The 144179-nt window shown below is 42.1% G+C and overlaps 1 protein-coding gene across 2 annotated transcripts; it reads right to left on the bottom strand.

Annotated features, from left to right (window-relative positions):
• Positions 1 to 56070: 56070 nt before the first annotated feature.
• On the bottom strand, positions 56071 to 139761 carry LOC125456534 (probable RNA-binding protein 46). Of its 2 annotated transcripts, XM_048539744.2 has the most exons (7): positions 139553 to 139761; positions 113067 to 113170; positions 110141 to 110313; positions 90375 to 90842; positions 61572 to 62366; positions 61148 to 61218; positions 56071 to 56848 (listed from the first exon to the last, which is right to left on the bottom strand). In XM_048539744.2, the coding sequence occupies exons 3-7, from the start codon at positions 110295 to 110297 to the stop codon at positions 56609 to 56611; spliced, it is 1731 nt and encodes a 576-aa protein (XP_048395701.1). In that variant the 5' UTR covers positions 110298 to 110313; positions 113067 to 113170; positions 139553 to 139761; the 3' UTR covers positions 56071 to 56608. The 2 variants fall into 2 exon arrangements, with proteins under 2 accessions (XP_048395701.1, XP_048395692.1); XM_048539735.2 differs by lacking the exon at positions 113067 to 113170.
• Between the last annotated feature and the right edge of the window lie 4418 nt (positions 139762 to 144179).

Below are 144179 nucleotides of genomic sequence, written 5' to 3'. Positions count from 1 at the left end.
CTAGTTTTAGCAAATATTCGGTCAAACACCAGGAGTGACAGTGAAATTAATGTCGGTGGGCAAGAAGAACGATTAGAATGGAAATCCTGTCAGAGAGAGGAGCAGAACTTCTTCAAGGTGAGCATGCTGAGAAGGGATGTGACAGTGAGTGAAATACTGAATAAAAACAGAAAGAACAGCAGATGCTGTAAATCAGGGACAAAAACAAAGTTGCAGGAAAAGCAAATCAGATCTTGGTAGCATCTGTGCAGAAAAAATTTAAAGTTAATGTTTTAGGTCCGGTGATCCAGTTCTGAGGAATGTCACTGGACCCGAAGCATTAACTCTGATTCTTTTTCTTCACAATTTTGTTTTTGTTCCTGATTTACAGCATCTGCAGTTCTTTCAGTTTTTAATGGTTGATCGCATCACATAGCATGCCCATTTGACTATTGTCTGCTGGCAGCATGCTGCCCGTGCTCATCCAACCAGAGCTGATAAGCCTCAGAAACCATTTCCAACATTAAAAGTGATTCTGCTCTGGAAATTATTTAATGAATAATGTGAACTATGCGAGGGGTTAAACAATAAACCAATTTAAGATCACCAGCGAGGATCAGAGTTTGAATAATTTATGCATGATCTAGAAGCTATATGTATCATTACACAGCACCCTTGTTTATGTAAGCAATAGGAATTTGTGCAGACATTGTATTTATTTAATAAGAAAGGCATCATGAATGCAACCAAACTTGGCTGCATCCCTGTGATGACTCAATGACCAATCAGAGTCTACATGTCTGGTCTGAGAATTAAGATTGACAGCTAATTGTTTTTACTGTATTTCTCTGCAAATGATGGCCCAACCAATCATCGCACTCTTCCCATTTCGTATGAAATAATGCAACTCCTTTTGCAATGTGTTCAAAAAAGAAGGGATAGATTTGTAGATAACCAAGTGTGGAGCTGGATGAACACAGCAGGCCAAGCAGCATCTCAGGAGCACAAAAGCTGACGTTTTGGGCCTAGACCCTTCATCAGATTTGTACCTGTGTGTGAACCATATTACAGACACAGTTTTCATGGAAAGTTTGGGCTTGGGGTATGGTTGATCACTTTTGTTGCATCAGAAATTCAGCTTAAACAGATGAGAAGGGCATTTGGTGAGTTGAGGGAATCTCTTGCTCAACGTTTAAATTTCTTTGACTTAAACCTAAACTGTATGTCTTGAACAGAAATTTACTGTTCGTTAACAATGTTCAATCATCCACAAAACCCACCCACTTTACAGCCCAACTTTAAAACCTATTCTTGAAGAAATCACCAGAATTGCAAAATTACTGACAAATACATTCTTTACCTCAAATACACAGAAAAACTCATCAGTTTCTTGCTCAACAACAAAATTATCCATATAAATCCCACAATTTACATCTCACAGGGCCTCAAACAAGAAACAAGGTGGCGCTACAATCCAGAAGGAGGCATTTTGGCCCATCATGTCTGCTCCAGCTTGTTAAATGATATCTTGTGCCATTCTCCTGCTATTTTCCCTTGCACATTATTGCCGTGGGAACTGTTATTGAACAAAGGGACCGAAGGGTGCAGGTGCATATTTCCTTGCAAGTGAAATCACAGTTTGGCCGGGTAACGAAGAAGGTCTTTGGCACAATGTCGTCAATGGTCAGTGCAGTGAGTATAGAATTTAGAATGTCAAGTTGCAGCACCTTGGTTGGCAGTTTTGAAATACTGCCTTTAATTCTTGTCTCCCTGCTATAGGAAAGATATCACTAAACTTGATAGATTTCAAAGAAGATTTACAAGGATATTTCTGGGATTGGATAGCTTAAGCCACAGGGAGAGGCTACATGCTGGAACTATTTTCTCCAGAGCATCTGAGGCTGAGGGGTGACCATATGGAAGTTTCTCAAGTCAAGAGGGGCATGGATCAGGTGACTATCCATGGTGTGTTTCCCACAGTAGGGAGTCTAAACCTAGAGGCCATAACTTTTTGGGGAGAAGAGAAAAATTGGAAATGGACTTGAGAGGCAACTTGTTCACATAGAAGGTCGCGTGTGTTCGGAATGAGCTGACAGAGGAAGTGATCGAGGTGTATATGATTACAACACTTAAAAGGGATGAGAGGCATAGATAGTCTGGACAGCTAGAGATTTTTTTTTTCCCAGCGTGAAAATGGCTATCATGAGCATTCCTAATTTTAAGCTGTTTGGAGAAAGGTATAGTGGAGATGTCAAAGGTAGGTTCTTTACACAGAGAGTGGTGGATGCATGGAATGCCCTACCAGCGGTGATGGTGTAGTCAGGTACATTAGGAATATTTAAGCGACCGTTGGATAGCCACATGGATAATAGTAAAATGGAGGGAATGTAGGTTAGCTTGAACCTAGAATAGGAAAATAAGGTGGGACAGCATCATGGACTGAAGAGCCTGTACTGTGCTGTGCTGTTCTCTGCCATCTATGTCTAAAAGGCATCTGAATGGATACATGAATAGAGTGGGTTTAGAGGAATAAGGATCAAATGCCGGTAAAAGGGACTTGATCATATTGGTCAGCATGTATGATTTTGTGTGAAGGGTCTGTTGCCATGCTGCATAACTCTGTGACTCCAAACACCCTGTGGGACGCCTTCATTCTATCGACCTCTACCATCTTCCAGGAAGTGCATTCCGTACTCTAACTGGTCACAAAATGAAAAACATTTTGTTCACTTCAGCCTTCCTTTGTTTACCAAATGCTGTAAATCTGTGCTTTGTTGTTAATTTTCATTTTATGAGCTGCAAGAGTTTCTCTTTATCTACTTATCAGCCTGCTTATGATTTTGAAAACCTCATCATCAGATCTATTCTCAGACTTTTTGTCTCCGAGGTGCACAGTGCCCTTTCTTCAATCCATCCCCATTACTGAATTTTCCCAATCCTGGAATTCTTATGGCAAACAGCTTCTGCAATCTCCCCAGTACATTTACTATATAATGTGGCATCCACGATTGTACACATTTCTCCAGTGGACATCCAGCACATGTCTTTTCTAGTATGACTTCATCGCAATTCTCTTAATTCTAGGGCACTGCTAATAAAGCTAAGAACACAGTATGCTTAATTTACATTACTGTCTGCCAGCCCTGCTACCTGCAGTGATTTTTGCACATAAACACTCTAGTTCCTCTGTTCCAGCACACTTTTGAAGATTGTACACTTTTTATAAAATACTGTCTACCTTCATGTGCTTTCTATCTCGCATTTCTCTGCATTAGCTTCATCTGCCACCTACCTGTGCACTTCACCTACCTGAAAATGTACTTTTAGAGTTGTTCACTGGCCTATTCACTGTTTATAATACTTCCAAGTTTTGGATCAACCGCAAGGATTGAAATTGTTCCCTGGACGTTAATGTCCAGACAATTAATTTATTTCAAAAAACATAAGGGTGCCAATACCGAACCCCCAGATCATGATCCAGCCATTGCAGTGCTCTTCTTAATCATCACCCTTCCTTATCTGAATACATTGTATCCAGGAATATTCAACACCAAGTCCTACTTTTTTTCTTGAGATGGGTCTCTTATGGCTGGAACACCATAATCCCAAATGACAATTTATGTCTGCAACTCACCAAAAGTATTTATTATTCGCTGTGCAAACACAGAAATAGGGATTATTACTCGTGTAACAGAGCTTGTATTACAATGTTAAGGTGCACTGTTAAGGAAGTTTCATTTAAAAGATTTAAATTTCTCCAATTCCACCAACTAACTCGGGCAACTAAACTGTCTGACACCTATTAACTAAGAAGTAATTTGGCAAATGTACACAGGCCCCAAACCCCACCTCTTCCTCCGGTACATTGATGACTGTATCGGCGCCGCCTCTTGCTCCCCAGAGGAGCTCGAACAGTTCATCCACTTCACCAACACCTTCCACCCCAACCTTCAGTTCACCTGGGCCATCTCCAGCACATCCCTCACCTTCCTGGACCTCTCAGTCTCCATCTCAGGCAACCAGCTTGTAACTGATGTCCATTTCAAGCCCACCGACTCCCACAGCTACCTAGAATACACCTCCTCCCACCCACCCTCCTGCAAAAACTCCATCCCCTATTCCCAATTCCTCCGCCTCCGCCGCATCTGCTCCCACGATAAGACATTCCACTCCCGCACATCCCAGATGTCCAAGTTCTTTAAGGACCGCAACTTCCCCCCCACGGTGATTGAGAACGCCCTTGACCGCGTCTCCCGCATTTCCCGCGACACATCCCTCACACCCCGCCCCCGCCACAACCGCCCCAAGAGGATCCCCCTCGTTCTCACACACCACCCTACCAACCTCCGGATACAACGCATTATCCTCCGACACTTCCGCCATTTACAATCCGACCCCACCACCCAAGACATTTTTCCATCCCCACCCCTGTCTGCTTTCCGGAGAGACCACTCTCTCCGTGACTCCCTTGTTCGCTCCACACTGCCCTCCAACCCCACCACACCCGGCACCTTCCCCTGCAACCGCAGGAAATGCTACACTTGTCCCCACACCTCCTCCCTCACCCCCATCCCAGGCCCCAAGATGACATTCCACATTAAGCAGAGGTTCACCTGCACATCTGCCAATGTGGTATACTGCATCCACTGTACCCGGTGCGGCTTTCTCTACATTGGGGAAACCAAGCGGAGGCTTGGGGACCGCTTTGCAGAACACCTCCGCTCAGTTCGCAACAAACAACTGCACCTCCCAGTCGCAAACCATTTCCACTCCCCCTCCCATTCTCTTGATGACATGTCCATCATGGGCCTCCTGCACTGCCACAATGATGCCACCCGAAGGTTGCAGGAACAGCAACTCATATTCCGCCTGGGAACCCTGCAGCCATATGGTATCAATGTGGACTTTACCAGTTTCAAAATCTCCCCTTCCCCCACTGCATCCCTAAACCAGCCCAGTTCATCCCCTCCCCCCACTGCACCACACAACCAGCCCAGCTCTTCCCCCCCACCCACTGCATCCCAAAACCAGTCCAACCTGTCTCTGCCTCCCTAACCGGTTCTTCCTCTCACCCATCCCTTCCTCCCACCCCCAGCCGCACCCCCAGCTACCTACTAACCTCATCCCACCTCCTTGACCTGTCCGTCTTCCCTGGACTGACCTATCCCCTCCCTACCTCCCCACCTACACCCTCTCCACCTATCTTCTTTGCTCTCCATCTTCGGTCCGCCTCCCCCTCTCTCCCTATTTATTCCAGTTCCCTCCCCCCATCCCCCTCTCTGATGAAGGGTCTAGGCCCGAAACGTCAGCTTTTGTGCTCCTGAGATGCTGCTTGGCCTGCTGTGTTCATCCAGCCTCACATTTTATTATCTTGGATTCTCCAGCATCTGCAGTTCCCATTATCTCTCTCTCCCCAGTAATTTGGCATACTTGCTTTTGTTGGTGAGTTCATTGAGAATAGACGTATGCTGCAGCTGTATAGAACGTTGCTGGAGTCACTTCTAGAATACTATCTTTAATTCTGGCCTCCCTGCTTCAGGACAGACATTGTCAAATTTGAAAAGGTCCAGAAAAGATTTGCAAAGATATTGCTTGGATTAGTGGGATTGAGCAATGGGGAGAGGTTAAAAAGTCTGGGTGATCTTACAGTGGTTTTAAAAATCATGAGGGGCATGGTTAGGGTGAATAGCTAAAAACTTTTTTTCCCAGGATATGGGAGTCTAAAACTAGAGAGCATAGGTTTAAGGTGAGAGGGGAAAGATCTAAAAGGAACCTCAAGGACTATATTTATAAATAACACTTCTCAGAGAGTGTGTTGCATGTTTGTAATAAGCATTTTCAGAGGAGTACAAATATAAGATTAAAAGTCATCTGAAGGGGTATATGAACGGGAAGGGGCTAGAAGGAAGCGGGCCAAATTCAGGAAAATGGGACAAGATCAGTTTAGGATATCTGGTTGGCATGGAAGAATTGGACTGTTTCCATCCTGTATAGCTCTATGACTCTATTCTAATGCCAACTATCTGGGCTATCTCAGTATTTTGTGCACCATGCTACTCCTCTCTGATATTAACACCCGAATCCCAATGCTCTGCTGATTGATATTTACCCCTCTCCGACTGGACTAATAAATTGCTGCAAGAAACTTTGTCCCAGCTCTGTTCATGTCCAAATCGTCTGACATGAATGGGACAGATGGCTGCCAGACAAGTCTCACCGAACGACGAATCAGGAGGGAGAGAGTGTGTTGCATCTGGGGGTGAATTCACACCTATGGGTAATATCTGGGGTTGAGTTCAGACCAGTGGGGATGCGATACAATATCGGAACCTTCATATCATGTCTGATCAAGACAAGGTCCTAAACCACACCACGCAGGATTGATAGTGTTAGTGGTTGCTGTGTCCTTCCCTGCCTCTTGGTGCTTTTTCAAGCCTTAAGTTTCATCCCTTTAAGTAACATTTCCCAAATGATCATAGCCATCTGGCTCCTTAGACCATTGTCATTTTATAGTTTTGTAGAGCAATAGTGCAGAGAAAAGGGGCTCTCGAGTAATTGATGTTGTTTGTTATTGAGGGCAATTGAATGGTTTGATTTACAGAGGGAAGTCAAAACTGGAGAGCTCAAGGTGTGCTCTTCCTGCTCATTGTGGAGGTTTGACCAGTGCCCAGGATCAAAATGTGTGCAGGACATGTCTTCTGGAAGTGATAATGGGAACTGCAGATGCTGGAGAATCCAAGATAATGAAATGTGAGGCTGGATGAACACAGCAGGCCCAGCAGCATCTCAGGAGCACAAAAGCTGACGTTTCAGGCCTAGACCCTTCATCAGAGAGGGGGATGGGGTGAGGGTATTCCGCTTGGGAACCCTGCAGCCCAAAGGTATCAATGTGGACTTCACCAGCTTCAAAATCTCCCCTTCCCCCACCGCATCCCAAAACCAGCCCAGTTCGTGCCCTCCCCCCACTGCACCACACAACCAGCTCAGCTCTTCTCCTCCACCCACTGCATCCCATAACCAGTCCAAACTGTCTCCGCCTCCCTAACCTGTTCTTCCTCTCACCCATCCCTTCCTCCCACCCCAAGTCGCACCTCCATCTCCTACCTACCAACCTCATCCCATCTCCTTGACCTGTCCTTCTTCCCTGGATTGACCTATCCCCTCCCTCCCTCCCCACCTATACTCTCCTCTCCACCTATCTTCTTTTCTCTCCATCTTCGGTCCGCCGCCCCCTCTCTCCCTATTTATTCCAGAACCCTCACCCCATCCCCCTCTCTGATGAAGGGTCTAGGCCCGAAACGTCAGCTTTTGTGCTCCTGAGATGCTGCTGGGCCTGCTGTGTTCATCCAGCCTCACATTTCATGTCTTCTGGAAGCTCCGTTTTGCTTGGAAGAATAGCTGGGTACACTGTCAAGTATTTATGAAACTGTGAGTGTGTGATAGAGTGCAGATTTATACGGATTATTACTCATGTAACAGAGCGTGTAATGCACTGTTAAGGTGCATATTGATAAGGTTTCTTGCTGATGTAAAAGAGTTTAATTTTGGTGTGACATAGTCTGGATTTATTGCGTGCATTTTAGGTACAGAAGAGATTGACTACGTTGTGTTACAGTGTAGACTAAAATGGCAAATTGCTGGAAAACAAAGCTTCCTTACAGTGTATTAGATTGTAGATTGATTGGGATTACAACTGGTGTAACACAGCTTTATGCAGTCCCTTAGATTGTGGGTTGATCGTGATTATTACTAGTGTAACAGAGCTTCATTACACTGTGTTAGTGTGCAGATTGATTGCGGTTTATGCTGGTGTATCAGAGCTCATTACACAGTGTCAGAGTGCAGATAGATGGCGTTTATTACTGGTGCATCAGGTCTTTGACACTGTTACAGTGTTCACTGATATGGTTTATGAGTGGTGGAACAGATCATTATCACCATGTGTTAGAGTGCAGATTGGTAGCATCTATTTCCAATTCCACAGAGCTTCATTGCACCATGTTTGGGTGTAGAATGAAAGAGTTTATAACTGAGCTTTATTACATAGTGTTTGTTATTGAGGGCAATTGAATGGTTTGATTTACAGAGGGAAGACAAAACAGGAGACCTCAAGGTGTGCTCTTCCTGCTCATTGTTGTGGTTTGATCAGTGCCGAGGATCAGAAAGTGTGCAGGACATGTCTTCTGAAAGCTCCGTTTTGCTTGGAAGAGTAGCTGGGTACACCATCAAGTATTTATGAGACTGCGAGTCTGTGATAGAGTGCAGATTTATAGGGGATTATTTCTGGTGTAACAGAGCTGTGTTAAACTGTGTTAGACTGTAGATTGACTCTGCTTGGAATTTATACCATCTGGTGAGTGGTATCAATTCTGGTTTTGATCTGTATGAGTTTGCGTACTGGGTCCAATCGTACATGTATGTTGATTGCATTATGGCTGTAGAACCATGCCTCAAGGAATTCCCATGTGTGTCTATGTTTGGTAGAGGCTACTAATGTTAGGTTTGTTTTTGGAGACCCTCACGGACTTGCTGCAATAACAAGACACTGGCCTGTTTAGAAAAACACAAATCCTTTATTACAAAACAAATACAAGCTGTGGAGAATCACTGTACTCAACCCGGCACAGAGTGCACAGTCTCATAAGCAATCCTCCCTGAGCAGCAGACAGTCTCTGCTTTTTATACTTCACCAAGTGCATAATACATAAAGCAATCTTACATCTCACAATGGCATGATACATGAAACAATCACTACAACAGACAGTGATATGGTACAAAACAATTATTACATCAAAAAACATAAAGAGAGCAGGATATTGTATCGATCGTTCACAAAGTGACTGCTAATGATGGGAGGCGATTTCAAGTTGCCAAAGTGGCAGAATGTAATTGCAAGCCGCCGAAGTGTCTGGCTTGAACAAAAGTCAGTGCTCTAGCCCCTTTGTCAGAAACAGAAGTTACATACTTCAGAAGTCTCACACCTTTACAAACGCTCCTCACAACTTTATTTGAGACAGTTTCCACATACCCCCAATGCAGGAAGATTTGAACAGTTTAACTCTAATTCTATTCAGGTAGTGTCTGCGTACCTAAGTGTAGGAGGATAAGGAGTTACAAAGTTTTACACCTAATTTCTAGTTCGGCAGGAAGTTTTAAGGCAGTGTCTGCATACCTATGTGTAAGCAGATAAAGGACATGAATTTATAGAAATATAGAAATCAATGGGATGTTATCTCAATAACATCTCACTATGGTTACCTTGGCCCACTTGATGGCCTTCATTGTCTGAGTGTACCGATATTACGGAGAGTTCGTAGTGCTGTTTTGCTGGTGGTTGATGTTCACGTATTCTGACAAATAGTTTCCTTCCTGTCTGTCTGATCTAATGTTTGTGGCAGTCGTGGCATGGTATTTTGACCAGGTTGGTTCTGCATGTTGCGGGAATGGGGTCTTTAATCCTTGTTTTTGCCGAGAGCGGCTGTGGGCGTGTGAGCTACCAGGATTCCGAGTGGAATCTCCTTGAGGACGGTGGGTAGGAAACATTACACGTGCAGTGTTTCGGGTTTAGCCACTGCCAGAATATATGCTTTTACCTTCGCAGCAATCCCCTCGTGTTTTTTTCCCGAATCTCGCCGCTGAACAAAGGAAGATCGCAGACTCACGAGGTAAGTCTTTTAAACTGAAAAGCTCACCTTCCCAGCAGTCCCCTCGCGCTCTCTCCTGATTCCCACAGTTGAACAAACGGATGTAAATTTTGATGAGCCAAAGTACTTACCTTACTGAGATATGTGTTTTTGTAGGTTTGGCAAACTTTGGAGTGGATCTTTACAGAGATAATATGAAGGAGACAGTAGAGCTCGAGGTACATGGTAATTTTTATTGTTATGTCAGCCGGTGCAGTAGAAAGAGAGGCCAAAGACCTCCCGAATCTGACCCAGATGCGAAGAAGGTTCAAATGACCCTCTTAATCTGCGTTCTAATTTCAACTCCGATTAAAAGGCCTTTTATACATTTTTATTGTAACAACATAGCAGCACATACTGCCTCCCCATGTATACTATTTGTTAGAGAGTGCTAGTTTGTTCAACTATGATTGGATTCCCAGTATATCATTCAGTTTGTTGAGTTGTTACGATGATCTGAAGGGGCCTTTTTTGGTTTTTTGGGAAACTTACTTTCAGTGGTTCCTTGTAGACTTTCAGCTCTTAATTACGATGTCTGCATCTGCTATTTTATGCTGTGACAGACTCTTCTTTGACATTTCTGACCATTCCAATCTCGTAGCTGCTGTCATTAAGAGACCGGGAGACCCCTGTCTATTAGTTTTAAACATTTCTTTCTACTGCCTTAGCGATTAATATGTACCTTTCTGTAACATCTTAGAATCTATATCGATTGTCTTGAAGAAGCTTAATTAAAACCTGATTTATTGAGAAAAAGACTCAAAAGAAATTCCTAATTGGCATAAAATGTTCGTATCTTTCGGATAACAAACAATTTTGCACGTTCAATCTTTACTTTCGGAAACAGAACTCATCGTTACACTCATGGTGAGGAGTCAAGAAACTAGCTTATCTAACACTTGATAATTTCTGTTAAACGTGCTGCAAAGCTTAATGGGTGCCGTTGTCAGCTTTTTTTTTGATGTATTGTCGTGTGACAGCCCTAACAACTACAGTTTTTTGAAAGTTTGCTAGAAGTGAAGATTTCGATGTGCCAAGGTGCTTCCCTCAGTGAGATATGTACTTTCGCACTGTATGCAACACATTTAAAGAACTTTTTGAGAAAGTCTGCTGAAAAAGGTGTTTTGGTGTTTAAACTTGCTGATCTCGTCGAGGTGTGTACTTCAATAGCATGTTCAATAGATTTTTAAAAGTTTGTGAGAAGTAGATGTTTTGATGTGCAAAGGTGCTTCTCTTGCTAAGATAGGTATTTAGCAACATCTATAACATTTTAAAACCTTTGCTGGATTTGCAACTTTTGATGTGCCAAGTAGGTTGTCTCAACGAATTCTGCATTTCAGTACCATGAGAAAGCATGCCTTTAAGAACTTCACAAGAAATGGAGATTTTAGTGATCCAACATGTTTAACTTATTGAAACACACTTGTTAACATCTGCCACAGCTTTTAAGAAGCTTGCTGGAAATGCAGATTTTAATGGGCAAAGTTGCTTAGCTCACAGAAGTATGGGCTTTGTTACAAAGGGGAGGTCGAACCCTCTGATAATTGCAGTGAAACACAAGTCTCCATTCTGTTATGGTGGGAGAAGATGTTCCCTTCTAATCATTTCACCCAAAACATCCAGAGAAACATCCTCACCTTTATAATCTGTTAATAGACAGATTAAGCTCTTATGAAGACAGATGTTAATTGGAAGAAAATCCATGATATTTACTTTATAAATAACAAGTAACAATTTAAATGTGAGCAAATTAACAGAACTACTTTCCCAAAACTTTCAGCGATGTCATCACGCTACTAATGTTTGGTAAAAACTTCTGGTAGAATCTGGGCAGTCCCAAAACTCAAAGCACCTCTTTCTCGGAAGATGGTCTTGGTAATTCCTGAATGGCCTTTGTCTTCACATTCTTCAGTGTCAGCATGTTTTATGTTGTGACCCAAGAACGTCACTTCTGCCTTTTGTGAGTTCAGTTTTTTTGCCAAATTTATAACCAGCCTTTAGTAGTCTTTCACAGAGCTCTGCCAAATGCACCATCTGATAGTTCCATGAATGGCTAGAGATCACTAAGTCATCTATATAGGAGGCACACTTAGCCAATCATGACACAACACTGTTCATAAGTTTTTAAAATGTGACTGGTGCACTCTTTGTTTCAAGGGGCGTTGCTTTAAATTGATAGAGCCCATGTGGGGTTACAAATGGAGAAACCTCTTTTGCTCTTTTCAACAAAGATACTTGCCAGTAACCACTAAGTAAGTGTAAAATTGATTGTCCAATTTATTCCATGCAGTCCTCCGGCCTTGGAATTGGGTATAAGTCTGAGTTAGTTAAGGCTTTGACATTCCGATAATCCACACAGAATTGTTGAGTACCATCAGGTTTGGGAACCAACATGAGCTTTGACTTGACTCAATGATGTTTTCTTAGAACATTGCTTCCACTTCCTTCTCTACCTGTGCAGCATTGAGAGAATTAGGCATGTAGAGGTTCTGTGCTATCAGAACAACATTCCCTACTTCAACTTCATGCCCGAAAAAATGAGTACTTCACATTCTAATCCGATGCATGTCCTCATATGACTGCAAAAAGCCTTTCAATTCATTTTATATTCCTGAAACAGCGAGGTCACTTTCCTATATCATTCTCCAAGGACTTCCTCATTATTTAATTTATTTTGGGGCACATCAAAATCTGAATCACCTGGATTTTATTCTTCACTCTGAGGGGCAGTAACTAATGCCTATTTCTCCAGTTCACTGTCCCTGTCACAGTTCAGTTTCAGCACATTCATGTGACATCCTGGTAAAGTTTTATTCTATCTGGCATATTTGCCAGATAATTCACTTGACTCAATTTATTCTCAATCTGAAAAGGACCAATAAACCTTGTTTTGAAGTGATCTCCTACCACTGGTAACAGTACCAATACATTATTCCCACCGGAAAACGTATGACTTTTCAATTTCTTGTCTGTTTCTTGCTTCATTAGATGCTGTATCAATTTTAGATGTTGTCGAGTTAATTCGCCTATTCTGTTTAATCTTGTTCTCACCTCAGGTACTTAATCCATCTGTGAGATCTTCGGACCTATCAACTTTTTCTTAATTAATTTTAAAAGCCCTCTTACTTTGAGTCCAAATATCAACTTGAATGGTGTGAAGTAAGTTGATTCAATGTGAGCATCTAAAATGGCAAACAGTATAAATGGGATACCCTTATCCCAATCATTTGGGTAATCCTGGCAATAAGCCCTTCACATGGTCTTTAGAGTCCCACGCCACTTTCCCCAGGGATACAGAATGGCACAAGCTTGATTTTAAAGTGCTTGATGCTCAACTATCCATGACGACCTTAAATAGTTTGGCTGTAAAATTGGGCACTTGGTCTAACTAAATCTCCCTGGGTAGTCCACAATAGATTACAAAAGCAAGCAATTCCTCCACAATCTTTTTTGCCTTCACATTCCAAAATCGAATTTCCTCTGGAAATCTGGTAGGCATATCTATTCGATTAGGGGTGTTAAATGAAATAAAATTGCTGATATTCACATTATAGTACAAATATGTATCAATTTATTTATTTAACCCCGACAGTGGACAGATCAACAGAATTAGGAGAAAAGTGAAAATTACTCCTTAACTCTGAACTTTTCCCTAACTAAACTAAATTCTACTGGTATGCTGTTCCAATAAACACAAGCCCCCCTTATATCATCCCAAGTAATAAGAAAATAAATTAAAGATTTTTCTCTGAAAGTCTACAAAACATACTTTTTTAAACAAAATCTGTTTTAGTTGCAACTAAAATACCTAACTCATTAAGACAAGCAACCTTGCACATCAAAATCTCCATTTCTAGCAAACCTTTTAATAAACTTTTTAACCTGAGACTACATTGGCAGAGAGGGAATGGATGACCATTGGGCACAATAAGAAGACTAGGCAGAAAATGTTAAGCTGGATTTGATACATAAAGCTGGGTCTTAACTGATGTAACAGACCTTGAAGGACACTGTGTTAAACTATAGATTTATAGGTATTATTACTGGTGTAATAGAGCTTTTGTTACACTGTCTTAGGGAGAGGATTGACAGGGTTTGTTACTGGTATACCAGAGATTTTTTATGCTGTGTTACTGCATGGATGGATAGGGCTTATTCTTGGCATGAGAGAGCATTATAAGCCTATGTAAGAATGTACCTTGATAGGATGTATTACTGAAGTAACAGAGCTTTATTATGATGTGTTACCGTGTAGGTTGATATGATTTCTACTGGTGTAGGAGAGCTTTATGACGCTGCCTTAGGGTGTAGATTGATGGGGTTTATTACTGGTGTAACAGATCTGTGTTTCAGGGCAGATTGGTACCGTGTATTTCAGGTCTGACAGAGCTTTATTGGACTGTGTTACTGTGTTGATCGATAGGGAGTATGCACTGTCACAGTGGAGACTGATCAGGTGAATTTCTTTTGCGACAGCTCTTAATTGCACTGTAGTGGACTGTAAATTAGTTGGGAAAATTATGAGTGTAACAGAGCTTTATCACACTGTGCTAGATTTTAGATTGATACGGTTTATAAATGGTGAAAGAGATGTTAGTGCACTCTGTTTGAATGTAGATTCATGGGTTTAATTACTGGTGCAGTAGACCTGTAGTACACTGTAGACTGGTAATACGTATTTCATGTCTAACAGCACTTTACTGCCCTATGTTCAGGTGAAGATCAATGGGGATTATTTCTCGTGTAACAGTTCTGAGGAAGGGTCACTGGAACTGAAATGTTAACTGTGATTTTTCATTCACAGATGCTGCCAAACTGCTGAACTTTTCTAGCAACTTCTGTTGTTGGTCCTAATTTACAGCATTTGAAGTTCTTTCAGTTTTGCGTTGTTACGATGTATTAGAGTGAAGATTGATGGGGTTTATGACTGAAGTAACAAAGCTCTATTACCACGTGTTACTCTGTGGATTGATGAAGTAAATTATTGGTGTAACAGAGGTTTATCACACTGTGTTAGAGTGTAGATTGACAGGGTTTATTACTGGTGGAGCAGACCTTCAGTGCATTGTGTTATAGTGTAGATTGATCAGGTTTATTACTGGTTTAACTATATTAGATTGTGGATTGATAGTGACTACTCGTGTTCTAACAGAGTTCATTCACTCAATGTTAGCTTGTAGAATAATAGGGTTTTTGTCTGGTATAGCAGAGGTTTATCACACTCTGTCGGTTGATAGTGATCATTACTGGTGTAGCAGATATTTATTACAGTGTTAGTGTATAGGTTGATGCAACCTATTACTGAAGTTACAGAGCTTTATTACACTGTAGATCAAATCAGATTTTTTATTGTTGTAGCAGATCTTTATTACATTGTTAGAGTGTAGAATGATGGGAAATGTTTGTGTTGGAACAGAACGTTACAAGGTGGCTCAGTGGTTAGCACTGCAGCCTCACAGCGCCAGGGGCCCAGGTTCAATTCCAGCCTCGGGTGACTGTCTGTATGGAGTTTGCACATTCTCCCCGTGTCTGCATGGGTTTCCTCCGGGTGTTCCGGTTTCCTCCCACAGTCCAAAGATGTGCAGGCTAGGTGGATTGGCCATGCTAAATTACCTGTAGTGTTCAGGGGTGTGTGGGTTATAGTGGGATGGGTCTGGGTGGGATGCTCCAAAGGGCAGCGTGGACTTGTTGGGCCGAAGGGCTTGTTTCCACTCTGTAGGGCATCTAATCTAATCTTACTGCATTGCGGTAAAGTATACGTTGGTAGTGCTTATTACAGGTGTAGCAAAGCTTTATTACACTGCAATACATTGCAGATTAATAAAAGTAAGCTCGTGCTGCAACAGATCTTTATCAAAATGTGTTAGAGTATAGAGTGGTAATGTTTATATCTGATATAATATAAGTTTTTGCCCTGTGTTTGGATGTAGATTGCTTGTTTTTATTGCTGGCGTAACAGAGTGTTAGTACTCTGTATTGGATTAAAGAGGAATTTTCTACTGCTGTAATGGAGCTATGCCACTCTGTGTTAGACTGTAGGTTGATGCAGTTTATCACTCATGTAACCGAACTGTATTGCACTGTGTTAGAGTGTGAATTCTTAGTGATTATTACTGTTGGAACAGAGCTTTAACAGACTGTAGTGTGCATATTTCCTGTGTAACAGAGCTTTAATAGATATTAACAAGGTGAATGACTGGTGTAACAGAATTTATTACACTGTGTTACAGTGTGGATTGACTGTCCTGATTACTGGTGTAACACCATTATCAAACTCATTTAGAATGTAGACAGGTAGTGCAATATCGCTTTACTACCCTGTGTTCAGGTGTAGATTGATCGAGTTTATTACTGGTGTAGCAGAACTTTATTCCACTGTGTTTCAGTGTGGATTATTCATTTAAATTACTAGTGTAGCAAAGCTTAATTGCACTATGTTAGGATGTAGGTTGACGTGGTTTACTGCTTGTAAAGCGGAACCATGTTACATTGTCTTAGTGTGTTGTTGGATAATGTTTTGTCAGTGGTGTAACAGACTTTTATTACACTCTGTTAGTGTTGAGATTGATAGGTTATATTACTGGTGTAACAGAGCTTTATTACTCTAGGAGGGTTTGATTTATAGGGTGTATTAATGGTATAACAGATCTTTCTTACACTGCTAGTGTGTAAATTGATAGGGTTTATCACTGGTGTGACACGGCTTTATTATGTTGTGCTAAAGTGTAGATTGATAAAATTCATAACTTGTGGAACAGAGCTATATTACACTGTGTAAGATTGTAGATGGATGGGGTGCATTACTGGTGTTGCAGAGCTTTAGTACAGTATGTAAGAATATAGATTAATTAGGAGCATTTGCTTGTGTTACAGAGTTGTTACACTTTGTTAGAGCTTGGATGAATAGTGTCTAACACAGGTTCAACAGAGCTTTGTCACAGTGTGCTCGGTGAAGACTGTTAGGGGTTGCAATTCGTGGTGTAGTTGAGCTTTGTTGCTGTAGATTGATAAGGTGAACTATTGCTGGAACAGAGCTTTAATGCATTGTGCTGGAATGTAGATTGATAGGGATTATTATTGAAGTAACAGATCTTTGTTATGCTTTGCTAGAGTCTCTATTGATTGTTTTCTTTAACTGGTGTAATAGTGCTTTAATACAAGGTGTTACAATGTACATTGATCGGGATTATTACTGCTGTAATAGAGTTTCCTGACCCTACCTTAAAGAGTGGATTGATTGGATTGATTGGGTTTATTGCTGGTGTAACAAAGCTGTGTTATATGACATAAGATGTTGATTGATAGGGTTTATTACTGAATTAACAGAGGTTAATGAGACTGCATTAGAGTTGAGATTAAAATGGGTTATTATTAGTGTAACAGAGCTTTACCAAACTGTGTTAGAGTGGAGACTGGTAGCATTTATTTCTGGTGTAACAGAGCTTGATTGCCCTGGTTTTGGGTATGGAATGACAGGTTTTACTGCTGCTGTAACAGAGACTTATTAGATTGCATTAGAGTGTAGATTGATAAAGACTATCACTGATGTAACAGAGCCTTGTTACTTTGTTTTGGAGAGTAGATTGATAGGGGTGTTCCGGAGTAGTGTTACACTCTATTTGACAGTGCCTTGATGGGATTTCTTGCTGTTGATACAGAGCTATATTATACTTGTCAGAGGGCAGATTGATAGGGTTTGTTACTGACGTAACAGAGTGTCACCACATTTTTACAGTCTAGATTGATAGCATGTATTATTGGTGTACTTGAGCTTTATTATATTGAGTTACTTTGTAGATTGATAAGGTAAATTACTGGTTTAACAGAGCTTTATGACACTATTAGAGTGCAGATTGGTGGAGTTTGTTTCTGGTTTAACAGAGCTGTATTACCCTGTGATAGAGAATAGGTGGTGTATCAGATCTTTATTACCCTGTTTTAGGTAGTAGATTGATAGGTTTTATAAGTGGTGTTCTGGAGCTGTGCTGCAACATGATAGATTGTAGATTGATGTGGTGTATTACTGCTGTCACACAGCTTCTGTACACTGTTACACCTTAGATTAATAAGCTAAATTACTGGTGTAACAGAGCTTAACACAATGTTTCAGGGTGTAGATTGAAACAGTTTATTACTGTTCTAGTCAAACAGTCTTGCACTGTGTTCCAGTTGAGATTAATAAGATAAATTACTGTTGGAAGAAAGTTCTGTTACATTGAATTAGAGTGTATGTTGATTTTTTTGCTTGTTCAACAGAGCTTTGTGATTGTGTTGATTGTAGATTGTTAAGGTTTATTACTGGTGTTCCATTGCATTATCACACTGCATTAGAGTCAAGACTGGTAGGTTTTATTTCTGGCGCAACAGTGCTTTATTGCCCTGTGTTCAAGTGTAGATTGGTAGGGTTCATTGCTGGTGTAACAGAGATTTATTATATTGTGTTAGATTGTAAATTGAAAAGGGAGTATGACTAGTATAATGGAGCTGTGTTATACTGTGATAACAGGGTGTGAGGCTAGATGAACACAGCAGGCCAAGCAGCATCTGCTGTGTTCATCCAACTTCACACCGTGTTATCGCTGATTCTCCAGCATCGGCAGTTCCTGCAATCTCTGTGTTATACTGTGTTGGATTGTCAATTGACAGGGTTTGTTAGGGGTGTAACACAGCTTTGATACACTATACGAGAATGCAAACTGATAAAGCTTAAAAATTAGTTTGACAGAGTTATATTACACTGTGTTAAGAGTGTAGATTGATAGTGTTTATTTCTGGTGCAGCAGTCACACAATGTAATAAAGTTCTTCTGCAGCATTCATACACTCTAACAATCTACACCGTAACAAAGTGTGGTAAAGCTCTGTTTACACAGTAATAAATCACATCAATGTATACTCTAGCACAGTCTAATAAAGCTCAGTTAAACTAATAATTTACCGTATTAATTGACACTGAAACACTGTGTCATAAAGCTCTGTTACACCACTAATAAACCCAATAAATATTCACCATAACACACTGTAATAAAGCTTTGTTATATCGGTAATAAACCCAGCAATCTACATGTTCATTGTGTGGTAGAGCTGTGTTCCACCAATAATAGCCCCTGTCAATCCCTGTCACAGTGTAATAAAGCTCTATTACTTAAGTAATAACACTATCAATCGACAATCTAACACAGTATATTATATATCTTGTTATATCAGTTATAAACAGTCAATCTGCAGTTTAGCAGAGTGTAGTAAAGGGGTGTTATACCAATAATCAAACTTAAAAATCAACATCTTATCACAGTGTAATAAAGCTTTGTTGCATCAGTAGTAAACCTTATCAATCTACACTCTAAAAAAGTGTGATAACGGTGTTTTACATCATTAATAATCACTATCAATCAACACTGTAACAGGGTGAAATAAAAATTGCTATACCGGTAATAATTGCCAACAATCTACACTCTGACACAGTGTTACACCAACAATAGTCCTGTTAATATCTCTGTTACCCCAATAATAAGATTGTCAGTCTGCACCCAAATACAGGGCAATAAACCTCTGCTCTCCCAGAAATACACTCTCACAATGTTACTGATGCAGCAGAGCTCTCATTACACTGTGTTACAGTGTAGATTAATAAGATAAATTATTGGAGAAACTTAGCTTTATTACACTGTGTTGGACTGTAGATTGATATGGCTTATTGCTGGTGTAATAGGGCTTTATCAAACTGTGTCAGAGCATCAGATGGTAGCATTTATTTCCAGTGTAACAGAGCTTTACTGCCCCATATTCAAGCATACATTGATTGGGTGTATTAATAGTCTATCAGATTCATTACCCTGCTTTAGGGTGGATTGATCGGGTGTATTCCTGGTGTAACAGAGTGATGGCACACTGTCTTTGTGTGCAGATCTACAGACTTTATTATACTGTGTTGGAGTATCTGATAGGCTTTACAAGTAATTATTACCCTGTCTTAGATAGTAGGTTGATAGTAGGTTTATTTCTGGCAACAGCTTTATCACACTGTTGTAAATCTCGACCCCCGACGGGGTCTCTTGATTCTGTGCGCAGTCAATGAACACTCGCAGTCGGTCTGGCTGTTTAAGACTTTACCCAGCCGATTGAAGAAATAAAGAGTACAGATCTCCCGGAAGACACTTCCGTATTCCTTGGAGGAGCTGCACACACAACTTAATGCAAAGATATTTTTATACTTTTCTTAAAGCAGGGTACATGGCGTGATCGCATAGTGTATTCAAACAATTACCAATCAATACATGATATTGCTGCTTTGACAGTTACATAATCCAATAGTATTAACTGGTAAACAAATTATGTCACAATGTTTAGGTTGCTTTTTGTCTCGTCATATAGCGCCATAACATTTGCTACTGACTTTTATGTGGTATCGTGTAGATCGAAAGGATTCATTAGTGTTCTAACAGAGCTTTTTTCACACTGCGTTAGAATGCAGATTGACAAGGAGTATTACTGGTGTAACTGACCTATATTACCCTTTGGTGGAGTTTAGATTGATAGAGTTTATTGGTGGTGTAACACCACTTATTGCACTTTGTTAGCATGTACATTGAGAGTGTTTATTACTGATGTAACAGAGTTTTGTTACTGTGTGTATTGACATTGACTAGTACAGGCATAACAGCTTTATCACACTGTGTTTAGAATGATAGTATTTATTCCTGCTATAGCAACAGAGCGTTATTACACAGTTTGTTGAATGCAGGTTCATAGGGATTGATAATGGTCCAAGAGAGCTTTATTACTCTGGTTCAGAGAGTAGATTCATGCAGTTTATTCCTGGCATAACCAAACTGTGTTAGTGTGTTAGGGTGTAGACTGATAGCCTTATTACACTGTACACTGTCCCTGGAATCAGCAGGTAAATCTTCGCTGCTTATCCCTCAAGATCAAGAGCATACTTGCTTAGAAAAGGAGACCAAAACTGCACACAATATTCTAGGTGTGGTCTCACCAAGGCCCAACATAACTGTCACAACACATCACTGCTGCTGTATTCAAAACCTGTTGTAATGCAGGCCAACATACCATTAGCATTCTTTACCACCTGCTGCACCTGCATGCATACAATCAGTGCCTGGCATACAAGGACCCCCAGGTCCAAGTGCACATTCCCCTCTCCCAATTTACAACAATTCAGGTAGTAATCTGCCGCCTTCTTTTTGTATCCAAAGTGAATAACCACATATCTGTCCAAATTATACTGCATTTACCATTGATTTGCCCACTTGCAGGGGAGATCACCACTGATGAAGTGAGATCAATTGCCATGGTAGATACAATGGCCTGATGCATTATAGTGGAGTCATGTTCCGGGGAGGTGGTATCTGAGAGCTGGTGCTCAACCTCTGCAGCGCAGAGATCAGTATGCCAGACTACAACCATCCCACCGTTGTTGGAAGGCTTAATAATGAGGTCAGGGTTAGATCTAAGTGCACAGAGTGAAGTCAGTTCAGCAGGAGATATGTTGGTCTTGGTGAAGGGTGCAGAGAAATTGAGGAAACTAATATCACATTGACAGTTCTCAATGAACAGATCAAGCGCAGGTAAAAGTCTGGACGGAGGGGCTCACATGGAGGTTCCAACAAAGAGTTGGAACTGGCTGCAAAGGGGTTTGTGGGACAGGGAGAGGAAATCTTGTCGGATGAAATGAGTATGGGGTTGAAGATGGCAAAAGAAGACTTCAGCATCATGTTGTGCCCAAAATTCATTAAGGTGGGGGTCACAGTGGAATAAAGCTGAGGCCTTTGCTCAGTACAGAAATGAATAGGGAGAGAGGGGGAGGTGGACTGAAGATGGATAGAGGAGAAGATAGGTGGAGAGGAGAGTAAGTGTGGGGAGGTAGGGAGGGGATAGGTCAGTCCGGGGAGGACGGACAGGTCAAGGGGGCGGGATGAGTTTAGTAGATAGGAAATGGAGGTGCAGCTTGAGGTGGGAGGAGGGGATAGGCAAGTGGGGATGAGCTGGGCTGGTTTTGGGTTACAATTGAGGGAGGGAAGATTTTGAAGCTGGTGAAATCCACATTGATACCATTGGGCTGCAGGGTTCCGAAGTGGAATATGAGTTGCTGTTCCTGCAACCTACGGGTGGCATCATTATGGCACTGCAGGAGGCCCAGGATGGACATGTCATCTAAGGAATGGGAGGGGGAGTTGAAATAGTTCACGACTGGGAGGTGCAGTTGTTTACTGCGAACTGAGCATAGGTGTTCTGCAAAGCGGTCCCCAAGCCTCTGCTTGGTTTCCCCAATGTGGCCGAAGCCACACCGTATACAGCAGATGCAGTATACCACATTGGCGGATGTACAGGTGAACATCTGCTAGATGTGAAAAGTCATTTTGGGGCCTGATATGGGGGTGAGGGAGGTAGTGTGGGGGCAACTGTAGCACTTCCTGCGGTTGCAGTTGAAAGTGCTGGGTGTGGTGGGGTTGGATGGGAGTGTGGAGCGGACAAGGGAGTCACAGAGAGAGTGGTCTCTCCGGAAGGCAGACAAGGGTGGGGTTGGAAAAATGTCTTCGGTGGTAGGGTCGGATTGTAGATGGCAGAAGTGTTGGAGGACGATGTGTGGGTTTCCTCTGGGTATTATCTGGAGGTTGGTGGGGTGGTGTTTGATTGTCGATTGATAGGGATTATTTCTGGTGTAGCAACTCTGATACATGTGTTCACTATTTCTGGTGTAGCAACTCTATGACACATGACACAATGTTCAACTGTAGATTGGCCGTGGTTATTACCAGTATAACAGAGCTTTATCAGACAGCATTAGTATGTAGACTGGTAGCATTTATTTCTGGTGTAACAGACCTTTTTTGCCCTGTGTTTCAGTGTATATTGATAGGTTGTATTCATTGAATAACAGAGCTTTATCAGACTATGTAGTGTTTATTTCGGCTGTAACAGAGCTCCATGGCCTTGAACTCGGGTTTCGGTTGAAAGGGTGTATTGCTGGTGGAATAGAACTTTATTACGCTGTGTTCGAGTGTCAAATGATCTGGATTATTACTGGTATAACGGAGCTGTATTATACTGTGTTAGACTGTAGATTGATCTTGTTTATTGCTGTTCTAAGAGAGGTTGATCATTAGAGTTGAGACTAGTTATTAGAGATTAGAGATTATTACTGGTGTAGCAGAGTTGTATTACCCTTATTTACAGTATAAACTAATAAGATAAATTACCGGTGTAACGGAGATTTATCCCACTGTGTTAGGTGTAGAATGATAGGGGTTATTACTGAAATTACAGTTTTACAATTCTGTGTCTGAGTGTTGATTGATAGGGTGTATTACTGTTGTACCAGAGCTTTATTAAACTGTGTTGGAGTGTATAGTGGGTCTATTAATGGTTTGGCCGAGCTTTATAACACTGTGTTACAATGTAGATGAGAAGGTAAGTTACTGATGTAACAAAGCTTTGTTACACTGTGTTAGAGTATAAATTGATGGGGTTTACTACTGCTGTAACAGAATTTTATGGCACTGTTTTAGAGTGTAGATTGACAGGGTTTATTACTGTTGCCACAGAGCTTTATTATCCTCTGTTAACACGCAGATTGATATGGGTTCTGACTGGTGTAACAAAGCATTCTCACACTGTATTTGTGTAAACTGGTACACTTACTTCTGTTGTAACAGACCTTTACTTCCCTGTGTTTGAGTGCAGATTGTTAGAGGGCTTAGTACTGGTAAAAGTACTGTGTTGCAATGTGTAAGACTGTAGATTGATTGTGTTTATTACAATGTGACAGAGTTGTATTACAGTGTTTTGGTGTGTAGAGATCTAGTGATTATTACTTCATCATGCTGTGTTCAAGTGTTTATTTCAGGTGCAAAGAACCTGTATTGCCTTTAGCTCAGGTGTACATATAGTTAATTATTGGTGTAACAGAGATTTATCACACTGTTTCTATTCCGGTATAACTGAGCTCTAAATACCCTGTGTTTGGGTGTAAATTGTCAGAACCCCGTACAGGTGTAACAGAGCTGTGTTGCAACGTGTTAGACTGTTGGTTGATAGTGTTTCTTATCATGTAGCATGTCGGTATTTTACGGTTTTGGAGTACGATTGTTAATGATTGTTTCGGGGTAACAGAACTTTATCAGTCTGTGCTCAAATGTAGACTGTCAGCATGTATTTCACCTCTTTCTCGCTTTGGGTTTCGGTGTGCATTGCTAACAATGATCTCAGTTTGCTACAGTGTAGGTTGGTGATGTGTCCTGCTGATTTGCAGAAATTTGCGATACTGTATACAAGTGAAGTTTAATAAAGGATATGACGGTTTTAACGGAGAGTTATTACACTGTATTAGAGTGTAGATTGACAGGGATTATTACTGGTGTAGCAGAGTTTTATTACAGTGTGTTAGAGTGGAGAAGTGGAGGGTTAATTTTCGGTCTGGCAGAGTGTTATTATGGTGCGTTAGGGTGTCATTGATAGGGATTATTACTCATGTAACACAGCTTTATTCCATTGTGTTAGCATGTAAATTGACAGGTTTTATGACTGATCTAACTGAGCTGCATTATACTGCATTGGAATATGGAATCATAGTGATTGTTATGAGTGTAACAGAGCTTCAACAGGTTGTGCTCAAGTGTAAACTTGTAGTGTTCATTTCAGATGTAACAGAGCTTTATTACACTGTGTTAAAGCCTAGATTGATAGGGTTTATTACTGGTGTAACAGTGCTTTACCACATTGTGTTTAGTGTGTAGAATGATAGGGTTTATTACTGAATTAATGAAGCTTTATTACTCCATGTTAGAATGTGGAGTGATAGGGTATATTACTGGTGTAGCAGAGCTTTATTATAATGTCTTACACTATAGAAAAGAAGGTAAGTTACTGATGTAGCAGAGTTTTATTATGCTTTGTTAGAGTGTAAATGGACAGGGTTTATTACTGATGTGACAGAGATTGATGTTACAGTGCTGGAGTATAGATAGATGATGTCTATTACTGCTGCCACAGATCTTTATGGAAATTAATAGGAAATGGAATTAATATGGAAATTATGGAGATTAATAGGGATTTTACTGTTGTAACAGAGCTTTATTACATGGGGTTAAAGGATAGGGTTTATTACAGACTTACCACAGGTGTCAGCATGGACATTGGTAGCATCTGTTACTGGTGTAGCAGATCTTAAGTACACTGTGTTACAGTGCAGTTTTATAACATATATCACTTATTTAACAGAACTTCAAACACTGTGTGAGAGTGCAGATTGATCGAGTCCATTAATGGTACAATAGACCTTGAGTACACTGTGTATCAGTGTAGCTTGACAGGGTTTAATACAGAAGTAGCACAGGTTTACTATGCTGTAGACAGCACAGTGTGGAACTGGAGCAACACAGCAGGCCAGGTGTCATCAGAGGAGCAGAAAAGTTGGTGTTTCGGTACTGGACCCTTCTGTTGTTTCTGACTCCAGCATCTGCAGTTCCTCCTATCTCTGAATGATTTCATACGCTGTGTTAAGTGCTGATCGATAATGGATTATTACTGGTGTAACACAGCATTTTCACACTGTGTTTAACTGTAGACTGGTAGAGTTCATTTCCATTGTAACAGGGCTTCATTACATTGTGTTTGGGTGTAGATTTGTAGGTCCTAACACAGATGTAACTGAGCTGTGTTACGATGTGTTAGACTGTTGATTGATCATGTTTATTAACAGTCTAACTGAGCTATATTACACACTGTTGGGGTGTGGCTTGTTAATGATTACTACTGATGAAAAAGAACCTTATCACATGGCCGTGTTTATTTCAGGTGTGACAGAGCTTTTGTTGGGATAGACTGATAGAATTAATTATGGTGTAACAGAGCTTCATTACACTGTGTTACAGAGTAGATTAATAGGGTTCATTAGTGATGTAACAAAGGTTCACAATGCTGTGTTAGAGTGTACATTGATACGGTGTACTGTTGGTTTAACACAGCTTCATTGCACTTGTGCAAGCTTGCACATTGAGGGAGTTTATTACGAATGTAACAGCAACATTGCACTGTGTTAGAGTAGAATGGTAGGCGCTTTTTTGGTGTAGTGGGTGTTGTTCTGTGTTTGGGAATTGTTTGGCAGCGATTTTTACTGGTGTAACACTGCATTATTATGCTGTGTTACCCGCGTAATACAGCGCTGTATTACAATGAGTTAGCATGTAGATTGATGGTGTAAACATCTTGTGTAAGAGACTCTTTTTACAGTGTGTTATGTCAATTGATAGAGTTTATGACTGATGTAAAGTTGCTTTATTACACTGTGTTAAGACAGTGGGTTTATTACTAATGTAACAGAGCTTTATCACACTGTGGTGCAATGTAGATTGACAGGGATTATTACTGGTTTAACAGAGCTTTATTACACTGTGCCATAGTGTGGATTGATGGGCTGGACCTGGTGCTGCAACACAGCTTTAGTGCATGATGTTAGCTTGTAGAGTGAGGGAGTTTATAAGTGATTTTACAGAGCATTATGGCACTGTGTTAGAATGTATGATGTTAGCATGTTGATTGAGGGAGTTTATTACTGATCTTACAGAGCATTATGGCACTGTGTTAGAGTGTAGAGTGATAAGGGTTATTTCTTGTGTAAATATGCATTATTGCGCTGTATTTGGGAGCAGATTGACAGGGATTATTACTGGTGTAACACAGCCTTATTGTGCTTAGGTTTAGTGCTGATGTAACAGAGTTATATTGCAACAAGTTAGCATGTAGACTGATCGTGTTTATGACTTGCATAAGAGCTTTTGTTACAGTGTGTAAGAGTGTACATTGGTAGGGTTTATGACTTATGTAAGGTTGCTCAATTACACTGTGTTATTGTGTGGAATTGTACAATTTATGATTGTTGTACCAGATCTTTATTACAGTGTGTTACAACATAAATTGATAGGGTTTATTATTATTATAAAATATGTTTCATGCACAGTTTCAGATTGTAGTTTGGTGTGGTTTATTACAGGTGTAACAGAGCATGGCACTTTGTTAGAGTGGAGATAAATTTGAGTTGATACTGGTGTAACAGAGCTGTGTTGCAATGTATTAATCCGCTGATTGATTGTGTTTATTATATTGTATCAGAGCTGTATTGCACGGTGTTGGAGTTTGGATTGTCAGTGATTATTATGAGAGTAAGAAAGCTTTATCAGACTGTGCCCAAGTGTAAGAGAGAATGGGAACTGCAGATGCTGGAGATTCCAAGATAATAAAATGTGAGGCTGGATGAACACAGCAGGCCAAGCAGCATCTCAGGAGCACAAAAGCTGACGTTTCGGGCCTAGACCCTTCATCAGAGAGGGGGATGGGGGGAGGGAACTGGAATAAATAGGGAGAGAGGGGGAGGCGGACCGAAGATGGAGAGTAAAGAAGATAGGTGGAGAGGGTGTAGGTGGGGAGGTAGGGAGGGGATAGGTCAGTCCAGGGAAGACGGACAGGTCAAGGAGGTGGGATGAGGTTAGTAGGTAGCTGGGGGTGCGGCTTGGGGTGGGAGGAAGGGATGGGTGAGAGGAAGAACCGGTTAGGGAGGCAGAGACAGGTTGGACTGGTTTTGGGATGCAGTGGGTGGGGGGGAAGAGCTGGGCTCCTGCACTGCCACATGTCCATCATGGGCCTCCTGCACTGCCACAATGATGCCACCCGAAGGTTGCAGGAACAGCAACTCATATTCCGCCTGGGAACCCTGCAGCCATATGGTATCAATGTGGACTTCACCAGTTTCAAAATCTCCCCTTCCCCCACTGCATCCCCAAACCAGCCCAGTTCATCCCCTCCCCCCACTGCACCACACAACCAGCCCAGCTCTTCCCCCCCACCCACTACATCCCAAAACCAGTCCAACCTGTCTCTGCCTCCCTAACCGGTTCTTCCTCTCACCCATCCCTTCCTCCCACCCCAAGCCGCACCCCCAGCTACCTACTAACCTCATCCCACCTCCTTGACCTGTCCGTCTTCCCTGGACTGACCTATCCCCTCCCTACCTCCCCACCTACACCCTCTCCACCTATCTTCTTTACTCTCCATCTTCGGTCCGCCTCCCCCTCTCTCCCTATTTATTCCAGTTCCCTCCCCCCATCCCCCTCTCTGATGAAGGGTCTAGGCCCGAAACGTCAGCTTTTGTGCTCCTGAGATGCTGCTTGGCCTGCTGGGTTCATCCAGCCTCACATTTTATTATCTTGTGCCCAAGTGTAGACTGGTATCATTCATTTCAGTATTACGAAACTTTGTGGCACAGCGTTAAGAGTATAGTATGTTGTAACAGAGCTTTATCACACTGGGTTACTGTCCAGTTTGTTAGGGTTTATTATTGATGTAACAGAGCTTTATTACACGCTGTTGAATGTAAGTTTAGAGGGGTTTTCCTGGTGTAACAGAGATTTATCCCATTCTGTTCAAGTGTGAATTGATCGGGCTTATTCTCGATGTAATGCAGCTCTGCTATGCTGTGTTAGAGGTTAGAAGATAGAGTTTATTTCTATTGTAGCAGAGCTTTCTTGCACTGTGTTAGAGCATTGATTGATAGGAATTATTTCTGGTGTGGCAGACATTGAGTTCACGATGTGAAAGTGGAGCTTGGTGACATGTCGTTTTGGCTGACAGAGCTTTATTTCACTTGGTGTAAGTGTCATTTGAGAAGGTCTCTGACTGGTTTAGGGAAGTGTTATTACACAGTTTTAGAGTGTGAATTGATTGGGATTAATACTGGTGTATCAGAGCATTATTGTGCTATGTTAGGATGTCGATTGATAAGGATTATTTCTGGTGTGACACAACTTTTTTACATTGTGATAGCGTGTAGATTGACTTGTTTTATCACTGATGTAACTGAGCAGTATTACAATAAATTGGTGCATGGATTGTCAGTGATTGTTACAGGTGTAACAGAGCTTTATCAGACTGTGTTCTAGTGTCGTCTGGTAGCGTTTATTTCAAGTGTAACAGAGCTTTATTGCCTTGTTTTTGTGCATGCATTAATAGACTTCGTAATGGTGTGCCAAAGCTTTATTATACTCTGCTACTGTGTAAATTGATCAGGATTATTACTTGTCCAACAGAGTTTTATTACACAATGTCAGAGTGTAGATTGATGGGGTGTGTGAGTGGAGTAACAGAACGTTACTATGCTATGTTTACATGTCGACTGGATTTGATTATTTTCGTTCTAACAGAGCTGTATTGTTCTGTGGTCAGTGTAGATTTATAGGGCTTTTTATTATTGGTGTAACAAAGATGTGTTACAATTTGTTAGACTGCAGATCAGTTGTATTCATCACGAGTGTAACAGGGCTCATGTGTTGGATTGTGGTTGGTTCATGATTATTGCTGGTGTAAAAGAGTTTTATTGGACTGTGTTCGAATGAGACTGGGAGTGTTAATTACAAGTGTAACACAGCTTCATTGCCCTTCATTTGGGTGTACATTGATCAAGTGTATTACAGTGTAACAGAGATTCATTAAACTGTGTGAAAGTGTAGATTGACAGGGTTATTACTAATGTAACAGAGCCTTATCACACTGTGTTATAATGTAGATTGATAGGGATTGTTGCTCATTTAACAGAGTGTAGATTGCTGGGGTTTACTGGTGGCACAGCACAGCTTTCATGCTCTGTCATTGTGTAGATTGAGAGAGTTTATTACTGATGCAACAGAGCATTATCACACTGTAGAATGACAGGAGTTACTTATGGTGTAACAGAGCATTGTGGCACTGTTTTCAGATTAGATTAACAGGGGTTGTTGCTGGTGTAACACAGCCTTGCTCTACTGTGTAAGAGTGTAGGCTGGAAGCTTAATGCTGTCGATTTTTCGGGAGCATAACTGGTGTAACAGTGGTTTATACCACTGTGCTAGAATGTAGATCAACAGGGATAATTACTGGTGTAGCAGAGCTTTATTACACTTGGTCAGAGTTTAGATTGATAGGATATATTTTTCTCGTAAAACAACTTTATCACACTGTTTTCATGCATAGATTGAGAGGGTTTACTACTGATGTAGCAGAGCTTTATTACACTGTGTCAGAGTGCAGATTGTTAGGGTGTTGCTACTGGTGTAACAGAGCTTTATTGCACTGTGTCAGAGTGTAGTAGATTCATAAGGTTTATTACTATTGTAATAGAGCATTATTTCACTGTGTGTGGATTGGGTTTTTTTTAACTGGTGTAACAGGGTTTTGTGACACTGTTAAGAATTTGGATTGATATATTGTACTTTTGGTGTTTACAGAGCATCATCAAAGTGTGTTAGAGTGTACATTGATAGGGGTCATTAATGGGGGAACAGAGCTGTATTTCACTTTGTCAGAGCGGATATTGATTGTGTTTATTGCCAGTGTAACAGAGCTTTGGTACATTATGTGACAGTGTAGATTGATTGGGATTATTATTGATACAACAGAGCTTTGTTATTCTGTATTAGAGTGTAGTTTGATTGGTTTAGTGCTGACCTAACAGTGCTTTATTACACTGTCTCACTGTGGTTGATAGCATTTATTACTGGGGAGAACAGCTTTATTCAACAGTGTTATGAGATAGGTTGATAAGGTTTATGACTGGTTTAAGAAAACGTTGTTACACCATGTTAGAATGTAGGTTGGATCCCTTTGTAAGTGGTGTAACAGATCTTTTTACACCATGTGAGCATATGGATTGATGAATTTTACTATTGTTGCAACAGAGTTTTATAACACTGTGTTAGAGTGAAGATTGATACTGGTTTTTACTGGTGTAACAGAGGATTATTGAAGAATCCCCAAGGTGATGAGCAGCAAAAAGAGCACGCAAATAGAAGAAGCTATGAGACTTTGCTCAGCAATCTGGGAGAAATCCGCTCAATCAGTGGAGTGAGGAAGAATACTCCTGGTGATGAACAGCAGGCAGAACATCCAATAGAGGATGCTGAGACCTTTCAGTGAGCATTGTGGTAGAAATTGGTGCAGTCACCACAACCGATCATTTGGGTGAGGAAGAACTTAGTGCCAAGGAATGGTAAGCACCAAACATTAAGTTCTGTCATGTTTCCATCCTTCCTTCCCCTTCTAACCAAGAAAGAGTAAAGTCATGAAGAGAGACTGGAGGGAAGTTTGTTGTGGCTGAAAGGATATTTGGTCTATTTGTACTAATATTTCAGGAACCAGTGAGTGCAGCTAGTTTGTAAAAGTGCATGCTTAGGTGGATAGTGGGCTTCACTGATTAAAGCAGGCACGGTAAGTTTTTAAAACATCTTTTTTAGTGTAAAGGGGCAGAGACGGCACTTAGGCCAGTGCTGTGCTCCTCCTGCCAGATGTGGGGGATCAGGGAGCAGTCTAGTCTCCCTGATGTCTATGACTGCAGGAAGTGTGACCCAGCACAGCTCCTCACGAGACTGTGTTGTTCAATCAGAGTGGCAGTTGGACACATTGAGGAGCATATAAGGGGCAAAGAATGTGATAGACACTAGTTACAATGAGGTGGTCACAACCAGAAGTTCAGTCAGGTTGATTGGTGACAGCCGGAAGGGGCAGGCAGGTAATCCAAGAGTCTCCTGTGGCTATCCCCCTCTCTAACAGGTATACACTTTTGGATACAGTTAGGGAGGATAGCCTCTCAGAGGAGTATAAAAATAGCAACCAGGCCTGTAGCACCACACTTTGCTCTGCTGTAGAGCAGAGTCAGGCAAGATCCAAGAAAGCAATAGTGGTCAGAGACTCAGTATTTGGGGCACAGACAGGCATTTCTTTGGCTGCGTCTAAGACTCCAGAATGGTGCATTGCCTCCCTGTTTGCAGGGTCAATCAGTGAGAGTTACATCTATACTCAGAGAAGACATGCTGCAGGGTTCATCCACTGAGTCAATATGGGTAGAGCTCAAAAATAGGATGGGTGAATTCACTCTGATTGGATTATACTGTAGGTCTCCCAATGGCTACCAATATACTGAGGAACATCTATGCAGGCAGGTTATGGAAAGGTGCAAGAAAAACAGAGTTTTCATTGTGGGTGACACTAAGTTCCCGGTATTGGTTGGAACTCCTTTTGAGCAAGAGGCTTAGATCAGACGGAGCTTGTTAAGAGCATCCAAACATTGTGTGGATAGCCCAATTAGAGGGGGGATAATACTGGATCTTATACTGGCTATTAAGCTTGGCCAGGTAACTGGTAACACTGGTAACAACTCCTTAAGTTTTAAAACAGCTATTTACAAGGATAAGTCAGAACCTTGCAGGAAGGTATTAAATTGGGGAAGGGAAAATTACATCACTGTTAGGCAGGAGTTAGGGAATGTTAATTGAGAGGAGTTGTTATCAGGCAAGTCCACAATTGACATGTGGGAACTATTTAAAGACCTTCTGGGGAGAGCTCGACACCGGCATGTTCCAGTAATGAGGAAGGATAAAAATGGCAAGGTCAAGGACTCTTGGATAACGAGGCAGGTTGTGAATTTAGTCAAAAGGGAAAAGAAGAAGCATTTGTCAGATGTAGGAAGCTAAAATTGAACAGGCCCCAAGAGGAATATAAAGAAAGTAGCAAAGTACACCAGCAGGTATTAGGAGAGCAAGAAGGGGCCACAAATTGACCTTGGTAAGTAGGGTTAAAGAGAATGCCAAGGCATTATATTGATATATTAAGAACATGACGAGGGAGAAGGGGGGACTACTCAAAGATAAAGGAGGGAGATTGAGCATGGAGGCAGAAAATGTGGGTGAAATCCTACGTGAGAGCATCGGTATTTACCCAGGAAAAGAGTATGGAGGACAGTGAGATTTGTGGGGAGCATGTTAATATGCTAGAGCATTTTGAGATCAAGTAAAAGTGGTGTTGGATCCCTTGAAGAGCATTAAGTTGGATCAGTCCTCAGGGCCTCATGGTATCCACCCAAGATTATTGTGAGAGACTAGACTGGACATTGCTGAGGCTTTGACCAATTCTTGTTAGCCGTTGGCAAGGTCCTGGAGGACTAGTGAGTAGCTAATGTTGTTCCTTTGTTCAAGAGAAATAGGGATAATCCAGGAAATGACACCAGTGAATCTCACATCAGTGGTTGGGAAACTGGAGAAAACTCTTAAGGATAGAATTTATGCACGTTTGGAAAAGCATGTCCTAATTTGGGACAGTCAGCATGACTTTGTGCAGGCTATGTCGTGTCTTACTAATATGATTGAATTTTTAGAGGAGGTGACGAAAATGATCGATGACGGTAGTGTATTGGATGACGTTTGCATGGATTTTAGTGAGGCTTTTGACAAGGTTCCTCATGGTAATCCCTCACAGTGACTTGTCCACATAGAGTCCAAATTGATTTGCCCATTGAAGACAGAAGGTATTAGTGGAAGCATGCTTTCCTGTGACAAATGGTGTTCCACAGGGATCTGTACTGGGACTTCTGATTTTTCTGATGTAAAGAAATGACTTAGATGAAAATGTAGATGGGGGGTGATGTTAGTAAGTTTGCAGGCAATACAAAGATTGATGGAGTTGTGGATGGTGTAGAAAGTTTTCAAAGGAGACGGCGGCATATAGGTCAGTTACAGATATGGGCAGAAACAAACAGGTGATGGAGTTTAATTAAGGTATGACGTACTGCACTTTGGGAGATCGAATGTTAATGAAAAGCATGTAGTTACAGTTGGGACTCTGATCAACATTCATATCTAGAAGGATAATGGGCTTCATGTCGGTAGCTCCCTGAAAGTAGCCAAGTAAGTAGATAGGGTGGTAAAGAAGGTGTATGACATGCTTGCCTTTCCTGTTTGATGACTTATGTACACGTGTTGGGATATCATGTTGCAGTTGTATAAGACTTGTGTTCGGTTGTGGTGGAGGCTTTGGAGAATGTACAGAAGAGATTTACCAGTATACTGCCTGGATGAGAAGGTATGACCTACAAGGAAGAAAAACATTTGTTACTTCCTCTTGAGCAGTGCAGGCTGAGGGGAGAGTTGATAATTGTTATAAAATTATGTGATGCGTACACAGTAGTTTGGTAGCTTAGTAAGTTTGCAGACAGTACAAAGATTAATGGAGTTGTGAATGGTGTAGAAAGTTGTCAAAGGAGACAGCAGTAGAAAGATCGGATGCAGATATAGGCAGAGGAACAGCAGGTGAAGTTTAATTTGGGTATGTATGAAGAGTTGCACTTTGGGAGATCAGATGTTAAGGAAAAGCATATTGACAGGACTCTGAGCAACATTAATATATGGAAGGGTGGGTCCAGACCTGAAATGTCAGCTTTCCTGCCCCTCTGCTGCTGCTTGGCCTGCTGTGTTCATCCAGCTCTCCACCTTGTTACCAGTATGCTGCCTGGATTAGAGGGTATGAGCTATAAGAAGAGATAAACAATTGGGACAATTAATCTTGAGCAGAGCAGGGTGAGGGGAGAGTTAATAGAGGTTATAAAATTATGTGATTTCTCTTTTTCCAGAAGTTGAAATATCTAATACTAGGGGGCATGCATTCAAGGCTGGAGGGGAGAAGTTCGAAAGAGAAGTGAGGAACAAGTTTTTTTACAGAGTGCTAGGAATCTGGAACACACTGCCGGGGTGATGGTGGAGGCAGATACAATAGGGCATTTAAGGGATGTGTAGATAAGCACATGAATATGTGAGGAATGGAGAGAAAAGAACCAAGGGCAAGCAGAAGGATTAGTTTCATTTGGCATCATGTTTGGCACAACATCGTGGGGAGATGGGCCTGTACCTGTGCTGTACTGTGTTCCATATTCTACATGTCAGAGCGTACATTGATGGGGGTTATTATTTATGTGATAGTGCTGTATTGCATTGCATTAAAGTTTAGATTGATAGGGTTTGTTCTTAGTGCAATAAAGCTTTCCCACACTGTCAGGATTTTTACTGATGCAGCAAAGCTTTATTGCCCTGGCTTAGAGAGTAGATTGATCAGGTTTGTTACTGGTGTAACGCAGCTGTGTTGCGCTGTGTTAGAGTGCAGATTGATAGGATTTATGTCTAAAGGAACAGAACATTAATATGCTGTGTTAAAGTATACATTCGCAGGGCTTATCACTGGTGTGACAGAGCTTTATCACGCTGCATTAGATTGATGTCGATTATTGCTAGTGTAACTAATCTTTGTTACACTTCATTGGAGTGTAGATTGATAGGGTTCAGTGGTGTGAAACAGCTTTATTGCGCTGCGCTAAAATGTAGATTGATAAAATTCATAACTAGTGGAACAGGTCGATAATACACTGTGTAAGATTGGAGATTGTTGGGTTCATTACTGGTGCAACAGAGCTTTATTACACTCTGTAAGAGTATAGATTAATTAGGATTATTGTTGTGTTACAGAGCTAAAATGTTTTGGGTTGCAACTGGTATAACAGGCTTAGTACACTGTTACTGTGTATATAGATATTTTTATGACTGAATTGTTTATTTCACTGTGCTAGAGTTCAATTTAACAGGGTTTACTGCTGGTGTAGCAGAGTATATTACACAGTGCTACAGTGTAGATCGATTAGGTAAATTACTGGTGCAACAGAGTTTTATTACTCTGTGTTGGACTGTACATTGGTAGGATTTATTAATGGTGTAATAGAGCATTATTGCACTCAGTGTAGATTGATAGGGGTTATCATTGGTGTAGGAAAGTTTTATTACACTGGCAAACCAGAGGTTTATCACACTATGTAAAAGTGTGAATTGATTCGGATTATTGCTTTTGTTACAGAGCTGTTACACTGTGTTTTAGCTTGGATGAATAGTGACTATCACTGGTGTGACAGAGCTTTGTCACAGTGCGCTGGAGTGTAGACTGGTATGGGTTGCAACTGCTGTAACTGGCTTATTGCACTGTTATTATGACAAGAGTTTTATTATCCTGTTAGAGTGTAGATTGGTATTGTTTACTACTAATGTAACAGAGTTTTATCAGACAGTGTAGACTGGTTCTGCTTCTTTCTGATGAAAGAACTTTATTGCCCTGTGATCCAGTATTGATTTAAAGGTTTTGTTCCTGATGTAACAAAGCTTTATCACTATGTGCTAGGGCATATATTGATATGGGTTTGTTTCTGGTATATCAGAGCTTTATTACAATATGCGAGAGTGCAGATAGATTGATTGAGCTTATAAATCGTGTAACAGAGTTTTATTACATTGTGTTACAGGGCAGATTGTTTGAATTTGTGACTGGTGTGGCAGACCTTCAGTGCATTGTGTTGCAATGTAGATTGATAACGTATATTACTGGTTTAAAAGAGCTTTATTAAGCTCTTAGAGGGTAGATTGATAAAGGTCATTAGTGGTGTAGTCGAGTTTTGTTGCACTGTTGCAGTGTAGATTGATAAGATGAACTATTGCTGGAACAGAGCTTTAGTACACTGTTACAGTTTAGATTACCAAGCTAAATTATTGGTGTAACAGATTTAATAAAATGTTTCAGGGTAAAGATTGATAGGGTTTATTACTGTTCTAGCTGAACGTTATTGCACTGTGGTACACTTTAGATTACTGAGGTAAATTACCATTGTAAGAGAGTTCCATTACATTGTGTTAAGAGTGTAGATTGAGTTTGTTTATTACTTGTTCACCAGAACTTTGTGACATTATGTGGGAGTGGAGATTAGTCCAGTTTATTACTGGTGTAACACCGCATTATCACACTGCGTTAGAGTTGAGAGTGGTAGGTTTTATTTCCAGTGTAACAGACCTTTATTGCACTGTGCTCAGTTACAGATTGATAGGGTTTATTGCTGGTGTAATGGAGATTTGTTATATTGTGTTAAATTGCAGATTGAAAATGAATTATTACTGGTGTAACGGAGCAGTGTTATACTGTGCAAGAACAAAGTTGTTGGAAGAGCTCAGCACATCTGGCAGCATCTGTGAAGGAGAAAACAGATTTAATGTTTTGGGTCCAGTGACCCTTCGTCAGAATCCGGACTCAAAATGTTAACTCTCTTTTTTCCTTCACGGATGCTGCCAGATCTTTTTTTTAGATTAGATTCCCTACAGTGTGGAAACAGGCCCTTCGGCACAAAAAGTCCACACCGCCCCTTGAAGCATCCCACCCAGACCCATACCCCATAACCCACATACTCCTGACCACTACGGGCAATTTAGCCAATCCACCCAGCCTGCACATCTTTGGACTGTGGGAGGAAACCGGAGCACCCGGAGGAAACCCACGCAGACACAGGGAGAACGTGCAAACTCCACACAGACAGTTGCCCGAGGTGGGAATCGAACCCGGGTCCCTGGCGCTGTGAGGCTGCAGTGCTAACCACTGAGCCACCGGGCCGAACTTTTACAGCAAACTTTGTTTTTGTTCCTGATTTACAGCATCTGCAGTTCTTTTGCTTTTTATTCTATTATACTGTATTGGATTGTAGATTTATAGGATTTATTAGGGTTGTAGCACAGCTTTGTTACACTGTACGAGAATGCAAAATGATAAGGTGAGATGTTATTGGGATAACGTGCCATTAATTTCTATATTCTCTATAAATTAATGCTTTTTATCTGCTTACACAGAGGTATGCAGACACTGCCTTATAACTTCCTGCCTGATTAGAATTAGGTGGAAAACTTTGTAAATCCTTATCTTCCTATATCTAGATAGAAAGACACTGCCTTAAGCTTCCTGCCTGAATAGAATTAGGTGTAAAACCTTGTAAGTCTTTATCTTCCTGCACAGGGGTATTTGGAAACTGTCTCAAATAAGATTAGGTGAGCAGCATTTGTAAAGGTATGAGACTTCTGAGATCCTGTAAAGATTGTAACTTCTGTTTCTGCTAAAGGGGCCAGGGCATTGACTTTTGTTCAAGCTAGAAATCTTCGGCAGCTTGAAATTGCATTCTGTCACTTCGGCAACATGAAATCATTTCCTGCTATTAGCAGTCACTTCACGAATAATCGGTACTGTGTCCTGCTCTCTTTATGTTTTCGATATAGTAATTGTTTGTGTATGATGTCACTTTCTGATGTAGTGATTGTTTCATGTATCATGCCATTGTGAGTTGTAAAATTGCTTCGTGTATTATGCACTTGATAAGGTATAAAAAGCGGGGACTGTCCGCTGCTCAGGGAGAATCTGTTACGAGACCCTGTATTCTGTGCCGGGCTGAGTACAGTGATCCTTCACAGCTTGTACTTGCTTTGTAATAAAGGATTTGTGTTTTTCTAAACAGGTCAGTGTCTTGTCATTGCATCAAGTCCCCGAGGGTCTCCGAAAACAAACCTGACATTTGGCGCTGCGAGCTGGGTTCCAACATGTACAGCAGCCTTACGTGGAGGACTGAATAAGTGATCGTTCGAATGTCGGTGGAGTGAGACAGACGGGCCCTCAAGGTGCGAATCACCTTGGGTCTCACTAATCTGCCACTTGTGCAACGCCTTGTCCCTGTGTGGCTCTGTACTGACGGAACCTTGAGACAACTCACGGCCTTGAACACTGCTGAATCCTAACTCCCGGAGGTTCGAGTCCCCAGGTTACTAAAGAAAAATCCAGGAGGTTAGAGTTCCCTGGTGGCCGGGGTTAGAGTCCCTAGGTCAGGTAGAATTGGTAAAGTAAGTCCGGGGGGAGTTAGTATCAGATTGGTAAAGTAGAATAGTTATTCAGACGTAGGTACAGGATAGTTACAGTGTCTATCTGTCTCAACCACTGTGCCTTAGACCGGTTGTAAAGAGGGGAGATCCCCCACGTGATGGTCAGGACCCTGAATTGAGTGTTGAGACTGAGGACACTGGTGTAGTATGCAGAAATAAGTAAAAAGTTAAAACGCTAAAAATGGGACAAACGTTAGATAAGTCGGGTGTTGGAACCCCTTTACATTGGTTATGCCGGGATGACCCTGAGCATGAAGTACAGTACAGACGTCTGTCAGCATGCCAAAACAAAAGATTGGGAAATGAGAATTGACCATTAGGGGGAAGGTGGGATATAGATCTATGTACTAAAGCACAAGAGGCACTATTTACACGTAATGCGGGAAGCAAATGGAAAGGGCTAATGTCAACGTGGAGAAAGAAAGCTGAGGAGCTGACTGAGAAATCAAAACTGGCCAGTTGGAGATGCATGTAGGAGAGGGATTAGTGCCTCTGATAGTGAGGGAAAACCTAAACCTTGAGAGGTATTAAGCTGCAGTGTGAGGATTATGCGATGAATGAACGGAAAGGGTTAAAGAAGAATGGCTGGAAAGGGAAGGACGAGACATAGAACGGGGATTAGAGCGGCAGGCCGCATTGACAGAAAATAAAAAAATCAGAGGTACCTCCTGACATATCTGGCATGCTGATGTTGCTCCAAAATAATGATACAGATGAGCAAGACGAGGAGGACTGGGGAAGGCACCCCTCTGCCCCATCGGGACCACTACCCCCTCCACAACTCTACCCGTCCTTGGCCAACCTACATCTGCAGGCACCCCAACACAGCCATCAGTCCCAGCAATCGCCCGTAGTCCTATCACCGCCATCGTATTCTGACCAAACCAAACCTTCTGCTATAGAATCTCCAAGCACTTCAGTAATCAGCCCACATGAATCTCCTGACAAATCCAGCGGCTTGTACAGACTCTATCTCCTGTCGTACTAAGTCAAAAACTAAACAGACAAACAGGAAACAGAATACGTACCAATAACATGGATTGGCCAGTTTCCTTACCAAACTCCTAACCCCTTTGGCTCCTTGTAAAGCCCCAAAAACCTTCACCCTCTCTAACGAACAAAAGTCAGCCTTTACAGACTTAGAAACAGCCCTTGCTGCCGCCCTGGCTTTGGGAAGACCTTTATATGACCGACCTTTCCAGCTATATGCAGATGTTCTGGATGGGTGCGCTACTGGGTATTGACACAGACTCATGGCAATCGCAAATGATCAGTTGCCTACTACTGTACCAACCTGGACTCTGTAGCTCAGGTCTTACCCCCTTGTTCCCAGATTCTTCCTGCAATTTATTCTTAAGTCACTGCAGCCTTGAATGTTACTCTCCACCAGCCTCTTATCATCTATACCTCGCATGCCATTGTAGCCCTCCTCACCTCCCACCAGACTCACCACCTTACCCAGGCACGTTTAAGCCGCAACGAAGTCGCACTCCTTAACAATCTCCTCTTGACATTCTCTTTCTGCTCGACTATTAACCCAGCCACGTTTTTTTAGCGCCCCCCCCCCCGCCACTACCCAGATGAGTTTTTAGAATCCCCACATGACTGCCTACAAAGGAACCAATTACTAACATCTCCCCAACCGGACCTTACCAATGCTGCAGTTTCTTCTCTGGACCTTATCTTGTTTGTTGATGGCAGTTCCTCCATGTCCCCCTTGAGTACCCCCTTCTCTGGATACGCAATTGTCGATGCTGCCTCCACATTAAAATTGGCAGTGTTTGAGCCATCAGCATCTGCTCAGAAAGCAGAATGTTTTGCCCTTACCCGTGCTTGCATTCTAGCCTCGGAAGTCAGCGAATATTTACACCGACTCTCGGTATGCCTTTGGAGTCTCCCACGACTTTGGCCAGTTATGGCCTCAGCATGGGTTTTTAACGTCCTCGGGTACACCCATCCAGAATTCCCTCTGTGTTAAAAATCTTCTCCAGGCAATCCTCCTCCCTAAACAATTGGCTATTATCAAATGCACTGCCCATGCCTCTGATGATTTTATCGTTACTCCGGGCAATGCTCGGACTGATCAGGCTGCTGCAGATCAAACTTTTATTGTGCCCTGTATGAACAAGCAAGCAGTAAATCGCACGCCTCCTTCAGGCACGTGGGCATGCCAAAAATAGTCACTGTTCAGCACTTACAGGGGGATGTCCCTGCTCCTGAAAAGGATATTTGGAAGGCACATGGATGTTCGCATTCTGCATCCTCAGGCCTTTGGGTTACCCCGATTGGCCAAGTGTGTATACCTGATGCTTTGTTACCAATGCTTGTTGACTGTCTGCATTCTGCCACCCACCTTGGGAAGGAGGGAATGAGTGGTATTATGCTCTGTACCTGGTGGCACCCCAGACTGGCTGAGGCAGCCCAGTCTCGTATAGCATCATGTCTCACAAGCCAGCAAAACAATTTTGGTCAGGGGGTGAGATGCTCGCCAGGAAAAACACCATTGTCAGGTGGACCATTTGAATGCATTCAGCTGGATTTTATTGAATTACCGTGTGTAAACTGTTATGAATATTGTCTTGTTATTGTAGAAGTATTCAGTAGGTGGATAGAGGCTTTTCCAGTGACAAATAACAAAGCCTCAACAGTAGTAAAATTATTATTAACTGAAATAATACCAAGGTTTGGAGTGCCTCGACAAATTAGTTCAGACAATGGCCCTCACTTTGTAGGAAAGATTGATAAGGAACTGTGTGATGTGTTATGCATCCAACAGCAATTCCACTGTGCCTACCACCCCCGGGCGGCAGGGATAGTGGAAAGAGCGAAATTGACCAAGCTGACGTTAGAGACTGGCCTTAGCTGGTTAAAGGTTTTGCCCCTACATGCAAATAACACCCCATTCTACTACTGGACTCTAGGCAGCAGAAATAGTCTATGGCCGACCCAGTAGAGCACCCTAGGATGCCAATACCAGCCCACCTACCCAAATTGACTTGAATGTATTGGAAGAAGAAATGCAAAGGTACTTCCGGCAACTAACATCATCTCTACAGTTTCTCTATTCACAAGTGAAGTGTGCCTTCGGACCACCTCCGCAGACACCAGACCAAGACCTTAAGGATCAGGATCACTCTTTGTGGCCACAGATCGGAGATTTGGTACTTGTCTGGGACTGGGATCGTCCAAAGCTTGGACCATAGTGGAAAGGACCATTTCAAGTGCTTCTTCAAACTCCGACAATTCTTAAATTTAAAGGACAGAATCGCTGGATCCACCTAAGTGACTGCAAACGATGGATTCCCTCATCAGCTTGCAATTAACCATTGGACTGAGTATTATTCTGACCGTGCATGGCCAGCAGGACAATCTGTTTTATAGAACACAAATCCAGCTGCATGGGAATCGGACAGCATGTTACCTGCTAGCACAGGCTGTCGAGGCATTATTTGTGGCAACACCTGCCTGGAACCCTAGTCAGTTCTGTGAAGTAGAGTATCCCAGTAAACCTTGCAGAGGAGAGAGGGGACCTTAGACGAGAGGTGTGCAGGGTAGGTGTGTGGAACTGGTAGTTAATTGCCCCTCGGATTGTATAGGCACTAAACCTAGGCATGGGAAGGAAGGGGCTAACTGTACAAATCCCAACAGCTATCTGTTTTGCTTTAATGGAACTGGGACTTTTTGTGTGCATGCTGTAAGTCACTAATCACCCCTGTACTGCTTCCTGGCCCCATCGGTGTGTAAAAAAAACTTGCACAACTAAGGGAGGACTGTTGAACTGCCCCTGCTTAAAATCTAAGCCAATAACTGTGACCCGGGCATACAGTGGACTTGTGGGGATTGTAATGGCACCCATGTAGAAACAGACTGTGAGACATTTCCGTTTAACTCCACTGATTTCTAGCCATATAAGGGTCAGTCCTCCTGGAATAGCTATCAAGGAATACCTGAATCTGTTACCTGCTACCGGGCTAAGAAGGGATTCATTTTCCTTCTTAACGGGACCTTCATAACTGCCACTCCAACTTTGCCAGTGCTGTTTGCTGTTGGGGCCATTGGGCCTCTCACAGTCCCTTGTCCCCAAAGAGTACGGACTCAACAGCGAATTGCCACATGCTTCCTGAGCCAGGAGTCTTGGGCTGCATGGCAGGACCCGATTGCCTTAGACTCTTCCTTGGATACGGCTTCCTGGGAACTGTCAGCTTGGGAGGGTCCCCAGGGGTGGTGGCTGCAAAAAATCAAAACTTCCTTATATGTGGACTCACTGCCCTGGGAAACATCACAATGATGGCATTGGAGGCAGTCAACCAAGAATTAGCCAAACTTTGGCTCTATGCTCAGCAAACCTGGTATGCAGTGGACTATCAACTGGCTCAGCAAAGAGGAGTATGTACTATTATGGAGGACAAGTGCATTACCCATGTTACCAACAAGTCCTATAATATTACCCAGGTTATACAAGCCATACAGGGGCAGTTGGAACAGTACGGAGAGGGTCCCTGACCTGGGTGGGGGTGGGGGGGGGGGGGGCGCTTGTTGGGATGGCTTATGGGCGGTTCTTGGGGCTCATACCTGCTACATCAGTTAGTTATTCTAATAGTTATCATAGTTGTCTGCTGTATATTTATGAGAGATAATTGGAACTGCAGATGCTGGAGAATCCGAGATAACACAGTGTGGAGCTGGATAAACACAGCAGGCCAAGCAGCATCTTAGGAGCACAAAAACTGACATTTCTGGCCTAGACCCTTCATCAGAAAAGGGCGAGAGGGAGAGTGTTTTGAAATAAATAGGGAGAGAAGGGGAGGCGGATTGAAGATGGATAGAGGAGAAGATAGCTGGAGAGGAGACAGACAATTTAAAGAGATGGGGATGGAGCCAGTAGAGGTGAGTGTAGGTGGGGAAGTAGGTTGGGATAGGCCAGTCCGGGGAGGACAAACAGGTCAAGGGGGCAGGATGAGGTTAGTAGGTAGGAAATGGAGGTGCGGCTTGAGGTGGGATGAGGGGATAGGTGAGAGGAAGAACAGGTTAGGGAGGCGAGGATGAGCTAGGCTGGTTTTGGGATGCAGTGGGGGGAAGGGTGATTTTGAAGCTTCTGAAATCCACATTGATACCATTGAGCTGCAGGGTTCCCAAGCAGAATATGAGTTACTGTTCCTGCAACCTTCGAGAGGCATCGTTGTGGCACTGCAGGAGGCCCAGGACGGACATGTCACCTAAGGAATGGGAGGGGGTTTTGAAATGGTTCGCGAGTGGGTGGTGCCGTTGTTTATTGTGAACCGAGCATAGGTGTTCTGCAAAGCGGTCCCCAAGTCTCTGCTTGGTTTCCCCAATGTAGAGGAGGCCACAACAGGTACAGCGGATGCAGCATACCACATTGGTAGATGTGCAGGTGAACAGATGCAGTATACCACATTGGCAGATGTGCGGTGTGCCTGAACTCTTGCTGCAGATTTGTGTTTGCCAGACTAACAGCAGCCTTTTCGGCCCTGATATCGCTTATCATGAAATGAAAGAAGGAGGGAATCAGATGTTATTTGGATATTGGTTATTTGGATTTCTATATGCTCTGTAAATTAATGCTTTTTATCTGCTTACACAGAGGTATGCAGACACTGACTTATAACTTCCTGCTGACTTCCTGTAGATTGATAAGGTATATTACTGATGCAATCGAGCTTTCTTAAGCTATGTTAGACTGCACATTGATGGAGACTATTACTGATGAAACAGAGCTGTTTTACACTGTGTTAGAGCTTATATTTGTAGTGATCATTACAAGTGCAACAGAGTGTAGATTGTTACGGTTTATTACAGGGTTTCATTACATGCTGTTTGAGTGTTGTTTGTTCTGGATTGTTACTGGTGTTGGAGAGTTTAATCACACTGTATTAGGGTGCAAATTGTTCGGGCTTGTTACTGGTGTAACGGAGTTTCAGTACCCTCTGCTAGTGTGTAGATTGATAGGGTTTTGTTCCTAGTGCAACAAAGCTTCATTACACTATGTTAGAATTTTGATTGGTAAGATTTATTGCTTGTGTAAATCACTTTATTACACTATTACAGTGTAGATTGAGAGGACTTATTATTGGCGTAACCGAGCTTTATTGCAATGTGTTAGTGTGTGGATTGATAGAGTTTATTATTGGTGTCAGAGCCCTTCATTATGCTGTGTTACGGTGTTGACTGATGAGATATTTTACTGGTGTAACAAAGAATTATTACCCGTTTTTGGAGGGTAGTTGATAGGATTTTGTTATTTATTTCGCAGTCTATAAGAGTGTTGATTGATTGATTGGTATTATACTGGTGTAACAAATCTTTATTGCACTGTTAGAGTGTAGATTGGCAGGGATTTAAAGTTGTTCAATCCCAGCCAATGGAGTTCACTTGTAAGCAACTCCTAAATGTTGACACCACCAACATACCACGCTCCCATTTAAGGTAATCTGGTAACTGTCCAGAGACAGCCATAACACTTGCTTTATTTGATCACCACAGGAAACTAGAGATCACAACAATTCCTGACTGCGGTTTTAACCAAGGTTTTGGTTAAACTAGCTTGACCAAAATTTGCAGCATGTAGTTGATCGTAGTTCTTGAAGAGTCTCATAAGCACTTCTGCTGCTGGCCACATGACCACCATTTGATTTTGTCCAGCAAAGTTGCTTATGTCAGTGAGCTATGCACTTCCACCAATACTAAGAATGTGCCAACATTTTGGAGAGGATTGCTGGAACTTTCTGTGGCAAATTTGCTTATGTTTCCTTTTAATGCATTTTGCTGACATATCCAATTGGCACTAAAAATGTTCCAGCATTTCAGAGAAACTTTTATTGTCTGGCGCAGAGTTTCTTATCTGGAACAGATATGCACTTTGCTCACATGTTCATTTACTTTACTCACATTTGATTGTAAAATGCCCCAGCATTTTGGAAAGATTTGCTGGAAATTTTGATACCCTGTTTCAATTTGCTTACTTACTTCACTGACATGCACTACTGAAAATGCGTGAGAACAAAGTGTGGAGCTGGATGAACACAGCAGGCCAGGGTCTAGGCCCGAAATGTCATCTTTTGTGCTCCTAAGATACTGCTTGGCCTGCTGTGTTCATCCAGCTCCATACTTCGTTATCTTGGATTCTCCAGCATCGGCAGTTCCCATTATCTACTGAAAATGTGGTTGTTTTTTTTAAGTGGGTTGCTGGAAGCCTTGATTCACTGCTGCAAAGGTGCTTATCTCACAAGATTGTCGACCAATGATTGTCACCAAGATATGATTGACAGGTATTACTGATTATCATAAAGTGTCAGCCTTTTGGAGAGTGTGCCTGGAACTTTTTGTTTTGCTGCAGCAAAGTTGGTTTTCTCACTTTTAACTGTTTTGTACTGCTGAGTCTGACAATTTGTCAGCAACACAGTTGGTGGCAGTTTTGATCTTCTGTCACAAAAGTGGTGTTATTTGACTTCTAACAGACTTAATGTACTGATTCTACCAAAATGCCAGTATTTTGGAAAGGATTGATTTGACTTGAAATTGTCTGGTACAATGTTCCTTTGACCCATTATTTCACTCTTAATGGATATGTACCACGAATGCAAAGAATATGCCAACATTTTGGAGGGTATTCATAGAAGTTTTGATTATCTGGCACAGCACACTTATCTAGAAGGGGATATGTAATTTACTGACAAGTCCGACTGATTGAAAAAATGTCCAAGCATTTTGAAGGGGATTGATGGAAATTTGATTTTCTGCAACAATGTGCTTACCTACTGAGTTGTGTATTTTTCTTATATGTACTACTGTTTCCAACAATATGCCGGGATTTTTGAAAGGGATACTGGAAGTTTTGATTTATTGCTACAAATTTGCTTATCTCACTAATCAATGCACATTACTGATGCATACTGTTGATGGTAACAATATGATAATGTTCTAATTCTAACTGTGTAAGTAATATATGGATGGATTGATGGAAGTTTAGATTTTCTGTTACAAAGGTGAGAAACTTATTCAGTTATGCACTTCTCTGACATATACTTCTGATTCCAATGCTGGAATGCATTTTGGAAAGGATTGCCTGGACTTTGATTTTCTGGAGCAAATTTGAATATTTCTCCAAGATATGCTTTTATATAGATGAACAGCTTAATGTGGCACTTGATGTGACAGCAATTTGGAGATGTTTGCTGGATCAATTGATTTTGCACTGTAAACACAGCTATGCTCTGACATGCACTACTGATTCTAATAAACTATTTTGCTAAAGGTTGCAAAAGGTTTTGGTTTTCTGGTGAAGGTTTTGTTGTCAGTACTTAGTAGGCCTGAGGTACAGGGAGAGGTTGGCCAGGATAGGACTTTATTCCTTGGAAACTGGGAGAATGAGTACACTTTGTTGAGGTGCACAAAATCATGAGGGGCATAGACAGGATGAATGCATATAGTCCTTTTCCTAGGGATTGGGAATTGAAAACGAGAGGGCATAGGTTTGAGGTGAGGGGGAAAGATTTAAGAAGGACCTGAGGCGCAACTATTTTATGCAGTGTATATTTGGAATAGGCTGCCAGAGAAAGTGGCTGAGGCAGGTATGGTAGCAACATGTAAAAAACAACATTCGGACAGGTACATGGATAGGCAGGGTTTAGAGTGGTATGCACCAAATGTGGGCATTTGGAACTAGCTAAGTGGCACCATAGTCAGCATGGACCAGGTTGGGCCAAAGGGCATGTCCGTGCTGTATTACTCCATGACTGTACCTCACTGAGTTACACACTTTACTGATATGTAGTACTATTTCGAAGATTAAGCTGGGAGGTTTGCTGGTGTCATTTGGGAGGATTTAAACTAGCTTGGCAGGGGGGTGGGAACCAAAGTAAAGGCGAATTGACTGAAAGCGAACTAGAGAATAGGGCCAGTAGGACTCAGAGGAAGAGCAGGCAGGGTGTGGTTGCTTATCAAAGCAGGTCTGGCGGATTGAAGAGCATCTGTTTCTGCGTGAGAAATGTAACAGGTAAGGCACATACACTTAGAACTTGGATTAGTACTAGGAACTATGATATTGTCACAACAAGTTGAGGTATTGGGACAAGTTGGCCAGGATAGAACTTTATGAGTCAGAATGACGAGAGTAAGATTAGGGCCAATCAAGGATAGCAGTGGGAGGTTGTGTGTGGAGTCAGAGGAGATAGGGGAAGCACTAAATGAATATTTTTTTGACAGTATTCACTCTAGAAAATGACAATGTTGTCGAGGAGAAATACTGAGATACAGGCTACTAGACTAGGTGGGATTGAGGTTCACAAGGAAGAGGTATTAGAAATCCTACAGAGTGTGAAAATTGATAAGTCCCCTGGGCCCGATGGGATTTATCGTCGGATCCTCTGGGAAGCCAGGGAGGAGATTGCCGAGCCTTTGGCATTGATCTTTAACTCGTCATTGTCTACAGGAATAGTGCCAGAAGACTGGAGGATAGCAAATGTGGTTCCCCTGTTCAAGAAGGGGAGTAGAGACAACCCTGGTAATTATAGACCAGTGAGCCTTACTTCAGTTGTTGGTAAAGTGTTGGAAAGGGTGATAAGAGATAGGATTTATAATCATCTAGAAAAGAATAATTTGATTAGGGATAGTCAGCACGGTTTTGTGAAGGGTAGGTCATGCCTCACAAACCTTATTGAGTTCTTTGAGAAGGTGACAAAACAGGTAGATGAGAGTAAACCGGTTGATGTGGTGTATATGGATTTCAGCAAGGCTTTTGATAAGGTTCCCCACAGTAGGGTATTCTACAAAATGCGGAAGAATGGAATTGTGCGAGATAAAGCAGTTTGGATCAGAAATTGGCTTGCTGAAAGAAGACAGAGGGTGGTGGCAGATGGGAAAAGTTCATCCTGGAGTCCAGTTACTAGTGGTGTACCACAAGGGTCGGTGTTGGGTCCACTGCAGTTCGTTATTTTTATAAATGACCTGGATGAGGGCATAGAAGGGTGGGTTAGTAAATTTGCAGACGACACTAAGGTCGGTGGAGTTGTGGATAGTGACGAAGGATGTTGTAGGTTACAGAGAGACATAGATAAGCTGCAGAGCTGGGCTAAGAGGTGGCAAATGGAGTTTAATGCGGACAAGTGTGAGGTGATGCACTTTGGTAGGAGTAACCAGAATGCAAAGTACTGGGCTAATGGTAAGATTCTTGGTAGTGTAGATGAGCAGAGAGACCTCGGTGTCCATGTACACAGATCCTTGAAAGTTGCCACCCAGGTTGACAGGGCTGTTAAGAAGGCATACAGTGTTTTAGCTTTTATTAATAGAGGGATCGAGTTCCGGAACCAAGAGGTTATGCTGCAGCTGTACAAAACTCTGGTGCGGCCGCACTTGGAGTATTGCGTACAGTTCTGGTCACCACATTATGAGAAGGATGTTGAAGCTTTTGAAAGGGTGCAGAGGAGATTTACTAGGATGTTGCCTGGTATGGAGGGAAGGTCTTACAAGGAAAGGCTGAGGGACTTGAGGCTGATTTCATTAGAGAGAAGAAGGTTGAGAGGTGACTTAATTGAGACATATAAAATAATCAGAGGGTTAGTAGGGTGGATAGGGAGAGCCTTTTTCCTAGGATGGTGATGGTGAGCACGAGGGGGCATAGCTTTAAATTGAGGGGTGAAAGATATAGGACAGATGTCAGAGGTAGTTTCTTTACTCAGAGAGTAGTAAGGGTATGGAACGCTTTGCCTGCAATGGTAGTAGATTTGCCAACTTTAAGTACATTTAAGTCGTCATTGGATAAGCATATGGACGTACATGGAATAGTGTAGGTTAGATGGGCTTCAGATCGGTATGGCAGGTCGGCACAACATCGAGGGCCGAAGGGCCTGTACTGTGCTGTAATGTTCTATGTTCTATGAGGGCTAAAAGGGGTCATGAAAAGTCATTAGTCAACAGGATTAAGGAAGATCCTAAAGCTGTTTTTGCATACATAAAGACCAAGAGGGTAACCAGGGAGAGGGTTGGCCCACTCAAAGACAGGGAAGGGAATTTATGTGTGGAGCCAGAGGAAATGGGTGAGGTACTTTGCATCAGTATTCACTGTAGAGAAGAACTTGGTGGATGATGAGTCTGGGGAAGGGTGTGTAGTAGTTTGGGTCATGCTGAGATCAAAAAAGAGGAGGTATTCGGGATCTTGGAAAACATTAAGGCAGACAAGTTCCTCAGGCCTGATGGGATGTATCTCAGAATACTGAGAGAGGCAAGGCAGGAAATTGCTGGGGCCTTGACAGAAATATCTGTATCCTCACTAGTTATGTCATGGAGAACGAGCAGGAGATGGAGAGAGTTCTTCAAGAAAGCAAACCTTTATTTGCAAGTAAAGGCTGTGACAATCAGAAAGTGATTTTCCGATCTCCCCCGACCCTTGTGGTTTGTCATGTTATATACTTTTTCAGTTGTTTTTCTGTTTCAGAGGAGTTGTGTTCCTCTAAGGTTATCAGCATGGCCAATTGTGTCACCTCTGGTTATTTCTCTAAAAGCATGCAATAAACCAATTGCGTTAATCCATGCTATCTCTCTGAAGCTAGTCATCTTCTGAATCATGTCTGCTACAATGGTCTTCTACCCTACCCCTAGCCTATTACACTATATCATTGTGGCCTTCAACAATCACTTAATTTAACTACATTATGCCACCATTATATGAATAGCTATGATTACGTGATCACGTGATTTAACTATCCTCCTGGTTATACTAGGCCACTATTATTTTAACAGTTGAAACTATATGGCTAACAATTGATATTACACAGCTACTCGACTTAATTGATGCCACCTGCTGGCCTGTGCCCAGCCTTGCGTTTGATCTGGGCTGTCAGAACACTTCTCTGTTCCTGCCCTTTGATCTACTCTAACCTGGCAACTAGCTGCTACTGTCCTTTGATCCATGCTATCCCAGCACTTAGCTGCTACTGCCCTTTGCTGCTGTCTTTTTATCTATACTAACATACTGGTCTGTCATTTTATTTCTCATACATTCATGCTGGTATGCTAGCAATTGCTGACCTGTTGACCTATTTGACATTTGGTATGTTACTTTATTTTCCATAGTTACAATGGAGGGCCCAGAGGATTGGAGAAAAGCCACTGTTGGTCCTTTGTTTAAGAAGGGTGGCAGGGATAATTCTGCTAATTACAGGCCAGTGACCCTTACATCCATTGTAGGGAAATTATTGGAGAGGATTCTTCGAGACAGGATTTACTCCTGCTTGGAAATCAGTGGGTGCATGAGTGAGAGGCAACAATGGTTTTGTGAAGGGGTGGTCATGCCTCACTGACTTGGTTGACTTTTTTGAGGAAGTGACCAAGAAAATTGATGAGGCGGGGGGGGGGCGCAGTGAATGTTTCCTACATGGATGTGTTTGACAAGGTCCCTCATGGCAGACTGACACTCAAAGTAAAGTCACGTGGGGTCATAGATGAGCTTGCAAGATGAATAAAAACTGGCTCGGTCATAGAAGACAGAGGGTAGCAAGTGGAAGCATCCATTTCTGAATGGAGGCCTGTGACTAGTGGCATTTTTCAGGGATCAGTATTGGGACCTTTTGTATTTGTAGTATGTCTAAATGATTTGGAGGAAAATGTAACTGGTTTGATTTGTAAGTTTGCAGATGACACAAAGATTTGTGGAATAGTGAATGGCGATGAGGACCGTCAGATACAGCAGGATATAGATTGATGGTGACTTGGCCAGAGAGATGGCAGATGGATTTCAATCCAGAAAAATGAGATGTAATGCATTTTGGAAGGTCTAATCCAGATGGAAAATAAAGTAAATAAGTAAATGGCAGAACCCTTAAGAGTGCTAAAAGACAGAGGGATCTGGGTGTACAGGTACAAAGTGACAACGCAGGTGGAGAAGGTAGTCAACAAGTCATATGGCATGCTCACCTTTGCTAGGCATTAGCTATGAGGAGATGTTGAAGAAACTTGGGTTATTCTCACTGGAACAACAGAGGTTGAACTGATATGAGGTCTTCAAGATTATGAAAGGCATGGACAGAGTGGACAGTCAGAAGGTTTTTTTTCCCAGGGTGGAAGAGTCTGTTACTAGGGGGCACAGGTTTAAGGTGCGAAGGGCAAAGTTTAAAGGTGGTGTACGAGGCAAGTATTTTTGCATCGGGTGGTGGGTTGCTGGCTGGAACTCGCTTCTGGGGGAAATAATGGAAGCAGATACAAAAGTGACTTTCTAAAGGGCATCTTGACAAATACATGAATAAGCTGTGAGTAGGAAAATACAGTCCCTGGAAGGGTTTTAGTTGTAAGGGGCAGCATGTTGGTGCAGGCTTAGAGGGCTGAAGGGCCTGTTCCTGTGCTGTAATTTTCTCCGTTCTTTGTTCTAATCATCTAGCATTTTGCAGAAAGTTGTTTGAAGGTTTGAGTTTTTGATGCAGAATTTCTAATATCATTGAATTATGCATCTTTCCTAAATATACATCCCATTCTCACAAATCTGCTGCATTTTTGGAAGGACTGTTAGAAGCTTCAGTTTTGATCAGTTTCTGATCTCAGTGAGTAAAGCACCTTATTGTTGAAGAACAAAGAACTATACTGTGCTGTATAAGGCATTTTGACCCACCAAGACTATGCTGATACATGATGTCTCTCTATACTAAAAACTTACACTTCTACATTGTCGGCATTACTTCCAATCCCTCCCTATTCATAATCTATCTAGAAGCCTCTTAAAGGTGCTATTGTATCTCCTTCGCTACCTCCTTTGGCACCACATTCCAAGCACTTAACACCCTCTGTGAAAAAAAACAGTATCTCACATTTTTACTTGAACCTAGTAATTGACATTTCTAACCTGGAAAAAAACAGACTCGGACTATCCATGTCTCTATCAAATTGCCCCTCACCATTTAAGTGAAAAGAAACCAAGTTTGTCCAATATCCACCTAGATCTAATGGTCTTCAATCCAGACAACATTCTGGCAAAATGTTTCTGTACCCTGTCCAAAGTTTCCACATCCTTCTGGTAGAGTGGCGACTGGAAATGTACACAATATTCCAAATGAGAGATATGCAAATTTGTGCCAGTAAATCAGATGTTCCAGCTATCCTCTCCAAACATTGCCAATTCTTATAATCAGGTGTACACATTGGCAAAACTCAGTGGGATTCTCACCATTGTGATAGAAAGTTAAAACTTCCAACCATCCCTCTATATTGCTGTCACATTGTTATAATGACAGCAAAATACACAACATAGTGAACTAAGCACCTTTGCACCAGAAAATCAAAAGTTCAAACAAATTACTTCAAAAAGTACCTGGATCTGCACATAATGTGCTGTAAGATGCAGTGCTATATGCTGCCTGCAGGATGGTTAGAAAGGGCAGATGGGTGTCTTTGGGTTGGCATGGACAAGATGGACCAAATCAATTTTAGGATTGTGTTGTATCATTTCTATGACTCTATATGTACTATTTCTGCAAGAATTTCTCAAGACCCTTGGGATAAAAGCCAAATTTAGGATCTTCTGTATATTTAGTATTTTTTCCCAGTTATTTTTTGCTAATGATTGTATAAATTCACTGATGACTATCGCTGGCTAGGCCCATTTTTTGCCAATGTCTAAATGTGCAGAGGGCAGTCAGGAGTCAGCCAGACTAAGTAGGCTGGACTAGTTAAGGATAGCAGATTTCCTTCCTTACAGGTCCTAAAGTGAACCAGATGGGTTTTTCCAATATTGACAATAGTTTCTTTGTCACTAAGACTTTTAATTGCATTTTTTTCCTAAAATTGAATTCAAATTCTACCATCTGCTTGAGCAGGATTTAAATCTATATCCCCTGAATATAACAAGGGGCGGCAAAGTGACTCAGTGGTTAACACTGCTGCCTCACTGTGCCAAGGACCCTGGTTTGATTCCAGCCTTGGGTGCCAGCTTGTGTGGAATTTACACATTCTCCCTATGTGTGTGTGTGGGTTTCCACCCTTAGTCCAAAGATGTGCAAGTTTGATGGACTGGCTATGCTAAATTGCCCACTGTGTTTAGGGTGGGAAGTGCAGAGAAATGGTATGGGGTACATCTGAGTAAGATGCACTCCAGAGGGTCAGAGTGGACTCTGGGCCAAAAGGCCTGCTTCCACACTCTAGGGATTCTACGAACATGGGACTATGGGTCATTAGACTATCAGGCCATCATCTTCCCTCTTGATTGTCCAGTATTCTTGGGATGTTTTGTCTTTTTTACAGACACTTTCAGCATTTTCTTTTTCCCCATTGTTACCTTTGCAAGCTCACATCCTCAGATCAAAACTTATCTTGGTAACTTTCCCTTTGTCAAAATTCTTAGTATCTGCTTTTATATTGCCAGCTTGCTTTCTTTCGCACTTGTTATAAAGTGTGACTGCAATAACACTTGAGAAATCTCACTCACCGTGACTTCCTCCACTACCATTGAACAATTTAATATTGGCAGTGACTCTCCACGGCTCTTATGACAAGTGTCTTCAAACCGTATAAGCTCTACAGTTTAGATTTAAAAAGTTGGTGCAAGTTGACTTAGAAATGTGGCAACACAGTGGTGGAGCTGGAGGAACACAACAGGCCAGATAGCGTCAGATGAGCACGAAAGTTGCCTTTTTGGGTTGGGACCCTTCTTCAGAAATGGGGAGGGGGAAGGGAGCTGGGAAGTAAATAGAGGAGGGTGGGACTGGGTAAGGTTGGTGGAATGGTAAAATGCTCTCAACTGCACCTTTTGCATTTCCTGCACCTTTCCCACACACCCCAACCCCTCCACAAAAATAAGGACAGAATTCCCCTTGTCTTCACATATCACCCCACCAACCTCCATTGTATCATTCACTGCCACTTACAATCCAACCTCATAACCAAAGAGATATTTCCCTCCCCACCCCTATCTGCCTTTTGTCGGGACTGGTCTCTCTGCAACTCCCTTGACTGCTCCATACCTGGCACCTTTCCCTGCAATTGCAGGAAGTGTTGCATCTGCCCCTACACCTCCATTCAAGGCCCAAGACAAACCATTCATATAGACAGGGGTTCACCCGCACATTTGTGTCAACTTGGTCTCCTGTCTCCACTGCTTCTGTTGTGGCCTCCTCTACATGGTGAGACCAAGCACAGACTTGGAGACTGGCTTGTAAAGCATCTGTGCTCTGTACGTAACAAACAACACCACCTTCCAGTTGCCAACCATTTTAACTTCCCCCCCTCCCACTGCCTGGGTGACATGTCCATACTAGGCCTCCTCCAGTATCATAATGACACCACCCGCAAACTGGAGGAGCAACATCTCACATTCTACCTCAGGAGCCAACAGTCCGATGGTCTAAACATGGAATTCATCAGTTTTAAAATCTCCTCCACCCTTGACCTCACCCCATGTCCAACCAACTTGTCCGTCTTCTCTTCCACCTATCCATCCCACTGACCAATCTCCACCACACCTACCTTCTCCAGCGCCACCTCTCCTCCCTCTGTTTATTTCCCAGCTCCCTTCTCCCTCCCCGTTTCTGAAGAAGGGTCCCAACCTGAGATGTCAACTTTCCTGCTCCTCTGATGCTGCCTGGACTGTTGCGTTCCTTCAGCTCCACACTTTGCTGTCTCTGACTCTAGCATCTGCATTTCTTGCTATCTCTGACTTAGAAATGTGTTGCCATTGCTTTACTGTCACAGAGTCAAAATCCTAGAATCCCATCCTCTACAGTACTCGCAGTATCACTGCACCACATGGACCATAGTAGTTCATAAAATGGGCTTCTCCAGCATAAGTGATGACAGGGAATAAACACTGGCCTTGATGGCAAGTCCAACATACCACAAAACAATTTTTTTCAGAATGGATGCAAATAACTTAAGCTATTTCATTTTACTCTTCCCACATTTCCATTCCACATTGAAATAATGTTGGAATTATCGGCAATTACTTTACAGTTGTGCTTGCTTTTTAGTCACAGCACAGTATGCAAACGAGATAACAAGGTGTAGAGCTTAATGAACACAGCAGGCTAAGCAGCATCATAGGAGCAGGAAGGCTGATGGTTCGGGCCTAGACCGCCCAAAATGTCAGCCTTCCTGCTCCTATGATGGTGCTTGGCCTGCTGTGTTAATCCAGCTCTTAAACCGTGTTATCTCAGATTCTCCAGCACCTGCAGTTCCTATTATCTCTCTCAGTATGCTAATGCATGAATTGATTGTTTATTCAAAGATATTTTAAAAAACAGCATTTTTAAAGATCAGTTTTGTTCTTTGGCTGGTATTTTACATTAAATAGAAAATGTGAAAATTACAAAAGGATCCAATTTGAAAATGATTTTTTTTTGTTTGGTAATACAGAACTGCTGTAAAAATGTCACATTTTGCAGAATTTTTTCACCTTTCATTTATCAGGGCAATTCATAATAAATACTAATGTAAAGAGGAAAAAATGAATTTTACAGTGAATGAGAAGGCAGTGCATTCCAACAGCAATACCTCTTCAAAGACAAGATAAAATGCTTTTTCTTTACATTGTTGTTTCTCATGGATTGTTTGGATTAATGCAAGATGAAAAGCTTCAATGAAATGTGTTCCTTTACAGCAATAATCTAGTTTGAGTATGTGAATTTTATGGCCCTACTATTTGTTACTCAGTTCTGCATTGAGTTAAGTCTCACTTAAAATGAGCTTTTCATTAAAAATAAACAATACAAGAAAAAAATTTTAATGATATTTAATTGAACACATGATTGCAACAATTCAACCAATACAATATAAATAATTTTCTCTCAACAACGAGAACAAGCAGATATGGCAAAAAACAAGAAAAATGTCAATCTTAACAATTTGAAACAGTGGGAGTAATTTTACCTTAACTCACTCAGTGAAACCATGGTATTGGGCTTAACACCGGCTTTTTATTCAACTAACACTACTCTCCATTGACTACGAATTGTTCGGTGTGTGAATGTAAGGTTGCATGCAAATCTTATCAACTTCCTGAGATGGATGGGCTATGTAAAAATTGACTCCAGTGTGTCAGTGAACACTACAACAAGAAAATACAGCATTGTTCCTGTACGTTAGTGCAGCTGAAATCCTATTAAGAGGTCTTAATTTAATGTAATAATAATGCTGTATGCATTAAAGAGCAAAATAACTGAGGGCCAACAGACGAATAGACCATCAAGGTGATGAAAAACTTGTAAAATTCATTAACAGCATTCTGAAATCTTTAACAAGAACATAAAACAATCTGATTAAGCTTTTATACATGGAAAAGAACTGTACAATTGTGCCTCAATAAATTGCATAACATAACACGGAACAAAAAATATTTTTAGAAGGCCAACTTGCATTCCAAGAACCCCTACAATATTTGAGTATCCCACTCACAGTACATCTTTTTAGAAAAAAGACCCATGACTAGAAACATATAATCGTTGTCCAATATGACTGTTGTTACCAAGAGGTAGCGTTGTTGACAATGGGTAGCTAGGATAGGAGTAAGGTCGAGATGTGTATTGTAGCAAACTGGAAGCAGAAGTTGGAAGAGGTGCACCAACTTGAGACAGACTATTAACGGAGTTGGTCCGACGCAAACTGTAGTCTGTAAATACATAAATGTGCATATTACTTCAGAAAAAAATATTATTAAATTGTGCAGTTATAAAAATTTAAAATATAAATCAACAGTCAAAGGTCATGGCTAGAAATACCACATCGAGACAGCTACCACTCTGTGTTACAAGATCTTAATTATTGCTTCAAAAACCCTCTCAATGAATTGTCCAAAGGTATGTTTAAAATATTTTAAATTGCTTTCTGTATTCTATAACTAGCCTGGAGATATACACTTCAAAGCTAGGACCAAAATTTAAAATTATTCACAAATTAGCATGTGACTTAAATTCACAGGCACAATGTAAGACAATCAGGGTTTGAAAGTAACAGACAAGATACAGCACAATATCTTCATAGAAACTATGGCTGGGATTTTTAGCGCTTGATGAGGGTCAACAGACACAAAAGTAGGTCAGTAGGCAGATAGGCACAAAAAATAGCACTGTTGGGCAGTGTGTGAGAACCATCCTCTGACTGGGATATTTTCCATTAGATGGGTCTTGCTGTCAGAGTTATCTGCCTTCAAGTGGTGGGCAGCCATTGTTGATATTTACTTAATGGCCTGTTAGGGCTAATGTTCCTGTGGGCATGCAGGACACTCTGAGATGTCACAAACTAACCTGGAGACGGTCTGGGAGCAGTAGTGCTGGCAACTTGGAATTGCACAAGAGGCCTTTCAGCCTATTGCATCTGCTGCACCAACAAAAACTACTCTAATTCTGTATTGATCCCACATCCCAACATTGCATAGCATGGTTGCCATGCAGTTTGTTCCTTGTTTTCTGGGTTTAACAGCAGCTGCAGTTGCCCAAGCATCTATGATAGCTGGCTACTGAGGCCATTTTCTTTAGCTTTGAGAGTTTAAACAGTTGAGAAAAAGGTACCGCAAATGCTGAAAGTGCAGGTTTTAACCCCTTCTGAGCTGGGGACACTGAATATCTCTCCAGTTTTGAGTCATCCTTAGTTGGATGTTGAGCTCACCCTCAGTGTGCACTTGGCTAATTTGGGAAAAATCACTGCCAACTGTGCAGCCTTCCTTTGACGCTAATGTCAGGATCGCAGCCCAACAGGAAAAATCCACCTTCAAAAGAATTGCAGATATTGTTGAAAACTTTTTCTAATCAAACTTTCAGGTAGAGAAAGCAAAAAGAGAGAAGGGCCCCATCATTATCATCTAAAATGTCCCATGCTCGCTGCCAAACTTTGCCATTAATACCTTAGGCCAGGCTATGTCCCTTTAACTAAGCTGATGGCCATTTGTAGCGCTCATGCCACACTTTAGAAGCCTTCAGTTTCCTTTTCTGGTTTCTACCAAGTTCCCTGGGCCACTTTTTTTTTATCTAACGATTAGTTGTGGTCTCACTATGTCCATCTTTGTCACTTATTTACAAACTGGCCTTCAGAAAATGATGGTGAGTTGCTTTCTGGTACCACAGGAGTCCTTGGGATGTGTATACACCTACAGTACTTTTAGGAAGAGATATTCAGGATTCTAGACGATATAGATCCAAGTCAGGACGGAGTGTGAGTTGAAGGAGAATATGCATGTGGTCATGTTCCCATGCATCTGCTGCTAATGAGCCAAGTGGTAGAGATCTTGCGTTTGGAAGGTGCTGTTAAAGCAGCCTGGCTGAGATGCTGCAGAGCATCTCACAGATAGTGTACACTGCTGCCACTGTGTATCAATAATGAAAGAATGAGCATTGGAGGTGGTGAATAGGGTACCTGTCAAGAGGAATTTTATCCTGGATGGTGTTGAGCTTCCTGTTGGAGTTGCTCCCATCCAGGTAAGTGGGAGGTTTTCTAATACACATCTGTGTCTTGCAGATGAGACACAAATGGTGAATTATGCAATAATTGGCAAATATCCTCACTCTGGCCCTGTGATGGAACAAATTTCATTTATTAATGAAACTTCTGCAGTGATGTTCCAAGACTGAGAAGATTGATCCTGCAACAACCACAACCATCTTCCTTTGAACTAGGTATGACTTCAACCAGAAAAGAATTTACTTCTAATGATTCCATTTTGCTAAGGCATCATGATACCATACTCAGTCAAATGTTGTCTTGATGTTAATGTCAGCCACTCTCACCTCACTTCTTCAGTTTAGCTCTTTTGGATCACAATGAGGTCAGAGGCTGAGTGTAACAGGCAGAATTCAAAGTAAGTATCAATCAATGCCTCTCTGCTTACTCCTCCATGGCTCTCTGAAGCCCCATGCCTAATTAGCATCAATGCTCCCAAACACCACCCTTTGTCCTTTTACCCATGATGCCAACTCACCTAGTATTCAGCACTTCAGGATCCATGCAGAAATGAAATCAAGGTACAACTCTAAATGCATGCTGCAGACTACATTGAGAAAAAGTCAGTCATTCATAAAAAAAATCCCACACTTACATTCTTTCAACAAGATTAAACCTTTAACCACAAGCATTTCATTAAACTTGTGATTTATAGTTCGATATCGAAGAGTCTGAAGCATTAAGAAATACACTGTGGTAATGGATAGTTATGAAATCAATCCTGCATTAATCCAAAAATAGAAATCCTTACGCCATCAAACCAAAATAGCATGTAATTTTTTTAAGTGACTCAGATACTCCAAAGGCCTGGATGGCTGTTTCTGAAGTGTGGACACAAGGTGCATGTCAGGACCACATGCAAACTGAGGGAACTGCATGGGAAGCTGGAAATTCAAATGGGAAATCATCCTAAACTGAACCTTTGACACTGACCATTTTTTTCTTAAATATTTAAAGGCACCACTTGACACCTGTGATAGCTCCCTTTGACAGGCCCCTCTGCCAGCTGAGTTTGACAAATCTTTTGATGCTCCCAATCAAATTGCCGTTTATATGTTTTATACTCATTTATACATATTTTTATTAATCCCAAGGTCAGCTAACATCACCCAAAGGGTACTTTACCTCAATCAGTGGTTCCATTTAAATAAAGAATAGCAAATTCTTTGGCACTCATGTTTTTTCCTTCATTGCTTGCAGGATCACCTTATGGTTCCATCAGAAGACCTGTTCTTCATCACAGAAATGGTATTCTCTTCTTCATTATCAATAACCTCCATGACCTCAGTCAATTTAGCAGTCAGTTTAAAGCATATGTTCTTGCAGTTATCCTCCATTTCTCTAACACTGGCCTAGTCTTCAAACCCACTGCTCTTTCACACTTTGTAAATCCCTTGCCTTGCCCTCTGACCTTCCCGATCAGAAAATCAGGATTGAACTTTCATGGATAACAAGGCATAGAGCTGGATGAACACAGCAGATCAAGCAGCATCAGAGGAGCAGAAAGGCTGATGTTTCGGGCCTCGACCCTTCTCCAGCTCTACACCTTGTTATCTCAGATTCTCCAGCATCTGCAGTTCTTACTATCTCTTGAGCTTTCATGGGTTCTTTTCTCTCCATTTGTGTGTAGTAACTTGTGTAGAACTTCACAGAACCCTCAGAGAAATGGTGTAAGTGTCAACAGCATTTATAACACAAAGAATTGCAAGTGTTGGATATCTGAAACAAAAACTGAAATTGCTGGAGAAATTCAGTAGGTCTTGCAGCATCTCTAGAAAGAAACCAGAGTTAATGTTTCTGAAGAAGGATCACTGGATTCTAAACATTAACTCTGTTTTCTCTCAACACTTTTTGCTGCTTCTCTAAGTTTTTCACATATCTTGGGCCAAGATGCAGATGACTGAGGTTACTACTACTGAAATTCAACTCCGTAATTCAACTTTGCTTTTATTCCCTCATAGCGTTTTCTGCTCTGTAACAATTTTTTCTAAATATGTATCAAAGAGATCGAACATGGAACTGTACAGCACAGGAACAGGTCCTTTAGCCCACGATATTATGTTGAATGTAGCGCTAAATTAAACTAATCCCTTCTGCCTTGCTTTGGTCTATATCCTTGCATATTCAAATAAGAAACATAAGTTGTGCACAGCAAAACATTCTGAACTCTCATGATTCTCATTAGAAAAACTGTAAGGGTCAGTTTGTGAGATGATGTATTTTTAAGAAAAGATTATATTTTCCCACAATTATCCTTTATCGCAGTATATTTGATGAATTTCTTGAACATATATTAGTAATTCGATTCATTGTCCACCCAAAAGTCAGATGTCTTCGTAAGGAATTCTTCCTGCTCCTTAATATATTGCTCTACTTCGTATGATCATACATCAGGAGTGCTAGTTTCCTAACTATCCAGAACTTTGTGACTCTTTGGTGGACAAAACTTACCAAAGTGCCCTGTTGGTGTACTCACCAAATCAGAATAGGGTGTTTCTTGTGACATATATTGGCTTAACAGTTTAGGCAGAGATCTCTGGAGTGTCCCTGTGTGTGTGAACATTTTACAGTTTATAAATACGTTTCAAAGCAGAAATGCTAGAGTTGTGCACATTAGAGAAGCTTCTGCTATCATTACAAAATGAAATGTTTTTGGGACTTTTACTCTTATTCAGAAAGTGGTGCAATGCCTACAATCTATTTCAGCTGCTCAAACAGAGTGAAGATAAAATTTATTTTAAATGAACAACATGTAAAAGGCAGGGGGTAGCATTTCCCTTACTTCAAAACTGCAGCTGAAACTGTGATTTAATTTAAAAATATATACATTGTTGCAACGTAGTGCAGACTTCATCTTTGCACTTAAATTTAAGATAAGAAAGCAAGCCAGAAATACTAACCTAAATGTGTTAGTGCATATTGTGCAGCTAGTTCCTTAGCATCTTCCAGCATTGTGCAGAGCTTATCAGGCATGAAATGGCTCAGTGTACCTTGTGAACTGTTCGCGAGGGATGGAATAACCACTTTATAAACAAGCAGTTGTTTCCCATCCTGACTTGTAGTTGAGTATAGATAGTACTCTGGTGGTGCCCAATTATTTTTGTTGCAGTAATATTCCAAGTGCGTAACTGAGGACTGAAAATGACTAGGCTTCAATGAATAAATACTCAAAGGTGTAAGCTTTATTCCGGGGAATAAAGGGTATGTGCACCTTTCCAGTTCAGGTGAGCATGAGCTGTGGTGACCATTCAGACGTGCCGGTAAGCTTGGTGACCTTCCTGGGGTTTTTGCGATCCCATCTTCTTTGTTGGTAAATGTTAGTCGTTGATTTTCACAATTAATATTGACTTGACTACCTTGAGTATACTTCCAAGAGCCATCTTTATTAACTGGCTTTGCAAGGGTGACTTCAATGCTAGCACCATCTATACACTTGCCATTCATAATATTCATAGCCGTAACTGCATCATCTCTGTCAAAAAAGTGCACAAATGCATAATCTCTGAGCTTTTTTACACGTTCAACTGCTCCGGGTTTAATTTTGTTAAATTCCATTTTGATTGTCTCTTCTGTTGTGGATATCATCAGATTTCGCACATAGAGTACCTTAACCTTTTGCATAGTTTCCTCATCCACTTCTTTCTCTGGGTCTGCCCAATCCACCTGAATGGTATGTCCCCACAATTGGAAAGTACCTGAAAAATACATATGAGGTCAAGCTGTTATTTCTGAAGCAGTAGGAGCTTAGATATAGGTTTTGCATTATCAAACTACTCGTTACTTTCCATCACTATGCAATGAGAAACACATTGTGCCTGCCAGTTGAAGCTGAAATTTGGAAACATTTATTATCTGAAATTAGTTTTGACTCAGGGATTGCAGACTTTATTTTGAGGTTGTGAGCTCCCTGTCCTCTGAGGCAGAAATGACAGTTATGGAGAAGAGGCTACTAAATCCAGAGGTTCTGACAATCCCTGACTCACTGGATTAATGCTTCTCTTTAACTTTAGAAATATTTCCAGCAGTGAGCAGGAATGGAATGTTGATGCACCAACATGGCCCAGCCAGAGTCTAGTAAATGAAAGTGACAGACTAATGAATTGAGGATGGATAAAAAGGAAATATTAAGCTGAGCTGAGATGTGTTTTTGCTTCTGTCTGCTTGTTGTACAGGCTCCTTACCCTGGCAAATCTGCTTCACAAGTACTGGCAACTGGACCACGGAGGGTAAGGTGAGTTGATTGCAGAGTGTGGGAAGAAGTGCTGATTACAGTGTATGTAGTGGGAGGGATTGATTACCGTGTACAAATATGGGAAGAGGATCTTAGGGTCAGGGCCTGATTAGTGAATGTGATGAAAATGTGAACAAAAACAGAAGTTGTTGGAAAAGCTCAGAGGGTCTGTCAAACAGAGTTAACATTTTGAGTCTGGTGACCCCTCCTCAGAACTGATGGTAGATGGAAAAACATCAGTTTATATATAGAACATAGGGAGGGGGATGGGGTAGGGAGTAAACAATAGGAGAGCCCCCAGAGAGAGAGAAGAGCATTTGGACAGACAAAGGAGTTGATAACCATCTGGCTGGGAGGGTGATGGGGATTGTTAGTGACTAACAATAGGTAGTGTGTAATGGCAGGCTATGTGATAACAAGGTCTGATGTGTGTGGGGTAGGGGGCTAGGACATGGGAAAGCTTAGGTCCTAAATTTATTGAACTCAGTGCTGAGTCTGGAGGGCTTCAGGGCCCCCAAGCGTAAAATCGGGTGTTGTTCTATCAGCTTTGCTGGAACACTGCAACAAGCTAGAGACAGATGTTTGCCAGTAAACATGGTGGTGTGTTAAAATGGCAAGCAACAGGTAGATTCGGCTTTTTTTTTATGAGCAGAACGTGGATGTTCTGCAAAGTGGTCACCCAATCTATGCTTCATTTCCCCAATGTAGAGGAGACCACACTGTGAGCAGCGAATGCAGCAGTCTAGATTCTGGGAAATGCAGGTGAAGTGTTACTTCACCTGTAAAGTATGTTTGGGCCCTTGGATAGTGGGGAGGAAGGAGGTAAATGGGCAGGTGTTACACCTTTGCCAGTTGCAGAAGATGACGGGCTGTGGGTGAAAGAGCGGACCAGGATGTCCCAGAGGGAACGGTCCCTGTGGAAGATGGACAACGGAGGGGAGGCAATTATGTTTCTGGTGGTGGCATCTTGCACCTTCCCCTGCACCTTCGCTAGTTGCAACACCTGCCCATTTAACCTCCTCACTCCCCATTATCCAAGAGCCCCAGCATACCTTCCAGGTGAAGCAACACTTCACCTACATTTGCTGCTCGCAATGTGATCTCCTGTACACTGGGGAAATGAAGCATAGATTGGGTGACAGAAGGTCTACGTTCTGCTCACAATAAAGACCCTGAATTACCTGTTGCCTGCCACTTTAACACACCACCCTGTTCACTGGCAAACATCTCTGTCTCTGGCTTGTTGCAGTGTTCTAGCGAAGATCCAGCAGAGCTGGTGGAACAACACCTCCCTGCAGCCCTCCGGACTCAATACTGAGTTCAATAATTTTAGGGCCTGAACTGTTCCATGTCCTCACCCTCTACCCCACACACATCAGGCTTTGTTATCACATAACATGCCATTACACACTACCTATTGTTATCACTAACAGTCCCTATTAACAACTACTCACCCTCCTAGCCAAATCATTATCAACTCCTTTGTCTATCCTACTGCTCTTCTCTCTCTTCGGGCTCTATCCTATTGTTAACTTACTCCCCCATCCTCCTCCCTATGTTCTACATATAAACCAACGTTTTTCCAGCTACCATCAGTTATGAGGAAGGGTCACTGGAACCGAAACGTTAACTCTGATTTTCTCTTCACAGACGCTGCAAGACCTGCTGAGCTTTTCCAGAGACTTCAGTTTTAGTTCCTGATTTACAGCATTCACAGTTTTTTTGGTTTTTATATTGTATAAAAATGGATTACCTTAGAAAAGATAAAGATTATGCAAGAACATGAAGTAGCTTGAAATGTAATCTATTGATAGAATCAAAGAAAATAGCAGGATTAGGCTATTCAGCTCTGAGAGAGAGAGCTGTACCACTTGGTAAAATCATGGCTCATCTCCTAACTCTTTCCTGTTTCTGCCTTCTTCGTTTGATCATTTTAGCTCTAAGAACGACACTAACTCCTTCCTTAAAGCATTCAAAGTTGTGGCCTCGGCTGCTTTCTGTGGCACAGATTTCCAGTGGCTCACCACTTCCCAACTGATGATCAAGAATAGGCTGAGGGGGGTGGCAATAGATCAGGTTAGATTTGTTCTGCTTTTTATATATGGGACATGGCTGAGCAATTTTCCATATTGAGGGGTAGACCCCTGTTATAACTGTCCTGGAGAGTTTGGCTAGGGGAGCGGCAAATCCTGGAGCACAAGTCTTAAGTAATGTTGTTGGAATGTTATGGCCTTTGCAGTATGCATGTCTCCAATCATTTCCTGATATCATGTGCAGCGAATCAAATGTGCTGCAGACGTGTCTATGATGCTGGGGAACACTGGAGGAGGCTGAGGCAGATTTTCCATCCAGCACTTCTGGCTGAAGATTGCTATGAGTGGACTGAAATGCTGGGCTCTTCTTTTATGGAGAATGAGAACATTTGTGGAGTCTCCTCTTCCAGTGAATTGTTTAATAGCCCACCACTATTCACAACTGGATCTTCAGAAAAGGAGTGTTTAGAAAAACCTCGAAGAAAGCCAAAAAAAAGTTGCAGAAGCATAGCCTACTAGTAAAAAGGGAGAAATGTGAGATTTTTTTTAAAGACTCCAGAGTACCTGGGCTATGTAATCGATGGCGAGGGACTACACAAGGCACCCAAGAAGATGGAGGCTATCATGAAGGCCTGTAGATCAGAGAATGTGTCTCAAATGAGCTCGTTCTTGGGACTTTTAATATACTGTGGCCAGCTCTTGTCTGATCTAGCAACCATGCTAAAACCCCTGCATCGGCTGGTGAGAACAGGGCAGCCATAGAAATGGATCCCAGGAATGTGAGGAGCCTTACCAGGCGGTGAAGCAAGCTTTGAAAAAAGTCAGAAGTGTTGATTCATTTTGACCTGCATTGGCAGTGTGCAATGCCTCACCTCACGGAGTTGACACTATGCTATCACATATCTTGCTGATCAGGGAAGAAGGGCCAATTGTGTGTGCATCAAGGTCACTAACAAAGATGGAGGAGAAGTATATCCAAGTGGAAATGGAAACATTGAGCATTGCGTTTGGTATTAAGTATTTCACCCATTTCCTTTTTATGACAAGCACAAACAACTCCATTTTTGGCCCGTATACAGAAATAGAATCAGTGATGGCAACATGCCTGTTTAGATAGGCACTGGCTCTGCCAGTCTACTCATATGAAATCATATCCCAATAGTTGGAGAAGCAAGGCAATGTGGATGCTTTATCAGGTTTACCAAGATAGAGAAATAAGGATGTCACCAAATGGAACCTGAAAATTATGCAGTTTGCCCAGGAAGACAAGGTACCAGTGTCAACAAGTTGGGGGAATTCTCAAGCTTAGTAGATGCACAGAATCCCTTCACAGTGTGGGAGCAGGCCGTTTGGCCCATTGAGATAACACCAACCTTCAAGGAACATCCCACCAGACCCTCTCCCCTACTCTATCCCTCCCATCCTGTGGCTAATCCCTGGAATGGGCTGGGTCCCTGGTGTTGTGAGCCACTGTGCCACCCCAAGTGTGTGGCTCAGTGGTTAGCACTGCAACCTCACAGCGCCAGGGACCCGAGTTCGATTCCAGCCTCAGTCCAAAGATGCGCAGGCTAGGTGGATCGGCTATGCTAAATTGCCCATAGTGTTCAGGGGTGTGTGGGTTATAGGGGGATGGGTCTGGGTGGGATGCTTCAAGCGGTGGTGTGGACTTGTTGGGCCGAAGGGCCTGTTTCCGCACTGTAGGGAATCTAATCTAATCTTAAATCGGAGAGGAAGGATACATCACGGAAACAGCCCAGAATTACACCCTGAGCTGTTTGCAAGGTGGGAGTTGTCAATATCAGATGTGTGTTTAACGTGGAAAATGAAAGTTGTTATCGCTTCCCTCTGTTGTGAGAAAAGGTGCTGCAATAAGTGCAAAGGCATCCTGACGTGGGAGGGGGAATGAAAGAAAATGACCAGGTGCTAGTTTTGATGGGCAAAGGTGGAATGGCCCAGATTTCTCCCCAGATTGAGGAGAAAGCAGGATCATGCTAATCGTGTGTGTATTAGTAAGGGAGACACCATTTTCGTCACCTCATCTATGTTGAGTGGCTTCAAACAACATGGTAGCAGATTCATGTATATTTCACAGGACTAACAGAGAGATGGATGTTGTTGGTGATCATGGATTGCCCACTCCCATTGGCTCGAGATGTCCGTCATGAAGTTGGCATCAGCGTAAGCCAACTGGATGAAATATTTGTCAGGTTCAGGACCCCTGAAGAAGTCACGAGTGATAGTGGGTCACGGTTTTTGTGGTGCCAGAGTACCTGGAAGATCATTGAGTCAACTATGGCTCCATATAACCCTGCAACAAATGGCTGGGCAGAGATTTGTACAAACCTTGAAGCAAGCCTGGCCTCAGTAGGATGGCTACTCAACATCCTCAGAATAGAATTGAATCGCTACAGTGTAGAAACAGACCCCTCAGCCCAACAAGTCCACACCAACCCTTGGAGCATCCCACACACACCCATCCCCCTATAACCCACCTAATCTACACACCCCTGCACATTATATGGGCAACTTAGCATGGCCAATCCATCTGGCCTGCACATCTTTGGAGTGTGGGAGAAAACCAGAGAAACCCACACAAACATGCGGAGAACACGCAAACGCCACACAGACAGTTGCCCAAGGGTGGAATCGAACCTGGGGCCCTGGCACTATGAGGCAGCACTGAGCCACCGGGCCGCCCACGTATAGGAACACATCACACATGACACAGTGCTTGCGAGCATCTTTAATGTTCAACTGAGAACTGTATTTGACTTACTGTGGCCGACAGAGACCAGAGTGGTGGTAGAGCAAAATCAAGGACGGGGGTCACAAGGATGAGGGTATTGCAAAGAGGAGAGACTGTATTGTCCAGATGTATAATCCTGGGCCAAAAATGGATTTCAGCAGTGATGGTTCAAACAGAACCATTGTCAAATGCAGTGCAGACTAGGGATGAACTGGTCAGGAGGAGATACACAAACCCCAACAGCAGTTTCCATAAGATTACACCAGAAAAAGGTTCTTGAGACAAGGAGATGGTCTTTTCAGAATTGCAATTGTTATGGACCAGACCAGACACCCTCAAAATATTTTAAAGGTAGGAGCCCGAACCCTAACTTTTTCCTTTCTTAAAGACGAATGTGAAAAGCTGTGCTTCAGCCACCAAGATAACAAAGTGTGGAGCTGGACGAACACAGCAGGCCAAGCAGCATCTCAGGAGCACAAAAGCTGACGTTTCGGGCCTAGACCCTTCACCCCCTCTCTGATGAAGGGGTCTAGGCCCAAAACGTCAGCTTTTGTGCTCCTGAGATGCTGCTTGGCCTGCTGTGTTCATCCAGCTCCACACTTTGTTATCTTGGATTCTCCAGCATCTGCAGTTCCAATTATCACTTCAGCCACCATGTGACTGTTCTAACTAATCAACATGAAACAAAAGTACAATTTTTTTTCTTTATTCATTCATGGGATGAGGGGTTTACTGACTAGACAGCATTTATTGCCCATCTCTAATTACCCAGAAGGCAGTTCTGAGTCAACCACATTGCTGTGGTTCTGGAGTCACCTGTAGGCCAGATCAAGTAAAGAAGGCAGTTTCCTTCCCTTAAAAGGACCTTAGTGAACCAGATGGGTTTTTCTGACAATAGATTTGCAGTTGTCATTAGATTCTTAATTCCAGACATTTACTGAATTCAAAATTCCACCATCTGCCATGGCAGGATTCAAACGTGGATCCCCAGAATGCTGTCTGGTCTATGGACTAACAGTCCAGCAATAATGCCACTAGGCCATCGCCTCCCCATATTAAACCCCATTATAGTTAAAATTCAAACAAAAGAAAGTTGAACTTAGATTTTCCAATTAGGTTAAGTTATTCTAACTGAATAATACATTAATTATTACAAATAAACTGTTCCACTTTAGTAACACCTCATGAACATACCCCTTGACAAAAAGGCAAGTTCAGACATCGATTCTCACATGCAGTTTTCCAATCCAGGTAAACGTTAAGAGAAAATTCAGGGACAGTAGCAGCAAGGAGACTTGTACTGAATCTTCCAATTTTGTTGAGACCCCAATAGCTTCTGATGCTACTGAAAAACCAAAACCCAGAAACCCTGATCCATTCAATCTGTTAAACAAAAAGCCAATATCTCTCAAGTTGTTTACTCAAGTGGTCTTGGTGGACTGCTTGGCATAGCGGCTTACAAAGTTTCTTTGAAGAAAAACATGACAAAATAACCTCCTAAAGTCACAGTATCATCACACCATTCCCGAGACACACCTTTGTTTGCTAATTTACATCATAATCAATGTAGACTACAGAGGGATCGTTTTTGTTTACCCATCAAGGTCGTCCTGATTATTTATACCTAACAAAATTGTACCATTTACAGAATACTCCAAATTAGTCTTTCTAGCATGTATCATTTAACACTTCTCTCATGGTTACAGAACCATGCCGCTCATATTTTTGTATTTTTTTCAAAAGATTCCCTACAGCGTGGAAACAGGCCCTTAGGCCCAACAAGTCCACACTGCTCCTTGAAGCATCCCACCCAGAACCATCCCCCTATAACCCACACATACTTCTAACAGTTCGCCACCTTAGCATCCAACGCTCGAGGGAAAACAATCCAAATTTTTCCAGTTTCTCCTTTTAGCTAATACAGTCCAATCTAGGCAATATCCTGGTCAATCTTTTCTGCAACCTCTCCAACACATTCTTCCGATAGTGCACCGACTAGAATTGTACACAATATTCCAAATGTAGCCTAACCAAAGTCTTTTCCAGTTGCAGCAAGACTTGCCAACTTTCATATTCAATACCATAAGGTCTTGACTCTTCCTTATTCACAGCTAAGTTAAAACTTAGAGTTGTGATCACTGTTTCCAAAATGGTGTCCCATTGAAAGGTCAGTCACCTACCTAGTCATTACCAAGTACAAGGTCCAGTATGGCCCCTCCTCTAGTTGGACTATCCATATACTGTTTGAAGAAACCCACTTGGATGCACTTAAATGCTGCCCCATCTAAACCTCTTGCTCCAAGGGTGTTCCAGTCAATATTGGGAAAGTTAAAGTCACCAACTTTGACAACTGTTTTATTGCACCTTTCCATATGCTTCTGTAATACCACTGGTTACAGACGTCTAGTCAGAAAAACACCCATCCACAATTACCTTTAGTCTTCTATGGCTAAGCCAAGTTTGAATCGAACTTGTCAACTCACCATAGATTTCTTGTGATTTGATCCTTTCGACCAAGAATGAGGGACCTTGTCAAATGTCATGTACAGATTATCCTATTCTACTATGCATTGAATTTCCAGATTTTACATGATCAGAAAACTTTACAGCGAGAGTTGTTAATTTGTGAATTTAGAATTTAGGAACTGGAGCTGTCCATTTGGCACTTTGAGCCCACTTTGCGAGGGTTGGGAAAGAAGAGAGAGGAAGAGCAATGGTGGCAGGAAACTCAATTGCAAGGGGTTCTGACAGGCATTTCTCAGGGCATAGGTGTGGCTCCAGGATCGTGTATTGCCTCTCTGTGGTCAGGGTTAAGTAAGTCACTGAATAGTTGCAGGATATTCTGAAGGGGGGAGGGTGAACAGTCAAAGGTTGTGGTTCACATTTTTTACCTATGACGGTGGCAGAGGGAACGAAGTCCTGCAATAAGAATTTAGGGAGCTAGCCATCAGATTGGAAAGAAGGACGTCAAAAGGTGGTAATCTCTGGATTATTCCTGGTGCCAAGTGCTAGTGAGTATCGGAATAGGTGGATAGGGTGGATGAATGCGCATCTAAAATGTTGATGGCTTTAGAATCCTGGATTGTTGGGTCTATTTCTGGGAAGATGGGACCCGTACAAGTCATAAAACTATAATGGGATCAACGATATTATGGGGATGGAGGGAATTGCTGATGGTGTTAGTAGGGACTTAAACTAATTTGGCAGGAGAACTGGATTTAAAGTGAAAGTACAAGAATTAATGATGCACAGACATGTACGGAAGAAGAGCCAAGTCGGTTTGGAAGGTACAGCATGTAAAGTCAAGTTAAAGCACAAAGCAGGATGGTGTTTATTTTAATCTTGCGAGTAAAGTAGATGAATTGAATGTATTGATTAACATATGGAGACATGTCATCATTGCTATCACAGAGACACAGTTGAGGGAGAGGCAGTCTGGCAGCTCAATGTTGAACCTTCAAGATAGGGAAAGAAGGATGTCATTAAATTTAATCAAGAAGTCAATTATCGCAATACCGAGGATGACATTTTCGAAGACTCCTCAACTGAGGCCATAGAATGTAAAAAAAAAGAGGGAAATCACAATTTGCAATGCACTAGAGACTTCCAAACAACCAGAGATAAAAGGTCAGATATATGGAAAGATTTCAGAGATGCAGAGAAGCAATCAGGTAATAATAGTCAGGAATTTCAATATTAATTCAAATATACAAAGTATTAAGGTTTAAGATGGAAGACTTAAAATGTATCCAGGTCAGCTTTTTAAGCCTGCATTTACAAAGTCCTGCAAAAGAAGGGGTAGTGACCATCCTAATCCTAGGAAATGAGGCCAGGTGAATGATTTGAGTGTTGGTGGGACAGCATTTCAGTGATAGAAACTATAACCCAGTAAGGTAGTCATAGAAAACGACAAAGAAAATACAGTATCTTGCAAAAAGGGCAGAAAGGGTTATCATGGGCGAGAGGCAAACAGAGCCATGGTACAAGAAAAGCTTAGGATGATTATAATGGCAAAAGAAAAACAACCAAAGGCTTTGCATCTTCACATGCGGAATAAAGTAGATGAACTGATGGCTCAAAATAGAGGTAAATGGATATGCTCTCTGCCATTACGGAGACATGGTTACAAGGAGATCAGAACTGGGAACTTAACATTCAGGGATATTTGACCCATAGCTGCCTGAAAGTGGAAACACAGATGGCTAAGATGGTAAGGAAAGTGCTTGTCTTCATCATTATGAGGGGCATGGAAAGGGTGGATAGTGAAAGTCTCTTTCCCAGGGTGGAAATGTCAGATACTAGGGGGCATAAGTTTAAGGTGAGAGGGGAAAGTTTAAAGAAGATGTACAATGCACTTTTTTTTGAAAACAGAGGGTTGTCGGTGCCCGAGATGTGCTGCCAGGAGAAGTGGTAGAAGGAGATATGATAGCAAAGTTTGAGGCATTTAGACAGACACATGAACAGGCACTGAATACAGGGTTACAGACTGTGCACAGGCAGATGAAATTTGTTTAGAATGGCATAAAAGTTGCAGCAGACATGGTAGCCCTGTCCTGTGTTGTACTATTCTATTTTCTAAAGCATACAGTCCAAGTACTGTAGTACTAATGGCTAGAAAGTCCATCTTCACTGACTATTTCATCTCAAATGGACTGCAATTTCTGGAGTGTGTAAATGTGCAGTTAAATATGGAAATCTAGAAGTTTCTAGAAGGTGGTTGCACAGTGGTATTCTGGGCACTGGGTTCAAATCATATGACAGCAGATAATGGAAGTTGAATTCAAAAAACAAACCGTGAACTTAAAATTCTAATCATGACCATGAAACCATTTTTGATTGTCGTAAAAGCCCCTCTAGTTCACTAATGTGCTTTCGGGAAGGAAATCTGTTGTCCTTACCATGTCTGGTTGACGTTGGTTTTAATTCACTCATGGGTGGTGGGTATTGCAGGCTGGCCAGAATTTATTGCCTGTCCAGAGTTGCCCTTGAGAAGGTGGCCAGCTGCCTTCTGAGACTAGCAGTTTTGGAGCACAAGTCTTCAGTACTATTGCTGGAATGATGTCAGGACCTATGCTGCATTTAACAAAGGATAATTAAACAGCCCTCTGCAATATCCACTGCATCCAAACATTTAATATCACGTGGACTGAACTGAGTTGACTGAAGACCTCTGGGGCCCACTGGAGGAGGCAAAGATGGATCATCCACTCAGCATCGTTGGCTGAAAATGGTTGATAAGGCAAAGCATTCACTTCTGCGCTGATTTGTTGGCTCTTTCATCGTTGAAAATGGAAATATTTGTGGAGCTTCCTTCTCCAGTGATTTATTTACTTGTCCGCTACTGTTCATGAGTGGATGTGGAAGAGCTTAGATCCGGTGCGGTGGTTTGGGGAGGAGATGATGGCTTTGTGGTATTATTGCTAAGCTATTAATCCAGAAACTCAACTGAAGTTCCAGGAACACTGATTCAAGTCCTGCCATAGCAGATAGTGGAATTTAATTTCAATATATATCTGAAATTAAAAATCTAATAATTACTGTAAAACTGCTGTTGATTGTCAGGAAAAATTCATCTGGTTCTCCAGTGTCCTTCAGGGGAGGATATTAGTCTGGTCTGACCTACAGACTGCCTCCAGACCTCCACAATGTAGCTGATTCTTAAGTACTCATGAAACAGCCCTGCAAGCCACTCAGTTGTAGCAACTGCTACACATGACACCTGGCCAGAGAAATGCTCTCTGAAAGTTCTTAGCAAGCCACACTGTTGCATCAAAAGGATAAAAACGATGCAAAACTATAAAAGAGAAATGGGTGCATCACTAGGAAGCAGTAACAGCACACTCAACCATGTCTACCCAGCAAAGTCCTCCTTTACTGATATCTGGGACTAGCGTCAACATTTGAGGAGTTGTTTTACAGGCTAATTAATATAGGGCTGACATTATAATCATACTAATGTTGGGTTCCATCAGGATCACTCAGTTCCCAACCTCATAACAGCCTGGATTCAAACTTACAAAAAGGCCTTACCTCCAAAAGGGGAGGTAAGAATGACTGCCCTTGTCATCTATGCTGCATTTAACAAACGATAATTGAACAGCCTAGCAAAAATAGAGTCCTATGTGAATTGAGAAAACACTTCTGCTGGCTGCAGTCATAACGAGCACAAAGGCTGTGGTTGTTGGAGTGAAGTTATCTCAGGTCCAGGAAACCTCTGTGGAAGTTCCTCAAAGTAGTGTTCTAGACCTTAGCACCTTCAACTGCTTCATCAATCACCTTCCTTACATCATAAGATCATAGCTGAGAATGTTTGCTGATAAATGCACAACGGTCAGCACCATTCACTTTCTGAAACAGTCTATGTCCAAATTCAGCAAGATGTGGTTAAAATCCAGGCTTGGGGTAAGCAACACTCACATCATACAAGTCCAGGCCACGACCATCTCCAACAAGAGAAAATCCAACCTCGAGTTATAGAGCTGTACAGCATGGAAACAGACCCTGCAGACCAGATATCCTAAATTAATCTTGTCCGACTTGCCAGCATTTGGCCCATATCCCTCCAACTCTTCCCATTCATATAAACATCCAGATGCCTTTTAAATACCTCCACAACTTCCTCTGTCAGCTCATTCCACACATGCACCACCCTCTGCATGAAAAAGTTGCCTCTTCTACCCCTTTTAAATCTTGCCCCTGTTACCTAAAACCTATGCCCTCTAGTTTTGGACTCCACTTGCCTTGGGAAAAGACCTTGGCTATTAGCCCTATCTACTCTCATGATTTTATAAACTTGTTCAAGGTCACCCCTCAACCTCTGATGCTCTGTCATTGCCATCGCCTGGTAACAACATCCTGGGTTATGACTGACCAGGAGCTGACTTGGACCAGTCATAAAAATACTGTAGCGACAAAAGCAGATTGGACATTTGGAAATCCTGTGGCAAGTAACTATTCTTCAGACTTCCAAATCCTTTCTCACATCTTCAAAGCAGACATTAGCAATGTGACGGAATATTCCTGACCATCTTGAATGAATGTAGCTTAAACAACACTCATGAGGCTCAACCCTGAGAACTAAGCACCAGGTCCACAAATGTGCAGTTCCTCCATCACTTACACACGTTTTCAGCAGTATCATCTACAAGATGCACAATAACTCACCAATTTTGCTGTGGCAACAGCTTCCAATCCTGTGATTATTACAATCTTTAAAAGGGTAAAGTTGGAAAAATACAGGGAATACCAACATCTACAAGTTCTCCTCCAAGCCACTCACCATATTGCTTGGAAATATTTTGCACCTCTTCAGTGTTAAAATCTTAGCACTCCCTCCTGACGGCATTGTGGGTCGACCCATGCTGAAGAGACTTTTTAAAAATTCAGTTATGGAATGTGGGCATCACTGGCTGGGCCAGCATTCATTGCCCATTGCACTTGCCCTGTACAAGGTGGTGATGAGTTGCCTTCTAGCAGCCCATTTGCTGTAGGTAGACTCACAATGTTGTCATGGAGGAAGTTCCAGGATTTTGACAGCGACAATGAAGGAACAGTAATATTGTGTGAGATGGGAAGGGGAACTTGCAGGTAGTGGTGACACCCTTCTCAGTGTAAGTGGTCATGGGTTTGGAAGGTGTGCAAGTATTGTTTCCACACTATAGGGAATCTAATCTAATCTACCCTCACTGAATTCCTGCAATACATCTTGCAGATGGTACACAGTACTGCTGCGGTGTTTGAGGATGCAGTGCTCATTAAGTGGGCTGCTTTGTCCTGGATGCTGTCAAGCTTCTTGAGATTTCAAAGCTGCAGGTAATCACCACCTTCTCACAGCAACGAGGGATGGGTAATAAACACTGGCCCAGCCAAAAAAAGCGTATACCCCATGAACGAATAACACAAAAGAAATATCTGCAGAAGATCGCCTTCAAAAGTACCTCCAGTGTGGAATCAAATCAGAAACCAGCAAACTAATCCTTGAAAGTTGCCACCCAGGTTGACAGGATTGTTAAGAACGCATACAGTGTTTTCGCTTTTATTAATAGAGGGATCGAGTTCCGGAACCATGAGGTTATGCTGCAGCTGTACAAAACTCTGGTGCAGCTGCGCTTGAAGTATTGTGTACAGTTCTGGTCACCGCATTATAAGGATGTGGAAGCTTTGGAAAGGGTGCAGAGGAGATTTACTAGGATGTTGCCTGGTATGGAGGGAAGGTCTTACAAGGAAAGGCTGAGGGACTTGAGGCTGTTTTCGTTAGAGAGAAGAGGGTTGAGAGGTGACTTAACTGAAACATATAAAATAATCAGAGGGTTAGGGTGGATAGGGAGAGCCTTTTTCCGAGGATGGTGATGGCGAGCAGGAGGGGGCATAGCTTTAAATGGAGGGGTGAAAGATATAGGACAGATGTCAGAGGTAGTTTCTTTACTCAGAGTAGCAAGGGAATGGATCACTTTGCCTGCAACGGTAGTAGATGCACCAATTTTAAGTCGTCATTGGACAAGCATATGGATGTACATGGAATAGTGTAGGTTAGATGGGCTTCAGATTGGTATGACAGGTCAGCACAACATCGAAGGCCGAAGGGCCTGTACTGTGCTGTAATGTTCTATGTTCTATGTTAATGAGAACAAGCTCTTTCTAAAAAAAAAAATACATAGACATAGAATTTTCATAACAGGCTACCAAAAATTACTTTTCAGCCAATATCTTACTTCTGAAATGTAGTTTTTCTATTCTAACCCACATCAAAGCAGCAAATATGCCCAGACCAAACTCCCAGATGATAATGTGATAATGATCAGTTCATCTGATTTTACAACGTTGGCTAAACATTGACTGGCTTATCAGAAGTAATGCATCACCTCTCCAAAGTTGTGACAATGGGATCTTTCACATCTCAAAATAGGTGGTGGTTCTTGTTTAACATGTAAAATACATCACTCAAGTCCAATGTGATACTCCACAAATCCAAATTTCCACTTGGATAATGACTCTTATTGACAGAATGTACCCTGACTCAATTCTGGCATTGGTTTGGCAGTTTTGTTCATTTCAAATTTAGTCTACTAATGTCTCAATTTGATTTTAGCAGTCACACTTGTTGCCACTTCTGGTGTCTGTAGCACTTTAGCTCGACAAGCAGGTGTGATTCTCCGCTCAAGGACTGCCTTATTCATAGAGGGCGACCACACTAAGTGGCCCTTCAGTTCATCAACAGAGTTATGAGGAAGGGTCACCGGACCCGAAAAGTTCACTCTGATTTTTTTCTTCACAGATGCTGCCAGACCTGCTGAGCTTTTCCAGTGCTTCTGTTTTTGTTCCTGATCTACAGCATCCACAGTTATTTTGTTTTTTCTTCAGTTCATCAAGCCTGGGTCAGTCAAAAGCAAGCATCTAATTATTCTAATCTTACCTTCCAACACTTGGCACATTGTCTTGTCATTTTTCCTCAGATTCCCTCTAAACCTCCTTTCCCTTCTCTTGAATCCATGTCCCCTTGGCCACTGAAACCTCAAAAAGGGAGAAACTTCCTTCCTGTCTCTCCTATTTATACCCCTCAAAAATGCTCTCTCAATCTCCTCTGCTCCAAGGAAAACATTCTCAGTCTGCCCACAGCTCCATTCCTCAACTTCTAGTAAATCTTTTGCACCCTGTCTCGTGTAATCCCTACCCACCTGTAATATGGTTTCCGGAACTGCACATCATCCTCTAGTTGGGGGTTAACCAGCATTTTATTCAGATCCAGCATAAGCTCGATGGTCTGAAATGAGATGCCTAGGCTAACAATGGCAAGTATCCTATATGCCTTTTGAAACACTATCTACCTGTCTTGCTACCTTGATGGACCTGTGGACACACAAGTCACTCTAATCCTTGGTGATTCCCAGGTCCTACCTGTTTATCATGTATTTTCTTGCCTGGTTTGTCCTTCCCAAGTGAATCACATCGTGCTTATTTAGTTTGAATTATATTTTCCACTGATCAAACCAACTATATCCTCACTGAACAGTACAGCACTGGAACAGGAGTTTCAACCAGCCATGACTGTGTCAGCCAAGAGGCCATTGTAATTAAATCCATCTGCCTGCACATGGTCCTATCCCTCTACACCCTACCTGTTCATCGCCTAAATGCCTCCTGTAATGTAAGGCTGTCCTCCTCACTAATTTTTGTATCATCCACAAACTTACTGATGAACCCTCCTATGTTCAAGACTAAGTAAAGTTGTCATAGTCCTACAGGACTGCTCTCTCATTAGGGCACGAAAGAGAATGGTGCTTTAACCTTCGGATCACCACACCTGAAGCAAGAAGAGAGGTTGAGGAGAGTCCTTCATGGTTATCTCAGGTGGCGCTTTGCTCAGCTGTCCAGCCAATTAAGCTAACCAACCTCTGCAGTAATTTAAATATACCACAAACAGCACTGGAACAGCAGGGGTTAATTAAGAACAGTGATCCCCATGGAACTCCACAGGCTTCCAGTCACAAAAACACATCGTGATCACCCCCCTTGGTTTCCTGCCCACAGCCAATTATTAAATCTGTATTAAATGTGTCAACTTTCCTTGGATCCCACGTACACTTACCTTCAGTGTCCCAAATGGAACCTTATCAAAAGTCCAAGAAGATTTGGTCTTATCAACATACTTGGTTATTTCTTGAAAAATTCAGTCAACATGACCTCCTCTTGACAAAACTGCTGCTCTTGATTAACTCCTGCTTCTCCAACTGCAGTCCTTGTATACATCAGTGTTGTATTTGCTCAATTTCTTTACGGCAATTTTCACCGCCACCTCAGCCTTTCCATTTCACCCAGGATACTGGTGAAATTATGTTAAATTATTGAATCCTTTATGAAGTGGTTGAATTCTTCGCTTGAACTAAGGGCCATTGTCACTCATCACAATGTCTGAAAAACTGTAAATCAACAAAGTCTGTTTTCACATTCTGCAATCTCACTAATTGATTATCAATGAATCAACTTATCTCTCATTAGCCAAAATAGTAATCTACAGTCAGAAGGTAATAAGTTTCTGTGACGAGCTGGTGAAGAAACACACTTCCACCTCCATCCTTCAATTTTTCTTGGACATCATGTACCATTGATGGCATTCCAGCTTGCTTAGCTAGGTACCCATTGCAAGCAGAGGAAGTAATTAATTTCATTGCTGATGTTTAATCAGTAGAGTATTTCTCTTGCCGTCCTACTTATTTACTGGATGGCTTGCCGCAATATGCTTTGGAATGGCCCCTACAGCCATTGTATAATATGCTGTCATTGCCAGTTGATTTACCTCCCTTTATTCAATATGTTCGTGACCACAGGAGTGTCCTTGATTCTTTCAGGCCATCATTGTATCACTACTTTTTGCAACATTTGGAGTATTTCACTCTAAAGAAACATGGAAACGAGGAGCATTTGCTCCTTCAAGCCTGCTCCAGAATTGAATATTATCACGGCTGTTCCTCTATCTCAACACAATATTCTTGCTTTCTCTCCATAGGCCTTGATGTATTTAATATCTTAAAAAATGATCACTCATTTGCTTGAATATACTTAGTGACCTAGCCTACACAACTTTGTGTAGTGGCAAATTCCACAGGTTCACAACCCTCAGGGTGAAGAAACATCAATGAAATGAATCAATTAAAGAAGAAACATCCTCATCTCAGTCCAATATGACCCACCCCATATTCAGAGACTGCGATCCCTTGTTCCAGATTCTTCTGCCAGTCGGAAACGTTCTCCCTCCTTCTAGTCCATCTTGCTCTGTTAGAACTTTATACATTTCAAGTAAATGCCCCTCTCACTGGGGAGACCAAAACTGCACACAATACTAATGGGGCAATCTCCCCAGCTCTGTAGAATTGCAGTAAGACATCCCTACTTGTGGACTCAAGCCCTCAAACAAAGGCATTCCAAATTGCTTGTTGCACCTAACATTCACTGACCGGTGCACAAGGACATAAAGAGCCCTTCTTGGGCGTTATAACACTGAGGGAAACACATTTCAGCCTTATTCTCCGTGCAGTTGACTCATGATTAAGAAGGTTCCCTTTCATCAGCTCAACAAGTGCAACGTTAACTCCTCCCATTTTGACTGCTTGGTAGATTTTAGTAATTGTGCAACAAACCTGCAAAGTCACAATGGCGTGCATCATATTCCTGAGCATTCTGGAACCTTCAGTCCTCCCACTGTCATGCGCAAAGTTCACCTCATCATTCTTTATCACTGCCTGACACTTTCTCTGCCGCTGTAGTCCTTGAACCTCCTGCCAACCTCCACCTCACACCACTATCCCAGACTCTATCATGTTGACAATCTTGTTCCTTCCCTCGTAAATGATAACACTATGCCAAAGCCTCCCTGTAGATTAGGAGATACATGGGTACAGTACGTATATCACCAAATTCGAAATACAAAACCTCACGTTAATCTTGAGCACATGTGTTCAACTCCTGCCATAACTGATGGTGAAATTTGAATTCACAAAAAACCTGGAACAAAATAATGGTCAAAATCCCCTTTCGTGATGGTAATCTGCCATGTCTGGCCATGTGACTCCAAACCCACAACTGTGTGGATGTCTCTTAAAAAGGTCCTCTGGGCACCCTGGGAAGCTAGCCTAGGCAGCAGCAGCCTTATTTTGTGAGCAAGTAAAAACCCTCATTATATGTGTACCTGTGCATTCTGAGACTCCATCATAAGATCGTCAAACACCTGTCCAGAACCTGATGACCACCATCCTAAAAACAAATATAACTGTTCCCTGTGTCTCACGATACCTTAATTTGAATGTTCAAGACCTAACTTTCACCATCATCATCCGGCATTTAGGCAGTCACAGCAGTGAAAGTCTATCTGCTGCCTTACAGTTTGACCAATGCATTCGGAGCATGATCATCCTTGTACTGTCAGGGATAATCTGACTTCCTTGCCTGTGCCTCACTGTCAACATACCTTTAAAGAGACATTGTATGAAATTAAACTTCTAAAAGACATGCACAAACTACCAGCACTGTATCATAGCACGTCATTTGATGGTATAAGGATTTTAAATGCGATCTGAACTTTGATTACTTGAGGCATGAAGTGTTAATGAAAGCATATTGCTCTTTGTAATTGAGCAGCTTAAGATCAATCTACATAGTTGTGCAGTTAAACATAATAATTGTACATATTAGTTAGCTATAATAAAAGGATAAGCATATGGACGTACATGAAATAGTGTAGGTTAGATGGCCTTCAGATTGGGATGACAGGTTGGCACAACATCGAGGGCCGAAGGGCCTGTACTGTGCTGTAATGTTCTATGTTCTAAATGTTTGATTGATTCTCCAGTATCATATTACCCATGCCTAGTTTTTGTTAGGATTGATAACTGCTGCATCAGATAAAATCACCCTCCGGGAGGCAAAACTCAATCATGATCAGCAGTGTTAGTCAGCAAAAATACTCGAGATCTTGGTGGCGCACATTTGGAAAACTAATTGAAGTCCATTCAGACTCTGAACAGAGAATTTGGACAAAAGGACAGCTTTTCGCTAAATAGCACTAGTTTCTAAGAGGACAGATGGCTGTTATGGATTTGTGAATAGGCATTATAAAAATAAAACAAAGTAACTTTCATTAAACTGCAATTAAAGTTTTTTTCAGGTTTAAATACATTTTTAAGACTGCCTCTGTTAAAAATAAAGCTGCATACAGGTAAAATCCAAGTACTTGCTGTTCTGAAAGGTGATTGAAGTAAAAATGTTTCTTAGAACAATAAAAGCGCAGAGTCTAATTTTAAAGGGAGATTCAGTGTTAACTTGCATCTGACACTTGTCCCAAGTTATTTTTTAAAAATTTCATTCATTGAATTTGGGAGTCACTGGCTGGGCTGACATTTCTTGCGAATCCTTTGATGCCTTTGAGGTGGCAGTGAGTTACCTTTTTCAATCATGAAGTTCATTTGGCTGTCCAGGATTTTGACTCAGCGACACTTTAGGAATGGCAGCATATTTTAAGCCAGGATGGTGAGCAGCTTGGATAGGAATTTGCAGGTGGTGGTGCTCCAGTGTATCTTGTCCTTTTAGACGGTACCTTTTGGAAAGTACTATCTAAGGAGTCTTGGTGCATTGCTGTAGTATATCATGCAGATGGTATACTATTTCTGCAAGTGCTGCCAATCACTGGCTGCTTCAAACTGGATGCTGTCAAGGTTTTTGACTTTTTGACATTGCACTTGTCCACATACTTCACGGTTCTGGTTTGTTCTTTGGGAGATGGTGGAAAGACTTTGGGGAGTCAGAATATGAACTATGCACTGCAGGATTCTTAGCCTCTGACCTGTTTTTCTAGTCACAGTAATGATATGGAGAATCCAGTTCATTTTTTGGTCCATGGTAACCTCCAGGATGCTGATAGTCAGGGATTCATACACCAAATGCAACTGAAAGTCAAAGGTCAATGGTTAGAGAGTCACACAGTATAGAAATAGGCTCTTTGGCCCACCATGTCTATGCTGACCAACAAACACCAAACCACAATAATCCTACTTATCTGCACTTGTTCCATTGTTGAATATGCCCTAGTTTTATTTTAAGTACTCATCCAGATGCCTGTTAAATATTGCAAGAGTAACTACTTCGACCACCATCTCAGACAACATGTTTCATACATTTACCGCCCTCTGGGTGAAAAAAATGTTTTTACACAGATCTTCTCCAAGCCACTTGCTCCTTGCCTTAAACCGTTGCCCTCCGGTGTAGACATATCTCTCACTGGGAAGAGATTCTCATGTTCTCCAGTCAGTGCCTCTCATAATTTTGCATACTTCAGAGTCCTCTGCTACTTACCCCTCAGAGTCCTCTGCTCCAAGGAAAACAAACCCAACCTCTCCAGTCTCTCCTCATAACTGAGGCTTTCCATCTCCTCTGCAATCACATACTTCTGCGAGTGTGGCAACCATAACTGTACTGAGTATTTCATCTGGAAGCTAACCAATGTTTTATAAAGTTGTAACATAACTTTCTTGCTCCTACATTCTATGCTCTTGCTAATGAAGCCAAGCATTTCATATGGCTTCTTCACCACCCTGTCTATGTTTCAGGGATCTATGAATTTGTACACCAAGGTCCCTTTGTTATTCAGTAATCCATAGGGACCTACCATTATGTATACAGACCTCAAAAGAAATGCAAAACCTTACACTTACAAGGACTAAATACTATTATTGTTCTGCCCAATTTACCAGCCGATCAATATCAGACTATAGCCCAAAACCATTCTCCTCACTATCAACACCAGCAATTGTTTAAACGTTCTTGATGGAGCCAGTGATTACTTGCTACATGAATTACTGACATGATTACGTACCACCTGTCAACTCAAATTTGGATACTGTCCAAGACTTGCTAGATTTGAACATAGATATGCACCCGAAGTGTCACAAATGCTGTTGAATATTGTCCCCTGGTCTTTTGATGGAGGGAAGCTGAACGAAGCAGCATCTGAAAATGACTGGTCCTAAGACATTATGCTGATGAAAGCCTGGTGCCGAAATGACTGACCAACAATTATAACCTTTGTGCTAGCTACAACTCCAACCAGGAAACTGCTTTCTCTTCAATTCCCTTCAAATCTATTTTCACTTAGATACATTGATCTTACATTTGGTTAAAAAAAAGTTAGCCTCATTAGATCCCGAGGACTTGCCTACTACTATGCTTATCAAAAGGCCCAACACCATCTCGTTATTTTTATACTGACATGGTCTAGAATATCAACATATCTTTCCTGAGACTCACCATCCACCATGTCCTTCTCCTTAGTGAATACCAATGCAAAGTGCTTGTTAAGGACCTCACCCACTTCCGCCACTTCACGCACAAATTCCTTCCTTTGTACTTAAGTAGGCCTAAATTTTCCCTAGCTACACTCTAGCTCCCTATTATATGTATAAAACACCTTGGGTGTTTCCTTAATCCTGAACGCCAAAAGACAATTCATGGCCTTTTTGAGCCCTCCTAGCTTCTTGTTCGAGTTCTGTGTGTCCTTCAAAAGTTTGCCTAAACCTTATGTGTGCTTTCTTTTTCTTTCTATGTAGGCTCTCAATTTCTTTTGATTCAAGGCTTTCAAATCTTGCCATCCTTATTCTTCATTTTCATTTTCACAGGAATGCACTGGTCCTGAACACAGATCAATTGGCCTTTAAAAGTTCCCACATTCCAAATGCAAATTTAGCCTCAAACAGTTGCCCTCGATGTACATTCCCATTTCCTGCCCAATATTGTAAGTTAGCCTTCCCAAAATTTAGAACTTTCATTGAGGACTGCTCTTATTCCTAACCATAATTAACTGAAAAAAACTGAAAAAGAAGCTGTTCCCAAAATGCTTCATCACTGAAATGTGAGCCAGACTCATTTCCCAGGTCTAGTATGGCCCTTACCCTAGTTGGGCTATTGATATTTTTTTTTCAAAAATAGCCTTGGCAACACCTAACAAACTCCATCTATGCCCCGGCACGAAGCAAGTCCTACTTAATATCGGAGAAGTTAAAATAATCTACAACAAAACTTCTGCTTTTATACTTTTTCCATAATGTATCTGTAATGAGGTCAGGCAGGTGGACCTCATAAAAGGAATACTGTGATCCAAACAAATCTGGCTGACTAATATAAGCAGGAGTGTGAGAGGTCCTGTTCACTCAGCTGCCTCAGTATCAAGGAATTTCCACGTGTAAATAAAGGCTGATTTGGTCACAGGATACCAGCTTCTGTGGAGTTATTTCAGTGGCAACGAAAGAAAAGCACATTGCTGAAGAAATTCACTCAACAGACGTCTTTCAGTTGGGCTAAGCAATTCTGGCAACATGCTGTAATTCAGTAAGATTGGCTCATTCAATCTTGCCATTGAAGACGGGGTCCAGTATTTAGGAGGAATGTGTTATTTTTTTCCCAAGCAAATGATATTGGGGCAGATGAAAAGCAACAAGTAATTCTCCTGATAGCTGTGGACCTGCAGCTTTTGCAGATATTAGGAGCCTAACTTTCCCTGATGCAACAGAAACTAAAACCATTCATGAGTTGATGGATTTAGTTAAAGGAATATTATGACCCCAAACCACCTCTAAATTCTGAGACACTATCCATTTTACTCAGCGATTCGAAAACCAGGTGAACCGGTGTCAGGACTTTTAACTGGATTCAAATGACCAGAAGGATGTGACTGTGGTTTAACTCTTCATGAGATGCTGAGGGACTGTTTGGTATGTGGGATTAGGGATGCAACAATGCAAAAAAAAGAGTGCCTAGTGGCTGAACCGGCTTTATCATTAGAAAGTGTGGCAAGTGAAGCTTATGAGTTGCAGGGTATTCTGCTGGAAATGGACAGCCTCACCAGCCCGACTGACCTTGTGGAACACCACCTGGATGAAGGCAATTACATAGCCTCTCTCAGGACATACTCTGAACCAGCTCACGATAAAACTCAAATGAAACCTAAGCCTTGGTCAAATGGTTAAAAGTTTCTTCAGGACCTGGGTTAGCATATCATTGCTGCTGGTACGCAGACTCAAAACAGCACCAGAATTCCACTAGACTAAAACTGAGTGAAACAACTGATAGGTTGGTATCCAGGACGGTGCACACCCTGCAAAGTCTACCTACATCTGGTTTCAACAGTTAAACTGCCAAGCAACATCCAAATCAGAACCAAATCAAAATAAATGTCTGGTTGAATGATTACATAGTTCTAATGGAGGTTGATACCAGTACAACCATTTCAGTGATCGCAGAACCAGTCTTTAAAATTCGCTCTGGACCCCAACCCTTACGTTTGTGTAAGGCCTCGGCGACTTAGAACCTATAATGGGGAACCTTTACAGATTACAACTTCACTTTTGGTCTCTTACGAGAAGCAGCTGGTTCAGTTACCATCGACTCTAGTAAAATGCTTGGGCCCAAGCGTGACAGGGTGAAATTGGTCAGGAAAATTCACCCCAACATTTCAATTAGTAAATGGCTGGTCAAGTGATGTCCTAATTAAATATCCAAAGGTTTTTCAGGCAAGTATAGGGACTATCAAAGGAGCCAAGGCTACTTTGCATATTGATCAGGAAGCAATTCCAATCCAAAGATGTGGAGGCCAGGTGGATTGGCAGTGCTAATTTGTCCACAGATATGCAGGCTAGCCAAGGGTTAGCCTTGGGAAATGCAGGGTGATACGGATGTGACTGTTTGCAGCAATCTACATAGACAAACAACAAAGAACAAAGAACCATTTGCACCATTAAAATGAAACTAAACTCAAAGCTGTAAACTTTTACAGTGAGCACATTCTGTAAAATGAAAACCTGTCAATTGTGCAAAGGTGTGGGGCTGAGTGGGATGCTCTTAAAGGGGTCAGTGTGGACTTGATGAGTCAGATGGCTTGCTTCCACACTGTAGGAATTCTATTCTGTTCCATGTTTCTACAAGGCCCAGCCAGTGCCTTTTGCCTTACAATCCCATGGGGGAGAAAAGATTACATACACACACACACACACACACAAAGAGTAGAAAATGAATGGAAAGAGAAGTACTTTTCTGCGGGCATTGAAAAACAAAACAGCCATCTCATCATTATGCCTGGAATTTCCATTGTGGTTTTTCAAATCTATGGTATCAACCTCACGGAAACTAATAATTTGAGGTTCTTACTGAACTAATGATAGCATACAGGTGAAACACTCAAATTCTATTCCTTTAAGCTGACTACTAAGCTGTTGACTACAATTTGAATTAGCTCATTTCATAATCTATTTTGTCATGAGGTGAACCTCCTCAATGACAGGTCTATCTGTAGCTTCCCCAGAACAGTGGTAGCAATCCTATTTACACATAAATGTTTTGCATATTAAACTTATGAAAATTTAAACAGTTACAGACTGGAGTATGAAACAAAAGGCAAAAATGATCAAGTTCTTAGGAGATACTTTTCATACACAAGTTAGCAACTCTTTTTTGGCGTACTCATTTACAGAGCAGAGAACAAAGATCAAAGAACAAGAACAGGAACAGGCCCTTCAGCCCACCAAGGCTGTGCTAACATCTGAAGCCTTTCTAAACTAAAATTTTTTGCCTCCCTACGATCTGTATCCCTCTATATCCCGCCTATTCATGCACCTGTCGAGATGCCTCTTAAATGTCGCTTTTGTTTCCACTTCCTCCACCACCTCTGGCAGTATTCCAGGCACTTACAACTCTTTGTGAACAAACAAAAAAAGCTGCCTCTCGTCTCCTTTAAACTTACCACCTTTTCACCATAAACCTATATCCCCGAGGAAGTTCTACAGTGGATAGAAAGTGGATACAATCCATTCTATCTAAGCTTCTCAAATCTGGATTATCCCTGTTTTAGAACATTACAGTACATGCCCTTCGGCCCTCGATGTTGTGCCGACCTGTCATACCGATCTCAAGCCCATCTAACCTACACTATTCCACGTACGTTCATATGCTTATCCAATGACGACTTAAATGTACCTAAAGTTGGCGAATCTACCACTGTTGCAGGCAAAGCATTCCATTCCCTTACTACTCTGAGTAAAGAAACTACCTCTGACATGTGTCCTATATCTTTCACCCCTCAATTTAAAGCTATGCCCCCTCGTGCTCGCCATCACCATCCTAGGAAAAAGGCTCTCCCTATCCACCCTATCTAACCCTCTGATTATTTTATATGTTTCAATTAAGTCACCTCTCAACCTTCTCTCTAATGAAAACAGCCTCAAGTCCCTCAGCCTTTCCTCGTAAGACCTTCCCTCCATACCAGGCAACATCCTAGTAAATCTCCTCTGCACCCTTTCCAAAGCTTCCACATCCTTCTTATAATGCGGCGACCAGAACTGTATGCAATACTCTACGTGCAGCCGCACCAGAGTTTTGTACAGCTGTAGCATAATCTCTTGGTTCCGGAACTTGATCCCTCTATTAATAAAAGCTAAAACACCGTATGCCTTCTTAACAGCTCTGTCAACCTGGGTAGCAACTTTCAAGGATCTGTGTACATAGACACCGAGATCTCTCTGCTCAACTACATGACTGACAATCTTACCATTAGCCCAATACATTGCCTTCCGGTTACTCCCACCAAAGTGCATCACCTCACACTTGTCCGCATTAAACTCCATTTGCCACCTCTCAGCCCAGCTCTGCAGCTTATCTATGTCTCTCTGCAACCTACAGCATCCTTCGTCACTATCCAAAACTCCACCGACCTTAATGTTGTCTGCAAATTTACTAACCCATCCATCTATGCCCTCATCTAGGTTGTTTATAAAAATGACGAACAGCAGTGGACCCAACAGCGACCCTTGCGGTACACCACTAGTAACTGGTCTCCAGGATGAACATTTCCCATCAACTACCACCCTCTGTCTTCTTTCAGGAAGCCAATTTCCAATCCAAACAAAAAGAACAACAATAGTGTTGCACCTGCGCATTGCTGAAGGTAACAAAAAAAACAGTCAACTGCACTTAAGCTAACATATGATGGCTGAAGAGAATTGTTAGTTGAAAGCAGCAGTTTCCATAATCAGAATCATGGTCTTCGGACACATTGTAGCCAGAGAAGACTGTAAAACAGGCGGCACGGTGGCTCAGTGGTTAGCACTGCAGCCTCACAGCGCCAGGGACCCAGGTTCGATTCCAGCCTCAGGTAACTGTCTGTGTGGAGTTTGCACATTCTCCCAGTGTCTGCGTGGGTTTCCGCTGGGTGCTCCGGTTTCCTCCCACAGTCCAAAGATGTGCAGGCTAGGTGGATTGGCCATGCTAAATTGCCCATAGTGTTCAGGGGGATGGGGTTGGGTCTGGGTGGGATGCTCCAAGGGGCGGTGTGGACTTGTTGGGCTGAAGGACCTGTTTCCACACTGTAGGGAATCTCAGTGTCTTGTGGGAATTATAACAGGATCTTAGTGAGAACGAGAGAAGGAATGTAGACATCAAGACATTTCTTATAAGGGAAGCTCGGTTACAAGCGTTTTAGCAAGCTAATTTAAAACTTGTCATTTGGCATGGATAGAAGGGGAAAACATGACTCATTAGTTAAGACAACAATTATAAGTCCATATATAAGTACACATATTCATACAATATTAGTAGTAGCTTTAATCTTAATGTATTTGACATTGGAGAATTTAAACAGATTCCTGTAGACACAGTCAGATCAAGGCACAGACAGAGTCTTGGTAAGGAGTACCCTGGAAAAACCGACCTAATGGTAGCACCTTGTCCAAAGCTTGTTTATTAAAGCGGGGAAGAAAAAGTCTGATCCAAATGTAGTCAGTGACATTTTACGTAACTGTCATTACATATTATTTATTTCAATTTGCCTACATGCACAATAAATGTATCTAACAAGCTAATGTTAAGGAATTCAGTTAAATTCCTGTAGACAAATGGCTGCAAAGAGGAAAGAGAAGTCCTGTCCTACTATTAGGGTGGGACTGAGTGACAAATGATCTGTATGCCAGGGGCCAGATGACATTTCACAAGTAATATATACAGGACATATAAACAGATAACTTGGTAAAAGAGCACAGAGATGCAAATAGTATTGAACGGGAGTATAAGAAATTGCAAAGCTTGCAAAGTCATGACCTCAGGAAAACAAACAATCGTAGCTTCACAAGGTGAAAAAACAGCACCGATTCAGTACAATGCAGCTGGCGGGGAGCACAGTGGCCTGATGGGCTGTAGCAAGCACTGACAATGTTGCATGTAATCACTAATGCAGAATTATAAATATGCTGTACTTGTTTGGGAGACTTAGAGTATCTTTGAAATGGCCTCCAGACACCTCTCCCATGCCATGTTGGCAAGGAGTTCCTAATAAAGGTTGATTTGTGCTGCTGAACAGCAACTCATATTCCGCTTGGGAACCCTTCAGCCCAATGGTATCAATGTGGATTTCACAAGCTTCAAAATCTGCCCTTCCCCCAGTGCATCCCAAAACCAGCCCAGCTCATCCCTGCACCCCGCTGCTTCCGAAAACCAGCCCAGCTTGTCCCCGCTTCCCTAACCTGTTCTTCCTCTCACCTATCCCCTCCTCCCACCTCAAGCCGCACCTCCACTTCTGACCTACTAACCTCATCCTGCCTCCTTGACCTGTCCGTCCTCCCTGGACTGACCGATGCCCTCCCCAACTCCCCACTCCACCTATCTTCTCCTCTATTCATCTTTGGTCCGCCTACCCCTCTCTCCCTATTTATTTCAGAACCCTCTCCCCATCCCCCTCGCTGATGAAGGGTCTAGGTCCGAAACGTCAGCTTTTGTGCTCCTGAGATGCTGCTTGGCCTGCTGTGTTCATCCAGCTTCACACTTTGTTATCAGAGATGAGAGGAACATTTCTTTTCACCCAGGGGTTACTGACAATCTAGAACTCACTGCCTGCAAAAGGTGGTAGAGGCAGAAACCTTAAACATTTAAGTAGGTATATCCTTGCAATGTCAAAGCTTACAAGCTGTGGGCCAAATGCTGGAAAGTGGTATTAGGAGTTAGGTGGCTACTTTTTGTTAGCACAAACTTGATGGATGAAGGGTCTTACACTGTGCTGTAGATGCACTGACTCTGTGTCAATGTGTGTTTTTTTTCACCCCGAACTCCTCGTAGAGTAAAATTGGTAAATTTGATGCCTGTATTTTAAGTTACTCCTAAAATATTTCAGTACCTGGAATTAGTTTTCTTCGTGCCATTGCAGCAGCTCTGTGAGATTCATATTCCACAAATGCAAATCCACGATTCTTTGTCTTGTCAGTGGCACTGGGGTAGACAATAACATCAACGACACCTTCAGTAACCTTCTTCATCTCTTCAAGGATTTCTTCCTTTTTCTTCTCTTTTGGAATAGCACCAATGAACAATCTGCAGTTATCCAAGCTAACACAAACACCAATAAATTTTCCTGGTCTAATTTCATAGTTGTTAAGCATTTTGATTGCATTCTGGGCTTCTTCTCTTGTGGTATACATTACAAAAGCATAACCTCTATTCTCACCACTGAATTCCATCATCAGTCTAAACTCATAAATTTTCCCTGCTCGTTGGAATACAGGTACCAATTCATCTTCATACATGTCTCGTGGAATTTTTCCTACAAAGACCTCACATCCACGAGGTGGTGGTGGACCTTCCCAACCTGTAAAAATAAAATGATGATTTTTAAAGTTGTTTGATAAAAATCAAAAACTTACCAATATGGGATAAACCAATAAAAGTTTGGGCTTACACACAGAATGCACATTACAAGATTAGTAAGTGATATTAAAAGAAAACTTCAATTTTTAATGCCACAAAATTTAAAATTGAAAATTTATTTGCACCAAATCATTTCTAACAAGGATAACTTATAGAAGAATTAATAAACTATTTTGTATGTGGATTACACCATTTTTCACAAATTATTCCTTCCTAGGGTCAAGAATGTCCAAGACAAAAAAAGCTCTGAAAATCCTTTGACAAGGAATTATGCACAAATGGGACTTTTAATTGGGGATAAAATTTTTAGATTTCAAGTGAGTAAAACATTAGCTTAATTACTTATTTACCTTCTACTATGAAGACGACTAAGGACCAATGCATTTGTATCAAATCCCCAAATCTCAGTGTTACAGCATTCAATGCAGTTAATATTTGATTTACAGGATGAAGCTCGGATCTTTGTGATCTTAGAGCCAGAATCATACAGTACAGAAACAGACCAAACTAAACACGTAAAATGTGTATGTGAAGCTTTGCAAATGATTTTCCATAGCTTTGCCCATATTCCATGGACAAATACATACAAACAAAAACATGGTTAAAAGGAGGTTAGAGTTAGGAACTAAATATTCAGGTGTGTGAGACTTTTTGAAAGGATAGACAGGAATGGAATTATGGTGGATAGCTTTGTCAGTATAAGTTGGAATAAGTACAATAGCAAGAATCAGATAGAATGGATGATGCAAATCCATCTGGACGACCCCTGACAGTAGCTATGCGACACGACAGGAAAAATGAGATAATGATGACATGTAAAAAAGAGAGTACACTAATCATGGGTGACTTGCATCTTAATATATATTGGAAACAAAAAAATCAAATTATCAAAGGATTAAAAAAAGGAAGAATAATTCATAAGAATTTACCCGGGATAGTTTCCTGGAATAGTATGTTGCGAATCAACCACGTTTCACTTTTGGATGTAATAAATTTAGTTTAATAAATTACCTTAGTAAGAGATTCCCTTGTGAACATTGACCATAAGATGGTAACTTTTTGCATTTGGTTTGAGTGTGCAAAATCTGGGCTGGAAACAACTGTGTTAAACTTAAAAAAGGAAGTTCATAGAGATGAGGGCAGAGTTGGCTGTGAGTACTAGGAAATTAGATTAGCCAAAAAGGACGGTTGAGAAACAGTGGCAGACATTTAAGAAAATAGTCCATAACTCAAAAAGACATTCCCCAGTTAGGATAGTGTCAAATGGAACGAAAAAGAACAGTGTAAATGAGGATTGAGAAAGTTTTAAGAAACGAAAAAAAAAGCAAAAAAACAGGAAGAAAATAAACTACCACAGCAAACTAGCCAGTATTACAATAACAGCCAGCAAGATCTTTTTTACATACACAAAAAGGAAGAAAGAAACGAAAGTGATCATAAAAAAAAGTCAGGAAATCAGAAAATGCCAGAGGAGCTGAACAAATACTTTGCATCAATGTGGTAGGACAGGTTCATAGTGTTCCTAGGGCTCAAGAGGCCAGAGGGGTGGGGTGAAGATTTGTCGTCCATTTGTGCATGTTTTTGTTTTGAACTGCAGAGGACTGTTACATATCTCCAAAGCTGAGATGGACAGATTTCAGTATGGGAACCCAGGCAGGAAAGTGGAATTGAGGATGGTGGCTCAGTAGTTAGTACTATAGCCTCACAGCATCAGGAACCCAGGTTTGGTTCCACCCTCAGGCAATTGTCCATGTTGAGTTCGCATGTTCTTCCCACATCTGTGTGGGTTTCCTCTGGGTGCTCCAGTTTCCTCCCACAGTCCAAAGATGTGCAGGCTAGGTGGACTGGCCGTGCTAAATTGCCCATAGTGTTCAAGGATGCGTAGATTAGGTGGGTTCTAGGGGTATGGGTCTGGGTGGGATGTCCGAGGGTCGGTGTGGACTTGCTGAGCCAAATGGCCTGTTTTCTACACTGTAAAAACTCTGTGATGAGTGATGCAGCAGACTGAATGGGCTGATGCCTGCTTCTGCTTCTATGTCTTGTGGTCTCAACGCTTAGAGATCAGGCACCAGACACCAGCAAGAACAAACTAGAAACAAAGCCATCCCTGAAGAAGGGTCCTGACCTGAAATGTCAAATTTCTGCTCCTCTGGTGCTGTCTGGCTTCCTGTGTTCCTCCACCTCGACACTACATTGACAGTCTCCAGCACTTGCAGTTCTTGCTATTTCTCAGCATAAGATTTGTTGTCTTATTGTTGAAGTTCACACATAGGCAATCAAAGTAACATGCTATAAAATGATTATCTGTATAAGGTATTTTGGAAAATTTGACTTCACAAAGTATGCTGTGTGTCACCCAAACACTCTGATTCTACAGCAACAGAAGACAGAAGCATGGCACTGCCTTACCCACACTATTCAGCTCCTCCTTCTCCACCCCACATGGATGCATCTTACAAACTCATGTCCCTCCACATGTGTGTGTGTGTGTGTGTGTGTGTGTGTGTGTGTGTGTGTGTGTGTGTGTGTGTGTGTAAGTGAGGGAGAGAGAGAGAGAACGGGGAGCATGAGAGAGACAGACAGACAGACACACAGACAGAATCCTCAAGATCCACGGACAACTCTCCCCTTCTATGAAGAATGGTACCTGTAATGTTGAAATATATAATCTTAAACAATGAATGTATGCCTCACACAAATCTGCTGAGTACCGAGTTAAAAAGGCTGTATGACAAGTCATGATTACTACTTTTCAATATGAATTAAATAGTGATTATATAGTATTCTGACTTTCCATTATCACACTGAATTGGAATTTCAGCCAAACGAGATCAGTGATGGGATAATTCTGATTCACCTCGCATCTAAAATTTAGATGGAAGATAGAGTGACACAAATATTTTTAAAAGAAACAAATTCTAGGAGGTAGCAAGAACTGTCAAAGCGTCCCAAAGTGAAATGTCATCTTTCCTGCTCCTCTGATGCTGCCTGGCCTGCTGTGCTCTTCTAGCTCCATACTGTAATATCTGGAGGGTCTCTTTTAAAACAAAGTCACCCAGAACAGAGCATCTCAAACAAGAGACAAGAACAGAAATAGACCATATGACCCATTAAAATTGCTTCACCGTTCAATAGCTGACCTTGTATTTCATTTACATTCCAACTTGTGTGACCTCAGGTCATCCCAAACAACTTGACAGTAAGAGATAACAAGGTGTAGAGCTGGATGAACACAGCAGGCTAAGCAGCATCAAAGGAGCAGGAAGGCTGGTGTTCCGGGCCTAGACCCTTCTTCAGAAAATTCTTCCAGCTCTACACCTTACGTCAGATTCTCCAGCACCTGCAGTTCCCACTATCTATAAAACAATGTGACAATAAACTGCTTTTTCGAATGGCGTACCAATGTCAAAAATACAATAGCCAGCTTGCATGCACAACAGAGATATTAACTGATCAGATAATCTGGTTACAGTTTTAGACAATGGATAAATGCTGGTTTGCACATTATCATAGCTAGTGGAGTGTTTGACATCTACCTGAGGGTGTGAGTAGGAGATCAATTCAAAGTCTCATCTAGAACACGGCACTTCTAACACCACAGACAAACTCTATTTTGCCTCAAAAGCTCTAGAGCACTATAATTAAACCACAAATTTATTTATTCATCCATGGGATGAGGACGTTGCTAACCAAACAGCATTAATAGTCCATCTTCAATTGCCCAGAGGGCATTTCAGAGTCAACCACGTTGCTGTGGGTCTGGAGTGACATGCAGGCTTGACCTAGTAAGGATGGCAGTTTCCTCCCTGAAAGGACGTATGTGAACCAGATGGGTTTTTCCCCCACAATTGACAATGAATTCACGATCATCATTAGCCTCTTAATTCCAGATATTTTATTGAATTCAAATTCCTACATCTGACCTGGCAGGATTTGAACCCATGTCCCAGGACACAGGCAGCATGCTTCAACTGAGTCACTGCAATGCAGAGACTTGATCGGAAATATCAGTGATTCTAATACAATACTTTTTGTAAAAAAACAAAAAGACCTGAAGAAATTCAGTAAGTCTGGCCACATCTGTGGTGGGAGTAACCGTTAACACAGTCTAGTGACTCTTCTTTGGAAGTGAAACATTAAATCTGTTTCTCTCTGGAAGCTGTTAAACTTGCCGAGTTTCTCTTGTGTTTTGTTTTTATTTCACGTTTCCAGCATCTGCAGTATTTTGCTTTCATACAAAATTATCCTAATTCATTGTACTTCCTATCTTAAAGGATTTATTGATCTGCACAGTTTCCCATTTATGTCAGGTAGAGTCTCAGTCATAGCGCAGTCCAAGGTCCTTTGGCCCATCAAGTCTGTGCCAGTCAAAAACAACCACCTAACTATTTCAGCATATGACAATCAACCTGTATACCTTAGCACCACAAGTGCACATCTAAATACTTCACAAATGTAATGAGGGTTTCTGCTTCTACCATGCTTATAGGGTGAGTGTTCTAAATTCCTACTATTCCCTGGATGAAATTAGTTTACTTCGTGTATACATACTCCAAACCTGCTGCCCCTTACTTTAAATCGATGCCCTGGTCAGTGCTCCCTCCATCAAAAATGAAGAAGTTTTTTCTTGTCTACTGTATCTATACCCTTACTAATTTTGTGTGTCTCAGTCATTTCCCCTCTCAATCCCCATTTGTCCATCTTTTTAATAGCTAAAACTCCAACCAGGACAATATCCTGGTATCTCTCCAATACTACTGATTCCAGACTGCACACAATACTCTAGCTGTGGCCTAATCAATGTTTTATAGTCAGCATAACCTCTTTATTCAAACTATATGCCTAAAACAATAAAAGGCAAGTATCCCATATTTCTTCTTCGCCACTTGATCAACCTGTTCTGATTGTACCTTAAAGGGACCAGTGTACATGTTCAGCAAAGTTCTTCTATTCCTTAGTCCTTCCAAAGTTCCTAGCGTTCATCACGTATTTCCCAGCAGGCAACTCACCTCCTGATTCATGAACCCCCGTCCACCACCTACAAGATGAGAGTCAGAATGGTAGTAGAATACTGCTGACTTGCATGTTGCTGGATTCAACTCATATAGGCAAGGAGTCTGCTTGTTAAGCATTCCACACATCAACTTCATTCACTCTACACCAACACACAATTCTATAGACACTGTGATGAACTGTGGCAACTTATCAATTTTCTTTTAGAAATGCCATACAACCTACAAACTCTTCTACCCAGATGAACAAGGGCAGCACATGCATATAAACACTATTACCTGCGAGTTTCCTTCCCAGTCACACACTATGCTGAGAGATATATATATACACACACACACACACACACATATATATACGCTGTTCATTCACTTTTTGTTAGATCATCTTAAGGATGTGGTTGCATCGAGCTCATGTCATTCGGTGAGCAATCCAGAACTCCAGCTTAATGATCTGGGGACAGGGGTTCAAATCACACCAAGACAGATAGTGAAATATTAATTCAATAAAATATGGAAATCAAAAGGTAGCTTTGCTGTAAAAGTCCACTGATTTTGACCTTTATGGAAGAAAGTGTGCCGTCCTTAGCTGGTCTGGTCACATTTGACTCAAAACCCACAGAACTGTGACCGGACTCTCAACTGATCTCAAACAACCTGGCAAGCCACTTTGATGCATCAAACTGCTACAAAGTCTAAATGATGAGACAAAACAGGACAGACAATCTACCAACGTATCAGAAGCAACAATGGCAAACAAAGTCCTGCCAACTCTACAAAGTCCTCCTTATGAACAGTTTTTGCCAACCTGACAGCCATATTCACAGAATCCTTAGAGTATACCCTGGACATCCTCATCACCACCCTTGGGTATTTTCCACCTCACCAGCAGGGTAGACCACCGGATTGCACAGTTGAAAAGGAATTGCATGAGGTGTCCTCAACTAGTTGACCCCCCCCACCTCCAAATACTCTGAAATTTCATGACAATAGGTCAAACAAGTGTAAGGAAACTGCCTGCTGATTTGCGCTCCCTCTCTGTTGCAGCATTCGCGCTCCACCAGGATATACTCCACTTGAAGGCAGCACTAAGGGAGCAAGGGCACAAAGTCTACTCTTGGTAGGAGATTTAAAATTTCCACAGGTAGCTCACTACGAGTACTACTACTACTACAACAACAACTAGTATTACTACTACTACAACAACTAGTAGTACTACTACTACTACTACTACTAGAGCTTTTTGAGTTTAAACAAGGAAAAAAAGCTGCGAGACTGGGTCGGCACCAAGCAGTAAGGGAACCAACAAAAGAGGGGTACAAAAAAACCTACCTGACCTCATCCTCAAGGGTATGTCAGAATAAATCTGTCTACAGCGTATCGTATGAATAACCAGCGCCCAGACATTGTGGAGACCAAATTCTCTCTTCATATCGAGATTCCCCTCACTCACATTAGAATCATAGAATCCCTACAGTCTGGAAACAGGCCTGTTGGCCCAACAAGTTGTGGCACTAACAGCTGGCAAGATGAGGCGGCCTTCAAACTGAACTAGCAACTCCAAGCTGTGTAACCAAGAAGCACTCAATGGGCCATCAGCAGCAGAAATAAAACCAGCCACAATCTGTAGCATAATTGTTAAAAAACTGAGACAAAGCTGAATCAGAACTCAGGGGACATGGGATTCAGGGAAATTTGGTGGTCTAGAGACAAAACTAGCTGTCCAGTAGAAGACAGAGGGTGGTAGTAGATGTAAAGTTTTCAGCCTGGAGCTCGGTGACCAGTGGTGTTCTGCAGGGATCCGTTCTAGGACCTCTGCTCTTTGTGATCTTAATAAATGATTTGGATGAGGAAGTGGAAGGGTAGGTTAGTAAGTTTGCCGATAACACGGAGGTTGGTGAAGTTGTGGATAGCGTGGAGGGCTGATATAGGTTACAATGTGACATTGACAGGATGCAGAGCTGGGCAAAGAAGTGGCAGATGGAATTCAACCTAGAAAAGAGCAAAGTAATTCATTTTGGAAGGTTGAATTTGAATGCAGAATACAGGGTTATTGGCAGGATTCTCGGCACATCCATAGGTCCCTCTAAGTTGACATCCAAGTTGATAGGGTTGAAAGGAAGGCGTATAGTGTGCTGGCTTTCATTGGCAGGGGAACTGAGTTTTAAGAGACATGAGGTTATGCTGCAACTCTATAAAACTGTTTAGACCACACTTGGAATATCCTGTTCAGTTCTGGTCACCTCATTATAGGAAAGATGTAGAAGCTTTAGAGAGGGTGCAGAGGAGATCTACCAGGATGCTGCCTGGACTGGAGGGCAGGTGTTACGAAGAAAGGTTGAGGAATCTCTGGCCTTTTTCATTGGAGCGAAGAAGGAACAGAGGTGACTTGATAGAGGTTTACAAGGTGATGAGAGGCACAGACAGAGTGGATAGTCAGAGATTTTTTCCCAGGGTAGAAATGACTATTACGAGGGGGCAAAATTTTAAAGGTGATTAGAGGAAGGTACACGGAGATGTCAGAGGTACGTTACATAGAACATAGAACAAGCCCTTTGGCCCTCGATGTTGCGCCGACCTGTGAACTAATGTAAGCCCCTCCCCCTACACTATCCCATCATTATCCATATGCTTATCCAAGGACTGTTTAAACGCCCCTAACGTGGCTGAGTTAACTACATTGGCAGGCAGAGCGTTCCAAGCCCTTACCACTCTGAGTAAAGAACCTGCCTCTGACATCTGTCTTAAAATCTATCACCCCTCAACTTGTAGCTATGCCCCCTTGTACAAGCTGAAGTCATCATCCTCGGAAAAGACTCTTACTGTCCACCCTATCTAATCCTCTGAGCATCTTGTATGTCTCTATTAAATCCCGCCTCAGCCTCCTTCTCTCCAGTGAGAACAGACCCAAGTCCCTCAGCCTTTCTTCACAGGGCCTGCGCTCCAGACCAGGCAACATCCTGGTAAATCTCCTCTGCACTTTTCCAGTGCTTCCACATCCTTCCTGTAAAGGGGCGACCAGAACCGCACGCAATATTCCAAATGAGGCCGCACAAGCGTTTTGGACACTTGCATCATGACATCACGGCTCTGGAACTCAATCCCTCTACCAATAAAACCAAACACACTGTAAGTCTTCTTAACAGCACTATCAACCTGGGTGGCAACTTTCAGGGATCTTACTACATGGACACCAAGATCCCTCTGCACATCCACACTACCAAGAATCTTTCCATTGACCCAATATTCTGCCTTCCTATTATTCCTCCCAAAGTGAATCACCTCACATTTATCTGTATTAAACTCCATTTGCCACCTTTCGGCCCAATTCTGCAGTTTATCCAAGTCTCCCTGCAACATTCTTCCACACTGTCCACCTCTCCACCGAAGTTAGTTTCATCTGCAAACTTACTAACCCATCCACCAATGCCTGTGTCCAAGTCATTTATAAAAATGACAAACGGCAGTGGTCCCAAAACAGATCCTTGAGGCACACCACTGGTAACCGGACTCCAGGCTGAATATTTTCCATCAACCACCACTCGTTGCCTTCTTACAGAAAGCCAGTTTCTAATCCAAACTGTGAAATCTCCTTCAATCCCGTGCCTCTGTATTTTCTCTAATAGCCTACCACGTGGAACCTTATCAAAGGCTTTACGGAAGTCCAGTCGTTCTTCACACAGAGCGGTGGGCATGTGGAATGTGCTGCCGGCAATGTTAGTGGACTCAGATACTTTAGAGACTTTTAAGCGACTCTTGGATAGGCACATGGAGGATAGTAAAATGTAGGGTATGCAGGGCAGATTGATTTAAGTAGGGTAATAGGTCAGCACTACATCAGGGGCTGAAGGGCCTGTATTGTGCTGTACTGCTCCATGTTCTATATACCAAATCAGTCTATCACTGTATTCGCAACACAGTAAAATTAAAACCTTTGACAATCCCCAAAATTGTTCTCAATGATTCCTAACCAGACTCCTGAATATTTAATCCCATACTCTGTAAATTATCAATTCAAAACACTAGTTTGTGGTTTAAACAAAACACTGATTAACGAAATAACTTCAATTAAATTATTTTGTTTAATATCAGTCTACTAGTCTGCTAATAAAGCCAAAAACCTTTGTTTTTAGTTCCATTCATATAAATGACAGACAAACATAACCGAGGGATTAAAAAGAATAACAAATCTGTCTAGATTATTGAAGTAGTTTTCATACATTGTTGCTCGATTTTCTGAAGATATCAATCAAGATCACCTCTGCTGTTCACTCAGATAAAGGCAGAAATACTAAAAACTTAGTTTTCTATTCTCCAAAATTATAAGAGCTCTTCACGGGAGGTTAGAAGGGAGCTTTCAAGTCTAAATGCTGTAGCATTAACTGCCTGATTCCTTTGAATCAGAAAACACAGAGTCCAACAGCCATTTCAAACTCTGACTACTCCCTGACTACCTCCATGAGGTCCCAGTTACTATCTGCTATCTGACTGAACCAAAAAGTTTTTTCCAGACTTACTAGAACTAATTTCCAAGTAACTCATCAGTAAACAACCTCTGCTATCTATTCTTTCCTTGTTACAAATCTCTACAGAACCTTTTGATCAGGAGCCAACTTCCGGACCCGATCTCACAAATAAACAACAGCTTGTTTGGTCTGTTTTCCTTTTAATACAAGATGTTACCAACAGTAAAAGATCACCTTCAGTTCCCAGTTCACAACTTATCAAAATTGATAAAAGAATAAATAAAAAGTGTAAATTCAGCAAGGGTCCTAACATGATGGCGTAGCTTATACTCCACTTCTTTCATACCCATTAAACCAAAAGATCAGCCCTGGTTCAATGAAAAAAGCATAGCTGACCATATCAGGAGAAAACACCACTCATACCTAAAAAACGGAGATATCAGACTGGTGAAATTACAACATAGGATTATTTGTATGTCCAACAGCAGAAGCAGTAAGGGCTAAGTGATCCCACAGCTAATTCGTCACATCGAAGCTCTATTCCTGTGAGAATCAGTCACTAATGGTGGTAACATGAAACAATGACTGCCCTCAGGAATATGAGTTTTGTGGAAGGATTTCAACTGATGTCTAGTGGGTTTTCCTGGCATATCTTACTAAAATTTGTCGCATTAGCTACCTACTCTGCCCATGATTGCAGCCCCACCTAATCGCGTGCAGTTCTCGCAAATTTGCTACTTTTCCATAAGACCCAATTCCATTTCCTGGGGATGAGCTAGGTGCAGTGATGTAGCAGCCTCTATGTGCCAAGTTGCTGAATTTTGATAAATGCTGGAGCAGGTCCCAAGGGTTGCAGGAGTAGAAGGCCATCTTCTGAGTGGCTGTGAAGGTGACTGCTAGTCTGAAAATCTATGCTGCTGGCTCTTCAAGAGAGTGACTGGTGACCTGTGTGGGATTTCTCAGTTGTGCATCCACAAATGTTTTAGCGCAGCAACCAATGCCTTCCGTTAATGATCAGACTGGTTTATTTTGTTCACCTTTGCCGCTTGTGAGCATGCCACCATTGAAAAGTAGTTAACAAAAAAGCATTCCAGTCCTTCATAGGAATAACTCAAATGTCATGGCACAGTAGCTACGATGACACATTGCCCATAGTATAGTGACTTGACTGATACTTCTTCACACACACAACTTAATTCTCACTTATTCACTGTTATTCCTCCCCAGTGTTCTCATTCTGCTCGTTGTAAGACTTCTCAATTAACCATTTTCACGATATCACCTTATCACCTGCTCCAATTGTGGAGAGCATGCTGCACACTGCCCAGCATATATTGGGGGTTGTTCTGAGGAAGGGTCGCTGGACCCAAAACATTAACTCTGATTTTTTTCTTCACAGATGCTGCCAGACCTGTTGAGCTTTTCAGTCAACTTGTGTTTTTGTTCCTATATTGGAGGTCCCCAGACTGATCAAAGTGGTAGAACCACATCTACACCAACTCAATATTCTGGTCAAGAGATTGCACAACGTTATGATTCATGGTCACAATGAATAGCCCTTGACCCTCAGTAAACAGATTTCTAAGGCATCTGGATCCTCAAACGCAACAGTTATACGAGAGTGGTTCAAGATAGAGTTGTGGCAGCTGCCAGGCCAGCGAGCGCACATCTCCCGGAAGTTTTAGGAGCGATTGTCACCTCAGTATTCATTGGATTAAACCCCTCCAATTCAGGAACTCCACAGGGTTGCAACATGCCCTCAGTGCCACACATATATGTCGATAGCACAACATACCTGGGGAATCTCAGCCTCAGATCCTGAATCTTGCTTCTCAAACTACAAGCTTGTTGGAAACAAAGTGAACCAGTGTTATCATTAACAAAAAGGCATTGGTTGCTGCACCTAGCTCATCCTCAGGAAATGGAATTGGGGCAGGAAAGCTTTGGACCTCCTGCACACTCCATATATGCTGAGCTTCTCGGCAGCCACAACCTCTTCCTGGGTGGAGCTTCTTTGCCTATGCGTTGGCCTGTTGCTCCTGGGCTCACTGTCAAAGATCCTTTGGATAGAGAACTGGCTGGCAGACAGGAAACAAAAAAAAAAATCAGGACCAAATGATAACAAGGTGTAGAACTGGATGAACACAGCAGGCCAACCAGTATCAGACGAGCAGGAAGGCTGACATTTCGGGCCAAGACCCTTCTTCTGAAAATGAAGAATTTTCTGAAGAAAGGTCTAGGTCCGCAAAAATCAGCCTTCCTGCTCCTCTGATGCTGCTTGGCCTGCTATGTTCATCCAGCTCTATACCTTGTTATCTCAGATTCTTGAACACCTGCAGTTCCTACTATCACAGGAATAAATGACTCATTTTCTGAGTGGAAACCAATGGAGTACCACAGAAATCAGTGCTTGGATTCCGGCTGTTCACCAATATATTTATAGTAATGATTTAGATGGAAACTGAATACAATATATCCAAGTTTACAGATAACAAAAAGCTAGGTGGAGGGTGAACTGTAATGAGAATGCAGAGATGCTGTAGTGAGATTTGGACGAGATGACTGAATCAGCAAATGAATGGCAGATGAAATAGGTGGTTAAATGTGGGTTTATCCACTGTGGTGGCAAAAGCCGGATGGTGAATTACCTGATTGGCATTTGGGAAAGGGTGAGGCGCAATGAGATGTTGATGCCCTTGTACATCAGGGCTGAATGTAAGCATGCAGGTGCAGCAGACAGTGAAGGGACAAATGGTATGCTAGACCTCCCAGCAAGAAGATTTGAGTACAGGAGCAGGGATATCTTGCTGCAATTGTACAGTGCCCCATTTTGACCACAAGTATTGCGGCAGTCTTGGTTCCCTTGCCAAAGGATGTTTTGGATACAGAGGGAGTGCAAAGGTTTGCCAGACTGATTCCTGGGATGGCAAAACTGATGCACGAACAAGCACCAGACCAATTAGAACTGGTCTGGCAGCATCTGGTCGGCACAACATTGTGGGCTGAAGGGCCTGTTCTGTGCTGTACTGTTCTATGTTCTATGTTCTATACTCATTGCGGGGGATTGGTGGGGGAGCTGCAAAAGAGGAAAATCAAATGCAGGCAGGAGTCCCCCAATGTCTGGGAGTCCAAAAAGAGGGGCCACAGCCTAAGGATGTGAGGTAGGCCATTTAGGACTGAAATGAAAAATTTCTTCCTCCAGAGAGTGACAGCCTGTGGATTATCCTCATAAAAAGCAGTTTAGGCCAAAATATTCAATATTTTCAGGAAGGAGTTAGGTATGGTTCTTACGGCTAAAGGAATCAAAGGGTGTAGGGTTAAAGTGGGAATAACATACTAAGTACAATGATCAGCAACGATCACATTGAACGGTGATGCAGGCTTAAATGGCCTTCACCAGTTCCTTTTTTAAAAAAAAATGTTTTTACACCTCTTGCAATTGCAATTGCCTTTGCCTTCTAGGTAGCCGCAACAACCAATATCCCACCAGCAGTAAGGAACTGCAGTTGAAATGATCTACATTAGGAACACTAGCAGTGAGAGATTCTTGGATCTCAAAAGGTCAGTGGTGACATACAGCATGAGGGCTGCATGCATACGCTTCTCCACACAGTGCAGCATGTTTGCAAACTGACAATGGAGGGACACACATCCAACATCCATTCACTTTCAGGCTCAGTATATGCAGCTGAGTGACTAACACACCATCAAATAAGCAGCCCTGCAGCACTCACACCTCTTCCTATCTTAATAGGGCACCACATATTCAACTTCTCGCTGCATTCTGTACAGATCATCATGATACAGAACAAGGATGTTATGCTGGAATAAAACCAGAAATTGATAAACAAACTCAGCAAGTGAGGCAGCATTTGTGGAAGAGAAGCAGAGTTAACACTTCAAGTCCAAAATGGCTTTCCTTCAAAACTCAAAACACAGATGTAGAAAATAGTTTCCCTCTTCACAGATACTGCCAGACCTGATGAATTTTCCGATTTTCATCATGTATCTTTTTGACATTTTCCAATTTTTTTTGCTCAGTTCACAATACTTTCAGCTTTCTGTTAGCTGTGAACTTCTAAATTATACTCTCTAAATCCAGGTATATGGTTTCATTAACAGATATTCCAAACATTCCAGGAAATCTCATTAAATACCTTGAGTGCAAACAACCAATCACTAACGCAGTTTGCTGATACTAGACTCATTGTGTTCTGGTTACTACTGCCCTATTATTCCATGTGCTTTATCTTCTCTGACAAGTGTGTTATTTGGTCCTTTATCCAAACTGTTTTGGAAGTCCATGTACACATCAGCAGCATTACCTCGATCAACCTTGTTACATCCAACAGTCATAAAAGTTAGCTGAATACAATTTTTGCAGACAGCCTTTTGTAAGAAAAAGGCATGAAGAAAACAAGGAAAGCAATGTTTTGCAAAAAAACAGTTTTGTTTGGGGATTCGTGGGTAGACTCTGACTAAAGTAGACTAGGAACAGCTGTGAAAAAATTTTCAGTGGAACAGCCGAGCACGTTCCAAAAGGGAAATGGAGTATTTGCCTAACACAGTTCCATTGACAGTGAAATGTAGGAACAAGAAACCAATTGAGCCCTGCATGTCCCGGAGTAGTCAAGATTTGATAAGAAGGAAAAGGTGGGTTTTTAATAGGTGCAATGTGAGTAAAATCAGCGGAAGCTTTAACGGAATACTGAAAATGCTGAGGGCAGGAGGTGGGTAAAGAAGTAGTAGATCTTAAGAATTAGAAGTGCAAAGAGGGAATATATATTTTAAAAATTGGCCTGTAAAAATTTCAATGCAGAGAAATGAAAGGTAATGCTTTTTGGTGTAAAAACACAAATGGACAACACAAGCTCAATGGTACAGTTCTAATGGGAATACAGGAGCATAGGACCTTGGAGTTCACATACATAATTCTCTGGAGGTGGCCAGGCAAGTTGAAACAGTTGTTCAGAAGTCTTAGAGGCACAGAGTTTGAAAGCAAGGAAGTAAAATTACACTTCTGCAGATCATTGGTCAGACGTCATTTGGGAGTATTATGTTCAGGTCTGGGCATCTTTTTTAAGGAAGCATGTTAAAACCCTTGAGGGAATTAAGTGGACATTAACTAGAATGAAACCAGGAGGAACGGATCTTAAATACAAGGAAAGATTAAAAAAGTTGAGCTTATTGTCCTTGGGGCAGGGAAAATTGTGGCCTTATTGAAATGTTCAAAATTATAAAAAGCTTTGACAACATCAAGGACATTCTGTTTCCATTAGTTAGTATGTCAGTTACCAGGGATCACAATTTCACAATGTCAGCGAGAGTTAAGACTGAGGTGACGGAAAACGTCTTTACTTGGAGTTAAGTGAGAATGCTTTGTCAACGGGTGACCATAACAGGGAAGAGACCATAACTGGGTTAAATTTAGTATTGCTATTACTATAAATCAGCAGTAAAAAGTTTTTAACGGGGGGGAAGACAAATTTTAGAAAATTGAGAAGCAATTTGTTCAAGGTGGTCTGGACAGGACTGCCAATGGATAGCTCAGTGGTCAACTAGAGGGAGACATTACAAAAGTACAGTCTTGAGAACACAAAACAGACATGTCCCCTCCAAAAATAAAAATGTCATGGCCAAATCTAGATTCCAGCAGTTATCCAGAAAAATACAGGAGAAGATAAAACAGAAAAAGAAAGCTAACAACAGTTTAAAAAAAAACTCAACACTGCATTTAGCATAGAAGCATTCAAAAAGTACAGGAACCAAGGGAAAGAGTATGAGAAGCAAGATCAAGGAAAACTCAAAGATGTTTAACCAGCATATAAAGAGCAAAAGGACAGCTGAGGAAACAGTGGGACCTATTCGATAAAAGAGGGAACTTGTCGCATGATGGAGAGGACGTGTGAAGAATTTTATGGCTTTTGTTTCTCCGCATTCACAAAGGAAAGGGATGATGTGGATACAGGAATGCAAGAGGAGCAGTGTGAAATATTGGACAAGATGAGGAAATATTGATATTTATAATAATAAATAATCATGACAGAGCTCCATGAAAAGTCAAGACTTGAAACATTGGCTTACTCTCTCTTCACAGATGCTGCCTGAATCACTGCAATTCTCAGCATTTTTTGTTTTTAGTGCAGTAGATATGGTCTAAATGGATTTTAGTAAAGCATTTGACAAAGTCACACGTAGCAAACTGGTCAGAAAAGTAAAAGCACATGGGATTCAGGGTAATGTGTCGAATTGGATCTAAAGTTAGCTTAGTAACAGGAAACGAAGGGTAATGGTCGACAGCTGTCATTGTAAATGGAAAATTGATTCAAGTGGTGTGCCGCAGGGCCCATGTTGGGATCCGTGCTGTTTGCTTTTATACATTAAGTGATATAGGCTTGAACATGGGGGATACAATTGGGAAATGTGGAGACTACACAAAAATTGACCATATAGTGGATAGTATATAAAATAGCTGTACGCTCCAAATCGTAGAGATGTGTTGGTGGATAGGGAGGAAAGGGGAAGATAGAGTTCGTTTCTAATAAGTGTGAGGTAATGCATTTAGGGAGGCTGAACTGTAAAAAACAGGACACGCAGTAAATGGGAATATACCGAAATTGGTAGGTGAAGTTCAAGATTTTCATGTGCAAGTACACAGGTGCCTCAAGATAGCAGTACAGCTAGATAAGGATATAATGAAGGCATTTGAAATGCTCGCCTTCATTCGTAGAGGTAGACAATATAAAAGTAGAGATAAAATGATAAAACTGCACAAGACACTAGTGAAGCCAGAGCTGGAGTAGGATGTGCCGTTCTGATCGCCCATTACAGGAAGGGCATAAATGCCCTCAATGGTGCACAAAAGATTTGCTAGAATGTTGCCAAGGCCGAAGAATTGTAGCGGTGAGGAGATATTAGAAGTGTTAGGGTCATTTTTCTTTGAAGAGATAAGGCTAGTGGATGACATGATTGAAGTTTACAAAATTGTGAGGTGCATAGATACAGCAGACAGAAAGAACCTGGTTGGCAAAGAGTTCAAAAACCAGGGTCATTGAATCAAACTAAGTGGCAGAAGAATTAAGGGGACATGAGGAAAATCATTTTTTTTAAGGCCGAGGGTGGTGCCTGTTTGGAATTTGTTGCCTGAATTTGTGGTGGATTGGATTAAAAAGGGCATCTGGGTATGGGTTGAATAGCCCTCTTCTATGCCATATCGTTCCTTTGGTTTCTATAGGAGTTAGAATTTGGCATGTACTGCCTGGGACAGTGATGGAGGCATATTCCTTAGGTGGTTTCAAAAGACAGTGTGATATATATTTGAAAGTGAAGAAGTTAAAGGGCTATAGAGATAGGGCTGGAGAATGGGACTTGCTGGGTAACTCTTTCAGGAGCCCATACAGACAACCTAGGTTAAACAGTCTTTTTCTATGATGAGATACTTTTGAAATTCTGCTGCTTTGGCTGAGCCTGAAGCCATATTATTGTATTTAAGATGGCTGCCACTTAAAATCAGGGAGGCCACAGTTGTTCCAGGTCTGCTGGCTGTGACTGCAATGACTCATGACTGCAACATAACCAGTGGCAGAATAAAGGCTACAGAGGAGGAAAAGCTCTGCAACGTGGGAGGGGGAAGACAAAAGGTATGGTTTATACCGGGCGGGGGGGGGGGGCTTAGCTACAAAGAATTTTTAGAATTTATCCCATCTTTTCCAGATGGGGTAAAGAAATATCACAAACACATTGATGTACATCATCCATCAGTGTACCCAGGAAGTCATGAAAGCCATCTACTGCAGAAACGTGCATAGTTTTCACCCTCAGGAACAAGAAGCAGGACAGATACATATGGTTTTAACCAGGTCAGCAAAATTCCCAATGATAAGGCATAACAAAAGGGAGAGATACAGAAATCATTAACGTGCTGTGAATGCAGAGCTCTTGTGTGGTAAATGTTTTTACCAACATGATCTAACAGTTATCAAGTCAACAGCCATCACAAAATTCATTCCGCACTGATGAGCATCTACAGCCCATGATGAACCAGTGGCTAGCTGTTTGGACAGCAAAACCACAATTCTTGTCACATAATTAAGAAGCATTTTCCTTTCACCTCTTTTCCTTTTTCCCCCTGCACAATGCTCCAACATAATATCTAATTTCCAAACTCTTGCTTCTTTGCCATTGTATCTCACATGCTGAGCAGGAACTTGGTTCCATGCCTTTTGTGAGCTACAGTGTAAGCAACCACCAGTCAGCACACAGTAGCTAACTCCCAAAACTGTCATTTCAACCTTGAAAAGAAGTTGCAGGCAGCATGGTGGCAAGCACTGCTCCCTCACAGCGCCAGGGACCTGGGTTCAATTCCACCCTGAGGAGACTGTCTGCGTGGAGTTTGCACATTCTTTCCGTGTCTGCGTGGTTTTCATCTGGGTGCTCTGGTTTCCTTCCACAGTCCGAGGATGTTCAGGCTAAGTGGATTGGCCATGCTAAATTGTCTGTAGTATTCAGGAATGTGTAAATTGGATGGGTTATAAGGGGATGGGTCTGGTTGGCATGCTGTGGGGGTCGTTGTGGACCTGTTGGGCCAAAGGGCCCGTTTCTGCACTGTAGGGATTATATGAAAAAAAACACTTCTACAAATGCTTGATCTCCACACCCATACAGTGCCACTCCTATGACTCCCAGGTTTTAAGAGACTGTAGATGGATTTACAGGCTGCAATAAAGTAGCTCCAGACCTTGCAGAGCTGCCTCTGGACTACTACACCTCCACATGTTGAATTATGTTTCAAGTTAATGACCTGAATGAGTCTGATGAAAGACAATAACTTGAATAACTTGTTGCTCTTTCCATTAATATCCTAAACTAAAATTTTTATTTCTTAATTTTATACTTCCACTATTGTGGTTTTTCTAAAGTTCTTTTTTATTGCTACTGATAGTAATAAAATAGTTGTATTATGAAGTTCATTCATGAACTCTCTAGGAAATCTTGTAGCAAACTGACTTCTAAATAGCCTTCTTCAATAATCTTTTAATGAATGATAAAAAAAATTGCAAAAAACCCAGCTCAGCTTGCTGTTCTTGTTTCTACATTGTTGAATTGGGCTTAAGTGAGGTTCACCACCACCAAATGACTAATCTTGCTGCATTTATTGAAGTTGAGATTTTGGCCTAGAAATGTGCTTACTCGCTGAAATAAGCATTTGAGTCAAACCAGACGCAAAAGTTGAGTCATTTGGTGAAGTTAAGATTTTAGTCTCTGAAGTGCTGAGACCATAATCTTTGTAAAATCTGCAATGTTGATAGCAGTGGTTTCGGGCGGAACGAGAGGCCCAGGTTTAATTTCACTTTTGGGTGACTATGTGGAGTTTGCACATTCTCCCCATGTCAGTGTGGGTTTTCTCCAGGTGGTCCTGTTTCCTCCCACAGTCCAGAGATGTTCAAGCTAGGTGGATTGGCCATGCCAAATTGCCCATAGTGTTCAAGGAAGTGTATATGAAATGTGTTATGGGGGATGGGTCTGGGTGGGATGCTCAGAGTTGGTGTGGACATGTTGGGCGAAAAAAAGCCTGTTTCCACACTATAAAGGATTCTGTGTCTAAATGCTTCCATCTTCAATTATTCATGGAATTTCCGTGGAATTTCTCTGATCCTCCACATTTACCTTGTTTCTTTGGTGTTTGTTATCTAATATTGAAGATAAGGTAGGAATTTGGGAGTCTTTATGGAAATTCCTGCCCATATTTTCATACTCATTCTTACCTGGAGGTGGTCCACCAAACTTCCTTTGTCCATTTTCTTGGATCATAGTATAGCCTGTCTGTTCCATCAAGGCAAGCAGTGCTGCTTCATTCTGGGTGACAGAGCCAAGCTTATTAGAACCATTTGTCATGTCCAAGCTTTCTGCTGTCATGGTCATACGGAGTACTTTAATTCTATACAAGAAGATACAACATGTGTTGGTTTATAAGATGTGTCTATATGCACTTTCCATTTCCGATTTTACTTAACCTATACAAGTTTTAGCAAAAACACTTACACTTCTAAGTTAAACAAAGGTCTATTCGTATTATCCAGTGCATGGTGGCTAACTGATAGTGAATAATTTATGAACACAGCATCACAACAACAGCAATCAACACATGATTGAAGTGTCACAGATGCCTAAGAACATATTTAACAACGCTGCAGGGGCTGTTGTAGTGCTCCATCGAAGCTCAGGTGAAGCTGGAAAAACAACATCATTTTCTGCTTGGGAATTTTGCAACTTTCAAGACATAATATTAGAGTTCAATAATGTTAGTACCAGAACACCTTCTTCCATAGCCTTTACCTAGCCCCAAAGCCCATCTAACCTATTCACACCTTCTTATGGTCTCCATTATCAGCTTGTCTTTCTTGAGTATACTGTTATCCATCTCTTTGTCTCCTTAACTGTTGTTTTCTCTCTCTCTCCTCTCCCCCCCCCTCCCCCCCGTCCCGAGATTCAACTCTACTTGTCCTCTCACTCCTTTCGTATCCTCACCTCGTGTTCATAATAAACACTACCAGGGTGGCATGGTGGCTCAGTGATTAGCACTGCTGCCTCACAGGGCCAGACACCTGGGTTCGATTTTGCCCTGTGGCAGCTGTGTGGAGTTTGCAAGTTCTCCCATTATCTCTGGCATTCTTCCACAGTCCAAAGGTTAGATGCATTGGCTATGCCAGATTCCCTAATGTCCAGGGATGCATAGATTACATGGGTTAGCCATGGGAAATGCAGGGATACAGGCATAGGGTAGGGAGTGTGTTTGGCTGGGATGCTCTTCAGAAGGTCAGTATTGACTTGATGGGTTGAATGGCCTGCTTCCACACTGTAGGAATTTTATGATTTTAAAGCTACCATGAATTCTGAAGTGACACCGGGCTCAAAACTTAACTTTGTTTTCACTACAAGACTGGCTCAGTGTCTCCAGCAATTTTGGTTCTTGTAATGCATTTTAAATGCCCCTCCCTAGACTGTGCATATTTCAACGTCATTAAGCATAACATAAAGGACTCACTGAAGTAAAAATGAAAGCATGGTTACAGGAAAAAAAATCTTAGCAAACATTTTGCACACTAATCAATTTACTTTGACAACACCAAATTTCAGTGGGATGTAGTCTCAGTGTGAAGAGGTTTTAGTTTCACTGATATTTCAGGTGGGTGGCATGATGGCACAGTGGTGAGCACTGCTGCCTCACCATGCCAGGTACCAGAGTTCAATTCCACCCTTGGGCAACAGTCTGTGTGGAGTCTGCACATTCTACAAGTGTCTGCTTGGGCTCCTACCAGGTGCTCCAATTTCCTCCTACAGTCAAAGGGTGTGCAAGTTAGGTGGATTGGCCATACTAAATTGTCCATACTAAATTGTCCCAAAGTTTCCAGGGAAGTGCAATCGTTATTCTGATATTATGATAATTGTTCCATGTCAAACAGGTGGCTGCGACAACGTAAACCACTAGCCCGTAGAGATAGGGTTGTTTTACAAATGTTTAGAATTATGGAGAAGTTTGTCAGACATTTAACTTCTTCAGATGGAAAAGTACCAAAATGTGGGCCAGGAAGAGTTCCCTAACACTTCTGTTACAGAGAAAGATGCTGCCTTCAAAATTTAAACAAAATCAGTATACTCCATTTGTCCTCTGCCATCACATGAGCCATCCTCAATCACTTTTTTTCTACCAAATTAAATAATGTATGACTTAAACTGCTGCCATTTAACAAGATTAATAAACTAAAAATTCCCTGTGACTAGTCAACTGCTGTCTCAAATTCCAAAGTACTTCAGTTGATGTCAGAAATAGGATATAGTCAGTTCTGCTATAACTTGTATTCAGGCAATGTAAAATGGCGATAACGTGACTGACAAATAGGGGAACACTATTTTGAAAATACAATGTTGCGTTGGCTACGAACTCAATTCCATTGGTGTGCAGAAGTGTACACGTTGATATCACAATCATTTTGCAAGCTTTGTCCCGTGTAACCTTGAGTCTTCTCTAGGCGTCAACTTTAGGTCAAATAAAACAGGTCAAATAAAACAGGTTGGATGATGGGGCAATTTTTTTTCATAACCTAACTGCTGATGTTTTGGAAGATTTTTTTTAAAGAAAGTATTGCAGGGAAAAGAAATTGGATTTCAAGATTCTACTCATCGTGCATAATGCACTAAGCCATCTTTCTGCCAATGGTGAGCTTTCTGAAAACATCAAAGTGCTATTTCTACCCCATGAAATACAACCTCTCTCCTTCAACCAAGGTGCAACGGCAGCTATTAAAGCTTATTATTTAAAGGCACGCATTTAAGAGGCTGCTGAGGGCGATGAGGACAGTGTTCTTCAATTGTGGAAGAGATTTAACATCGAGAATGTAATTGACATTATTGCAAATACTAGAGGTGATATTAGTAAAGATTGCTTGCATGCAGTTTGGTGAAAGTTTCTCCCAGATATTTTTCAGATTTTAATTGGCTTTGATCGATCAAAGGAGCTCCAAAGAATCAAAAAACATTGCAGAATTAACACATGGCAAGTTGGATTCAAAGAAGTGGGGTGAGGACGTTGAACAGCTACTTGAATCCCACTATGAAGATCTCACTACAGCTGATCTGCAACAACTTGTGCTGGGTAAGTAGAAACTGGAATGAAGTAGTAGTAGTCCAGACCTTCCACTTCTGTATTGCTGTTGATCCTGTGGGCAACTGAGCAGCAGTTGTAGCTCTCTGAGGGTGGAAGTGGTGGCGGTAGCGATGATGATGATCCTCAGCCCCTGCAGTAACGACAGAGCAACCTCAAAACCACTTCTCCCATCAAGTCGTGATTTTTTTTAAGTTAAGGTGTTAAATTTACTTTTATTTCATTATTAGATATGATTTAAATATTTATTCAAACTGTGCTCTTCTTTGTGTTAGACTTTTGAGTGATGTTTGAGCAATTTTGAGTGTTTTTTTTTCAGTGGTCTGTCTCAACCTTGTTTTTCCCCGTAGGGTCTGTTATTTCTAAAGTGCAATTTTTTAACAACACGATGCTGCACAGGAATGCAACTATCATGTTATAGCAGAACCAACTGTACCATAGAAGTCAAGGCTTATTTGGCTTTAAAAACTGGAGAAGCACAGTCAGATTGTGGTTAAACACATATGGGTAGTACTTAAGTGCACCCAGAATTTACAATAGTATTAGCATATTTCAGGAATTGGCAAGAAAATGAACTGCAAAGATTGGGGTAACTGGAGCAAGAGATGTACTAGCAGAAGAGGAATGTGATGGAGATTAGGAGTTATCTTTGAAAAGCTCTCCAAGGTGTATCACAAGGTAAGATTAAGTTAAACCATAGTCTGAAATAAGCTGGATATTTACATTGCTTTTTTACTCACCTGTAGGCTAAGTAAAAATAAACAGATGAAAATGTTAGAACGGGAGAACAAAAGCTGAAGCACAAAGTCATGACATGTGCAGAGGCAGATTACTAAAAAGCAGAAACAGCTACCACTGACGCAAAGAAATTGAGTTAAGAACAGAGAATGCCAAGCTGAAGAGAGAATTAAAGGATGCAAGAGTGGACTCCGAGTAACTCAGTTCGGCAACAGGACACCAATGGAATTTAACAAAAGAGAAGGATAAGCTCAGGACAGCCTTAGGGGAATAGAATATTGATTTCCTAAGGCATTGGTTAGCATCAAACAATCCACTAAAGTCCCAGCACTTCTGTGTAGTGACTTCTTGTTTGTTCTTGCAAGACCATTGAGAAGGTGGTGACGATTAGGGTACATATTGTGTCTCTAAGCTTCAAGAGTCTCTTTCTGAAAGAGTGGTGTTTACGCCAATAAAACAATATACTATGATGTGTTGATCCATTATGGTAAAGCAAGCTGGGAGATAACTGCAAGACCCAAAAAGCCAAAAAAAAAGGTAATGTTGAGAGTTCTTTGCCCAGCTAGAAGCCTGTGCCACTTAAGAATCAAAAGCAGCAGGATCCAAACTCCCTGTTTTCACTGCAATCGGGTGAGGCACTATGCTCATGAATACTGTAATATGTAATAAATGAGGGAAACATGCTCACAAGGGCAGCAAGTCTTACTTCTCGTCAACTTCTGCACAGGCGAGTCCTGATCCTGTTCAAAAGCAGTTAAGGACTGAAGGCACCAATAGGATTCATGACAACTAATGATGGTTACTGTAGAATAATTGGATACCCAAGCAAACAACTTCAGGCCTCTAATTTCTCAGAGAAGCAGCTCGAGAGAATAATAAACAGGAACAATTTGACTGCACTTCTGATACAGTAAGCCACCAATCAATTCCAGTCAACTCGAATTCCTCACCTACCACCCATAATCCTGGCTCAAACTGTGAAAGGAGTACCTTTAAATCAAGTCAAGAGCACATCTTACATTCAAGGTCATTGTAAACAACATTTTGCTTTTGCAAAGGTCAAAAATTCAACATTGGGTTTAAAAAGTTAGAGGATTGTCAAGTTCTTTCAATGTAATTTCTATTTGCAATGCTACAGATTGGCGAAGCAGCGGTTTGTTTTCCAAAATGGAAAGACAAACCTGAAGTCTTACCAGACATTCAGTTTTAAATCAAAACTGGAAACCAGTGAGAAATTAACAACTCATCTATGAGCAGATTACATTTTCATGCTGCATGCCAAGAAACTCTGCCTTCAGCAGAAAGGGAATCTGCAGTTTTTATTTACAAGTGCAACAATTATTTCCAGCAAATTCAATAATTTAATTGGACCGTACAGAAACCAGAAGTGAAAATTTTATGCTTTTTCCCCCAAAATGTAAAGTATTTTTTGGAACTTTTCGAATAAAAAAAACTGCATTCAAAAGGGAAAACAGATCTGAAGAGATAAACAAATTTTAATTTTAATAATGATTAAATGGAAAAAAGTCTAGATGCTTTCATTGTATAAAAAAGCTAAAACCTGTCAACCTAACCACACTGCAATTCGAATCTGGGGGGAAAAAAAAACAAAAAAGTATAATCTAGCAAGTTACTACTTCTTTTTCAAAAAGGAGGAACGAGCAAACACAAGTTGATCATGCCTGGGACCACATGGGATGTTTGATTTTTAATTTTTAAGATCTTACTTTCCAGAATGTTTAATTAGACAGCAAGGTTTATCAAAAGCTCTTCAATGAAATGGGACGGTAATTGATCGGATAGTCCACTTAAAAATAGCAAAAGGAAACTAATAATATCACACAGAATAATTCTCCCTGGGTGCAGTTCAATGTAATATTTCAAGTGTAACAGAAGTGTAGATGATGCTAATTAATTGTTTTTCCCTTGGAGTAGATGTGCTCCTGTTCGCTCTATCTGCCCCTGAACTTCAAGAAAATTGAATAGTCTAGCTACTCCTCAAAATAGCAGAACCAAGGAGGGACAAAATCAAATTTGCTAGAAAAGCTCAGCAAGTCTGACAACATCTGTGAAGGAGAAAATAGTTAACATTTCCGCTCTGGTGATTCTTCCTCAGAACCTTCTCCCACATCTTTGGGTTATGGGAAAAAACTGCAGCACCTGGTGGAAACCCACACAAATACGGGAAGAACGTGCTAATTCCATACAGACAGATGCCAGACGGTGGAATCAAACCCACGTCCCTGGCACTGAGGCAGCAGTGCTAACCACTGATCAACCATGCCACTCTTCATGTCTGTTTTTACATAATTTAAACTGGCCTTAAGGTGGGGATAGGCAAAGAGTCGCTACTTATGTTCATTGGTGAGAAGCATTCAACTTGTAACTGATGAGTAAACCACTAATCGCCAATTGTTGAATACAGTACACACTTCTCATTAGACAGTTGTCTTCTTCAGCTGGAAGTCTGACAAAAAGTGGAGCAAGGCCCAGGAAGAGCTCCTGACTCTTCACTTAGTCCAAGAGCTTGATACCTTTAATAACACCAATGAGATGGACACCTCATATTGTGTACATCCCGAGGCATCACAACTGCAAGCTCCCAGTCAGATGCTTGGGTTAACCTGGATACTGGTCCAGGAAATATTGCATAACATTAACCTAAAAAATTAGGTGTCAGCCTGGTGAAGCTAACAAACAGGACTACTTGGTACTTCTTACTGGTTGACATACAAGTGCTAGACAGAGCTAAGTGATTCCACAACCAATGGATTAGATAGATGGTCTGCAGTCCTGCCACATCCAATCGTGAATGGTGGTGGATGAATAAACAACTCACTGGAGGAGGAAGCTCTAAAAATATTGCATCCTCAATGATGGAACAGCCTAATACATCAATGTAAAAGGCAAAAGTTGAAGCATTCACAGCAATCTTCAGCCAGAAGTGCCACGTGGAAGATCCATCTCAGCCTTCAGTGGTCTCCACCATCACAGATGCCAGTTTTCAGCCAATTCAATGTGATAGCCACATGATAATCAAGGAACAGCCAGATGCACAAGATATTGCAAAGCCTGAGCTGAGCTTTTTTGTTGAAAAGTTCATTTGTGGGATGTGGGCATCACTGGTTAGCCAGCATTAATTGCCTATAAAGTAGATGCCCTCAAAAAGGTGGGTGGTGAGCTGCCATGTTGAATAGCTGCAATCCTCCTGCTATAGGCTGACCCACAATGTTATTAGAGAGGGAATTCCAGGATTCTGACCCAGCGACACTGCAGGAAGAGTGGTATGTTTCCACATCAGAATGGTTAGTGGCTTGGAAGGGAACCCGAAGGTAGTGATGTTCCCAAATATCTGTCGCTCTTGTCCTTCTAGATGGGAGTGATCGTGGGTTTGGAAGGTACTGTCTGAGTGCATCTTATAGATAGTACACACTGCTGCTACTGAGCGTCGATGGTAGACAGAGTGCAAACCAAGCAGGCTGTTTTCTCCTGGATGGTGCCATGCTTCTTGAGTGTTGTTTCAGCTACACTTATCCAGGTAAGTGAGGAGTATTCCGTCACAGTTCTGGCTTATGCCTTGTAGATGATGTACAAGCTTTGGGGAGTCAGGTGGTGAGTTCCTGCAGTATTCCTAGTCTCTGACCTGTTCTTGCAGCCAGCATTGAACTCAATGGAGTTTCTGGTCAATGACAGACCCAGGATGTTGGCGAGGGGAAATTCAGTGACGGTTACACCATTGAGTGTCAAGGGATGGTGGTTAGATTGTCTCATTGTTGAAACTAAAGGACTGACATTTGTGTACTGCAAATGTTACTTGCCACTCCAGCCCAAGCCTGGATATTGTCCACATTTTGATGCACTTCAACAGATTGCTTTAGAGTCTGATGAGTCGTGAATGGTGCTGAACATTGTTCACAGATGATTGCACACCCCAACTTCTGACGTTCTGATGGAGAGAAGGTCATTGATGAAACAGCTTGGCTAAGGGAGCAGCAACTTCTGGAATCCAAGACTTCAGTACGATTCCTGCAATGTTGTCAGGGGCCCACAGCCTTTGGGGAAATCCAGTGTCTCAACTCCTTTTTTGATATCATGTTGAGTGAATCAAATTGCCTGAACACTGCTATCTGCAATGCTGGAATTCTAATGGAGGCGGCCAACATGGATCATCTACTTGGCACTTCTAGCAGAAGATTGTTACAAAAGCTTCAGCTTTATCTTTTGCACTGATGTTCTGAGGATGGGGATTTTCTTCCGTGAATTGTTTAATTATCCACCACCATTCACAACTGGATATGGCAGGGCTGCAGAGCTTAGATCTATTCCATTGGCTGCTCTGTATCAATTGCTGCATAATATTGTTTAGCGTGCAAGCTGCCCTATTTGGCGGCTCCACCAGGTTGACACCTCATTTTACATATACCTGGTGCTTCTCCTGGCATTCTCTCTGCACTCTCCATTGAACCAGAGTTGATCCCCTCGTTTGATGACAATAGTTGAGTGGGAGGATATGTCAGGCCACGAGGTTACAGATTGTGCTGGAGTACAATTCTACCACTGTTGATGGTCCACAGCACCTCGTGGATGCCCAGTCTTGAGTTCAAAGTCAGTCTTATTTAGTATAGTGACAATGGAGGTCATTCTCAATGCGATGGCAGGACTTCAATCACCACAAGGACTGTGTGGTGGTTACTCTGACTGATAGTGTCATGGACAGATGCTCATGGAGCTGGCAAATTGCTAAGGATAAAAGTCAACTATACTTTTACCTCACCATCTGGCGCAGACCCAGTCTAACAGTTATGTCCTTTAGGAACCGACCAGCTTGATTGGTACTGCTGCCAGACCACTCATAGTAGTAAACATCAAAACCCCACCCACCTACCCAGAGTACATTTTGTGCCCTTGCCATCCTCAGTGTTTCCTCCAAAAGTGTTGTTCAATGTGGAGGAGGACAAATTCATCAACTGAGGAGGGACAGTACATGGTAATTGTCAGGAAGTTTCCTCGTCAAATGTTTAACTTGAAGTCATGAGACTTCAAGGGTTGTGAACAATGTTGAGGAGTCCCAGGGTGACTCCCACCTGACCGTATTCTACTGTACTGCCACCTCTGCCAGGTCTGTCCTGCTCTTGGAACAGGACACATGCAAGGATGGTGAGTGTAGCGTCTGTGAAACAAGATTCTGGGAGTATGACTGTGTCAGGAAGTACCTTGACTAATCAAAGATGTAGCTTGCTCAAATTTGTCACCAAACCCCAGATTTTAGTAAGGAAGACCTTGCAGGATTGATAGGGCTGCTTTTGCCATCATCTTTTCTAGTGCCTGGGTCGATGCCAAGTGATCCAGGTGGTTTCATTTCTTCTGTTGCAATCGGTACCACTAAGTGGCTTGCTAGGCCATTTCAGAGAGCCACATTGACAGTCAACAAGGTTGTTGAGAGGCTGGAGTCACATGTAGGTCAGACAAGTGAGTACGGCAGCTTTATTTCATTGACCTGTTTTTCCCCAACATTGTCCATTGAGAAACATGAAACCAATTCCAGAATATTTTTAACTGAATTCAAAGTCCACCATCTGCCATGAACAATTGGCTGAGTTTCTGGATTAACAGTCTCACAATACCACCCTCGGCCATCGCCTCCCCTCTGACAACATTCCGGCAACAGTACTAAAGACTTACGATCCAGAACTTGCCATCCTTAAGATCTTCCAGTACAGCTACAATACACTCATCTATTCGACAATGTGGAAAATTACCCCAGGCATATTCGGTATGCAACAAATGCAGGGTAAATCCAACTTGGTCAATTAATACCCCAGTCTATTCTCAATCATTTGGAAAGTGATCGAAGACATCAGTGATATCAAGCAGCACTTGCTTCGTAATAATCTTACCAGTTTGGGTTCCACTGGGCCACTCAGCTCCTCACCCTCATTACAACTTTAGTTCAAACATGGAAAAGGCTGATTCCAGAGGAGGGGACCGTTTCAACCTTTGACATCAAGGCTGCATTCAACCGAGCTGGCACCACAGAACCCTAGCAAACTGAAATTAAAAAGGGTATTGGGGGGCAAACTCTCCACTCTTGCAGTCATTACTGACACATAGGAAGATGGTTGTGGTTGTTGGGTGGTCCAAACATCTCGGCTGCAGAACACCTCTACAAGAGTTCTCAGGGTAGTGTCCTAGGCCCAACCATCTTCAGCTGCTTCATCAATGACCTTCCCCCATCATAAAAAGGTCAAAAGTAGGAATGTTCACTGATGATTTCAAAGTGTTCAGCATCATTTGCAACTCCTCAGACACTTAAAACAGTCTATTTTAATGCTTTTCAAAACATCCAACACAACCTCATCTTTTATATTGAGATGCCCTAGAATATCAACTATCCCTCGCAAGATCTTCTACAACCTCTCTGTCAGGCATCTGTATCTTCTGCCTGAACACATGCACCAGCGTGTCCACGAACAGCTTTTTCCCAACCATTATTAGACTGATAATGGACTCTTTAGCCTCAAATAATGCTGATCTTGATAACGGTGATCTCGCCAAGCGCACATCCTATGCAATGTAACCTGTATGCCTCTATTTTAAATCCTTTTGATCTGTACACCCTTGCTATGATTTTCCTGCAGTACTTGTAAACAAAGCTGTTCACTGTACTTTGTCACATGTGACAATCATTTTCTCCTTTGTGAATACGAATGCTAAATGTTTGTTAAGGACCTCTCAAATCTCTCCTGACTGCAAACATAAATTCTCAGGTCCCTGAGTGGCCCTCCCTGCTACACTTTAAAGATGTAGAAATGCCTTGGGATTTTTCTTTATTTTATTTGTCAAAAGATGTTTCGTGATCCCTTTTCGTCCTCTGAATTCCTTGCTTCAGTTCTTTCCTACTTTCTTCGCATTCTTCAAAAGTACTGTCTTCAGTTTCCTAAACTTACAAATGCTTCCTTTTGCCTTACACCTAAGGAAATTTCAAAGAGATAGAGTCTTGAACTCTGGTTCCCAATGTTAGAAATGTGATGCCCTACTGACTGAGCCACCCAGACTTTATCAAGCCTCAATTAGAAGCAAGGAATGGCTGAGATTTGAACTTAAGATCTCCGATCAACAAACCAGAAACCTTAACTCAATAAATCACAGTACCCCCAAAATTCATCTTGAACGAGAGCAAGACAGAGAGGTAGTCGAAGCACTGCCCCTTAACATTCAGTGACGGTAACACCATTGCATCTCCCACTACTAACATCCTGGATGTTACTATTAACCAGAGACTCAACTGGGCTCACCACAAACACAGCAGCCACAAGAGGTCAGAGACTAGAAATACTGCAGCAAATAAGTCATCTCCTGACTCCTCAAAGTTTGTCCACGATCTACATGCAGCAAGTCAGGAGTGCGAAGGAATACAATCTATTTGCCGAGATGGATGCAACCCCAGCACTTGAGAACCGTAACACCGTCCAGAACAAAAACACCTGCTTGACTAGCAGCAGATCCACAAAACATCCATTCCCTCCACCACTGACGTTTAGTGGCAGCAACATGTACTATGTACAAGTTGCAAACCTGCTTAGACAGCACTTTCCAAACCTCTGACCACTTCCAGCTAGACTGGCAATGGCAGCAGATACACAGGAACACCATCACCTGAAAACTAACCTTCAAAGCAGTCATCATCCTGACTTGGAAACATATCGCCATTCCTTCACCGTTGCAAGTCAAAATCCTGGAATTCTCTTGCTAGTGTCATTGAGAGTCAATCTACAGTTTGTGGCCTACACAGTGGTTCAAGGCGGCAACTCACTATCACCTTCTCAACGGCAACTAAGGCCAGGTTAACCGATATGTTATTAGTAAATACAAACAACTCACACAAATCCCATGACACATGCACCTGCTCAGTCATGAATCTACGCTCACCCAATGAAAGAACCAACATCTTTAGATGCTCTCCTGAATACTATACCCAGTCTCAAAATAGAGAGGACGACTTCTCCACTCAGTCTTCAATGGAAATGCTGTGCTGATGGCATGATTGGAAGCTTAGGTTGAAATCAGGGCACAGGAAATCTTCAGTCGTGATGCGCTCAGTATTAATAATGGCCTGAAGATGTACATTACCTCTTTTCTGCATTACATCTTGCCACAAAAAAATCCTTCCTTAGTAACTAGACCAAGCATTTCTACCCTAATCTTTACTCAGTTTTCTAATAAACAAGATTATGTTTTGCTCCTGAGTTTCACTTGTACTATTAGGGATTGCTTTTGCTCTCAAATGCAGCATACTATCATTACCTGGATGCAAAACGGAAATTACAACTTTTGTGCTGCATGTTGTTTGCTACCATTCCTCTGTCCTGATAGTTTCCTTCTGACTGTGTGTTGAGTTAGCTCTTCTTGGTGTATATCTCATAAATCTGATACAACTAGATGGTTGAAAGCTCTTTCTGCACTGAAGCAGTTGAGGCATTCATATCCTTTGAGAAAAAAAAAAGCCCTGGAGATTTTTCAAGATTGTATATTCCTCTGCCTTCACAGTCCATTGTCTTGTTGGGGGGGGGGGGGGGGGGGGGGGGAGGAAGAAGATTTCAGCTGATGCCAAACAATTCGTCATGCCGAAGGCTTTGCAATTACTTTATCACTTACAATGCAGTCCTCCAATCTGTAATTGTTAGTTTCTGGATATATATTTAAAAAATAAAACCCTAAAATAGCAAGATCTGTGTTACCAACCTCCCCTTTTAAACCAACCATTCATGGGAAGTAGGCTTGGCTGGCTCAGACTGCATTTATTACCTATCCCTCATCCATTTTCAGGGAGTGGTGGTGAGCCACGTTCTTGAACCAAATCACCTGTAAATACTACATCCATTGTGTTGTTACAGGAAGCAATTTCCAGTATTTTGATCCCATGACAGTGAAAGTGTAACAAATGCGTGGCTTGGCAGGAAATTGCAAGTGGCGGTATTGTGGTCTATCAATTTTTGTTCTTCAGGGGTGCAGAAGTGGAAGTGAAATTATGCTGTATTGAAGAAACAGCTTCCAACAATGTAGGCTCCAGCAAGGTTTTCGGCAAGATGGCAGCAGGGTAAGTCACTCCATTTGGAGATCCACTCTGCTTGCCAGTTCTCTTTCTTTCTTCGTCCTCCCCTTTACTCCCCTCCCATCACTCTACTTGTGTAGTATTCTATGCACCCTCCCGTTCCCATCCCTTCTAACAACCTACTTAAGGAGTTGGGAAGGAGCTGGGTCATGACTGGAAATCACACAGCAGTAGCTGAACATGCAAGTTTTGTCCTGCAGTGACATCTGATCGAGCATGGGCCAGCAAGTCAGCTCGCTGGCAGAGGCATGGTGAAAGCTGGAAAGCCTTGAGCAGGACTGTGGCATTGCAAACGAAAGTTGGATTCTCTTAACAGATTTTCTGGTTTCTGATCTTATTCTAAGTTAACAGGAATGGCGCCATGTATGTCCAGCAAAGGTACACATGTTTCACTGTATTTTTAGATTAGATTACCTACAGTGTGGAAATGGGCCCTTCAGCCCAACAAGTCCACACCGCCCCTTGAAGCATCCCACCCAGACCCATCCCCATAACCCACACACCCCAAACACTACCGGCAGTTTAGCATGGCCGATCCACCTAGCCTGCACATCTTTGGACTGTGGGAGGAAATCGGAGCACCCAGAGGAAACCCACGCAGACACTGGGAGAATATGCAAACTCCACACAGACAGATGTCCGAGGCTGGAATCAAACCCAGGTCCCTGGCGCTGTGAGGCTGCAGTGCTAACCACTGAGCCACTGTGCCGCCCCACTGAATACACGAAGTGATTCAATTTAATTCTTGCCTCGAAACCATCTGCTCCCAGCTGCTTGCTTTCTCTGTTTCATTTTTGCTTCTGCCCTTTATTTTTGGACTTTTATTTTCTTTTATGGCGAGTCGCTCACCAGCACAACAGCAAGAGGGGGCAAAGTATGGAATGGATGTGGGATATGAGACATTGACAGTGAGGACATTCTACCAGTGATCGGAGGCAGCAGCAGCGAGTGCATTCTCCACGTGTTTGGGGTCGGTGGCAGCAGCAGCAGGGTTGTTTTCCCAGGGTCAGGGCTGGTGGTAGCAGAGAGAGGTTTTTCCTCCTGGCATTCAGGGCTGGCAGCAGTGACAGCAAAGCTCTTCCAGCAAGTGGATACAGCAGCAGACCCTTTAAGATAGCGGTGCTGGCAAGGCAACACCTGCACCTAAGCAGGACTCGCAGCCAGATGGCAGCCGAGCCCGAAAACTTGTGGTTGCAGACAAGTGTGGGTTCAGCAGCATTGGTGAAATGGGCCCAGTGATGAAGAGATGGTGCCTAAAATGGGGCGCGTCCTACACTATTGGGTCCTGGCTTCTGAGGCTAGGTGCTGGCATGAGTTGGGGTCAGAAAGACCAATATTTTAAACTTTTTCTAATTTATTCCTATGACCTACAACACTGCACTATTTATTTATTTCTTTCCTAAGAATTTAAATATCTGTCTCTAGGTACTTTTGTATCTAATATAGCACTGTGATGTGGTGACTGTGAACTTTTCATCGTACTGATTTGAGTACATGACTATAAAGTTAAAATAATTCAATTCAAGCTTTGATCTGATTATGCATCTTCCACCTGTGACCAACTACTAGCACTACCTGTTAATGGTGGTAGGAGCAAAGGTGAATATGGTGCTAATTTAGCAGCTGCTTTGACCTTGGCAAATTTGAGTGCTAGTGGAGTTGCACCAATCAGGCAAGTAAAAAATGTCTGTAGTGTAATGGAACACGTGCCTTGTACAAGTGCACAGGCTTTCGCGGGGGTGGGGGTGGGGGTGGAGGAATTGAGTTACTTGCCGCAGAATTCCCAGCCACCGACCTGCTCTTGTAGCTGCAATATTTAGATGTCTGACCCACTTCAGTTTCTGATTTAGTGACATTAATGCCATTGAATGTCTCTTGGAGATATCATTGTCTGACACTGGTGTGGCACGAATGTTGCTTGCCACTTACCAAGCCAGAGTTCATCCATATAGAAGCAGAATACATCAGCACTTGCAAAATCAAAAGTGGTGCTGAACACTGATGAGCATCCTCATTTAATGACCCTACAAAAAACACAAATGGAAAACTCATTGAAGCTGCAATGTACCAGAGGTTAGACATTTGACCGCCAACAACTACATCCAACTTCAAAACACTGGGTACAACTCAAACCAGTGGCAAATTTCTGTTCCTGGTTTCCACTAACTTTGATGCTACACTTGGTCAAATGTTACCTTGACATCAAGCGCACCCTCTCTCACCACATCTATGGACCAACACTTGTAATGAGGTCAGGAGCTGAATAGCATTGGTGAAGCCCACATAGTGCCAATGAGCTAGTGCTGCTTGATAGAATGGTTGATTACGCCATAATTTTGTTGATGATTGAGCAGTAATTCGCTAGGGTGATTTGTCCTGCTTTCTGTGGACAGGATTTACTTGGGCAAATTTCGATACTGCAAAAGGTAGATGCCAGAGTTGTGGGTCTACTTGAGCAACTTAGCTAGGGGTGTAGCATGTTATAGGAAACAAATGTGCAGTGCAATTGCTAGAATGTTTGAATGCTCAGACTTTGCACCATCCAGTGCTTTCAGCTATTCCTGGCTATCAACAGAAGTGAATCAAGTTGGCTAAAGACAGGCATCTATGACAATGGTGACTGTAGAAGGAGGCAAAGATAGGCCATCTCCTCAGCACTCTGTAGCACAGAGAAAATGTCCTTTGGTTCAATCTGTGCTGGTCAAAAAACAATGCTCCTAACTATTCTCATCCCATTTTCCAACATTTGGCCCATAGCCTTGAATGTCCTGGCACTGCAAGTGCACATGTAAATACTAAAATATTTTGAGGGTTTTCTGCCTCTCTACCCTTGCAGAGGATGAGTTCCAGTTTCCCACCACACTCTGGGTGAACAAAACAAATTCCTCACTTCCCCTCTAAACTTTCCATCCATTACCTTAAATTATGCCCTCTGGTCATTGATACCACCACCAAAAGGAAAAAGTTCCTTCCTGTCTGTCCTATCAAAGTCCCTCATTTTGAGATATCTCAATCATGAACCACCGCCCCCCCCCCCCACCCCCCAAAATCTCTGCTGCTGTAACAACTCCAATCTCTCTCCAGGGCTAAAAATCTTTAATACAGGAAACATCTTGCTAAATTTCTTCTGCACACAATCATACTCTTCCTATACTGTGAATTCCAAAATTGTACTAAAACTTTACCATAGCCCAACCAACATTTTATACAACACCAGCATAACCTCCCTGCTCCTAAAACTATGCCATGGCTACTCAAGTCAAGTTACCACATGCTTAACCACAATGTCCCAGTATTGCTACCTCAAGGACTAGTGCTCATACACAACAAGAAACCTCTGACCCTCAGTGATTCAAGGGTCCTACCATCCACATATTCCGTGGTCTTAATTTTCCCACCCAACATGTCCCATATTACCCTTCTCTGATTTACTTCCATTTACTAGTGATCAGCTCATCTGACTTGTCCTTGTGGCTGAAGATGGCTGCAAATATTTCAACTTTGTCTTTACACTGTTCCACTGGACTCCTCCTTCATTTTTAGGGCAGAATTCCTATAGTTCAGATAGAAGCCATTTAGCCCATTGAATCTGCATTGAGGTCTCAACATCCCACCCAGACCCACTACACTGCATTTCCTATGGCTTGGCATAGTATCCAAGGGATACACTATGGGGCAATTTAATATTGCTAATTCACTTAACCTTTGGACTGTGGAAGGAAATGGCAGAGCTCAGTGGAAATGCACGCAGATACAGGGAGAATATTCAAACTCCACACCAGCAATCAAAGGCTGGAATCAAATCCAGGTCCCTGGCACTGAAGCAGCTGTGCTAACCACAGTTGCTGCCTTTGTGGAAGGGCATGATATTTGTGGAGCCTCTACATGCTCTTTCTTTACTGACCTACCAGCATTCACAACTGGACATGGCGGGGCTGCAGAGCTTAGATCTTTTCTGTTGGTTGTGGAATTACTTAGCATGCGGCTACACTCACCTGCTTCCATTGTTTGCACCTGTGTTGTAACTTCATGAGGGTGACACTTCATTTTAGATACTCTCGATCTCACTCCTCATATATCCCCCTAGGCATGTCATCATATCAGGGATGATCCCCTTAAAGGGAAAAGGGGAAATAGGGGAAAACACCAACCAGCTCTGCTGCTGTTTATGTCCCAAAGGCCTCATGTAAGCCCATGTCTTGATTTGCTGGACATGTTTGAAATCTACCCTATTTAGGATGGTAGTAGTGCCCCATTAGTGTAGGGCATTCTCAAAATGAAGACTGAACTTAGTTTCTCCAAAGGCTGGAGAATTGTAGCTACAAGGATAGATTGGGGTGATGTTTCTTGGAAGAAGAAATTGACATTATTGAAGTTTACAAAATAAGGGTTACAGATAATAGATAGAAGGACGCTGTTTCCCTTGGCAGAGAGTTCCAAAAATCAAGTGGCAGAAAAAATTAGAGTGAATGTGAAGAAAAACCAAATTCTTTCAAAAAGTACTTGGATCTGCACCCTAAATGCTGTAAGTTGTAGGGCTATGGGACTTGCACAAGAAGGTGGTTTAGAAAGGGCATCCGTGTATTCTTGGGTCAACATGGGCATGATGGGCTGAATGGCCCCCTTCTGTACCCCATTCTCTGGTTCTCAGTGTCACTATCACAGTTGGAACAAACTACCCAAGATGTTATCAATTACCTCAGTTTCTTAGATGTGGCCCTGCCAATTTGGGCATTTCCAGTACAAACAACCCATTTTGGATTTGGATCCTTTGGGTATTGTACAACCATAACGACACCACACTATCAAAGAGTTAGCTTTCAGTAAGCACTGAGAGACTGATGGTATTTATTTTAATTTCAAAGTTCAGGAATGGGAACAGATACAAAAAGGACTGTTTTGCAGACAATTGACAGCACAGATTGTTCAAACCCATATAACTACGCCACTGTTTGTGTTACATAAACCTTCTACCCTGCATTATCAACATATCTTTGCATTCCTTTTTCACACAGTTCTCCTCAATTTCCTATTAATTGCATTGATGAGTTTCTATTGGCGGCACAGTGGCTCAGTGGTTAGCACTGCTGCCTCACAGCACCAAGGGTCCGGGATTGATTCCAGCCTTGGGTGACTGTCTGTGTGGAGTTTGCACATTCTCCCCGTGTCCGCGTGGGTTTCCTCCGGGTGCTCCGGTTTCCTCCCACATTCCAAAGACGTGTAGGCTAGTTGGATCAGCAATGCTAAATTGCCCATAGTGTTCAGGAGTGTGTGCGTTATAGGGTGATGGGTCCGAGTGGGATGCTTCAAGGGGCGGTGTGGACATCTTGGGCCAAACGGCCTGTTTCCATACCGTAGGGAATCTAATCTAATGTATAATGTCACACATCTAGAATAAAGCAAAGAACTGCAGATGCTGAAGATCTGAAACAAAAACAAAAAACATAGTTCTGAAGAGTCGTCTCTGGACTTGAAGAGTTAATTTTGCTTTCTCTCCACAGAAGCTGTCAGAACTGCTGGGTTTTTACAGCAAATTCTGTTTGATTAGATTATCTTGTTATCTTGAACTTCCTCATAATTCAAACAAACCTCTGAGTTGCCTCTGACTCATCTTTTCCTCCAAAATGCTACAGCCCTACTGTTTTTTTATATCTATTTTGCAATATGGAAACCAGAACTATAACAATTCATAGTACTTGTATGTTGAACAATTACAGTTGATTTTGGCAAGATGAAATCATAGATGTGTTAGGGGGTTTCCAAGCTACACACAAATTGCCAAATGATGCCATTGAAAGTTACCAGTGTTTTCCAAATCAGGGCCAGCTTCAAGATGTACATACCTGGAAAGCAAAAAGCCTTAATTAGGTTCTGTTAGACCATAAGACATAGGAGTGGAAGTAAGGCCATTTGGCCCATCAAGTCCACTCCACCATTTAATCATGGCTGATGGGCATTTCAACACCACTTCCCTGCACTCTCCCCGCAGCCCTTGATTCCTTGTGAGGTCAAGAATTTATCATTCTCTGCCTTGAAGACATTTAACGTTCCGCCCTCCACTGTGCTCCGTAGCAATGAATTCCACAGGCCCACCACTCTGGCTGAAGAAATGTCTCATTTCCGTTTTAAATTTAACCCTTCTAATTCTAAGGCTGTGCCCACGGGTCCTAGTCTCCCCGCCTAACAGAAACAACTTCCCAGCGTCCACCCTTTTTAAGCCATGCATTATCTTGTAAGTTTCTATTAGATCTCCCCTCAACCTTCTAAACTCTAATGAATACAATCCCAGGATCCTCAGCCGTTCATCGTACGTTAAAGCTACCATTCCAGGGATCATCCATGTGAATCTCCGCTGGACATGCTCCAGCACCAGTATGTCCTTCCTGAGGTGTGGAGCCCAAAATTGGACACATTATTCTAAACAGGGCCTAACTAGAGCTTTATAAAGTCTCAGAAGCACATGACTGCTTTTATATTCCAACCCTCGAGATAAACAACAACATTACATTTGTTTTCTTAATCACGGACTCGACCTGCAAGTTAACCTTTAGAGAATCCTGGTCCAACACTCCCAGATCCCTTTGTACTTCTGCTTTATGAATTTTCTCACTGTTTAGAAAATAGTTCATGCCTGTATTCTTTTTGCCAAAGTGCAAAACCTCGCATTTGCTCATGTTGAATTTCAGCCATTTCCTGGACCACTCTCCTAAACTGTCTAAATCTTTCTGCAGCCTCCCCACCTCCTCAGTACTACCTGCCTGTCCACCTATCTTCATATCATTGGCAAACTTCACCAGAATGCCCCCAGTCCCTTCATTCAGATCATTTATATATAAAGTGACCAGCTGCAGCCCCAACATTGAACCCTGCGGGACACCACTTGTTACTGGTTGTCGTTCTGAAAAAGAGCCTTTTATCCAACTCTCTGCCTTCTGTCAGACAGCCAATCCTCAATCCAAGCCAGTAGCTGGCCTCGAACACCAGGGGCCCTCCCTCCTTACTCAGCAGCTGCCCGTGAGGCACCTTATCAAAGTCCTTTTGGAAGTCTAGATAGATAACATCCACTGGGTTTCCCTGGTCTAACCTGTTACCTCCCCTTACTAAATCCATGCTGACTTGTTCTAATCTGACCCTGCACTTCAGGAATTTAGAAATCTCATCCTTAACAATGGATTCTAGAATTTTACCAACAACCAAGGTTAGGCTAATCGTCCTATAATTTTCCATCTTTTGCCTTGATCCTTTCTTAAACAAGGGGGTTACAACAGCAATTTTCCAATCATCTGGGACTCTCCCAGACTCCAGTGACTTTTGAAAGATCACAACTATTTCCTCAGCCACTTCCCTCAGAACTCTAGGATGTAGCTCAAACGGGGCCAGGAGATTTATCAATTTTTAGACCTTTTAGCTTTTCTAGCACTTTCTCTTTTGTAATGCCTACCATACCCAACTCCACCCCGACTCTCCTTAATTGTTGAGATGCGACTCATGTCTTCCACTGTGAAGGCTGATGCAAAGTACTTATTAAGTTCTTCAGCTATTTCCTTATTTCTCATCACTAGCCTTCCAGCATCAATTTGGAGCGGCCCAAAGTCTACTTTTGCCTCTCCTTTGTTTATGTATTGAAAGAAACTTTTACTATAATTTCTAATATTACTAGCTAGCCTACCTTCATATTTGATCCTCTTCTTCTCTGTTATCCTCTGTTTGTTTTTGTAGCCTTCCCAATCTTCTGATTTCCCAGTACTCTTGGCCACTTTATAGGCTCTTTTTCTTTGATACATTTCCTGACTTCCTTTGTCAGCCATGGCTGTCTAATCCCACCCTGGATAATCTCTTTTCTTTGGGATGAACCTCTGTACTGTGTCCTCAGTTACACCCAGAAACTCCTGCCATTGCTGCTCCACTGTATTCCCCGCTAGGCTCTGCTTCCAGTCGATTTTTGTCAACTCCTTTCTCATGCCACTGTAATTACCTTTATTTAACCGTAACACCATTACATCTGGTTTTGCCATCTCTCTTTCAAACTGCAGACTGAACTCTACCATATTATGATCGCAGCCTCCCAACTGTTCCCTTACTGTAAGATCTTTTACAAAATCAGGCTCATTACATAGCACTAAGTCCAGAATAGCCTACTCCCTTGTGGGCTCCATCACAAGCTGTTCCAAAAAGCCATCCTGTAAACATTCCATGAATTTTCTTTCTTTGGATCTACCGGCAACATTATTCACCCAGTCCACCTGCATATCGAAGTCCCCTATGATCACCATGACCTTGCCTTTCTGACATGCCCTATCTATTTCCCAGTGCATCTTGTGCCCTGGTCCTGATCACTGTTAGGAGGTCTGTACATAACTCCCATTATGGTTTTTTTTGCCTTTGTGGTTCCTCAACTCCACCCACACAAACTCCACATCCTCTGACCCTATGACATTCAGTGCCTTAGATTTAATTTCATTCTTAACTAACAAGGCAACCCCACTCCCTCTGTCCACCTCCCTGTCTTTTCGATAAGTTGTAAATCTTTGGATGTTTAACTGCCAGTCCTGAACTCGCTGCAAACCATGAAATGTTTGAACAACTGTGTCCTGAGATATAAACTTTGTTGCTCTCTCCACATCTGCTGCGATACCTACTGATCATATCCTGCATTTCTTACTTTTAACAGTAATCCCATACTTGGGTGCGCCAAGTCATTACACAATGTCATCAACACAAGAAAACTTGATGCAGCAGATATTGGAGCTATTCCATGAATAACAACACAGATACTTGAACTTAGTGTTAACAAGTGTGGAGCTGGAAAAGCACAGCCGGTCAGACAGCATCCAAGGAGCAGGAAAGTCAACATTTGGGCTAAAACCCTTCATCACGAAGTAACAACGGAAGACACCTTGTTTCAAATGTGGGGACTGTTGTGGGTCTTGTTACAGGGCGGTTCTGACAGAAGGCAATTCAGACAGAAACGTAATCAGCACCCAGGTGCTCAGAGGTTAGCAGTTATTACCTTGCAGTCACCCACACACTGACTGGTCCATTTAAAAGAAACTATTCACACATTCATCTCCCAAAATCTAATGGCAACTCCCATGCATTATTCAAGGGAAAAAAAACCCATATCTGTATTTTGAATGGGCAACCCGTCTTATTTTAAAAATGACCCCTTGTTTTAGATTTTCCATAAAAAGAAACATTCTGTCCATGTCGGCCATCATAGCCTTCAGGATCTAGTATTTTTAATCACTCAACTCTTGCAGATACAACTTTAGCAATATCAAACCTTTCCTCATTATACAAATCACCCATTTTGGGTATTAGTATGGTAAATCATCTCTTAACAAAAGTAACACACGTACATCTTTCTTTAAGATTACCAATATTGTATCCTGTATTCCAGATGTGGCCTCACCCATGCACATAACCTCCATACTTCTAAATTCAATACCCGTCGCAAAAAGCAAATCTCTTTGTATTTATCTTTTTAATTAATACTTGCTCAACCTGCACAGTAAGCTTTTACAACTGGTGGACTAGGACAAACATATCCCTCTGCATCTCAGTTCTTCAATCTGTCAACATTTACATAAACGTGTTTCTTATTCTTTTTGCCAAAAATGGACATTTTACATTTTCCCACTACATTTACCAGATCTTGGCTGACGTGACTTAACTTTCTATATCTTTCTGTAGCCTTATTATGTCCAACCCATGATTTACTTTCAATGGTTTTTGTCTACACCATTAGATTTTAATATTCTACTTTGATATGGCACTTTAGATAAGATTCCCTACAGTGTGGAAACAGGCCCTTTGGCCCAACAAGTCCACACCGCCCCTTGGAGCATCCCACCCAAACCCATTGCCCTGTAACCCACACACCCTTCACCACTACGGACAATTTAGCATGGTCGATCCACCTAGCTTGCACATCTTTGGACTGTGGGAGGAAACCAGAGCACCCGGGAGGAAACCCACGCAGACACAGGGAGAATGTGCAAACTGTACACAGACAGTTGCCTGAGGCTGGAATCGAACCCAGGTCCCTGGCGCTATGAGGCTGCAGTGCTAACCACTGAGCCACTGTGTTTCCAGAAGTTTTGTTTGGTGGACAACCTGAGGGCATACAAGCCTCAATTCCCCTATATCATTAAAGCATGCTGCTTCCTCAAAGCTCAAAACAGGTGATTAAAACAGGATTTGTTTAAAAATTCATTTTGTGGGACGTGGATGTCACTGGCTAGCCAGCATTTATTGCTAGTCCCAAGTTGCACTTGAAGGTGGTGATGAGCTGCCTTGAGCCGCTGCAGTCCACCTGCTTTGGTTTGACGCACTACGACAGTAGGGAGGGAATTCAAGGATGTGGACTAACGACAGGTGAGGGAAAGGCAATATATTTCAAAGTCTGGACAGTAAATGGCTCGACGGATATTTGAAGGTGGTAGTGTGGTATTCCTAAATATCTGCTGCCCTTGTCCTTCTAGATGGAAGTGATCGTGGATTTGGAAGGCGCCGAGTATCGTCAATTTCTGCAGTGCACCTTGTAGGCAGCAAGCATTGTATCTACCACTGACACTCAGTAGCAGCAATGCCAATCAAGCAGGCTGCTTTATCCTGGATGGTGTCAAGCTTGAGTGTTGTTGGGGCTGCACTTATCCAGGCATGTGGGCAGTATTCCAATCACATTCCTGACTTGTACCTTGTAGATGGTGGACAGGCTTTCAGGAATCAGGAGGGGACTTGCTTGCTGCAGCAAGTCTCGACTCTGATCTGCTGTTGTAGCCACTGCATTTAAGTGGCAAGTCCAGTTGAGCTTCTGATTAATGAATACCTCCAAGATATTGATAGTGGGGGAATTCAGTGATGGTGACATCAGTGAACATCAAGGAGTGGTGGTTAGATCAGAGCCTGACATTTGTGGCGTGAATGTTACTTGCCAGTTGTCATCCCAAGCCCAGATATTGTCCAGATCTTATTGCATTTGGACATGGACTGCTTCAGCATCTAAGGAGTTGTGAGTGATGCTAAACATTGTGCGATCATCGGCAAACATCCCCATTTCTGACTTTATGATGGACGCAAGGTCATGGATGAAGCAACTGACGATGATGGTTGGGCCTAGGACACGCTCCTGAGGAACTCCCGCCGAGATGTCCTGGAGCTGAGGTGACTGACCAACAGCCATGACTGCGTTCCTATATGCCAGGTACAACTCCATCCACCATAAAGTTTGTCCTTTGATACCCATTAATTCCAGTTTTGCTAGGACTCCTTGAAGCCACATTCTGTCGAGTGCAACCTTGATGTCAAGTATTGTCACCATCATCTCAACTCTGAAATTTAGCTCTTTTGCCCATGTTTGAACCAGGAGCTAACTGGCCCTGGTGGAAACCAAACTGGGCATCACTGAGCAGATTATTGCTGAGCAGCTGCTGTTTGATAGCATTGTTGCTGACATCTTGCATCACTTTCATGACAGTCGACTGATGGGGCAATAATTGGCTGGGCTGGATTTGTCCTGCTTTTTATGCAATGACATACTTGGACAATTGTCCACATTGTCAGGTAGATGGCTTAGCCAGGGGTGCGGCAAGTCTTCGGTACTATTGCTGGAATGTTGTCCGGCCTTTAGCCTTTGCTGTATCCAGTGCCTCCGGCCTTTTCTGGAAATCACGTGGACTGAATCAAATTAACTGAAGATTGGCACCGTAATGCTGGGGACCACTGGAAGAGGCCGAGGTGGATCATCCACTCGGCACTTCTGGCTGAAGATTGCTGCAAAAGCTTCAGCGTTATCCTTTGCACTGATGTGCTGTTCTCTATCATTAAGGGTAGTAAGTTTTGTGAAGCCACCTCTTCCAGAGAGTCATATATTTGTCCCCTACTATTTGTGACTGGATGTGGCAGGACTCCAGAGCTTAAAATGTGATCTGTTTATTGTAGGATTGCTTAGCTGATGCTTGTGTGGTTTGGCATGCAGGCTGTCCTGTTCAGCATCTTCTCCAGGTTGACACCTCATCTCCAGGTATGCCTAGTGCTGCTCCTGGAATTCCCTCCTGCAATCTCCAATGAACCAGGGTTGATCCCCTGGCTTGAACGTAATGGGTGAACAGGGGATACTCCACACCAAGAGATTACACTTGTGCTTAAGTGCCATTCTGCTGCTGTTGATGGCCCACAGCACCTCATGTATACCCAGTCTTGAGTCACTAGATCTATCAAAGTCTGTCCGATTTAGTACGGTGATTGTGCCAGACAACACAATGAAGGTTATTTTCAATTTGGAGGCTTGACTTCATCTTCATACAGACTATGTGGTGGACGTTCTTCCCAATCTGGTCATGGACAGATTCATCTGCAGCTGGCAGACTGGTGAGGATGAGGTCAAGTATGTTTTGCTCTCCTGTTGTTTCCCTCACCACCTGCTGCCATTCCAGTGTAGAGGGTGTGTCCCTTAGAACCCGACCTGCTCTATCAGTAGTACTGTTGCTGAGTATTCTTGGTGTGGACATTGAAATTCCCCCACCCAAAGTACACTTTTTGCCCTTGCCGTCCTCAGTGCCTCCTCTAAGTGTTGTTCAACATGGAGGAGTACTGATTCATCAGTTGACAGAAGATAGTATGTCATAATCAGCCAGAGTTTTGTTGCCCACGTTTAACCCAAAACCTTGAGACTTCATGGGATCTGCAGTCAATGTTAAGGACTCCGAGAGCATCACCCCCCTGACTATATACCACTGTACCGCCACCATTCTGACAGTGAGTCAGGGCATATCCCGAGATGGTGATGGTAGTGTCTGGGACATGGTCTGTAAAAGGTATGATTCAGTGATTACAACTACATTAGTCTGTTGCTTGACTAGTTGGAGAGACACCTCTCCCAATTTTGACATTAGCCCCCAGATGTTTGTGAGGAGGACTTTGTACGGTAGACAGGGCTGTTTCTGCCGTTGTCTTGTCCAGTGCCTCAGTTGATGCTAGGTGATCCATCCAGTTTCATTTCTGAGACTTTACACCAATTGCTACAACTGAATGGCTTGACAGGCCATTTCACAGAGTCAACCACATGCTGTGTGTGTGTAGGGCAGACAGGGTGAGAATGGCAGATTTCTTTCCCATCAGCAAACCTGATGGGTTTTTCTTACAATTGACAACGATTGCACGGTCACCAGTAGATTCTTAATTCCACATTCTTTTCATGGAGTTAAAATTTCACCAGCTGCCATGGCAGGACTCAAACCTGGGTCTCCAGAACATTATTTGGGTCTCTGGATTAATAGGCTAGCGATAATACCATTAGGCCATCACCTCATTCTTCACAAAATAATTCTGCCTCTGCTTGATTACTGTGAACTTATTAAATACATTTAGAGCAGGGCACTTGAATAAGAGGTCCTACTGTGAAGCTTTACACTCACTGGTACTTTCTCAGTCAGGTTACATCTCACTTGCCCTGGACGTGTGTCATAGCATGTTAATTAAAATACACAATTTGCTCCAGTATTACTCCCACTTAGAGGGAAAGGAAAATGTCTGCACAGTTTCCTGGATACTGAAAGCAGTAATACTAGAATTCATCTAAACCAACAATTTCCGACTTTAAACTACATATCATACAGTACCTTAAAGTGTCAGAAAGTCGACAGTTGTTAAGGGTGTTCATGTTCTTTGTCAGAACAAAAGATTTCAGCCTGTTGGGGGTTAATTTCCCATTTTCATTCACAAATAAAACAGTTTTGACTAGTCAATTTAAATATCAACCATGAGTCCATGCACATGGATATAAACTGTGCCAAGGTACAATTTTGCAGAAAAAGCAGGGGAATGAAGACATTATTAAAGTCTTAAACAACTAAAGAGCAATAGGTTGTCTGTTAATCATGTCATGGTTGTTTGTGGGATTACAGTGCACAAACTGACTACCTTAATTTTCTACAAAGTACTTTAACAAGTCAAGGCATGTAAACCTGTGAAACGTATGTGTATTTGGTTTAAAACAAATCGTTACCTCAGCAGTCAGTGCAAGTTACAAACATCATTACTGAGGTTTTCAGAGTTCTGTGAGAATTATGCAGAAGAACCTATAACTAAAATACTTTTTGCTGGCACTATAGTCAAAGTATATTTTGAACAGTCCTTTAATTTCTTGAATTTCACTTTTAATTAGTTCCCTTGATCATCCACTTTAAAGTGGGCAAACTCCAGATCGTTTCACATCATTTCAACTGGCGTTAACAGTTTGCAAATATGTATTTTTTTTCCCCACAAAATAGCAAAAACTGAAACTAAGTCATTCTGGTTTTTCTTTCTTCAGGCCTACTTATTGTTATGATTTAATACCATTGAAGCTGATACAGTACGTCACTATGAACCCTTATGGTACTCTGGTCCTATGATAAGCTTATTGCTCCAACTTTAATGATCCCCGGAAATAGCGATCATAGCATGAAAGAATTTAGTATTCAGATTGAACATGAGAAATCTGGGTTATGAGGAAGGCAAACTGAATTCTGGCCTTTACTTCAAGGCAAGTTGGAGTGCAAGAGTAGAAACATCTTCCTGCAACTACACAACGTGTTCGTTAAACCACATCTGGCTACTGTGAACAATTTTGGTCCCATTATTGATGGAAAGATTTCATTGGAGTTCACTGGAGACAGTTCATAGGAGGCTCACTCAGACGATCTCCAGTATGGAGAGAATTGTCTTATGAACAAAAGCTAAATATGTTGGGATTCTACTCACTAGAATTTAGAAGAATAAGAGTTGATCTCATTGAAGTATACAAGGTGAAGGAGCCTTGACAGAGTAATTGCTGAGAGAGAGTTACCCCCCCACAGGACAGTTGAGGACCAGCAGTCTCTGAATAAAGGGGCCCCCGATTGAAAACTGAGAGAAGAAATTTATTATTTGACTGCTCAGAGTCTTTGGAGAGAGAGGTGTGCAGGCAGAGCATTTGTGTATATTTAAGGCTGAGAGCTTCTTGATCGGTGGATAAATTGAGTGTTATGGGGAAGGGCAGGAAAATGATAAAGTATCAGATCAAACATGTTACTACTGAATGGCAGATTAAAGTTAACAGGCTGAATGACCTACTCCTATTTGTATTTGTGTGGCCAGTCATTTCAATTTTTGATCTCTTATCTGAGTCAACGTAAATATTAGAAGCTTACTGGTTACTCAACTGATATCTGGGATAGAGGGACCAATATATGTTGGAGTTTGGGACAATGGGAAGTAATTATATGGATGGATTCAAAATTCAGGCAGCAGGGGCCAATGTGAACAGGTTGAAGTTAGAATGACAGTTGAAGATACTGCAGTGCATTCACTAGTCAGATTTCTGGATAGCACATTTGGGATGTTGTCACCTCTTAGCTCAAGGAAGCATAGGCAAAGCATTTGAATCTTCAATAACAATAGCCAATATATTCTGAAAGCACAGGAGATAATTCAACATGAACCAAACCTCCAACTTGATGTGTTGCTGTATTGCGACTGTATACAGTCTAAATAAGGACAAAAAAGTTATTTACTGCAGAAAATTTCTAAAAATTTCCAATTTCCAACAGTAATTCAAAATGGTTTCTCTTATTGCTTCAAGTGATCTCACTTACCTCTTGATAAAAGCACACATCCACATCCAGCAAAACATACTAAAACTAGCTAAATGCATGGAATTTCAAAATCAAGAACTGCTTCCATAAATCGTTTTCCAAAAGAAAATGCAAGGCATTTATTGCTGTTGCGTGGTGTTACTGCCTGACAGCACTACCATACTTCTGGTGGGCCTAACACTACTGTGAATTTTAATGACCCGAATATTCTTTCATAAGACTGGCAGTGATCACTTTCCTATGTTTTCCAGTGGTGTTTCTTGGCCACTTGCGATTTGACAGCATGGCCGGTTAAAAAGGTACAAAGGAACACATTGCGTACCGCATGAACTGGTTTCAGTGCGTCAAAATACATATGCTTCCTTGGGGGGGGGGGGGGGAAGATTCCATTTTTTTGTTGTGTCTGAAATCTAATGGCTACCTGATCTGGGTAGTATGCTGACTTTCCAATTAGAGTGCCTCATCATAAAGGAACTGAATGCGAACCCCACCGAATTATCAGCTGTAATCGAGGTACAGAAGTGCGTCGTTTCTCCTTTACTCGACGCCGGCAGAAGCAGACTCCCATATCAAGGCAGCGCATGGGGCTTAGAACCATGGAACGACGCCGTTTCTGAGGTTCTTTTCCAGTTAAACGGTTTTGAGAGTTCAGTTGTACAGCACGCGCCGGCGGGAACCAGCCCCAAACCTTTTATTGATTCACTCGCGCTCGAGACTGGGCAACGGGGTTAAGGCATATATGCGCAAACCTAATCGACTGTTCTCAGAGACCCAAAATTACAGGTTGAGGAATTTACGTCTTCGTACCCCCACCTGAAGGCGGGGCGTGGCGGCTGTTGTTGAACTAAAATTGACGCCAGCCTGGAGCCATCGGTTCACTTTTCCGATGTGTCAACGTCGTCGCGGGAAAAACTGAAAACTAAAAATTTAAAATATTGGACTGGTGCTACACAGCACATCAAAACACAACGAACAGAAGTTATATCCTAGCAGTTGTGCAGTCAGTAATTTATCGATCAGCTCAAAATGAAATTTTAAAAAAACAAACCAAACGAAACGTTATGTGCCGTATCCGTCACCACGTTCTTATTCTTGCCCAACCTGAACTTCTTTACGCGAAAGCTCTGAAAATATCACCGGCTACGTCTTCCAGCCGCGGGCGTTTCCCAGAACAACGCTGGAAAAAACTGCTACTGACGTCATCAACAGACTGTCCCTCCTTACACGAGGCGAGTGAGAAAGGGGAGGGGGGGCAATGTGAAATTGGCGAAATCCAGTTTCCGATTGACAAGCTACTCAACCAATAATAGCTGTGGATTTTCAATTCCCAAGACAGCCAATCGACGGGCGGAATCACGCAGCGCGGTGTTGACTTTTGCGCTTGGGAAGCGAAACGAAGGGCTGTAAACAAGTAATTAGTTAATGGGATGTGGACATGGCTGGCAAGGTACGCATTGTTTGTTTATTGCTGTTGAACTGAGTGACTTGCTCGGCCGCTGTAGAGGCCAGTTATAGGTCATTAAACTGTTGTGGGCCTGGAGTTATATGTAGGCCAGGGTGGACAAGGATTCCAATCCTAAAAGGACGTTAGTGAACCACATGGGTTTTTAGGACAAGGATAATAGATTCATGGTCACCATTCCTCAGACTAGCTTTCATCTGCTGAGTTTAACAATTGAATTTAAATTCCATGAGCTGACTTGGGATTTCAATCCATGTCTCCACTGCATTAACGTTGATTGAGGTCCAGTCACATTACCACGACACCATCATCTCCTCTCACTGAGAAATAAACAAAAAAGAGAGCACACAGTAACAGGAAAGGGTCAATGATTGTTATTCTGAAATGATTGAGAGATTAAATTTGATTATAGACATTTTGTTGAAAATCTAGTGCATAATTATTTTTCCTGGGCACTGGTAGCTTAGCATGTAAAACGTGCAGGTAGGTGAGGCCATTGTTTTGGTCGCTGAGCTGGCTTGTTTTTGTTCAGATGTTTTGTCACCATGCTAAGTGACATCATCAGTGGAGCCTCTGATGAACTGATTTTCCAAGCAGAGCAGAACAACATAGTTTCATCAGCGGCTCCACTGATGTCACCTAGCATGATGACAAAATGTCTGAACAAAAACAATCCAGCTCAGTGAACAAGTCAACAACCTCATCCACAAACCAAGCCACAGATCTTTGAAATACTTTAAATGTGCTAGTAGAATTAGCATTGTCCTTAGCTGTTGGAGGGCTGCATTGTTCTTCAAAAGGGTCTGGGACCTTTTGTCACTATTCAGTTAGATCCTAGCTGACCTACACTTCAGTTCTGAGACCTGGATGTTTGATCAATAATAGTGACTAACAACTGTTGGTGCTTCTTACTATTATTATTCCTCTAAAACTGACAGCATTTATGTAATATGCGTTTACATGCAGTAGCTGCTGCCACTTAAGGGGTAGCCCTCAATTTATCTAGAATCAGACTCACAAAGGCACAGATTGAGGAAATTCAAACGATAAAGTTCATGACGGTATCACAAACTAGTCAGTTTTCTTCCCTAGCTTTAAATCGGTAGCCCTTAAAGTCTATTTTCAAGTACCCACTTAATTTCTTTTCATAATTATTCATCACCATTTTTACCATCATGGAGACTGCACCGACCTGTGAGGATGGGTGGAGCTGGAGAAGGTAGTTGGGATGGTGATAGGTGAATGCAGGTGGAGGGTGGTGGGGATTGGCAGTGGGCTGCGTGGGATGGATAGGTAGGGCAGAAGATAGAATGGTTGTGTCAGGTCAAGGAGATGGGGATGGGAGGGAGGGTTGGACATGGGATGAGATCAGGATTGGGGAGATTTTAAAACTGGTGAATTGTATGTTTAGGCCATCGGTGGAATATGAGGCGTTACACATCCAGTTTGTAGTGTCATTGTGACACTTGAGGAGACCCAGGATGAACATGTCACCCAGGGAGAAGTTAAACTGATTGGTGACCGGAAGATTTTACCGCTTGTTGTGTACAGAGCGCAGATGCTGTATGAAACGGTCTCCGAGTCTATATTTGGTCTCACCAACGTAGAGGAGGCCACATCAAGAGAAACGGATGCAGTAGATTTTGGCGGATGTACAGATGAACCCCTGTCTGATATGAAAGGTTTGCTTTGGGCCTTAAATGAGGTGAGGGGGGAGGTGTAGGAGACCAAGTCAACAATCTAATCCACAACATAAGCCATGGATATTTGCCAATGCCCATCCATCTTCAATCCCACCTTTCTGCTCCACCCATCCCACTGACCAATCCCCACCACCCCCTACCTGCGCTCACCTATCACCTACGTGCTACCTACCTTCCTCAGTCCCAACCCTCCTCTCTATTTATTTCCCAGCTCCCTTACCCCCTCCCCATTTCTGAAGAAGGGTTCTGACCCGAAATGTCGACTTTCCTACTCCTCTAATGCTGCCCGGCCTCATGTGTTCCTCCAGCTCCACAATGTATTGTCACTGTCTCCAGCATCTGCAGTTCTTGTTATCTCAAAATGGGACTAACTTTCTTTACGTACCTTCGTTAAAATTGTCAAAATCTTATATACCTCTAACATTGTTTCTTGTACCGTCTAAAACATAGAAATGTGCTTTTCAGCCCATCAAGTCTGTGCCAGTCAAAATGAACAGCTAGCTGTTCTAATCACATTTTCCAGCACAAGGCTCATAGCCTTGTATACCTTTGCATTGCAAGTGCACATCTAAATGCTCCTTAAATGTTGAGGGTTTCTGCCTCTACCATTCTTAAAGGCAGTGAGTTGCAGATTCCTGTAACCCTCTGGGTGGAAATGTGTTGCCATACAACCCTTCTAAACCTCCTGCCATTTATCTTAAATCTATACTCCTGATCATTGGTCCTTCGCCAAGTGGAAATGTTTCTTTCAATCTACCCTGTTGTGTCCATCATTGTTTTATACATCTGAACCATGTACTCCCTCAGTGTCCCTGTTGTAAGGAAAACAATCCTTGTCTATCCAAATGTGTCTTCACAATTAAACCTCTCAAATATCCTCTCCAATCACATCCCTCCTATAATATGCATTCCAGATCTGCATACATTACTCCACCTGTTGTCTAAACCACATTTTGTACATGTCAGCATCACCTCCCTGTCCTTAAACACAATGACAGACCTAACAAAGGCAAGTATTCTGATGATTATGACAAGGTTAGCAAGTGAATCTCAGAGGATGAATTCCCTGATTGGAGCTGTTATTCTGGTCCAGTTAGGAGCCCTGGCTCACAGATATAAACTTGAATTTCAGCAGCTCTCTTTAGACTGAGGAAGCTGGATGTGGGTCAAGGATATTCCAGTGTAAATAAAGGGTGACTTGGTGATTTTTTTTGATTTAAAAAAAACTTTATTCATAGAATCAAAAAATAAACATATTTACACACCTACCCAGTCATGTTACCCGCTCCAGGTTATGCTGGGGGCATGTACACCAACTAAAAGAAAAAGGCAAAAAACAAAAGAAAACCCCAGCGGTCAATCTCCCTGCACAGTCCCCGTTGGCCCCCTGACAAGTTGGGGAAGGCGCCAGCTGGGCCCAGTTGCCGAGTAGGGCCCCTTTTTCTATTCTGGCTGAGGGGTCTCATATGGTGGTCTTTCCCCATTGCGCCTTGGCGGCTGCTGCCCCAAGCTTTAGCGCGTCCCTCAGCATGTAGTCCTGGACTTTGGAGTGGCCCTGTCTGCCACACTCATTCGAGGTTACTTCATAAAGGGTGATTTGGTGATGGGATACTGGCCTCTGTGCAGTTATTTTAGTAGTGACGAAAAAAAAATGAAGGTACTGAAAAAAATGTCTTGCAACAACCACCTTTGAGTGCGGGTAAGTGTTTCTGGCATTATGCTGCTATTTGGGAAACTTGACTTGTTCTATCCTGCTGTTGATGTCATTATGTGGAAAAAAGTGCATTTCTTTTTCTGGGCAAATGATGTTGGGGTAGCTGAAAAGCAATGAGTAATTCTCCTGACAACTTGTAGGCTTGGCTTGCGGCTTTTTTGGTTAATAGGAGCCTAACTTCCCCTGAAGTACAAGATTCTAAAATCTTTCAATAGTTGATGGATATAGCGAAGGAACATAACTAGCCTAAGCCTCCTCTAATTTTGAGATGCTTGGTTTGCCTTGGCAACTTGAGGACCAAAGGAAAATGTATTGGGATTTCTTTTGAGGTTAAGATGAATGGCAGAGGCATGTGACTTAGGTTTAACCTTTAATGAGATGCTCAGAGACTGTTTGTTTGATATGTGGAGTTAATGATGTAAAAACACAAAAGCACCTAGCAGCTGAAGCCCAAATGGACTTCAGACAGGTACTATGGCTGGATTTGTCGTTGGAAAATGCAGCAGTGGGACATATGAATTGCAGGGTATTCTGATGGAAGTGGACATCCTCACCAACTTGGCTGAGGTTGGAGAACACCAGCTGGGTGAAGACAGTTGTGTAGGCTCGCTCACTCAAGACACAGAGGGTCTCTTGGTCAGCCCACAGCAACACCCCAAAATTGAGCCAAGCTGTGGCCAAACAGTTAAATTTTCTTCAGGATCCTAGCTGGCAAATCATTGTAGTTGCTTCTGGTATGTAGACTCAAGACTGCAAAAGAGATCCACCAGAGCTAAATTGACTAAGACAATTCATA

This window comes from Stegostoma tigrinum, chromosome 1, assembly GCF_030684315.1.
Source record: "Stegostoma tigrinum isolate sSteTig4 chromosome 1, sSteTig4.hap1, whole genome shotgun sequence".
NCBI lineage: Eukaryota > Metazoa > Chordata > Chondrichthyes > Orectolobiformes > Stegostomatidae > Stegostoma > Stegostoma tigrinum.
The sequence above is the reverse complement of the archived record's forward strand: the minus strand, read 5'-3'. Positions and strand labels throughout refer to the sequence as shown.

Bases quoted from the DNA above. Each gene is read 5' to 3' on its own strand.
- LOC125456534 (XM_048539744.2), bottom strand. From the start codon at position 110,297: ATGACCATGACAGCAGAAAGCTTGGACATGACAAATGGTTCTAATAAG. The intron at 61,219-61,571 runs GTTAGTATTTCT...TCACACACACAG, and splicing joins ATATGCACTAACACATTTAG to GGACACTCCAGAGATCTCTG. The intron at 56,849-61,147 runs GTGAGTACACCA...ATGTATTTACAG, and splicing joins AAACACCCTATTCTGATTTG to ACTACAGTTTGCGTCGGACC.